Here is a 138472-nt window from a genome sequence, read left to right on the forward strand (position 1 = left end):
GTTGGATCTCCTTGCAGTCCAAGGGACTCTCAAGAGTCTTCTCCAATACCACAGTTCAAAAGTATCAATTCTTCAGCGCGCAACTTTCTTTATAGTCCAACTCTCACATCCATACATGACCACTGGGAAAACCATAGTCTTCACTAGACGGACCTTTGTTGGCAAAGTAATGTCTCTGCTTTTTAATATGCTGTCTAGGTTGGTCATAGCTTTCCTTCCAAGAAGTAAGCGTCTTTTAATTTCATGGCTGCAGTCACCATCTGCAGTGATTTTGGAACCCAAAAAAATAAAGTCAGCCGCTGTTTCCCTATCTATTTGCCATGAAGTGGTGAGACCAGATGCCGTGATCTTAGTTTTCTAAATGTTGAGCTTTAAGCCAACTCTTTGACTCTCCTCTTTCACTTTCGTCAAGAAGCTCTTTAGTTCTTCACTTTCTGTCATGAGGGTGGTGCCATCTGCCTATCTGAGGTTGTTGATATTTCTCCCAGCAATCTTGATTCCAGCTTGTGCTTCATCCAGCCCAGCATTTCTCATGATGTACTCTGCATATAAGTTAAATAAATAGGGTGACAATATACAGCCTTGACGTACTCCTTTCTTAATTTGGAACCAGTCTGTTGTTCCATGTCCAGTTCTAACTGTTGCTTCCTGACCTGCATACAGATTTCTCAGGAGGCAGGTCAGGTTGTCTGATATTCCCATCTCTTGAAGAATTTTCCACAGATTGTTGTGATCCACACAAAGGCTTTGGCATAGTCAGTAAAACAGAAGTAGATGCTTTTCACGAACTCTCTTGCTTTTTCAATGATCCAGCAGATGTCGGCAATTTGATCTCTGGTTCCTCTGCCTTTTCTTTTTTTTTTTTCCCTCTGCCTTTTCTAAATGCAGGTTGAACACCTGGAAGTTCACGGTTCACACACTGTTGAAGCCTGGCTTGGAGAATTTTGAGCATTAATTTACTAGCGTGTGAAATGAGTGCAATTGTGCGGTAGTTTGAGCATTCTTTGGCATTGCCTTTCATTGGGATTAGAACGAAAACTGACCTTTTCCAGTCCTGTGTCCACTGATGAGTTTTCCAAACTTGCTGGCATATTGAGTGCAGCACTTTCACAGCATCACCTCTTAGGATTTGAAATAGCTCAGCTGGAATTCCATCACCTCCACTAGCTTTGTCTGTTGTGATGCTTCCTAAGGCCCAGTTGACTTCACATTCCACGATGTCTGGCTCTAGGTGAGTGATCACACCATCATGGTTATCTGGGTCATGAAGATCTTTTTTGTACAGTTCTTCTGTGTATTCTTGCCACCTCTTCTTAATATCTTCTGCTGGTTGCACGGCACTGGAGCAGCCGAGAGGAGCTACCCCACGTCCAAGGTCAGAGAAGCCCCAGTAAGACAGTAGGCACTGAGAGAGGGCATCAGAGGGCAGAGAGACTGAAACCACAATCACAGAAAACTAACCAATCTAATCACATAGACCACAGCCTTGTCTAACTCAGTGAAACTAAGCCATGCCGTGTAGGGCCTCCTAAGATGGTCGGGTCATGGTGGAGAGGTCTGACAGAATGTGGTCCACTGGATAAGGGAATGGCAAACCACTTCAGTATTCTTGCCTTGAGAACCCCATGAACAGTATGAAAAGGCAAAATGATAGGATACTGAAAGAGGAACTCCACAGGTCAGTAGGTGCCCAATATGCTACTGGAGATCCGTGGAGAAATAACTCCAGAAAGAATGAAGGGTTGGAGTCAAAGCAAAAACAATACCCACTTGTGGATGTGACTGGTGATAGAAGCAAGGTCTGATGCTGTAAAGAGCAATATTGCATAGGAACCTGGAATGTTAGATCCATGAATCAAGGCAAATTGGAAGTGGTCAAACAGGAGATGGCAAGAGTGAACATTATAGGAATCAGTGAACTAAAATGGACTGGAATGGGTGAATTTAACTCAGATGACCATTAGATCTACTATTGTGGGCAGGAATCCCTTAGGAGAAATGGAGTAGCCATCATGGTCAACAAGAGTCTGAAATGCAGTACTTGGATACAATCTCAAAAATGACAGGATGATCTCTATTCGTTTCCAAGGCAAACCATTCAGTATCACGGTAATCCAAGTCTATGCTCCAACCAGTAACGCTGAAGAAGCTGAAGTTGAATGGTTCTATGAAGACCTACAAGACCTTTTAGAACTAACACCCAAAAATGATGCCCTTTTCCTTATAGGGGACTGAAATGCAAAAGTAGGAAGTCAAGAAACACCTGGAGTAACAGGCAAATTTGGCCTTGGATACAGAATAAAGTGGGGCAAAGGCTAATAGAGTTTTGCCAAGAGAACGCACTGGTCATAGCAAACACCCTCTTCCAACAACACAAGAGAAGACTCTACACATGGACATCACCAGATGGTCAACATCGAAATCAGATTGATTATATTCTTTGCAGCCAAAGATGGAGAAGCTCTATACAGTCAGCAAAATAAAAGACTGGGAGCTGACTGTGGCTCAGATCATGATTTCCTTATTGCCAAATTCAGACTTAAGTTGAAGAAAGTAGGGAAAACCACTAGACGTTCCAGGTATGACCTAAATCAAATCCCTTATGATTATACAGTGGAAGTGACAATTAGATTTAAGGGACTAGATCTGAGAGACAGAGTGACTGAAGAACTATGGATGGAGGTTCGTGACATTGTACAGGAGACAGGGATCAAGACCATCCCCAAGAAAAAGAAATGCAAAAAAGCAAAATGGCTGTCTGAGGAGGCCTTACAAATAACTATGAAAAGCAGAGAAGAGAAAAGCAAAGGAGAAAAGCTAAGATATACCCATTTGAATGCAGAGTTCCAAAGAATAGCAAGGAGAGATAAGAAAGTCTTCCTCCGTGATCAATTCAAAGAAACAGAGGAAAACAGTCGAATGGGAAAGACTAGAGATCTCTGCAAGAAAATCAGAGATACAAAGGGAACATTTCCAACTATGGCTGTTTTATCCGACTCGATGGACATGAGTTTGAGTAAACTGCGGGAGTTGGTAAAGGACAGGGAGGCCTGGTGGGCTGCAGCCCATGGGGTTGCAAAGAATCGGACAGGCTGAGCTGAACTGGTTAACAGCAGCAGGAGAACCTAGGGCTCCTGCCCTCCCGACACCCCCTCCCAGCCCAGGTCCTGAGCACAGGGCCGCCCACCACCCCAGACACGACCACGGCCCTCAGACTCTCTGCCCTGGGGGCCTCTTCTGGTCGGGCAGGTGGAGGGACGTGCGGGGTCCTGGAGGGTCTAGGCACCAGGGTGGGAGCTGGTACCACGAGAGACGCTTCTCATTTGCAACTGAAGAAGTACGTTAATGAGATAAGGCAACAGAACGCCCTCAGATGGATTTCCCAAGGAGCCTCTGCCCTCCACGGTGTCTCCCCAAATCTGCAGCAAAGAGCCCGGGCCCCCCACTCCTAGCCACCTTGACAAATCACCCCCTTGTGTCTTGGTGAGCCCGATGGAGTCTTGGAACACTGATGAATTTTTAATTTTCAATATCTTTGTGTATATCGCTTTTAAGACCAAATAAAATAAGCCCTCCGGGATAGCTAAGCATTTATTTTTAAAGACAAGTCTCCTGTGTGAAGTGGGGTGATAGCCATGGAACTGCGCCCACACCTCCGCTCAGCGGTCAGCGTGTGCTGTGACCACACACCGGGACTGTGCTTTCATCGACTGATGCTTTTTCTTTTTTTACGGATTTTGTTTTGCGTGTGTGTGTGTGTGTGTGTGTGTTTTAACTGGAGGATGTGTGTAAAACAGCCAGCCAGTGGAAGCTGCTGGAGGGGCGCTCTGTGACAAACTAGAGGCTGGAACGTGGGGTTGGGGTAGGTTGGGAGGGAGGAGACGTGTGTTCTTGCAGCTCATTCACGTTCTTTATGGCAGAAGTCAGCGCAACAGTGACAAGAGGCAGCTTAAAGTGAGAGTCTGCGTTATACACAGCGGGGGCCCCCATGGGGGAAGAAGCTCACAGAGCCCCGAAGGGCCCCCCAGCCAGCCCAGGTCCCCCGACCCGAGGCCGTTCCCGCAGCCCCTGCTGCCCGGCCGTGGAGCGGAGACCGACCTTTTACTCGGGAACCAGGAGCGGCTGGACGCTCACTGGCCCTTGTCGGACCCCAGGCTGCACTCCCGCCCACCCGGCCTCGCCTGGAGGGAGCCCGCGGGCTGCCGGCTCCGGCCGCTGCGGGATCGGGCCTCTGTGCGTAGGCCCCGCAGCTGCACGCGGGCTCGCAGGGCACACAGCGTCCCCTCCCGCGTCAGGGCGCGAGGACCCCCGCGCACCGCGCCTCCGTCGGCCCGGCCCTCCCCTGCCGGCGGACGCCGAGGGCGCTGCCAGCGGCGGCTCGTCCCAGATTCTGCCGCCTGACAGATCGCTTCTCGCGGTGGGCGCGGCTCGGCTCGGCGATCAGGCAGCGTCGGGGCCGGAAGGGCCCCGGCCAGATGAGCGGCGTGGGGTCCGACCGGCTCGGCCTCGCGTCCTCCAGCCGCCAGGGGCGCTTCTCTGCCCTCCCGACGGTTTAAAAGCGCCTCTATGGCGCCACTGTAATTTGCATTTCTACTACTATGCGTGAAATTCAGCATTTTTTCAACATATGTAGAGCCAATTGTATTTACTTAACTGTGAAACTAGTGTTCGCCCATTTTTTTCTGTCCTATTGGTGAACTATTGGGCTTCCCAGGTGGCGCTCGTGGTCAAGAATCCACCTGCAATGCAGGGAGAATACAGGGAACTCAGGTTCCATCCTTGGGTCGGGAAGATCCCCTGGAGAAGGAAATGTCAACCCACTCCAGCATTCTTGCCTGGAGAATCCCATGGACAGAGGGGCCTGGTGGGCTACAGTTGATGGGGTGTCAAAGAATCAGACACCACTGAAGTGACTTACCACACACACATCACATAAAGTCTTCAGGGTTCATGGTGTTGATGAAAAATTAATCAGTCAAGCTACAAAAGAAATGGAACATTTTATTTGAGCCAAATTTGAGGATTAGAACCCGGGAAGGATATGCCAGTAAGCTCTGAGAACTCTTCTGCCCAATATATGTCAAGGCACAGTGATACAAGGTTTTTGAGATCTTGAATCTCAACCTTGAGGGTTGGACATCAAATGACTTATTGACAATTTACACAACCCAGATCTAAGTGTCATCATGGCCCCTCAGGAGATTAAGGCATTTATCTTGAAGGAGTTGTCTTGCTGATGCCAGGGGAGTATTGGTTTCCATGGTTGAGCAGGTATTTCTGCCAGTGGGGAAAGTTTGGTCGATGACTATAGCAGACACACCATACACAATCACAGGAGGGGAAGAAAGGGTCCAAAGGGTAGAGAACATTTTTTGTACAAACTTTTGTCTTGCCATAAATATGAATTGCATTTCACAACAGGAAAACTCTATGCTTGCTCCATCAATCTGTGGCTCTGCCACTCTCCACATGACCCAGAATGGCTGCTCTGGCTCCAACCACCACATCCACATTCCAGCCAGCAAGAGGAGACTCCTCCCACCTGGAGGACATTTCCTGGAAGGGGTGCTTCCAGTTACTTACTGTCTGCCTGGTCCCCAGGCCTCACTGAGCTGCAAGGGAGCCTGGAGGTGAGGCCTTCATCTCAAGAGGTTTCATTACAAATCAAGAGCAGAATGCAGGGGGAAGGCCGGCTGGTATCTCAGCAGCAGGTGTGGTAGCAGAGGCCACTCCCCACCCCACAGAACTGGGTTCTGGAAGCCTGGGGCTCAAGGATGAAGCTGGGTGCCTCAACTTCCCAGCGATGGTGTTCCCTGGGGGGTCCCAGGAGGGGCCGGGGTCTGAGTGAGGGTGGCAAGACCTGACCCCACAAGTTCTTGGGGTGTGGGGGGTGTGACCCCAGCCTGGGGTCAGTCCATGGTTTGCGGGGAAGGGTTTGGGGGAGACTGCTGCGTCCTCCTCCAAGATGCCAGATGTACCTGGTCCAGGAGTGGGGCGTCCACCCTACCCACAGAGCAGGCCTGGAAGGGGGCCAGGAAGACACATCTGGGGTGGAGGGCCCCACAGAGGGCGTGCAGGGGGTCGCAAGGATCCCTGCCCGCTTCAGTGCTGCCCACGGGACTGGGGGGGAGCCGCACAATTGGGGACCCTGTGAGGGGACAGGTCAGGAGCCCCGTAACGAGCACTGTCTACACTGCCTTGAACACAGAATGCCCCAGACAGACTGGGAGCTGGATGCCCGGGCCACACTTGGGGGGCTCAGGCTCCACCGCCTGGACCAGGAGACCCGTGTCCAGTCTCTGGCCCTGTGGCCTCAAGTCGGTGGGGCCAGGGCCCCAAGCAGGAACACACAGGGTTAACTGCAGGGCCCGAGACCAGTCCAAGGGCCCCCAGCCGCCCCTGCGGATCCCCGCACGCTGGTCCCCCGAGACCCGGCCCTCCCCACACAGCCCCTGGGAAAACCTGCTCCCCTCCACCAGCCCCCACACTGCCCACCCGAGGCCCTGTCTCCACCGGGCCCAGGACACCTCCACATGACCCAGGGTCGCGACCCCGAACACAGGTGGCCCCACTTTAAACCGCCCTGCGAGGGACAGAATTCAGTCTCTACAAGATGCTCCACCCTGCTAAGAGACGAAGAGCAGGACCCAGTGAGCAGCGTGCCCAAGCTGGCCAACACCCCCAGCAGGCACACACCACCCTGCACCTGCTCCAAGCTCTCATCCACCCCGCTCTGCACTCGTCTGACACAGAGATGGGGAAGGAAGACGAGCTGGAAGCAGTGAGAGCAGCACAGGCTGGAGTCCGGCCCGAGACTGGACTTTGGACAAATCCTCCCAACTGTAAAACATCTGCAGCCTGGAGCCCCAGGGCCCTCGGGGCGTGACCCAAGCTAAGGACACAGGTGCCCTCAGGCCTGGGCAGGGGTCCGCCAGCAGCCCCACCCACCACAGCCCTGCCCAGGGTGGGGGGCCAGGCCGAGCTTCCGAGACGGGGGCTCCCTGGGGCTGCCCTCCGTCAGAGGAGCCAGTGCCGGGCTGGGCACTCCTGGCAGGGCGAGGAGCGGCGATGCCAACATCCGTGCCAACACCGAAAACCTGGGCAGATGGGCAGGCTGCATGCAGGCAGGGCCGAGCGGGCGGCCCCGGGAGCTGAGGGCCAGCCCCAGACGGGGGCAGAGCAGGGGTGCAGGAGCCCCCCACCCCCCGCAAGCACAGGCCCCGGGCGGGAGGGCTCTGTCCCTCTCATCTGCCTCGGATCATGACCAAGGCCGCCCCGCGGCGAGGCAGTCCCAGCGGGCCATCCACAAGGGCCCCGGATGCCAGCAGAGAGAAGGCGGCCGTCAGACACAGGACAGAGCTATCCAAGGAAGATGTTTTATTTTCAAGTTTCTATGGAAATGTTACAAACAATGGAAACTGAAAAGAAAAAAAAACATTTAAAATTTCAAACTAACATTTTAAAATAAAAAATATGATTAGGTGAAATAATAAATAACGACACCCCAGAACACTGTGAGATGAAGGCGGGGCACGGGCCAAGGGCAGGCCTAGGCCGGGGGCACCCTCCCCAGCCCGGCTGCTGGCCCCTCGCCCGCTCGGCGTTCTAGGGAGGCAGGAATGAAAGGGCCACACCATCCAAATCTTGACTTTATTTTTTTTAATATAAAAAATGCAATTTTGGAAACCCACCCTAACCTTTTCCCCTAACATAATGCTTTTACCTCTTAAAAATAAAAATAAAGTACTAATTCTATATACATCACATGTACCATACAAAAATGTATCCAAAGTTTCTATTGCTACCAAAGTGTTCTAAATTAAAACAAGTTACAGAAAGCCCCTCATTGTAAACAAAAGATTACAAGTTACAAAATCAAAGCACACACAGCCAGAGTCATTTATACAATAACCAACATCCTGCTCCCAAAGCAAGTTGAATTTTTATGTGCCTGTATAAAAATGCATATCAATATACTTCTGCAAATTTATTTTTCATTATAAAGCAAATGAATACACTTTCTACAATAAATAATCCGCTGGGAGGCACACCGTGGGAGGCTGGCAGGTGGACAAGGCGGCGGGGGAGGCCCAGAAGGCCCGGCCCGGCCCTCACGGAGGCGGCGGAGTGTTTTTGGTGATTTGCGAGTGATGCACGCGGCATAAATTTATTCTCCACTTCTTTCCACAAAGTACCATTCAAAATAATGTCATTTTCTTTCTTAAAATACACATTTGTCATTGTAAATGTACATCCCGTCTATTAAATAAGTGGTACTCTGTGTAAAGAGTATGATTTACAAAATTATTAAACATTCAAAAGTCTTTAAAAAAAAAAAAAAAGAGCTAGAGATGGAAGAAAGGACGGCAGCAGCGCCCCCCGGCGCCCTGTGAGGGGCACGGAGCGGCGCCCGGGACGCGCCCACGCCGTCAGAGCGCCTGGATGGGGATGCGTCATAGAAAACCGGGAAAGAAAACCTCGCCCTCCCTGGAGCAAGGACTCCACCACACCGAAGACGCAGAATAAGTTACGTGGGGCTGCAGAGCACGCGCACTGCGAACAGCGGCCACGCTCAGTCTATGTCGCTGAGGTCGCTGGCCGGCTCCCCGTGCACGCGGCTCAGGTGGCTCATGGCGCGGTCGAAGGCGACCCGCACGGCCTTGCGGATGCTCGAGTTCCTGCCCTCCATCATCTTCAGCTTGTCTATCGTCTCGTCGATACCCAGAGGGACCATCTTGGACTTCGGAAGCCACTGCCTTTAAGGAAGAAAATGGACTGTGAGGCCCGAGCACGCCAACCTGCCCCCACCAACCCCGCACACACCCGGCCCCCGCCGCCGACGCCTGACCGCCCGGCACACGGCGCACAACACCGCTCCCCAGCAGGCAGAGGCGCAGGGCTGCCCAGCGGAACCCAGCAGGGGCGGCGGATGGGGGCCGCAGGGTCAGCAGCACGCCCCCACCACCTGGGGACCGCTGCCCCCGGCACAGGGCGGTCTGGCCTCCGACGGGCCTCGGGGTGGGGGCTGCGGAGGGGCCTGGAGCCGGAAGGCCGTGCGGCGGGAGCAGCCCTTGCAGAGACAGGGTCTGGGGGCCCCGCCCGCCACGGTGGTGGCCCAGCGCCCCCTCACGCTCAGCGGGGCCACGCTCACCAGCTCCGCTTGTTGTCGAAGAAGAGCACGAGGAAGAGCTTCTCGTCGGCCTTCGTCTGCATGTGCTCCCCGATCTTCAGCACGTCCAGCGGCGGGGCCGGGATGGTGACCCCGTTGTGGTGGCCCGGCACGCGCGGCATCTTAGGGTCGATGATCTGCAGAGGGAGGGCGCGAGGTCACGGCGCAGGCCGTGGACGGAGGAGCGCTGGGCAGGAAGGGACGCCAGCCACACCCCGATCCCGAGCCCCCGACACCCCGATCCCAACTCTTAGACCCACACCCTGACTCCCTGAGGCCCCGACTCCGAGACCCTGACACCCCGACACTCTGAGACCCCGACTCCGACACCCCGACACCGCACGGGGTCTCCCGGGACACCTGTCCCAGCGGTGCTGGGGTGGCCCCAGGCCCGGCAACAGGGAGACACAGCCCCAAGGCTCAGCGCCTGCGCACCCCGACCCGCCCACCCGCGCTCACCAGGGCCGGGTAGGAGGGGTAGCCACTGCACTTGGCCCACACGACCTTCAGGGGCTCGAGGACGGAGGCGGCCGCGTCGGTGGAAATCCACATGCTATTCTGACCGACCTCTGGGTAGAAAGGTGGGGAAGAGGAGAGTCACGGCAGGGCCCTCAGAACCCGCTGGGCCGCGCCTAAGATCCCCTGGGCACCAGGACCGGCCCAGCCTGAGGGCTCAGGAGCCCGGGGGACATGGATGGCCCGGGGCGGTGTCTGGGGCGGGGGGGGGGGGCCTCTGCAGCTGCATCCCTTCCCCGCTCTGCAGCCCCACCCAGGCCTCTGGGTTCCGGCACCTCCCCCTCCGCGCACGGCTGGCAGGTGCGGACTCACCAGCGGCGATGCGCGCAGCCTTGGCATAGTTCCCGTTCTCAATGCAGGAGATCAGCTCGCTGCGGCCCTCCAGCGTGTGCCTGCGCACCAGGGCCGGCTTGCCGCGGCCGCACTTCGGAGCACTGAAGCTTCGGGGGAAGCGGACAGACTGTCAGCACCCAGAGCATGGGGGTGCAGGGCGTGGGGGTGTTTAGGGGAGGCAGTGTGGGCTATAGCCACTTTTTTTTTGGCTCCACCACGTGGGATCTCAGTTTCCGAACCAAGAACCAGCCCGGGCCAGGCAGTGAGAGCGCCAGGTCCTAACCACGGGACCAGCAGGGACTCCCAGCCATCACCGTGACCAACCAGGACTGGGGGAAGAGGCCCCGCACAGACGTGGCCGATATGTTGGCAAGCTGCGCTCAACTCTCACGCTGCGTCTTCCCCACGTGTGAGCTCCACAGCGCAGGTGGCGGGGAGCAGACACACCCCGGGGGCCCACCTGGCGTCGCAGAGCGGGCTGCTGCTGGAGGAGATGCTGGACTCAGAGGCGCAGCGGCGGCGGGGCGCGGCGGTCCTCCCTGGGGCGCCGCCCAGCTCCGGCTCCTGCTCGCCCAGCGTGGCCCCAAAGCCATTGGTGAGACCTGGAAAACAGGCGTGCACGCGGCCCTGAGCTCACCAGCTCTCTAAATTGGGACAACGCAGACAAACACGCCCTGCAACCCACACCCAGCGCACCCGGTATGTGGAGACAAACAGACGCACAGAAGAGGGGAAACCGAGTGGAAACACAGATCCCACAAAGGCAAAGAGAGACACCGGCTATTCCTTCCTGGTCGCTCCAGCCCCACCAACCAAGGCCCTGAGCCTGCGAGGGGAAGGTGGAGGCTCCAGGGGATCTGCACATCCCCAGCGAAGGAAAACCTTCCAAAACAAAGCACAAGCAGGGTCCCAGCCCTTCAGAGCCTCTGAGACTCAAGACAAGCGTCTGGTCCACGTGGGACCCTTGTGTCCGGAAGCCACTGAAACCAACCCTTCCACAGTACACAGGAGGCCAGGAGGCCCAAGAGCAAGTGGTCCACAAGCATCACGCAGTAGGTCGAGGAGGACCTCGGAGCCAACCTCAGGTCCCGCCCCAGAAGTCCACGCCAGCAGGAGGCAGGAGGGCACCGAGCCCCACCTGCCGGGTCACGACGAGCCGGGAGCCTGAGGGTGCCTGGCGCCGCCTGGCCCGGCCCAGACCCTCTGGGCGACAGGTGCAAAGGGGGACATGACTCTTTCCCCCAGAAGAATCCCACTCCTCACGCTTCGAAAACTTAAAAATCCATTTCTTTAAAAATGTTTTAAAGGAGCTGGCTGATTACCAGTTTTTTCATCTGCTGTACATACTTCTCTGTAAATAAAGGGAGATGAGGAGACCCTTTACCAGACAGCAGCAAAGATGCAGAAGCAGAGCACGCTTTCCGCTCCCAACAGAACGAAGGCCCGCCTGCAGTGAGCCAGTCAGACGGCCTGCCCCTCTGCCAGACTTACACCAAGCCTAGCGTGTTCTCTTTCCAACCCAAGTCTTATTTGTAAGTAGTAACCGCATGGAGACAAGGGTGTTACACTCACTTTTGGAACCTGGACCAAACCACCCTGAGAAAGTGAGCACTCGTCTCAGCTCAGGGGCCAGGTCCCTGGACGCAAGCTGTGCAGCGGGGGCTCCGAGACCCCACCCGCACCCCGGGAGGCCCCCGGACGGCCCCTGACGCAGGGCCAGGCCAGGGTCCAGGGTGCTCAGTCGTGGAGCTGCTGAAGCGGAGCCAGGGGGCCGCCTCCCCCCGCTGTTGAGCTGCCTTTCCTGGCGGATACGAGGAGGACCCCAAGTGGGTGACGGGCAGCCTCACCACCTGACAGGCACCCAGCCCCTGGGAAGGGCTTGGCGAGGGGTGAGTGGGGCCTGCCGTCCACAGCCCCAGCGCACAGCGGCCAGGAAGGCCAGGTCTCCCGAGGGCAGGAAAGCGGGGAGGCGGACCCAGCCCCAGGACATCGAGCACATCCCGGGGAGACAGCGCTGACCGTCCTGCCCGCATGCACGCGGTGACGAGCGACACCAGAGGGGGCGGCCCCGCTGGGAGGCACGGGCACATGCACGCCTCCCCCGCCCAGGCAGCGAGCAAGCCACGCCGTCTTCCACACGCTGCCCGCTGAGCGGCAGACAAGCCCAAGGGCACAAGGCCACGTGGCTGGAGCAGGGCCAGGCTCCGCAAGCGGCCCCGCGCGGCCCAGAGACCTCACGGGGGCTGACGTGACACGGCAGGCGCCCGCACAGGGTCCCTCTGAGGCACCAGCAGTCAGGTCAGGGCCCAGTCAGAGGCGGCTTCGGGGACAGGCCAAAGCCCCCAGGTCCCTGGGAATCAGAGCAATGCCCCAGACGACAGGCACCCAGGGCCTCAAACCCCCCTCTGCGCCCCAGAAACGGACAGGCCGAGTGGGGAGCCCTGGCCCAACTGGAGACGCCGGTCAGCGGGGGCACAGCGACCGTCCTGAACCCTCGCTCCGCGGGAACAGGAGGCCTCCAGGTGCTGCGGCAGGTGTGCTGGGCGCCGAGCCCCACCTGCCACGCCCGGTGCCCACACGCAGGGCGCCCCGGGCACGGGGCCGCAGCCGGCCTCTCGGAGCAGCGGTGCCAAGTGCTGGGTATTTTGGTTACAAGTTTTTATTTTTAGTGTTGGCAATGGAATTGCATTTTGGGGGTTTCTCCACCTTTCAATGAAAACACAGATGCACAGCAAGTCGGATCCCGATGCCCTGCTCGTGCCCAGACCGGCTCCAAGACGACGCAGCAGCAGGAAGGCCGGTGGGCCCCGGCAGGGGATGTCCCCAGGCCCGGGGACAGGCCGTCCGCTCCCGGCAGCAGGCACTCGGCGTGGTGACAGAGACAGAGTTGTACCACCTGGAGACCGGGGGGTGAGCGAGGAGCCGGAGGAGAAGCAAGGGGGCAGCAGAAGCCAGGAGGCCAGCGCTGACAGCAGACAGCCAGGGCGGACGGTGCTGCGCACGTGGGCCAGGGCGGGGCGGCCGCGCGGTCCTTCCTGAGCCCAGCCCCAGCTCCACCCCAGTCCTCTCAGCCGGTCCGATGCCGGCCGAGGGCAGGCCAGGTGTCTGTCCACGTCAGTCGTCTGTGGAGGCAGTGGCTCCGCGGGCACCTCAGCCCGAGCGTCTGCACAGGCAGCCCGTGCGCAGGGAGGCCACGCGACGTCCCAGCCAGCTTGAGCGCCCGCGGGCGGGCAGGGCGGGCGGCCCGGCTCCTCCAGGGCTGTGTGTGGGTTTTGTGTGGCGCTTCCAAAGCCATCCACAAGGACTGGGCGACATGCAAGGATGCGGGGTCCTTCCGCCTTCTCCAGTCCAAGGTGAGCAAGAGAGAACAACTAGGGTCCAAAGAGTGAACTACCCCGCATGTTAGTAGTTAAAATGAGAACCTGGAAAACAGCGAAAAAGCCGTTTAGTCTGACTGAAGGCCCCGCGGACCAGACTCCGCCCTGAGCAGCGCGCACGCCGGCAGGCACGCAGCAGGTGTCGCGAGAGGCCGGGCGGCAGCACGGACCCCGGCCCGGGCCAAGACTCGGCGGGCAGACAGCGCGGGCCCCGGAGACGCAGCTCCGGGAGCAACAGCCAGCACGATGACCCCCAGGGGCACCTCCAACGAGAGGCCCGCGTTCCCGGAAGAAGGGAGGCCTTGCCGCACGCGATGGACACCGAGGACTTCCTACGCGGAAGGCTGGGGATGCCCACGTCCCGAGACCATGAAGTCTGTGGCTTGGAGTCACAGAGCCCGCCAGACGCCCGGGCGAGGCCACGCCGGGGCCGGGGGCCAGGCCGGTCGGTGCCCAACAGACCCTCAGGACAAACCGCGCGTGGAAGACAGAAAACGCCGCTGTCTGGAGAGGAAGAGAGGCTCTCTGCCTGAGCCGAGCCGCGCGGCGGGCACCTCTGACGTGCCCAGCCCACTCGCAAGGCCTCCGGAACCGCCTTCCAGAGTTGCCACCACCCCTGAGAACCTGCAGCATCCTTGGCTCAGGGCTGGCAGCAAAGGAGCGACATGGTTTCTACAGAGGCCTCTGCGGAGGGAGCCCAGAGGCCCCAAAAGTCCAGCAGCCAGAGACCCACAAGACCGCAGGTCCGAAGCTCGGACGCTTAGAGAGGGCACTCAGGACCTGGCAGTCCCGCCACACCAGCTTCGCCAGGGCTCTGACCACAGGGCGCTTGTCTGACTCGCCTCCCGGCAGCGGGGGAAGCTGCAAGGAGAATCCCAGCAACAAAAAGCCAAGCTGCGAGTCTCCCACTAAGCCGAGCTGAGAAAGGCCCCTGCCATGAAGGGACCCGTCTGAATCTGTATCCTGGACACTCACGCAGCCCACAGAACTCTCACAAGGTACCAAACATTGCCAGCTTGATATCAACCCACCAAAATAAAAGCACTGTACTCACTGGCAAGTGCATCATCTAATAAAACTAGTTAGCGTGCACAAGTTCACTCTGGCGACAAGAAGACTGGTCTGTCCGTCAAGGTGCAGGAGACACCGCCGTGAAAGCCGGGCGCTCACCCACCCCGCGGACCCGCGACTCAGATCCAAGCAGCAGGGGGGAGGACGCACTTCTCCACGTGGCTGTGACCGACGCCACGGCTCCGATCCACGGCCAGCACGCCTCCAGACACCCCCACAGCACAGCCACCGTGGAGGGGACGCGAGGGTGACCGACGGCTAGCTCACCAACACGGAAGCCCCGCGCCCCCGCCGGGAGGGCCGCAAACAGGCTGAGTGCAGGAGAGCCCAGGCGCCCGGTGTAAACACAGCCTGGGGGACCCCTGAGGAGCGCAGGCACGTGGACATGAGTCCATCAGACAGACCTCGGCCCTGAGACCTTCGTGGTAGCCAGCAGCACGTTCAGGCTGTCTCAGCAGCAGACAGCTCAGCACACGGGAACCAACCACGCCACACAGCACAGTGACAGCAGGCGGACGGCTCACTGCGTCCACCAGGGCCCAGAGGCTTCAGAAGCGGGGCCCGCCGCCCGCACCAACGCACCCACTAGTCGGGGGCCTCCCGGGCAGGGACCAGCAGGGCCCCCAGGCCAAGCCAACCCCGGCCCTCGGCCACCCTGATGTGGTGCCCCTCAGGCCTGCAACTGGGTGCTTTTCAAAGAGAAACAGCGTCCGTCTCCTCACGTGGACCACAAAGGCCGCACGCGGCCCTGGAGGCGCCCACCCCCGCCCGACTCGGCCCGAGCCCGGGAGCACACGAGCGGCGCGAGTTACCTGTGTCCAGGCGCTTTCCCGGGGACCCCTCCTCCACCTCAGAGTCGCCGCAGGTGCTTCGCGACCTTTTTCTTGGCTGCAGGAGAGTCTCCAACCTCGGAAGGACTACAGACAGAAAGGTTTTGGTCCCTAGCTGAGGAGAAGTTGGCTGGGTTTCAGTGTTCTTGGCAGACTTTGGGGGGCTTACACTTTTCGATTTGCAGACGAGAACAGAGGTGCGTCTGTTTACATCGCTCGATGGCTCCGCCCCCGGCGCAGCGCCACTATGGGCGAGGGTGGGCTCTGGAGGGTGTCCGCTTAGCAGCGCGCTCTGAGTGCAAGGGCTATGTGACTCATTACCAAATGTGACTCTTTTGGGCACTTTACTCTGCTCGGGGTGGAGTTCTACTGGGTTCAGGGTTGGTGGTTCTGAGTTAGGCTCCGAGTTTGAAGGAAGAGGTAATGCATCTGATGGTTCAAGTTTAGGGGGAGATTTATCTCCTGAAAAAATTATAAATAAAGTGATTTTTGAAAGCTGATAATTATCAAAGCTATCATAAAACTTACTATAATTGTGAAGTCCACCAAAATACTAATTCAATCAAGGAAACACAGCATCACACATAACTGGCTACAAGCAGCCGCGCTTACACTGTGCGCGCGTCCCTGACGCCCGGCCGGCGCCTGCACCCAGAGTCCAGAGGCTCCCTGAGACCACTGCACATGCGCCAGCCCATGACATCATTCGAGTTCATGACAGTCGCTGCAATCGACATTCACTTACCTTGAGGAAGAAAAATATGCCAGGTAACTAAGGGGGTCTAAGCGGGCATCCCCACAGTCCTGACCTGGTCCACAAGGTTAGCAGACAGAAGGAAACAAGCGTGTGAATCTGGTTTCTGACCAGGGCATTCTACGTCAACGTCAAGAACAGGGAGCAGTGAGTGGCTGAGAACGCTCCAGAAAACCCCCCATCGGTTCTCAGACCGTGCCCCCTTCAGAAACGTTATAATCCAAGTTCGTCATTTTAAATCTTACTTGAAAGATAAAAACACAATCTTTGGACAAAGACTATCTTAGCCTCGTTAGAAGCACTTTTACAAATTACAAAAAAACAAGAAGCCTGAGAGCCAGTGCATTAGCCCCAGGCCCTGGGGAGCTGGAGAGACCCGTCCTTGGAGGACGGGGTGGGCACGTCCTCTGGGATGAGCCACTGAGGTTTCCCTCCATCAAGGCCGAGGCTGGCGGCAAGACATGTGACACCTAACGAGTGACTAAGAGCATGTCCGCTCACACGGCCGTCTCTGCGGGACGGGCCTGCAAACCTCCCCAGAGCTGCCTGCAAGGTTAACGTTTCAAACGCAAAGTCATTTGGAAAGTGAAAAACTACACAACTTCTAAGGTTCACTTGTGTCTCCGAGCACGTTTTGTGACTTCTCCCCACTGATGGTGAGATAGCCTGGCCAGGCTTGGCCCCGGGAGGGCGGCCACAGTCAGGCTCCGCCCAGAGCTTTCAGACGCCACTCAAGTCTGTGAAGGCTCGTGACACGGCTCAGAAAACGAGGAGACCGCCTTTCCTCGACCAAAGCAAACGCCAGAGCAGACACACGTGCACACGGGGAAACACGTGTGCAGCCGGCAGGGCTCACGCCCTGCTGACAGCGGGCGGCTGGTGACAGAGCGCCCACCCGCGGCCACGCGGGACACTGACCCGTGGGGGAGCTGGGGGCAGGCAGAGTGACCGCGGGACGCTCCCCGGAAGCGGGCCCCCCTCCTTCCCTGGAGAGGCCTTCTCACCCCCCCGACCCGGGGCCCCACAGGGGCTCTTGTGCTGACCTGACACCCGAGCTGCCACCAGCATCCCAGCATCTGCCTCGGCAGGGCACCCGCGCTGCCCCGGAGCTGCCCTTCGTGGAGGATGCCCCTCCCGGGCCCCACTCAGCAGCGGGCCAAGACGGCGGCCCCAACCCGGGGCAGGGCAGCTGCTCCCGGCACACAGGCAGTGAACCCCGTGGCCCGCGGCCCTCACTGTGCCCACCCTCTGCCCGCACCAGCCACGCAGTGGGCTCATCAGAGGGGCACCTCACTACTCCTCCCAAAGATGACACTATGGCTCAGGGCTCTGCATCTGCCAGGGCGGCTCACAGATGTGTCCCGGCTTCCACAGCCTCACGGATGGCACGGGTCACAGCAGAAGGTGCTCAGGTGACCCAGTGCAAACCACCCCCCGCCACCAGCTGCAGGCCCCTCATGGGCAGCGGACTCCAAGCCTCAGTGTTCTCATCCGTCAAACAGGAACAGACAGGACGGTGTCCGCCATCCAGTGGCCCACGGAGCAGGTGCCAGCCAGGGCTCTAGGGTCTGCCCTCGGGGACCACACACTAGACTGACCATCCCCGCGGTCCCTGGCTCTGGGGTCTGCCCTCGGGGACCACACACTAGACCCACATCCCCGCGGTCCCTGGCTCTGGGGACTGCCCTCGGGGTGCACACACTAGACTCACATGCCCAGAGTCACTGGCTCTGGGGTCTGCCCTCAGGATCCACACATTAGACTCACATCCCCATGGTTACTGGCTCTGGGGTCTGCCCTCGGGGTGCACACACTAGACTGACCATCCCCGCGGTCACTGGCTCTGGGGTCTGCCCTCGGGGTCCACACACTAGACCCACATCCCCGCGGTCCTGGCTCTGGGGTCTGCCCTCGGGGTCCACACACTAGACTGACCATCCCCGCGGTCACTGGCTCTGGGGTCTGCCCTCGGGGTCCACACACTAGACTCACATCCCCACGGTCACTGGCTCTGGGGTCTGCCCTCCAGGTCCACACATTAGACTCACATCCCCACGGTCACTGGCTCTGGGGTCTGCCCTCGGGGTCCACACACTAGACTCACATCCAGGGTCACTGGCTCTGGGGTCTGCCCTCGGGGTCCACACACTAGACCCACATCCCCACGGTCACTGGCTCTGGGGTCTGCCCTCGGGGTCCACACACTAGACTCACATCCCCACGGTCACTGGCTCTGGGGTCTGCCCTCGGGGTGCACACACTAGACTGACCATCCCCATGGTTACTGGCTCTGGGGTCTGCCCTCGGGGTCCACACACTAGACTCACATCCCCACGGTCACTGGCTCTGGGGTCTGCCCTCGGGGTCCACACACTAGACTGACCATCCCCATGGTTACTGGCTCTGGGGTCTGCCCTCGGGGTGCACACACCAGACCCACATCCCCAGGGTCACTGGCTCTGGGGTCTGCCCTCGGGGTCCACACACTAGACTCACATCCCCACGGTCACTGGCTCTGGGGTCTGCCCTTGGGGTCCACACACTAGACTCACATCCCCAGGGTCACTGGCTCTGGGTCTGCCCTCGGGGTGCACTCACTAGACTGACCATCCCCATGGTTACTGGCTCTGGGGTCTGCCCTCGGGGTCCACACACTAGACTGACCATCCCCGGGGTCACTGGCTCTGGGGTCTGCCCTCGGGGTGCACACACTAGACTCACATCCCCACGGTCACTGGCTCTGGGGTCTGCCCTCGGGGTGCACACACTAGACTGACCATCCCCGCGGTCACTGGCTCTGGGGTCTGCCCTTGGGGTGCAGACACTAGACTGACCATCCCCGCGGTCCCTGGCTCTGGGGTCTGCCCTTGGGGTCCACACACTAGACTGACCATCCCCACGGTCACTGGCCCTGGGGTCTGCCCTCGGGGTGCACACACTAGACTGACCATCCCCACGGCCACTGGCTCTGGGGTCTGCCCTCGGGGTCCACACACTAGACTGACAATCCCCGCGGTCACTGGCTCTGGGGTCTGCCCTCGGGGTGCACACACTAGACTGACCATCCCCGCGGTCACTGGCTCTGGGGTCTGCTCTTGGGGTGCACACACTAGACTGACCATCCCCGCGGTCACTGGCTCTGGGGTCTGCCCTCGGGGTGCACACACTAGACTCACATCCCCGCGGTCACTGGCTCTGGGGTCTGCCCTCGGGATCCACACATTAGACTGACCATCCCCGCGGTCCCTGGCTCTGGGGTCTGCCCTCGGGGTCCACACACTAGACTGACCATCCCCATGGTTACTGGCTCTGGGGTCGGCCCTCGGGGTCCACACTAGACTCACATCCCCACGGTCACTGGCTCTGGGGTCTGCCCTCGGGGTGCACACACTAGACTGACCATCCCCGCGGTCACTGGCTCTGGGGTCTGCCCTCGGGGTGCACACACTAGACCCACATCCCCGCGGTCCCCATCTCTGGGGTCTGCCCTCGGGGTCCACACACTAGACTGACCATCCCCATGGTTACTGGCTCTGGGGTCTGCCCTCGGGGTCCACACACTAGACTGACAATCCCCGCGGTCACTGGCTCTGGGGTCTGCCCTCGGGGTCCACACACTAGACTGACCATCCCCGCGGTCACTGGCTCTGGGGTCTGCCCTCGGGGTGCACACACTAGACTGACCATCCCCGCGGTCACTGGCTCTGGGGTCTGCCCTCGGGGTGCACACACTAGACTGACCATCCCCGCGGTCACTGGTTCTGGGGTCTGCCCTCGGGGTCCACACACTAGACTCACATCCCCACGGTCACTGGCTCTGGGGTCTGCCCTCCGGGTCCACACATTAGACTCACATCCCCACGGTCACTGGCTCTGGGGTCTGCCCTCGGGGTCCACACACTAGACTCACATCCCCACGGTCACTGGCTCTGGGGTCTGCCCTCGGGGTCCACACACTAGACCCACATCCCCAGGGTCACTGGCTCTGGGGTCTGCCCTCGGGGTCCACACACTAGACCCACATCCCCACGGTCACTGGCTCTAGGGACTGTCCTCGGGGTCCACACACTAGACTCACATCCCGACGGTCACTGGCTCTGGGGTCTGCCCTCGGGGTCCACACACTTGACTGACCATCCCCATGGTTACTGGCTCTGGGGTCTGCCCTCGGGGTCCACACACTAGACTGACCATCCCCATGGTTACTGGCTCTGGGGTCTGCCCTCGGGATCCACACACTAGACTGACAATCCCCGCGGTCACTGGCTCTGGGGTCTGCCCTCGGGGTCCACACACTAGACTGACCATCCCCGGGGTCACTGGCTCTGGGGTCTGCCCTTGGGGTCCACACACTAGACTCACATCTCCAGGGTCACTGGCTCTGGGGTCTGCCCTCGGGGTGCACACACTAGACTCACATCCCCATGGTTACTGGCTCTGGGGTCTGCCCTCGGGGTCCACACACTAGACTCACATCCCCACGGTCACTGGTTCTGGGGTCTGCCCTCGGGGTCCACACACTAGACCCACATCCCCACGGTCACTGGCTCTGGGGTCTGCTCTCGGGGTCCACACACTAGACCCACATCCCCACGGTCACTGGCTCTGGGGTCTGCCCTCGGGGTCCACACACTAGACTCACATCCCCACGGTCACTGGCTCTGGGGTCTGCCCTCGGGGTGCACACACTAGACTCACATCCCCACGGTCACTGGCTCTGGGGTCTGCCCTCGGGGTGCACACACTAGACTGACCATCCCCGCGGTCCCTGGCTCTGGGGTCTGCCCTTGGGGTGCAGACACTAGACTGACCATCCCCGCGGTCCCTGGCTCTGGGGTCTGCCCTTGGGGTCCACACACTAGACTGACCATCCCCACGGTCACTGGCTCTGGGGTCTGCCCTTGGGGTGCACACACTAGACTCACATCCCCACGGTCACTGGCTCTGGGGTCTGCCCTCGAGGTGCACACACTAGACTGACCATCCCCACGGTCACTGGCTCTGGGGTCTGCCCTCGGGGTCCACACACTAGACTGACAATCCCCGCGGTCACTGGCTCTGGGGTCTGCCCTCGGGGTGCACACACTAGACTGACCATCCCCGCGGTCACTGGCTCTGGGGTCTGCCCTCGGGGTCCACACACTAGACTGACCATCCCCGCGGTCACTGGCTCTGGGGTCTGCCCTCGGGGTCCACACACTAGACTCACATCCCCACGGTCACTGGCTCTGGGGTCTGCCCTCGGGGTGCACACACTAGACTCACATCCCCACGGTCACTGGCTCTGGAGTCTGCCCTCCGGGTCCACACATTAGACTCACATCCCCACGGTCACTGGCTCTGGGGTCTGCCCTCGGGGTCCACACACTAGACTCATATCCCCACGGTCACTGGCTCTGGGGTCTGCCCTCGGGGTCCACACACTAGACCCACATCCCCAGGGTCACTGGCTCTGGGGTCTGCCCTCGGGGTCCACACACTAGACCCACATCCCCACGGTCACTGGCTCTGGGGTCTGCCCTCGGGGTCCACACACTAGACTCACATCCCCGCGGTCAATGGCTCTGGGGTCTGACCTCGGGGTCCACACACTAGACTGACCATCCCCATGGTTACTGGCTCTGGGGTCTGCCCTCGGGATCCACACACTAGACTGACCATCCCCGCGGTCACTGGCTCTGGGGTCTGCCCTCGGGGTCCACACACTAGACTGACCATCCCCGGGGTCACTGGCTCTGGGGCCTGCCCTTGGGGTCCACACACTAGACTCACATCCCCAGGGTCACTGGCTCTGGGGTCTGCCCTCGGGGTGCACACACTAGACTGACCATCCCCATGGTTACTGGTTCTGGGGTCTGCCCTCGGGGTCCACACACTAGACTCACATCCGCAGGGTCACTGGCTCTGGGGTCTGCCCTCGGGGTCCACACACTAGACTGACCATCCCCATGGTTACTGGCTCTGGGGTCTGTCCTCGGGGTCCACACACTAGACTCACATCCCCAGGGTCACTGGCTCTGGGGTCTGCCCTCTGGGTCCACACACTAGACTCACATCCCCACGGTCACTGGCTCTGGGGTCTGCCCTCCGGGTGCACACATTAGACTGACCATCCCTGCAGTCACTCGTTGCTAACACACCACCCAGTTCCTCAGGAGAAATGCTCCAGGAACGTCTGGAGTGAATGATGTGTTCGCAGCATAGACGAACGCAGAGCCTCAGGACTCGTCAGCGTGAACCCTGGCATCTGGAGTCCCACTCAAGGGAACTCACAACGCGCAGATCAGCATGGGCCCCGCCCAGACCACCCCGCACCACCACCCACGCCCCGGGCCCTAACCTCCCATGAGACCCTTCCAAGCCAAAGCTACACATGGACCGGGAACCCGGCCTGGTGACTCACTGGACACGGTGCCACAGTCTCTCCCGAGTCAGGGCACCCCGTGCTCCCAACTCAGGCGTGACCTCATCATCCAGCCTCAGCTGTGCTGCTCCCGGCATCCCCTCCCCTCTGGGGAAGGAGAGGCCCCAGTCCTGAGCAGTGAAGACAGAGCCTCAACCTGAGACTGGACGGAAGTGTGGCCGCGGGAGGCAGACACCCCTCTGGGCTCTCAGGCCCACGGCCACACCCTCCTGACTCTTCGGGCCCCCACTGCTCAAGGAAACCAACCTTGAAACTGAAGCCCTGCCTGCAAGGCTCACCGCTGACCACGGCTACCTGCCCCTCCAGCCTGCCCCGAGTCTCCTCCTTGTCAGGGTTTCCAGTGGAAACGCCGTGAGCGTCAAATCACAACTAAGATGCTGAGAAACACTGCTCCTCAGGAGTGCTGACGACAATGCTCTCTGCCCCAAGACCACGTCCCATGCACGTCCCTGCCCTCCTCCACACACGGCCGTCTCCGCGGGCTGCACCAACCACTGTTCCCACAGATGCCCCCCAGCGCCGCCGTCTGTGGCCTCACAGGGGGCACCCCACCCACGCTGCCGGCCAGCCACCTCCACCACATCGCTCCTCCCAAAACATCCCTTCCAGCCCACCCCGCTCAGACCACTACGCCAGCTTCCTCTAACGTGGGCCCAGCCCCAGAAGCAGCATGAGGGGCCCGCGGGAAGTCCCGCACAGCCCCGCACAGCGGGAGAGCTCAGAGAAGCTGCTCCGCCGATGGAAAACCAAGCTGGCGCCCCGTTCTCCCCTCACTCACTCTTGGAGAAGGAGGGAGACCCACGCCCTCACCCCGAGGGGCAGCGAGGGCAGCAGGAGTGGCTGGGAGGAGAGCGTCCCCATGGAGCCCCCGCTCCAGATCCTAATGACCGGGGCCACCCTGCGCCCTGAGAACCCCGAGGGCACAGAAGAGCAGAGCCGGGGAGCCCAGCGGGAGCCAGCTGCCGAAGGCCCCCGAGAGCAAGAGCTGCTCAGAGCCAAACCCACAGGCCCGGCCAGTGCGGTGACGGCAGAGGCCCCGGACTCTACAGGCCAAGCGTGAGCCCCCTCCCCGAGGAGAGACGCTTACGCCTGCAGCGGAGCGCACGGCCACCCAGGCGAGGGCATCACGAGGGGACCCACCCCACCGCACAGTCACCTACGAGCAGAGAAAGCTAGAGGATCCAGGTCCTACCTGCCGCTCCTCAGGCAGCTGGACCGCAGGACACCCCGGGCCCAGGGCGGCCCACCCACTCACGGGCACCACCAAGAGAGACGTGGCATCGCTGCCAGGGCACGGCAGGCCCGCAAGGCCGGCACTCACCCGCAGAGACCACGGTTCTGCTCAAAGGGTGAGCTGGACAGCAGCTTTCTGTGTCCTCTGATTAACTGCTTTGTCGTTCTTATTGAGGGAAAGTGGTAAAAAACCAGAGAGACCACACACAGCTGCCAAGAGCCGTGCAGGGAGGGCGCCTGACCCCACAGTCTGTACTGCTGCCGGAAACGTCCAACTCTCAAGTGAGGCGAGAAGGGCAGGGACCCTCCATCCGCCCGAAGGGCACCTCCAGGAGCCCAGGCTGAGCCCGTGGCTGTCCCCGGGGAGGGGCCCTCACAGCGCGCGTCCCACCCACAGGAGCACGGGGCCGCCGGAGGGCCCTGCCGCCGTGTACACCCTGGGAGAGGAGCTGAGACAGTCCTCCCCTGCGCAGCCTCGCCAGGTCACCGGGAACCTGCTGGGAGACTCCGCTCCACATTTCCGCCCCGGCACACCAGCCCCTCACTCTCCTACCGCCCTGCAAGGCTGTGGATAACCTGAACCGTGCTTGAGAAACACATCTCATTTCACCCCCAACGTTTCTAAGTGGCCAAATGCGGCGCAGACAGGACGACACCCCGGCCTCAGCCCGGAGCGCCTCCAAGCGCTTACCTTCCTCCGCAGCCTCCTGCCCCCGCGGAGCACCGTCCTCTTCCAGGCCTGCAGTACCTGACTCCGCGGCTGGGGGCTGGCTGTGCTGCTGGCTCAGCTTGCTCCGCAGGATGGCGATCTCCTTCTTCAGCAGCTTGGCCCGCTTGCTCCGCGACCCACTGGACTTCATGGCACACGTGAGGTCCAGCATGTCCAGCAGCTCCCTCAGCTGCTCCTCTAGGACCATGTGGGCCCTGTTGGCCGGGTTCAGCAACCTGTCCACTGGAGACAGAGACATGGCCATCAGCCGTCACACGGGCGCCGCCAACCTGAGACCACCTCACCAGGGACCCCAGGGCCCCCCTCGCGTGGCGCCTGCTGGCCGGCCGCCGCTGGCAGACACGGGAGCCAGGGCCACGCCGGGGTCACTGAGCCCCCCCGCCGAGACCAGGTGCCCAGGCAAAGACAGGGCCGCCAGCTCAGGGCCACGTGCGTCTGAGCCCGAGTCCCAGTCCCAGGTTGTTATGTGGCTCTTTTAAAACTGGAGTACAAAGTTCACAGGTAATTCACAGTTTTGGAGTATATTTACAAAAAAATCCTTAACAAAATTTCAATTTCAGCCAAACACCAAAATGTATGAAATAGACTGCCTTCAATCAGTGAGGCAGCCAAGAAACTAAACAAGTCCACAGAAGGCCCACAGGCTGAGCTGGGACACAAACTTGGCACCAGGCCAGACAAGGAGACGCCCCTCGCTCCGCAGGCAAACTTCCTCCTAAAGCACCCGCCTCATCACGAGAACAAGGTGCCAGTACCGGGAATCAAGTGAGAATGCGTCCTAACAGAAGGCCACAGATAGGAAGGTTCACAGCAAGAAACCTCATCTCGGAAAGCCTCGCACTATCTGGCCTGCCCTCAGGCAGAGAACACCGCGGGGAGGAGCTGGGGGCCCCCAAACGCAGAGGGGACACAAGTGCACTTCTCACCCCGAGTCCAGGCTTCATGAAAACCTGGGTGTGGAAATGGAGGCAGAGACTCATGGTGACTCGCCGGGCCATTTCCTGCAAGGCCGGCGCCCATTCCCGACCCAGAGGGTAGGGGGTAAGTCTGCTTCCAAGGACCCGGGAGAGCCAGCCGACACAGGGCATCCCCCTCCCAAGGCCGCCTCGTGAGGTGGGCAAACCCCAGCAAGGAGGGCCTGCCTGCTCCCTGCTCCCTTGCCAGGGGCTTCCTCTGCCACAGGACGTCCTCACAGGCGCCCCCCAAGGCCCACCGGCACACACGGCCCAAACAACACTGCTCCCTGGTCTGCATCAGGGCAACCTGGCTGTCCCACTCAGGGCCACGGCTCACGCGTCTCTCAGGGGGCAGCTGAAACGTGGCTGCTCTGAGCAGAAATGTGCTGAGTGTAAGACACATGCTATGTGGCAAACAGAGGAGAAGCCAGTGAAGGCGATCCTGTCTGCACTCCTGTGTCACTTACACATTAAGACCACAACACTCAGGCGTACCGGGTCACAGACACGACGCAAACACGAGTCCTCACGAGGCTACCAGGGAACCTCAGCCAGCAGGCGGCTCTCATCCTGCCTCCTGAGCCTGCACTCCAGCGTCAGAAGTGCCCCCCAGCTGCTCCCGCACGGCCGTGCTCACCCTCGTCCCAGGAGAAAGGCCGCCGGGGGGCCGGGGGCGGCCGCTCGGGCAGGTGCATCCCCGAGGCCTCGTCGAAGCCGACGCTGTCTGCCTGGCGCCGGGCCTGCCTGAGCACCACGCCGCCCTGGTCGCGCAGCCGCACGGCGGCCCGGTAAAACACCGTGTCCTTGGCGTTGTACTTCATGCAATTGTCCACGATGAGGTCAAAGTCCTCTTCCAGCTCCCTGAGTGTCCGGTACCCCTGTGCTTCCAGCCGCTTCCGCATTGTGGCAAAGTCCATGGGGCGTTTGATGTGATCCAGATAATCCGGGACCTGATTTCAGGGAACAAAGCAACCGTTTACAGACACAACCAGAGTCTTGCACTCCACGTAACCAGGACACCCGTCATGTACATACAGACACACACAGGCGCACTCCATGCTCACGCAGGACCGCGGAGCAGCCCAGGTCCTCTGTCAGACACGCACGCACTGGGAGGGGTCCTTCCACATCCCTGGGTCACCACAGGCCCGAAGGAGGCTGGCACAGGAGGCGAGGACACCTACCTCCTTCAGGCTCACCGGCTGGGCGAATATGCGGGCCGGGTCCTTCTCCTGCAGCTGGTCCAGCACGGAGCGCAGCAGCACGGTCAGCGGCGTCAGCCGCAGCTCCAAGGCCATCTGCTCCACCTTCACCTGGGGGCCAGCGCACCAGGGCTCAGCGCCCGAGGGCACGCTCCCTCTGAGGAGCCACCTCCCACCTCGAGGGTGCAGCACCGTCCAGGGGCAGATGGAGGTCCACATTAAAGGCAAACGCGGTAGGCCCCTCCTGCTCATCTCCTGGGACCCAATGGACACCACAAAGACCCCACCCCAGCCAGTCTCCTTCACAGCAGCCACCAGCACCCCTCACCGGAGAAGACCGCTCAGAGGAAGCAGGGGCAAGGCCTGCAGGGCCCAGCGCAAGCTGCGCCCTCCCCGGACGCCCCGCCCCCCCGGACGCCCCACCCCTCCCTGGACGCCCCGCCCCCCGGACGCCCCGCCCCTTCTCAAGGACGCCCCGCCCCCGCAGCCTCACCTGCTCCCGCTTGAGCTTCTCGCGCTTGCGCAGAAGCTCTATGAGAAGGCGCGCGCGCTCCAGGTCGTGCCGCAGCCGCTGCCAGTACTTGAGCTTCTCTTTGGCGGCCTGAATCTCCTCATCGTTCTCTCTCTGACAAGAAAAACGGGATCGGCCTTGTCCCCCACACAGACACGCTCGGGAGAGCTCCACGGCGCAGCCCGTCGCCTCCTCCCCAGGGAGCCTCCTCCTGGGACAAGCGCCCCCGCGCTGCCGGTCACCTCCAGGCCGGCGCTGCGGCGGGGTGGGGCCGGGCGGGGGAGCGCAGGGCCAGGACGCCCTGATCGCAGCGGCCTGCCGCCGGGCGCAGCCTCGCCAGGGCGCCCCCCTCACCAGCCGGCCACCCAGCGCTTCCGCCTACTCCCCGCCGCCAGTGCCCGCATCCTGGCCTCGCTCCCCCAGCTCTGCCCAGGGCCTGGGGTCCTCAGAGCGCGCCTCCTGGAGGGGCTCAGGACTGCCCGCCCCCAGCTCCAGGGGCCCACCCTCCCACCGCCACGCGTGCCACCTCACAGCGCACCTGAAGGCTGACCCACCACAGCTCCTCCCACACTTCCCACCAGGGCTCCAGGCAGGAGTCAGCCGCCTGGTCAAGGCGCCCGGAAGCTGAGTCCGACCTCACCCACGAGGCTCCCCCTTCCCTGCCGCCGCCGCCGCCGCCGCCGCCGCCGCAGTAGGCCTGCTCTGGCTGCAGGCACCGGCACCACTTTCAAGAACGCTGGCACAAGCCTCAGGCCCTCTTCTCTCCTCAGCCTCCTCTGCCTGCCGCTTGGGGCGCACTCCCATCCAGAGCGAGCTGTAACAGCGCAGCCTTCTGGCGGAGTCCGCGGCCCCCAACCCCTATCCCAGTGCAAATCCTGCACCCTGGCAGCAGGGAGCACTCCGCTCTGAGAGGATCGACCCTGACTAAGGCTGACGCTGCGATCCAGGACCTCAGGGTCTGAAGGCAAAGAACCCGTGGCCAGAGGAACAAGGCCCTTCTCGCTCTACTGGGAAAGGTAGCAGAGGGGCCCACCCAGGAGGCCGGGCGCAGGGTCAGAGCCGGGCCTGAGCCTCCCCTCAGCCAGCATCCTCCAGCTCTACCGGATTCCAATCACCAGCTTGTTTTTATGTTATTGGAAATTCTCAGGCATCAAAAACCTGATCAGAAAAATCAGAAAACCAAATTCCCCAAGAGCATCTGAAATCATCTTGTTCGTCAGTTTGAAACAGACATGGAAAATATCGGCTCCAAGGACATATAGCCTGGTGGCCCACATGAGACAGAGAAAAGCAGTAAGTTCCCAGAAACCCCTGATGCCCACCTGCTGTGCCCGCCACTGGCTGCAGGACCACAGGCCCTGCCCCCGACACAGCGCCCCCGCCAAGCAGGAACCTGCAGGGAGGACCTGACCCAGCCCCACGCCTCTTGTGTACAGACGGGCCTGGCTTTCATACTCTGCATGAGCAGTCTTAATTCCTACATGAAACCAATCCTGGAAGGTTCCACACACTGGGGGAGTGCTGCAGTCGTTTCTGGTTTCAAACAGCTATCAAGAGAGCTCTGAGAAAACTGTCTGCAGCCCAGCCATCGTCCACCCACAGACGGAGGGGAGCACACGCAGTGCCTAGAAGTGAGACGGACAGAACCCCCCATCCCACAAGGTCAACACCAACGGGATCAGACCAGCACTCCGGCTGGGGATAGGGCAGGCCAGCTCTGCAGCGTGAGGACCCCGTACATCAGGCTGACTCCCAGGACACAAGCAAGGGTGGGAGACCCTGAGGGACAGCCGTCTTTCCCACCACGACGCCAGCAGCAGCGGTGTGGACAGCAAGAGGCCCTGTCCCAGCTCAGCAGGACAACCAGCTATGCAAAAACCCCCACAAAGCGAATGGGGACGCCCTCCCACCACAGGGCACGTCAGGGGGAGCTGGCGGACATGAGCAATCGAGGGCAGGTGGGACAGGAGCCGCCGCCCACCCCCCAGCACACACCCGCAAGCCCCCATCCCAATCTGCAGGACGGAACCACCACGGGGACCTACACTGAGGCCAGGGCTCCATGGGCCCAGGACAGACCATCAAGGAGGCAGGGGCCAGGAGCGCCAAACAACTGAAGCGCCTCATCCTGTCCAGCCCAGCTCATCCCATCTATCTGTCCGTCCCTGCCTGGAAGATCTGCCATGGGAGAGAAGGGGTGCACCTACCCTCTCCCAGGGCCCAGCTCAGGGCAGACGCCCAGACATTCAGACTAGTGAGTCAGGTTAAACTCTAAATACCAAACATTTTTAAAGTTTCAAAAATCATCAAAATCACACCAAGCCTTCGACATCAACAGGTCACCCCCAAAAGCCAACCTCAGCTAAGATGAGGTGGGAAGCAAGAGGCAGTGCCACCTCGCACCCGCCCCATGATGGGGAGCTCCCGGTCATTCCAGGGTGGTGGGGGGGGGGGTGCGGGAGGCAGGCAGACCCCCACCCACGGCCCTGCCCACACAGGCTGCACCACTGAGCTCACTACAACCAAGTCAGGACGGACCCCGGTCAAGCCCGGGTGCCCCTCAGTCTAAACCTCTGGTTCCTGCCAATTCCTTCGGCCAAGAGAACTGACCCTGCTGCTTCCCGAGCGTGAGTTCCCCTGTCATAACCAATTTCTCTCAAGTGTGGCAGGACGTGAGGAGAACACGACTGCTCTCAAACCCACGTGCTGACCCAGGGAACACGTGCTCCCCTCAGGTGCAGGCAGGCCCCTCACGCACCCCAACCTCAGCCCAGGTCCCGCTCTCCACGTGACTCCAGCCCAGCCCAGAGACCAGACTCCCAGCTCTGCACTCTCTGCACCTCCCACTGCTCTGCTGTCACCGGGCTGAGGACAAAGGCCCCCATCCGGCCTCCCTGCTCCCATCTCGAGATGCCCTCTGCCTAACTCGCCACCCCTAAGGCCCAGCACCCAAAGGCCTTGCAGGCTCTGCCCTGCCCCCTTCCTGGAGCTCCCGAGGCAGCACCAAGCCAGCCAGCCACCCTCAGTCCCCACGATTCCAGTCCTGCAGCCCCCTAGACGTTCCCCCACCCCGCGGCCAACCCTCACAGCCCACAGGCCTAGGTCCTGACACAGGCCTCACGGAGACAGAGCCCCCGTGTCCAGCGGGGGGGAGGGTGGAGCACAGGGCATCGCCAAGAAGGGCCCAGGAGGGGCGGAAGGTTTAGGATGAGCGTCCCCACCCCAGGGCGAGCAGGACTGGACACAGCCATCAGCAGTCCTCACGCTGGACGGAGCAGGTAGGAGGCTGGGAGCCGGGCTGACCCCGCCAGCCCCTCTGCACATGTCCAGGGCGGCTTCGGCCCGGTGCGCGGGGTCAGCCTCCCCAGACGGGGGCAGCAGTGAGCCTGCACAGCTGTGCCCACCTCGGGGGAGGGGACTCAGACGGCACCACAGGCAGGAGGACCGCCAGGCGGGGGGACCTGACCCGCCCGTCACAGCCCATGAGCGGCACGTCCAAGGAGAAGCCCCGACGAGGCGTGTGGTGCCTCCTTCCCCGGAGCCAGAGGAGGGTCAGGGGCACAGCCCACCCCATAGCCGCCCAGAAACGTCACACTGCTCTGCATCTCAAAAAGCGTCACCGAGATACCAGCATTTGCGTGTGTGCGCGATGCTAGATGACCTGCTGTCAGCGCCACAGGCCTGAGGAGGCAAAGAGGCAGAGCTCCATTCAGGCCGGGGTGGCACGCGGCCCGGGACTCGCACGGGAACCTCGGGGAAGAAGGGACACAGAGCAGGAAAGCAGCGGCTTTCAGGAGAACACGAGGGAACCAGCGCTGCGTCACTCCACGTGGGACCAGCAATGGGAGCCTCCGGCAGCCAGGGAGGCCTGCTCCGACCAGAACTCAGCGGGGGGCTCCCCACGCCAGGGAACCCCTGCCAGATGCAGGGCCTGGGCCCCGTCCAGGGGCACCACGTCCCCCTGGACTCACTTGGGCATCGTGGCTCACGGAGCCTTCCGGACGACAGGAACCGGCAGAAGCGGCCCACACACAGCAACGGGAACCGGCAGAGGCGGCCCTGCTGAGCACAGGCAGCAGCAGCTGACCCCCGTTTGTCTGTGACAGCTCACGAAGCCAGCTTCTCCCTTCCTAAACCCGCCTTTCAGAAAAGCGCTCTGAACGTCAACTGGCTTGTGAACCCGCGTCAGCTACTGAGAGGAAGGCACCCATCTCGCCCCGGCCGCCCCTCCTATGCAGGGGTCCCCGCCCCGAGGCCCCCACACGCCCGCCCCGCAGTCAGCTAGCAGAGGCTTCCCCACGCGCCCCCAGCGGGCAGGGCCAGGAAAGGCCAGAACACACGGGGTTGAGGGGCACCTCGGACGGAGGCTCCGCCTGCCACCCCAGCGGGCCACGTACCTGCTGCGAGCTTCTGTGGGACTGCAGGCTGGACTGGAGTCTGCGCAGCAGCGGGGCTCCGTTCCTGGACAGCCGCTTGAGAAGCCAGTAGCTGTGGGCGCGCTCGACAAACTGCTTTTTCCGCTGAATGGCCACCTGATTCGCAATCCTATTTAATCTAGAACACGGAAAAACTCACAGTTTAGCTATGAAGCAGAACATGGACACATTTTTACGGAGACTAGAAACGACAGCGTTACTGTTCACAAACCGTGTGCGCCCCCCGCTGCCACCTGCCTCCCGGCTCCGCCTGCCTGCAGGCTGCGTGTCCACCACTGCCACTCAGGTCACGCGTCCAAGGACGCCGGGTGTCCCCTCTCTGAGTCCTCAGGTCACGCGTCCAAGGACCCTGGGTGTCTCCCCCACTCTGAGCCCTCAGGTCACGCGTCCAAGGACCCCGGGTGTCCCCCCTCTGAGCCCTCAGGTCACGCGTCCAAGGACCCCGGGTGCCCCCCCTCTCTGAGCCCTCAGGTCACGCGTCCAAGGACCCCGGGTGTCTCCCCTGCTCTGAGCCCTCAGGTCACGCGTCCAAGGACCCCGGGTGTCTCCCCTGCTCTGAGCCCTCAGGTCACGCGTCCAAGGACCCCGGGTGTCCCCCCTCTCTGAGCCCTCAGGTCACGCGTCCAAGGACCCCGGGTGTCCCCCCTGAGCCCTCAGGTCACGTGTCCAAGGACCCCGGGTGTCCCCCGCTCTGAGCCCTCAGGTCACGCGTCCAAGGACCCCGGGTGTCCCCCGCTCTGAGCCCTCAGGTCACGCGTCCAAGGACCCCGGGTGTCCCCCCCTGAGCCCTCAGGTCATGCGTCCAAGGACCCCGGGTGTCCCCCCGCTCTGAGCCCTCAGGTCACGCGTCCAAGGACCCCGGGTGTCCCCCCCTGAGCCCTCAGATCACGCGTCCAAGGACCCCGGGTGTCTCCCCTGCTCTGAGCCCTCAGGTCACGCGTCCAAGGACCCCGGGTGTCCCCCCTGAGCCGCGCACGCTCACACACCGACCTCTCCAGGGGTGAGCTGCCCTGCAGGATGGCTCCCCTCAGGGGCCCCGGTCCCCACAAGACAAAAAGCAATGGCACGGCTGGAGGCAGCAGCTGCTGGAGGTAGGGTCAGCTCCTTGTCACAAAAACGAGCAAGAGGCCTCCTGGCAAGACCATCGTTTCAGAGACTGTAAAACTCGAAGGATTTGTAAGAACACACGAGGGGACACCAAGGGCTCACAGCCTCCAGGCTGGCTTCTGGCCCCTGCCATCGCCGCCCTTGGGAACCATGCCTCCGAAGACAACAAATGCAGGCTGAGGGCCAGGTGGCTTCCTCCCGGTACGCCGGACACCAGTGTTTCCGGGAGGAAATTAAGGAATTTTAAAAGGACGTCTCTTGAGGAGTGCGAGTCCTAAATCACTCATAAATGTGCTGACACCCTCGGTTCCGCCATGTCCAGACCCGCAACGCTCCTTCTCACTAAGGCAGTGGCTGCATGCCACTCAGGGTGGCCCCACCCGGGGCCTCTTCCGGCGGCCGAGGAGCCGCTCCACCCAGGCCCGTGGCCCAGGCCGACACGGAGCCCCAGCCCAGCGTGTGCACAGGCCCGCCCGGTCACACGGTGCTGGCTCCAGCGGCAGCCAGAGCATCCCCACGGCCCCTCGACGGCTCCAGCAGAAGGCGCTGGGGACCCCGGGCCCCTCATCTGCAGAGGGCTGTGTTCGTCCTGGGCACCTAGCAGGTGCCCGTCTGCTGGGGTCTGTCTTCACCCCGTGACCACCGCCTGACTCGGGCGGCAAAGAGCAGGCCTCTTAACACGTGGTGTGCACGCAGACGTGCTCACACATGCTCAGTTCCTGCAATGGTGAAGGGCAGCGCCGATAAAAGGCGGACTCAGCGCACTCACAGCGACTGCAGACATCAGCAAGGGACGCGAGAAGAAGGGCCCGAGCCTGGGCAGGGCGGGCAGCAGCGTGGAGAGCCTCCCCATAGCCTTTCCTGCCCCCCGTCCAAGGCAACACGTACGATGGCGTGTCACGCGCCAACTAGATCTCCATAAAGCTGGCGGAGAGGAGGAACAAGGAGCAAAACACAATGAAATAGGAAACAAGAACATGCAGGAAAACCTCAACAAAACCAGAAGTGTGTTAGCGGAAGACTAGCCAAGAAACACATGGGAGCAGAAACCAGCTGAAAGTGACTCTCTTGCCTTTGAAGCAGCATTATTCCCACAGCCGAGACGCAGAGATGCCTGAACGCCCATCGCAGAGGAGTGGACAGAGAAGACGGGCGCCCATCGCAGAGGGACGGACAGAGAAGACGGACACCCATGGCAGAGGGACGGACAGAGAAGACGGGGGGAGGGGGGTGACAGAGGGAGATGGAATATTGCTGCTGCTGAGTGGCATCAGTCGTGTCCGACTCTGTGCGACCCCACAGATGGCAGCCCACCAGGCTCCCCCGTCCCTGGGATTCTCCAGGCAAGGACACTGGAGTGGATTGCCATTTCCTTCTCCAGCGCATGAAAGTGAAGTCGCTCAGTCGTGTCCGACTCTGTGCGACCCCATGGACTGCAGCCCACCAGGCTCCTCCATCCGTGGGGTTTTCCAGGCAAGAGTACTGGCGTGGGGTGCCAGCCTTCTCCGAGATGGAATATTACTCAGCCATAAAAAAGAAGGAAATACGACACAGTAGCAACACTGATGGCCTGGAGACTGTCCTGCTGAGTCAACTAAACCAAAGATAACACCGTATCACTCATATGTGGAATCTAAACGACACAGGTCAGCTAATTTACAAAACAGAAAGAGGCTCACAGGCTGAGAGACCAGGCGTACAGTGACCAAAGGGGACAGCGCTGGGGAGAGATGAACTTGGAGTCTGGGGCTAATACACACACAGGGCCGTATGCAGAACAGGTAAGTGACAAGTGGCTACTCTGCACAGGGAATTATAGTCAACATCCCATAACAAATCATAACGGAAAAGAACATGAAAAACACCGCGTGCCTTAGTCACCCTGCAACACACCAGAAATCTGCCACTGTTCACTCGCTAAGGCACGTCCAATTCTGTGCAGCCCCGTGAACTTGCTGCAGCAAGCCAGCATTCCCTGTCCTTCACAGCTTCCCGGCGTTTGCTCACACTCACGTCCACTGAGTCGGTGATGCCATCCAACCATCTCGTCCTGTCACCCCCTTCTCCTCCCGCCTTCAATCTTTCACAGCATCAGAGTCTTTTCCAATGAGTCAGCTCTTCGCATCAGGTGGCCAAGGTATTGGAGCGTCAGCAGGAGTCCTTCCAATGAAGCAGAAACTAACACTTTCTAAATCAATCAACCATACTTCAATTTAAAAAAAAAAGAAAAGAGTTATCATGAAAACTGAGATGCAAAACAAACCTGTAGAAAAATGTAACTGGCCAAATCTGAATTATAGAAAAAAAAAAAAAAAAGAAAACTGAAATATATTCCTTTAACAATTACTCTAGAAACTGAATGAACCGTTTAAAAGTTTTCTTACCACCCTCCAAAAAAATGAAAGGAACCAGTTTTTCAGAGGAGGTTCACTGTCAGAAAAGAACGTCAGGTCAGCCCAGCTCTGCGCTGACTGCGGGGAGGCGAGAACACGTGTCCAGTCCTCGATGAGTGTCCCGACGAGGCGGGGGGAGGGTGAGGTCAGGCCAGGTGCCAAGTACACAGAGACGCCCCAGGGCCTGGGGTCCACGACCATGTGCAGGGGCTCAGTGGTCTAGAGAGCAAAGTCCCATAAATACCACTCACACAGCCGGGAACAGACTGCAGACTGCGATCCCCACAAAAGACCAGAAAAGGGGCCCTCACGCCCTGCGACTCGCTCCTGGCTCGCTGGGAGCTGCCCCTCGAGAGCAGCCCCCTCCCAGGACCCCTGCCAGGGCTGCGCTCACACACAAGCGGGCCCACCAACCACAAGAGGAGACGGTCACCAGACACTCTTGAGGGACGGGAGGGCCAGAAGTGGGGACACCCCATGATAATGTCAGTGAGGAGGACAAAAAGGACACGCAGGTCACCTCCAAGCTGACCCAAAATTCCAAGAGCCTGACGGGCGACTGCGGGAGCACAGGAGGTTGGCCGCACAGACGCCCCCAGGGCCAGGTGGGTGTGCGTCTCTGGGGGGGTGCTCCGTGGACGAAGCGGGCAAATGGCTCCACGGCCGCCAGCGCGTGCGCGTGCGGGACGGCCCGGGAGGCCGGCAGTCCAGGCGCCAGAGGTCCCGCCAGTGCCAAGGCTGCGGGGCAGGGGGCAGGGGTGGAGGGATCGCTGCAAAGCTTTCAGAAGAAAACCTCGAGGCCCTCAGGGAATGAACGGTTAAGTAAGGCATGACAAGTACAAGCCATAAAACAGAGCAAAAACACACATTAAGAGCAGGAGGCGATCCCTGTGACACGTGAGCCGAGGCGGGGCTGCCTGCCCTCGCCTGTCAAACCCACTCGGGCTAGCGGAAAAAAGACAGGAAACCCCGAAGGATGGAAAAGCCCGCCCAAACCGTGACTTCACGGATGACGTCCAGAGAAAACCTAAGGGAACCTGCAATGCGTGACATCAACGTACAAAACCCTGGCTCTGTACAAACACCCAAACATGCCGATTTGAGAAAACACTGTTTCTAATACAAACTGTGAACTTTCAACAAACACTGGAGAGGTCGTAGTGAACACGAAGTGGGCCATGCCCAGGTCAGGCTGAAGGCTGGCAAGGAGCCGGGCTTCCAGGAGAAGACGCACATCTCGGGGGTGGGGGGGGGCCCACAGAGCAGTCTCCAGGTCAGGGGTGCAGGAACAGGTCAGTGACGGCCCTGCCCACCAGTAGGGAAGACAGGTGTGTGAGCTGTAGGACCACAGGGTCAGACGCCGCGTCCTCAGACCAGACAGACACACGCTGTTCAGACACACCCACTCCAGGGCCACAGGGCACAGCCCGGGCATGGCCAAGCTCTGAAGCGTGCTGTCTGTTATCTGCGCTGCCCAGGCCCCGGGGGAAGTCACGGGGCTGGGGTGTGCTTCCAAGTGACCCAAAGGAAGGAGCGGGTGAGGCGGATAGCCCAGTGCTGCCGAAGCTGGGGTACGGGGGTGGCGCTTCCGACCTCACAAACATCCAGACTTTTTACAAGGTCTTTTAAAGACAGTTAAGAGCAGGGACGCCGAGGGGCAGACACTCAATGAGCACAGCCAACTCCCTGCCACCACAAGCCAAGCCGGGGAGAGACCCAGTCCCTGGACATGGAGCCCAGTCCCGGCGACAAGGGGCCAGACCCGCGCCGTGGCCTGCGGTCAAGGCCTGCCCACACCAGCAGCAGGCGAGCAGCCGCCACGGCAGGAAGAACGGAAAAGCAGGCCTGAGAGGGACCCAGCCGTGTCCGCTACGAGGGGCTGATGGGCCTGGAGGGGTCTCAGGAACAAGTGTCAGTCAACGTCTTTTGCTACATTTGATAAATCCCTGTGTCTCTTTTCTTTTTTTTTTAAACTTTTTATATTAAAGTCATGACAAACAGGGATAAAACAGCATTAAAACCATCCCCTGGGACTTCCCGGCAGTCCAGTGGCTGAGACTCCACACGCAGAGGCAGAGGTCAGGGACCCCTCAGGCCACAACCACGAGCCTGAATGCCACACTGCAGAGCCTGCACGGCCAGATAAAACACACACAGACGCGGGAGCAGGGCCGGGCCGCCCCAGGGAGCGGGGCCACCTTCCCCTCCCAGCCGGCTGTAACTCTGAAACAGGCCCCGCGCTTTCAGAACAGCTGAGATGGAGGTCAGGGGACACGAGAAGCCACCCGCCAGACCCAAAAAGCCCAGAGTCAGCCTCTGAAGGGGCGCAGTTCTGGGCCTTGCTGGTTCCTAGGGCGCCCCCCTGCCCGAATGCGCAGACCACGGCCGGGAGCCCAGGGGGCCTGTGCGCACCTCCCGGCTGGACTGCCCCCCGAGCCAGGCAGCTGCCTGCACCGGGCGCCGCCCCTTGGAGCCCAAGCAGGCGAGTGACAGCCAGCCGGTCCGAGTCCCCTTTCCTGAGAAACCCCACCAGCGCTGACCCCCCAGATGCCCGCCTCAGCACCCAGGCCTGCAGGGCCACCCTCTGAAAACCGCACCTCCCTCCACAGCACTGAGGAGAAGAGAACCCCAGGGGGTGGGCACGCCCTTCAGCCTCATGGGGAGGCACAGGCGGTCTAAGGGTGACCCCAATCCAAGGAGGCCAGGCGGGACTCCCGGCCGCAGGCAGGAAGGCGCCCGGGGAGCTGGCCCCCCTCGGAAGGTGCACAGGGGCACGTGGACCGCCCCTGGGAGGGCACACGGGTGAGCCGTGAGCGAGGGGACCTCAGGGTGAGGAGGTGACGGGGAGATTTCCCTCCCCCTACTTCTGCGACGTTTTATAAATCTGAAGTTATTTCAGAACAAAAAACTGAAACTGATAAAAAGACAAGGCATGACAGGATGCCAAGGCTGGTCTCCACAGGCACCAGGCCCATCCCACGACCCACTGCAGGCAGCGACCTGAAGCGCAAGACAAAGCAAAACGTCCGCCTGTCTGCCCCTCTCTGCAGAAGCAGACGCGGGAACCATGAGCCAGCACGGCCAGACCCCAGGCCTCAACAGACGCCCCCGGGGCCGGGCCCACTCTGCGCCCCCAGGATGCCCCGGCCCGCCAGGCGTCCGCACACCCGAGGGACACGGGACGCCGCCCGCGGCTCCCCGCTCGGTGCTGGCTTCAGCCAGACACACGGGAGTCCCTGGGGCAGGCGCTCAGAAGTGCCCGCGACGTGGTACAGCCAAGGTGAGGCGCCAGGCTCCCCCACTGGGCTGCACTGACTCAGTGCCCACGGGCCGGCCCGTGCCCAGGCCCCACCCCACCCCCGGAGGCCCTCGGGGCAGAGTCTGGAGCTGGCCGCCAGCCCTGTGCCCCGCCCCCACCCCAAACTCACGTACAGGGAGCCCAGAGAGGTCAGGGGAGGGTCAGCGTGGACGCGTGGTGGCCACGTGGCACGGGCCCCGGCACACGCTCCCCTGGCAGGGCAGGGGCGGACTCGCAGCCGGCTCCCTGCACCACGGCCACGGTCCAGCCCACGCCCCCGACTCAGGCTCTGTCAACAGCCCCATGGGGCACCCAGAGCCAGGCTCCCACCTGTGGGGGCCAAGAGGTTTCCCCGTGTCCCCAGGCCGCAGCCCATCAGAACTTTAGAAATCATGGTAAAACTAGCTGCCAGAAACATGAAAAGCAGACAAACGAGACTCAGGCCCCGACTCCTCGCTGCTACATTCAACGAGCATTAACCGCGTGAGCCCAGTGACCCGAGCCCCCGCCGTCCGGCCAGCCTCCCCTGGGGTTTCGGCTGCATCCTCAAAGGGACAGAGCTGAGACGCCGTGCCCCTATCCTCGTGAGGGCCCCGTCAGAGCTTGTGAGGCAGCGTCCACAGTAAGCAGCAGCACGTGAGCCGTCTAGGCGACAGGACAGCCCCTCCCCGCAGCCCCCCTCCCCACGTCCAGAGCGGCGCCCACAGCGCAGCCTGCGGCTTCGCAGGAGCTTCACGCAGCTAATGACCCAAGAGACCCAGAGGCTCCAACTCCACACACCCCTTCTCCGGGCCTGTGCCGTCCCGCGCCTGCCTCCACCACGCTCTGCCCTCACCCACGAGGCAGACAAAGCGACTGAGGAAATAGGCTCCCAGGAGAATGGCAGCCACCGAGGAAAAGGGACGCTTCAGCAGGAGGAGGGCCGCGCCAGCTCAGGCTGGAGCGGAGGGTGTGACCGCACTCTCTCCTTCCGCCCTGACTTTGCTGACCCAACTTTAAATGTGCTGCTTCTACGTCAGGGAAAGTCACTCTAACTGAAGAACAGCAGAGGGAGGGGAGCGGCAGACAGACGTGCACGGCTCCCGGCCACCAGGCCACCTCTCGGGAGCAGCCCAAGCTCGCTGAAGGCTGTGCCCTCACGGCAACAGGGCCGGGAGGCCACGAGTGCCCCATCCAACCCACCCTCCCACCCAGCACAGAGCATGGCATTCCCCAAAGGGCCAATGGCACGCCTGGCCACACACCGAGCAGCCCGCAGGGCCGAGACCACAGAGCCGGCTGGCCTGGGGCCCTCAGGTAGGAGAGGGCAGAGGCTCAGAGCATCCACACCTCTGTTCTGGGGTCTATTAGCAGATACAAAAAAAAGCAACCTTTGTAGCGTAAACACGCTGCAAGATACGCAAAACTAAACCAACTATCTGCCTCTTGCTGAGAGCAGATGACGATCTCAAGATCAGTCGGTCTGAACTACTGTCTTCAGCTGGAGACAACATTTCAAACCACGCAAACTACAGAAGCGCTCCCAGTCCCTGCCTTCTCACAGCCGTCCCTCGGCCGAGGGAGGGGGCCCCTCCTCCTCTGAGATTTCAGAGCCCCTCGTGCAGCCGGTGCCCGAGCCAGCTCCAAACACCGTACTGGCGGCAGCCCTGTCCTGCACCAGCAGCTGTAGAGAGTGCGGGGTTATAGCCCCACTGACCCGCACTGGGGCCTGGATCCTAAGGCCACCCTGTGGACCACAGCCTCAGAAGAGAGCAGTGGTCGTGAGCTTGGGCCTCCCAGCCGCCCCAGCACCCCACACGCTGGTCTGACGTCAGGGTCTCCGGAGACGCTGGGCAGCAGCAACGGCAAGGCCCAGGTCCGCGCGCTCTGGCCCAGCTGCACCGCTGACCTCCGCCCTGAGCAGGGAGGGCACGAGGGCCTGGCGCGCCTCCGTTCGGCCGCTGGGGCAGCTTCCCCGTCAGGCAGCACCTCCGACCCCAGGAGCCCGCGCTTCCCAGCCGCGCCTGCCCCTCGGGCAGAGGGGCGGACGGACAGGCGGGCGGGCAACGGGCACGTGCGACTGGACAGAGGGCAGCACCTTGGACTCCTCGATTCTCAATTTATAAAGTCACAACTTTTATTTACTTCAATTTTAGTAAACCTGAAAACCCTGGGGTCTTAAACAAAACCTCTTGATACAAATCCTGTACTTTCCAACCCTCAGGCAGAAATGCAAGTGAAGTCAAAGTGAAGTCGCTCAGTCATCTCCTACTCTCTGCGACTCCATGGACTCTAGCACACCAGGCTCCTCCATCCATGGGATTTTCCAGGCAAGGGTACTGGAGTGGGTTGAAATTTCCTTCTCCAAACGCAAGTGAAACTGTCTTTTAAAAGTCAGACCGACTTATTTGCAAAGAAACACTGTTGGTTTTACCAGAAGTCTTCTCCAGATAAGAGGAATGATGAGTGCTTCCTAGTCACTGTCTGAACTTACTGATTCTATGTACTTTTCTCCTCTTGACACTTCTAACTTGTAACAAACACCCAGGAATTGCCTGCTCCTCTAGCACAAGGCAGGATCTTCAGAGGCCATGCCCACACCTGACGCCCTGACGCAGCCCCCTGAAGCGCTCTCCCTGCCTTTCCCGGGGCCCCGGGCCGGCAGCAGGCACGCCCTCAACACTCAAGCCTGTGTTTTAAAGTCTTTCCCAAACCACATGGCACTCACAGGTCTGGTAAGAAATTCACCAAGCCACTTACTTACTTGGTATTCCCAACAAGAGCATTTTTAAATCCAATGAAATAAAGACAGGAAGTCAGTAGCGAGAGAGACAAGCAGAAGGGAAAACAGTCCAGAGACAGGGGTAGCCGGTGGGATCCTTACCCACCACCGTGGACCACTCTAGAAAGAGAACCGCACGCCGACCAGGCAGCACTCATCTGAGAGAAACTGCTGGGAAACCAGACAGCCCGAGCCCCGAAAGGAAGGAAGCCAGTTTCCCGCCAGGGTCCCCGTCAGCCCCACTCTCGTCTCCACCATGTCGGCCTCACCCGGCCACAGTGCCTAAGTCCAGCAAATTAAACATCCCACGAGGGGACTCCCTGCTGATCCGGCGGCGGGTAGTCCACCTCCCAGTGCAGGGAACATGGGTCCAGTCGCTGGTCGGGGACCTGGACCCCCACATGCTGCAGGGCAACAGAGCCCACGTGCTCGGAGCCACACGCCACAGAGGATCCCGTGCACCGCAGTTAAGATCTGACGCAGCCAAATAAATGAATGCATTTTTAAACTTCCCACAACACCCCGAAACGTTGGTGTGAGCACAGCGAGGAACGGCAAAGAGGGCAACAACTCCTGGGGCACCTGAGTTGGAACTGCGGCCAGGGCAGGCTCGGCCCCGGGCCCTGAGGAAACCAGACACACACACGCGCCCGTCTCAGACTCGAGTCTCTGACAACATCCATGCTCCTGTGAAGTGGAGCAGGAACAATGCCCCCATCAGAGGGGCCGTCAAGGCCGGGCAGACAGCACGCAGCGGGCCCGCACAGACCCTGCGCCCCCTTGCCGCGCTCACCTCTGCGGGGGGATGTAGGGCGCGCACACAGGCGGCAGGGCCGTGCAGGGCTCCCGGGGCGTCTTCTTAGCCTTCTTGGCTTTCTTCCTGACCTTAGACGTGGACCTGACCGCTTTGACCGAACTCTCCTTCCGACAGACGCCGTTCTTCATCTCCACGTCCCCGTAAATGTTCAGAGGCCTGCGGGTGCAGCCGGGGGGCGTGTGGATGTCACAGTAAGCGGTCTTCCTGACGGAGAAGGTGGCGGCACCGCCGGCCAGCTCCTTCACGGGCTCCATCTTCATATAGAGGCCAGCCCGCTGGGCGCACGTCACGTGGAAGGCGGTGTAGCAGTTGGCCTTGTGGCACTGGATGCAGGCGCCCACGCCCTTCTGCTTGCAGAGGTAGCACGTCAGCTTCCAGCGCGCGGGGGGGATGTTCCGCACGCCGTCGATGGGCTCGATGAAGACGGTGTTGGCGAAGCCCACCTCGGGGATCCACAGGGCGCACACCACGTGGCCCCAGCGGCCATCGTCCGTCTTCTTGAAGGCACCACCCTTGTTGGGGCAGAGCACGCAGTCGGCTGGCCGGGCGCGGGACTGCAGGCAGTGGCGGCACAGCCACTGGCCCTCGGGGATGTAGGGCACGCCGTAACACTCCTGGTGCACGGCCAGGTTGCACAGGTCGCAGAAGAGGATGGCGTTGCTGTTCTGGCACTCGCCGTCCATGCACACGCAGCACACGGCGTCCTCGTCGATCAGGCACTGCTGCTCCCCCTGCTTCTGCTTCTCGCAGTGCGAGGCCTTCTCGAAGCGGTCCATGAGGAACTCAAACACGCTCTGCGACACGGCCGAGACACAGTCGCCCCTGCGCTTCTCGTTGACGATCTCCAGCCAGGCGTAGTCCTCCTCATCCATGTCGTACTCCACCTCCTTGTCCAGCTCCTCGGCCGACTTCTCCACGAACTTGTAGTACACGGGGGGCCGCCGCGGCGCCGACGGGGGGCTGTACTCCACCACCCGCACCTTGGGCTCGGGGAGGGCGCTGGCGGAGGCGGGCGCGCCGTGGGCGCTGGGCGGGGCGTCGCCCTTCTTCCTGACCCGGTTGTTCTTGTGCCGCTTAGTTCTCAGGCACACGGGCGGCCGCTCGCTGTTCTCCTTGTTGCTGTTGCACTCGCTCATCTCCTGGGCGGTGAGGTCATCCTCCAGGATGATCTCCAGGGGGTCGAAGATGCTGATCCTGTGCAGGCGCCCCTCGATCTCGATCTCCACCATCCTCTGGGCTTGCGCGTAGGTCAGGGTCTCTCGCGTGGGGGAGGGCTTGGTGCTGCCGGGGGAGGAAGGGTGCCTCGCTGCAGCGCGATGACCGCGGCCTTTCCTCCTCATTTGGCACTGACTCCCTGAAACAGACAGAGAACACGTGAGCACCACACAGAAGGCGTGAGGGGCGAAAACCACCAACACACGGGGGCAGAACCAACCAACTTGCACTGAATCAAAACAGAACTCCCAGCCAGCCTGCCTCCAAGGTTTCCAAAATCACTCATCCTGGACTCACGAAGACATCTCAACAACCATCAGCGACCATTGTCACCAGGCCACTGCCCCCCAGGGGCTCCCAGGACCAGAGGAGAAGGCGGGTGGTCAGGGGGGCCCCCCCAGAGGCACATGCAGAATGCTGACGCCTGCTGCTCATGGATCGTCTTGGACCCACACCCCTCGCAAGTCGGGGTCGCAGTCCCAAGCCCAGGATAGTGCCTGCACAGACCTGCACTCCTGTAGGCTCTGGCCACTGTCTGACCCCCACTGCCACCCAGCAGAGAGCCCTCAGCCCGTCACTGTCTCCACGAACACACCCTCCACCACCGTGCGGAGGCACAGGCCACCCAGCCGCACCCGGACCCAAGAGGGCAGCCCCATGCTGGCCTGGGCAGGCTTCACCCCAGGAGACCCCACCCAGCCTCTCCAGGGCCTCAGAAGTGGCCACCGCACGTCCGCCACCTGCCCTGCCCCTCAGGGGCCTTCTCAGCTGCTGGCTTGACCACAGTGCTGGGCCGTAATCCTGTCACAGCAAGGGCAACCCAGAGACCCCCTCGCCGCCCAGAGTGCTCCTCCTCTGTACCAGGCGCAGCACAGGCTCAGGCGCCTTAAGCCTCGGCCAAGGAGACTTTCGGGCATTTGCTCTTGTCAGACGTCTGCCATCGACCACCAGCAAGTTCTATTTCCAGTCTCCCTCTCCTGACAGTCCCTGACTCTGGTCCACCACCCGCCAATCAGGGTGACACCTTAAGAACTGATAACAATGCCCTCTCCTCCCTCCAAACAACCACACACCACTGCCAGGAAGCAGAGTGAGGTTGACAAGACTGGCTGACACACAAGCCAGGTGGAGCCCAAGGCCCACCGCTGGACAAGGCCCTGGGGAGTTGACCCAGGAAAAGCCATCATAGGGTGGCCTACGCTGTCACACCTGAAAGGAAATCGCAGCAGACCCGAAATGCACTCCTTAAAACAAGTCCTTCTGACTGTGGTTTTCCTTCTCTTTTGTCAAATAGAAATGTTTATCTGAAATCTGACGAGAATGCCCTACAAAGGGGAGCACGAGAGCCACCATGGGCAAACCAACCCTAACCCACCTGCATGTCCGCGTCCCAGGGGCCCACACAGCCCTGGATTCCTGGAGTGCAGTCAGCCAGGCTGCCCCCCGGCTGGCCCTGGCCCCGCCATCCCTTTTGGGGGAGAGGAGGACAGTCCCCCTGCTGTCAGCACCACAGCCTGCAGGAAGGCCCCCAGTGCAGCCCCAGGGGTCCTTCAGGGTGGGGCAGAAGCCACATTGGTTACTCAGCAGATGAAAGGCAAACGTGTAATTTTCTCCTCCAGAGCACAGTACCAACAGCACTAACCATAACCAGCTCTTCAAAACCCACATGCTCCTGAAGGGACTGAGGCTTTGTATCTGGCCACTTGGTACAAGGACAACACTTACTGGTCACGGCAGCTCTGCAATCTGAAAGCTCCATGGTGACAGGGACAGAAGGCGCTGGTCACTCTGCAGACCACCTCACCAGCCCACCATTCCCCTACACCCCAGGCTCCAAACCTTCAACCTCCCTCCACCTGGAGCTTCCCTGCAGGACAAAGGTTCCCACGTGGAGACCATCGGCAGCCCCTCCAGACCCTTTTGATAAATGCCCCTTGAAAAGCCGTGCGACCACTAGAGAGGAAAGCGGCACCCAGGGCCGGTTCACCTTCCCAATCACCGCCTTTCCCGCCTGGCCCTAGGACAGCCACGAACACCCTCGCGCATGGGCGGCACACGGCGCCTACCCCCGCGACCCTTCCCGGGCGGTGGGCGGCTCCTCCAGCGGGGCCCGGCCTCAGCGCGTGCCCCGTAAATTACAACCAGGTCACTTCTTCCTGAGGGCCCGGAGGCCGCCCGCCGCGGGCGCGGGAGGGGGCGGCGGCCCGAGTCCGCGCGGCCCTCGAACAGGAAGTTTCCCGTCCAGGCTCAACAAGCCCAGCGCGTCCGTTACATAACGCGACCCTCGGGCAAACGCTCGGCCGGGGAAGCCGAGACCCCGGGCCGCCCCCATCTCGCAGGGCGGCCGGGCGGGAGGCGCGGAGGGCAGGGCGGCCCCGCCGCCTCCACAGCCCGGCCTCCCTCCTCGTCCAACCTCCTGCCCGCCGGTCTCGCCTCCCTCCCTGTCGAGCTCCCAAGCCGCCCGGGCTCCCTCCCCGCCCGGGCCTCCCACCCAGGCCTCACCGCCTCGCAAGGCCGGCCTCCCGACCGGACCTCCGGGCCTCCCCGTCGGCCGGGCTCCCTCCCTGCCGGCCGCTCAGCCTCTCCAACCGGCCCGCCCTCCCTCCCCGGCTTTACAGCATCCCGACCGGACCCCCAGGCCTCCTGCCCGCCTCGCCAGGCCGTCCTCCCCGCCGGCCGGCCTCCCTCCCCGCCGGCCCCCCGGCCTCTCAACCCGGCCGGCGTTCCTCCCCGTCCAGCCTCCCGCCCGCCGGCCTCGCCTCCCTCCCTGTCGAAGTCCCAAGCCGCCCGGCCTCCCTCTCCCTCCCCGGACCCCCGGCCTCCCGACCGGGCCTCCGGGCCGCCCTCCCCGGCCTGCCGCCCGCCGGCCCCGGCCTCCCCGCCGCCGCCCCCACACCGCGGCCTCCCCCGGCCCCGCCGCCCGCGGACAATGCGTCGCCGCGGCGGCCCCAAACATGGCGACGGCCCCAGCACCGAGAGGCCGGCGGCGGCGGCCCGCGGGCGAGGCGGGCGAGGCGCCGGCCCCGGCCCCGGCCCCGGCCCGCCCGGCGCACTCACCTTCGGTGCCGCGGCCGCGGGAGCCGGGCGGCGGGCGCGGGGGCCGGCGCGGCCGAGGCGGCGCTAATGGCGCCCGCGGCTCCTCCGCCAACGGCCGCGCAGGCCCGGCCCGCCGCCGCTCTGGGCGCGGGCTCCTGGCGGCGGCGGCGGCCCGGCCCGGCTCGGCGCGGCGGCCGCGGGCTCGCGGGCGGCGGCTCGCGCGGGCGGCGGGGCCGAGCAAAGGCCCGGCGCGGGAGCCCGGCCGGCGGGCGGCGGGCAGCGGCGGCGGCGCGACGGGGCGCTGGCGCGGGGCTGCTCGGACGCCAGGGCCGGCTCGCTCGCCCGCTCGCTCCCCAGCGAAGCAAACAATGCGGCGAGCGCTCCGCCCGGCGCGCTGCGTGCGAGACGCGCCCCGCCCGCCGCCGCCGTGACGCGCGGCCGCCGCCGGGGGAGGGGACGGAGGGCAGGGCCGCGCGCCGACGCTCGGGCCGGGGGCTTCTGAGGAGCGCGGGCTTCAGGGGAGGGGCCGTCGGGCGGGCCACGGGGACCGGACACGGGCCGGGGGCTTCTGAGGGGCGCCGGCTTCAGGGGAGGGGCCGTCGGGAGGGCGACGGGGACCGCACACGGGCCGGGGGCTTCTGAGGGGCGCCGGCTTCAGGGGAGGGGCCGTCGGGCGGGCCACGGGGACCGGACACGGGTCGGAGGCATTTGAGGGGCGCGCGCTTCAGGGGAGGGGCCGTCGGGAGGGCCATGGGGCCGCACACGAGCCGGGAGCATCTGAGGGGCTCGGGCTTCAGGGGAGGGGCCGTCGGGCTCCTGAGGGGCACCCGACATTCCCTCTGGAGGCCATCTGAGGGGCGCGGGCTTCAGGAGAGGGGCCGTCGGGCGGGCGACGGGGACCGCACACGGGCCGGGGGCATCTGAGGGGCGCGGGCTTCAGGGGAGGGGCCGTCGGGAGGGCCATGGGGCCGCACACGAGCCGGGAGCATCTGAGGGGCTCGGGCTTCAGGGGAGGGGCCGTCGGGCGGGCCACGGGGACCGCACACGGGCCGGGGGCATCTGAGGGGCGCGGGCTTCAGGAGAGAGGACGTCGGGCGGGCCACGGGGACCGGACACGGGTCGGAGGCATTTGAGGGGCGCGCGCTTCAGGGGAGGGGCCGTCGGGCGGGCCATGGGGCCGCACACGGGCCGGGAGCATCTGAGGGGCTCGGGCTTCAGGGGAGGGGCCGTCGGGCTCCTGAGGGGCACCCGACATTCCCTCTGGAGGCCATCTGAGGGGCGCGGGGTTCAAGGGAGGGGGGCGCGCGCGCGGACACCCGGCCTGGGGGCATCTGAGGGGGTGCTGGGCGGGGGAGCCTGGGAGGGGAGTAGGAAGGGGATGAAGGGGGCCGGGCCAGGAGTCGGGGGCACTGGATGAGGCGGCCCCGCTGAGTGTTGGGGGAACCTTGGGGGGGTCCCTGACGGGGGGGCCACAGGACAGAGGGAACCCAGAGTGAGTGCCCGATGGACACGGGCCGAGAGCCGCGGGCAGCCGGGAGGGCCCTGCGCTGGACGGCCAGGCCTCGGTGGATACCAGGGGCCACGGGTACTGGCAGGGGCAAGCAGCGGGGGAGCCTGGAGGAACTGGGGTGCAGGTGTGGGGTGCCTGGGATGGGAACACCCTCCGTGGGATCCGGGTAGGACAGAAGGGGCCTGAGGGTTAGCCAGTTAGTCCCCACTGGCAGCTTCCACTGTGGCCTTGGCTTGAACTCCAAAATTCAGTGGTTTCACGATAGTTTTCATCTCCAGAATGAGTCCCCAAGTGTTTGGGGAGGGGGAAGAGGCCTGGCTGTTTCCCTGAGGATTTGGCCATGAAGGAGCCCAGCCCTGCCTGGGGGTCAAGCAGCCAGTAGCCCCCGTCTGTGGCAGCCAGGGAGGCCCCTGTGTAAGAGAAGAAACATGCTCCCAGGGCAGAGCCTGGGTTCTTCAAAGCCCCAGAAGACCTTCTTCCACGTGGGCAGGCAGGGCAGGGACCACTGCTTAGGTTCTTCTGGCAAACACTGGGAGTGGGCTGGCCCTGTCCACCCATGTGTGCTGGTGGGGGCCTTTTGCTGACCAGAATTTATGCATTCAGTGTACAGATTGAAAAGTGATAGCTTGGTGGGTGGCTAAGGACTGCAGGCAAGGTCACCCAGTGATTAAGTTCCTAAGCAAACTCCAACCTCCAGACACATCCTTGGGCCAAGGTGAGGCAGACCCAGCGGTGGGCCCCCCCCCCCCCCCGATCACATTTGCACCAGATGCAGGAGCCGCACCCACGTCCTCCTCTCTTACAAATCTCTGCTGTCTGGGTCCAGATGTGTGGGAGCAGCAGAGGAGAATAAGCACCCTTGCCCACCCTGGTCAAGCCAGGTGCCAACAGGAAGCTGGAGACAATCTTGTGAAAGAACAGACAGGAAACAGAGAGCCCGGAAGGACGGCTTCTCCACCAGAGTGACACCAGGAGTGAAGGCATGTCGTAGTGGCCTTCTGGAGTTCCAAGGATGAACAGACCAGCTCAAAAGCCTTCAGTGGGGAAGGGTCTTCTTTAATCAGGTGAAACCTGATTGTCAGTTGGCAAAGGGGTGAACCTGTCAACATTCTCAGAGAACTGAACCTAAAATTCCGTACACAGTGAAACTAGCATTCAAGAGAGACAGCAAAATAAAGGTGTCTTCACACCTATAAGCATCCACACACCGAGTTTCTCAAAAAGGACTGAAAGATATGCCCTAGAAAATAAAAACTGAAACCAAGGGTAAGACCTTGATGCCACAAAGAAACCAGCTTAGACTGTTCAGGGAGACTCATACAACGACTTGAGAGAAAGTCCCACGTGAGGCCAGGACTATGGGAAGAGGAGGGAGGAGCAGGAAGGAGACTCACCCGACCGCTCTTGTGTCACAGCCCTGAGTGCCCACTGGAAGAACTGATGCTGAAGCTGAAGCTCTGATACTTCGGCCACCTGATTCGAAGAGGGACTCATTGGAAAAGACCCTGATGCTGGGAAAGAATGAGGGCAAAAGGATAGGGGGTGACAGATGGTTGAAGGGCATCACTGACTCAATGGACATGAGTTTAAGCAAACTCCAGGAGACAGTGAAGGACAGGGAAGCCTGGCATGCTGCAGTCCATGGGACCAAAAATAATCAGACATGACTTAGCAACTGAACAACAACAAGAAAGTTTTAGAATCAAAAGGAAAAAAGTCTAAAATTCCAAAGTTTCCGTGAGAAAAATGGAAATAGGACTTGCAGATTTTAAAACAGCCAGGAGAATACTGAAGTGAAGAAAAATTGTGCCAACAAAAAGCCGAAAAGAGAAAAAAGATGATAAATGAGGAACACAAAATTAGATGACAGGAGTAAATTCAAACATCTGAGTAATCAGAGATATGATGGAATTAAAATCATCTATTAAAACACAGAGACTCTCTAATTAGAATGTTGACACAGTTAAATTCTAATTATGAGAAACACACCCCAAAAAACGTCACCAAGATTGAAAATAAAAGGGTGGAAAACATGTATCATGCAACTTTTGTTCCTCAGAAGGTCATAAGGAGAATGAAGAACTGAAAACTAGAAGATATTTGTGACACAAACACCTTGCAAATGATTCATATCCACAATAAAGAACCCTCCAAATCCATTAGAAAAGACAAGCCAAAAGAACGACGCACACGTCTATCATCAGTCTCAGAGAAGATCATGGAAAAACCTCCCTGGCGATTTTGGAAATACAAACTAAAACCACACCAAATGAACACAAACCCTGCTGGCCAGAACTCCAGGTGACACAATTATCTTGTAAATGATGTGGCATTCTTCAAAGAAACTGGGTGTGCTTCAGCTAGCCATTGCCGCATAACAAACCACCCCCAAACTAGGCAGCTTCAAACAACAACAATCACTCCTTTCACTCAGGAATCTGCTACTTGTGAGAGATTTCAGCAGCGCTGCTCCTTGCTGCACCCCCCCCCCCCCCCCCCCCCGCCGTGCCTCCTGAATGTCCAGCACCTGTGTGCCGGACAAGCTGGCTCCTGCTGTGGGCTGACGGCCTGGGGGAACGCCCTCAGGGGAGGGTGGCCAGGTTCCAAGAGCAAGAGTCCCGAGAGAACCAGGTGGCCCCCGTATCACTTTTCAGACGTCATGTAGCATCCCTTCTCCACAAAGCTGACCTGGTTCGGTAGATAGGGAGACAACGACCCCTACTTCCTGTGAAAATCAGTATCAGGGTCACATTTTAAGCAGAGCACGTGGCAGAGAGAAGTGACTGTGGCGTTTGGGGAAATGCAAGCTGCCAGGGTATGCACACCTGTTCCCAGCGCTAGGGTTCAGTCAACAGGTACCTAGGGACGTCCCATGCCAGGCCGCGTGCCAGAGAAACCTGCACCAACCCATCAGGAGACAGGGCAGCATTTTCAAAGCAGAGCTACTTGTAAGAGCAAAAATACTGCAAAGTGAAAGTGAAGTCGCTCAGTCGCTCAGTCGCGTCCAGCTCCTTGCAACTCCATGGACTGTAGCCCATCAGGCTCCTCTGTCCATGAAATTCTCCAGGCAAGAGTACTGGAGTGGGTTGCCATTCTCTTCTCCAGGGGGTCTTCCCAACCTAGGGATCAAACCCAGGTCTCCTGTGTCTCCTGCATTGCAGGCACATTCCTTTCTGCTGAGCCACCACGAAAGGCCAAGCCATCAGGGAAGCTCCCCATTAGACGCATCAAGCTCGGCTCAGCTCTGGGCACATCCCTGACCCTCCGCTCCACAGCCCTCCCTCCCCACCCCAACCCATTCTATCTTTGCTGAAAGCTTAGGCCTGACAAAGGCAAGGAGACGGTATCCGTGTTACTCTCTAATGTTCTATCAACATTTTTTGGCAGGAGTAAGATTCAAATCCTTCTTCTTGATCTACCTCTAACCTTTCATTTAGTAGACTGTGCTTTTGCAAACAATATTCTTTAAATGATATTTTCTTACTTTGGAATTCAGGGAAAATCGTTTTTACCCACAATTAAATTCCAAGAGAAATCTAGTTATTTGCATAGGTTCCATAGAAATCAGTTCTCTTTTTTACCAGGATGTAATTAGACAAATGGAGAAGGAAATGGCAACCACTCCAGTGTTCTTGCCTGGAGAATCCCATGGATGGAGGAGCCTGGCGGGCTGCAGGCCATGGGGTCTCGAAGAGTCGGACTCGACTGAGCGACCGACGCTAATTAGACAAAAGGACTGTGCCGCCATGGCCTGACACGGGTGTCACATTTGAGAACACGTCTCCTGTGATTCGGGATGACCCGTCCATCTCTGGAATCAGGGTTGTAGCCTCTGCGACGCACCAGCGCCCACAGGCCCACAGCGGGGCCTGAACGATGGTGGGCCTGGGTTCCGCTTCGGACGCAGTCAGGAACTGTGCCCAACCCCTAGGTCCTTGGAAGAAAGAAACCCACCCACATGCACAGGTGTTGCAGGCAAGAGAAATTTGAACCTCAGGCGTGCTAGAGACTCAACCCCACATTCCTGGTGAGGACATCTCCAGACAGAAGTGGATTTTCCAGCCTTGGTTGTTAGGTAAGCCCGTGTGGCTTAGCTGTGCCAGCCAGCAAGGAGGTGCAGATGTGTTAATTACCACTCCTTTCAGCACCTGTGTAGATGAGTCAGGTCCAAACACAAAAAGACTGGCTTTCTGTGAAGAACCACCTTTGGAGAAGATGTATCCTCATGGCGGGGGGACTACTTAAAAATTTCCAAAACATGAATGAGCGAGAGGACGGCCGCGGGTCCTTTTGGTGGGAGGCTGAATGTGTTCCAGCAGACCCGCCAAGGTACTTTTTGATTCTCTAGAGTGTGTATCTGTTTTACTTGCTGTTTACTATTGATTATGATTTTTAATAACTCAGAAAAGGTAGATTTTAACTGGCAGAAAATGGATGGGTGGGTATTGAGATTCTTGTCTGATAGCAATGCAAATGAATTTTCCCAGCGGTGATAGAATTTATTTCTGCAGAAAAGGTTAGTTGGAAGAGGTTGCAGTTTTACAGCCCCGTAGAACATTAACCAGGTTTTAATCTAAATCAGCGTGCTTACTCAAGCAAGCTTTTTTTCAGCCACTCACTACACATCCTTCTCTCTCCCCAGGGTTTTGAACCAGCCTTGGCATTATGCTGGTTTCCTCATTAACGAGGTAACTAAATCTTGGACACATCCTCACTTCAGAGCTGGGGAGTTGTATTCTTAACTTTTGAAAATCACAGTTGGGCAGCTGTGTATCTCTTTGCGTCCTCTGCGTGTCCACTAAGACATGTAACAGACGCCCCTAACCAAACATGCCTGACGCCCAGCTCCTGGCCTCCGTCCCCAAACTGCTCCCCTGGTGTCCCCCCATCTGTTACGGGTTGAATTGTGTCCCCCCCACAGAGATAGACTGGCACCCTCACGCTCAGTACCTGTGGACGTGACCTTGCTTGGAAATAGGGTCCCTGCAGGCGATCGAGGCCACTGGGGGGCCCTGAGCCCATAAGCGGTGTCCCCAGAAGCAGAGGGAACTGTGGACGCAGACTCCAGGGGCAAAGGCCGCGAGACCACAGAGGCAGAGGCTGGAGGGACGCGGCTGCCTGCCCAGGAAGGCCAGGAGTGACCCCCCCAGACAGGAAGAGGCGGGAAGGGCTTCAGGGGGAGGCAGCCCTGACACCTGCCCTCAGACATCCCGCCTGCAGGGCTGGAAGACCACGCGTCTCTGGGGTCGAAGCCTCAGAGCCGCCGGGTCGGTGGCGCCTTGTCAGGGCGCCTGGCACACTAATGCGCCTTCTCAGGTGGTAGTGACTGCACGCCTCCTGAGAGGCGCTCCTGCTGCCCACGTCTGTTGTTGTTCAGTCACCAAGCTGCATCTGACTCTGTGACCCCATGGACTGCAGCATGCCAGGCCTCCCTGAGCCATCCCCGAATCCTGCGAGCTGCCCTCGGAGGCATCCGGAACCAGCCCAATGTCCCCGCCCCTGCTGCGACCCAGCGCCAGGCTTTCCTGTCTCCCCTGCCATCCAGGCGTCCTGACCGGGCTCTCCGCCGCCCCGGCATCGCTGTAGCTCTTCTCTGCACAGAGCCCACGTGATGCTATCACCCCTGCACTCAGAACCTCCCAGTGGCTCCACAGTCTCTCTCAGAATAAAAGCCAAAGTCCTCAACTCGACAACCAAAAAATAACCAGATGAAAGAATGGACAAACGAACTGAATAAACACTTGCCCGGAGAAGCCCTGCAAATGGCCAATGAGCAGACGAGAAGATGCCCAGCGTCCCTGGCTGCCATGGAAATGCAGACCAGATCCACAGGGAGGAGCCCTCCGCTTGTGCAGGGGTGGGGCAAGCTTCCAGTGAGGGGGCACGGGCTCCATCGCTGGTCCCGGAAGATTCCACATGCCCCGCACCGCTCCCGTGCCCACACACCTCGATCCTGTGCTCACAAGAGAAGCCACGGGAGTGAGAAGCCCGTGGCCACAGTGAGGAGCAGCCCCAACTCGCTGCAGCTAGAGAAAGCCCGCATGCAGCAATCCAGACCCAGCACTGCCAAAGGAACAAAGTGATTAATCTGAAAAAAACGCAATGAGATACCACCTCACACCCTCTAGGGTGCCCAGAATTAAAAAATTAGGGGACTCCCCTCACAGCCCAGTGGTTAGGACCCCAACCTTCCAGTGCTGGGGCCGGGGTTCAGTCTCTGATTGGGGAACTAGGATCCTGCAAGCCGTGTGGCCAAAAAAAAAAAAAAAAAAAAAAAATCAGATAATAACAAATATTGGAGAGGATGTAGAGAAGTTGGAACCCTCTTGCATTGCTGGTGGGAGTGGAAAATGCTGCAGCTACTTTGGAAAACAGCTGGGCAGTACCTCAGTAATTCCACTCCTAGGTATGTGCCCAAGAGGAAGGAAAACCAAACACAGGTACACACAGAACATGTACATGGACATTCACAGCAGTGTTGCTCAAAATAGCCAAGAGGTGAAACAAACCAAGTGTCCCTCAGTGGATCAGTGTATAAATGTGTCTCCACGCATGTTGCTGCTGTTGTTCATTCAGTCGTGTCCGACTCCTTGTGACCTCGTGGACTGCAGCACGCCAGGCTTCCCTGTCCTTCACCATCTCCTGGAGCTTGCTCAAACTCCACTGAGTAGGTGATGTCATCCAACCATCTTATTCTCTGTCATCCCCTTCTCCTGCCTTCAATCTTTCCCAGCATCAGGGTCTTTTCCAATGAGTCAGTTCTTTGCATCAGGTGGCCAAACTATTGGAGCTTCAGCTTCAGCATCAGTCCTTCCAATGAATATTCAGGACTGATTTCCTTTAGGATGGACTGGTTGTATCTCCTTGCTGTCCAAGGGACTCTCAAGAGCCTTCTCCAACACCACAGTTCAAAAGCATCAATTCTTCGGCACTCAGTTTTCTCTATGGTCCAACTCACATCCATACATGACTACTAGAAAAATCATAGCTTTGACTAGACGGACCTTTGTTGGCAAAGTAATGTCTCTGCTTTTTAATATGCTATCTAGGTTTGTTGTAGCTTTTCTTCTAAGGAATAAGTGTCTTTTAATTTCATGGCTGCAGTCACCATCCACAGTGATTTTGGAGCCCAAAAAAATAAAGTCTGTCACTGTTTCCATTATTTCCCCATCTATTTGCAATGATGGGACTGGATGCCATCTTATTTTTTTGAATGTGGAGTTTTAAGTTTTAAGTCAGTTTTTTCACTCTTCTCTTTCACCTTCATCAAGAGGCTCTTCAGTTCCTCTTCACTCTCTGCCATAAGGAGGGTGTCACGTGCATGTCTGGGGTTATTGGTATTTCTCCCAGCAGTGCTGATTCCAGCCTGTGCTTCATCCCGCCTGGCGTACATGGAGTGTTAGCTTATAGTGCTCAGTTACTGAGTTGTCTCCAACTCTTTGCAAGCCCATGGACTGTACCACGCAAGGGTCCTCTGTCCATGGTAGTTTTTCAAGCAGGAAATACTTGAGTGGGTTGCCATTTCCTCCTGGAGGAACCAGGGATCAAATCCACATGTCCTGCATTGGCAGGCAGGTTCTGTACCACTGAGCCCCTAGGGAAGCCCGAATGGCTTCCTCTTCAGCAATAAAAAGGAATGAGGTACTGAAATGGGCCCCAGCAGGGATGGACCTTGAATAACGTTCTGCAAAGTGGAAGAGACAAAACGTCACAGATCACATGACTCCATTCACATGAAATGTCCAGAATAGTCAGACCCATGGAGACAGAGGGCAGATTAGCTCTTGCCAGGGCCTGGGTCAGGCCGCGGGTATGGGGTTTCTCGGGGGAAAGAAGTTTCTTCTAAAACTGACTGTGGTAAGGGTTGCACAACTTTGTGCATAAACTAAAAACTCTTGCGTTTCACTTTTTTTTTACCACGACGTGAGGCTTGTGGGTCGTAATTCCCCAGCCAGGGATGGAGCCTGGGCACAGCAGGGAAGGCACCGAGCCCTAGGCACTGGACCGCCAGGGAACGCCCTTGAATTGTACATTTCAAACGAGTGAACTGTGGGACCTGTGAATTATATCTCAGTAAAGCTGTCTTCCCTGGTGGCTCAGATGGTTAAGCATCCGTTTACAATGCGGGAACTTGGGTTCGATCCCTGGGTCAGGAAGATCTCCTGGAGAAGGAAATGGCAACCCACTCCAGTACTCTTGCCTGGAAAATCCCATGGATGGAGGAGCCTGGTAGGCTACAGTTCATGGGGTTGCAAAGAGTCGAACACAACTGAGCGACTTCACTTTCACTTTTTTCACTTTCTTTCAAAGCTGTCTTAAAATACACTGAATAATCACATAAATTAAAAATCCCAACACTAGAGAGTAGATGATGAAGACTTGTCTCTTCCTGCTCCTGCAACTAAATATAACTTTAAAAATTGGGAAAAGGGCTTCCCAGGGAATTCACTGGTAAAGAATCTACCTGCCAGTGCAGGAAGCAGGTTCAATCCCCAATCCGGGAAGATCCCGCATGCCACAGTGGACTAAGTCCACACGCCACGACTCCCCAGCCTGCGCTCCAGAGCCTGGGAACCAAAACTACTGAGGCCCCGCGCCCTAGAGCCTATGCCCTGCAAGCGAAGCCACCGCCGTGAGACGCCTGCGCACCACAGCGAGAGTGGCCCCTGCTCGCCGCAACCAGAGAAAAGCCCAGCACAGCCAAAATAAATAAATAAAAAGATTACACGTTAAAAAAGAAAGAACTTACAGGAGAGGAAAACGATCAACAGATACCAACAGTGAAATGAAAGTGAAAGAAAGAACTTACAGGAGAGGAAAACGATCAACAGATACCAACAGGGAAATGTTGTGATCATCTGACAGAGATTGTAAAGCAGCTGCCACAAAAATGCCTCTATAACCGATTACAAATTATCTTAAAACAAGTCGAAAAATAGAAAATCTTCTTGCATAGAAACAAGCTATTAAAAAGTCAAATGAAATCACAGAACTGAAAAGTACACTAAAATTTAAAACTCACTGAATGGGCTCAATAACACAATGAATATGACAGTTGAGTCTATGAACTAGAGAACAGAAGAATAGAAATTACCCAATCTGAACAACCAAAAGAAAACAGGTCGAAGGAAAGCAAACAAACAAAAATAATAATAAAAAAACAACCAAAAGCCTCTTGAAAGCAAACAGAAATGATACACTGCCTATAAGGGAAGAACAACTGGAATAACATTGGCTTTTTTAATCAGAAACCACAGAGGCCAGAAGGAAGTGTCACATTTTTCAAATGCTGAAAGGAAAGGACTGACAACCACGAATTGCATATCTAGCGAAAAATGCGTCGAGAACTAAGGGGGGCTTCCCTGGTGGCTCAGCGGTGAAGCGTCTGCCTGCGAATGCTGGAGACGCCGGTTCAGTCGCCCCTGCCGGAGACCCGCCGGCCGAAGAGCGGCTGAGCCCGCGGGCCACAGTCATTGAGCCTGCGCTCTGGAGTCATCCACAGCTGCGGAGCCCTCAGGCCCTCGAGCCCGCGCGCGGAGCCGCTGCCCTGAGAAGGCCGAACCCGCAGCTGCAGCACAGCCCCTGCCCACAGCGACTGGGAAAGAGCCCCCGCGGCCCGAAGACCCTGCACAGCCAGGCGTGGAATACACAGAGCACCAAAGCCTCAGCTGGCGAAGAGGAGGAAGATTTAAACAAACGCACAGAAGAAGGAAGCAGAGCGACTTAACTGGCTGCCCAGTGGTGAGGCTCTGCACTTCACTGCCAAGGGCCCAGGTTTGATCCCTGGTCGGGGAACTGGGGCCTCCTTGCCACACAGCACAGCCAAAAAGAGATGGAAGGGGAAACAAAGACATCCACAGACAAAGAAAACGAAAAGAACTTGTCACCAGCAGAACTACCCCGAAAGAATCGCTAAAGGAGGTTCTTCAAACAGAGATGATGCCACAAGGCTTAGACCCTCAGGAAGGCAAGGAAAACCACAGAATGGGTGAAACAGAGGGACATGTAGTAACTGTCCTCATCACGACCCTCTTATGCCACGCTGGGCGGCTGAAGCAACACTTGTAACACTGTCGGATGTGGTGCTAGATGTGCATATAAGAAAGACTTGGGCACGTCTAGCTTTTAAATGGGAATAGTAATGGGAGTTAATGTAAGTAAGGTTTCTACACATCACTCAAAGGGCTGAGATTATATTCGCAGACTCTGATAACATGTGTTTGTGTCCTGTAATACCCAGAGAGTTGAGGAAAACTGTACAAAATGTTATACTCAAAAACACTCTTAAAAAACCAAAATGGAATTCTAAACAGTGTTCAGTATCCCATGAGAAGGCAAGAAAAGAGAAAGAGAGGAATGATTAGAGAGGAAGCAAATAGGAAACGAATGATAAAATGGCAGAGTTCAGCCTTAATATATCAACATTTTATACAAAAATGCTTTAAATACACCGAGTAAAACACACAGACTGTTGGAGTGAATTAAAAAAACCCACAACCTGCCTATATGCTGCCTACAGGACAGCAAGCATAACTACATGGTAGGATAAAAATAAAAGAATGTAAAGAGTGTTAATTCAAATATTAGCCAAAAATGTAGGAGTGACCACAGTATATTATTTATTACATATTAATGCATCATTTATCATGTTATCATTTATTATATATTAAAATCACATAAAGTAGACTGCATAGCAAAGAAAATTTCTAGAAACAAAGAGGAATACCACATAATGATAAAAGGATCAATCCAGTTGGAAGACATAATGATTGTAAGTATTTACACACCAAACAACAGAGTTAAAAACATATAAAGTGGGACTTCCCTGGTGGTCCCATGGTTAAGACTTTTCCGTTCTAACGCAGGGGGTGTGGGTTCGATTCCTGGATGGACAACCAAGATACCATTTGCCACATGGTGTGGTCAAAAAAAATACATACATACGTGTGTGTGTGTGTGTGTGTGTGTGTGTGTGAGTGTGTGTAGCAAAATATAATAGAGCTAAAAGAAGAAATAGCCAAATCTAAAATTATAGCTTTTACGTAGGGACCTCCACTCCAGTGTCAGCAAATGATGGAACGTCTACACAAAGTCAGCGAAGATTTAGAAGAAGGCAGAACTGTCACCAAGCAACAGGGCCTAAAGGGCGTTTACAGAGCTGTCCATCAAACAGCAGCAGACTAAACACCCTTTTCAGGCATCCAGGGAGCACTGACCAAGACAGACCACATCCTGGGTCACAGAACAAACTTCAACACATTTAAAAGGATTGAAATCATGCACAATATGTTGTCGGATCACGAGTGCGTGTGCTATCCCTCAGCCAAGTCTGACTGTTTGCGACCCCATGGACTGTAGCCCGCAGGCTCCTCTGTCCATGAGATTTCCAAGGCAAGAATACTGGAGTGGGTTGCCACTCCCTTCTCCAGGGGATCTTCCCGCCCCAGGGATTCAACCAGAGTCACCTGTATCTTTTGCATTGGCAGGCGGATTTGTTACCACTGAGCCACCTGGAAAGCCCCTGTCCAGTAGAAGACCAAACAGAACAAAGGCTGACCTCCTCCATGCACGAGTAACTTTTCCAGAAGACTGTCTTCTGATTTCATCTGCAGCATCAGGTGCTCCTGATTCCATGGCAGACTCTCTTTGGACTTGAACTTTGACTCTTCCCTGAGTCTCCAGCCTCTCTGACCAGATCTTGGACCCACCAAGCCTCTGCAATCTCATGAGCCAATTGCTTAAAATAAACACACACACACACATTATTTGTTGTTTCTCTGGAGAACCCTCATACAAAACAGAAGGAAAAAAAGAAAGATAAATTAATAATATTAGGAAGAAAATAGGGGTGTTGCTACAAGCCCCACACGCAGTAAAAGGATAACAAGCAAATATTACGAGCAACTCTGGGTCTTCCCTGGTGGCTCAGTGCTACAGGGTCTGCCTGCTGACACAGGAGACTCGGGTTCAGTCCCTGGTCGGGAAGATCCCCTGGAGGAGGAAATGGCAACCCACTCCAGTGTTCTTGCCTGGAGAACCCCATGAACAGAGGAGCCTGGCGGGCTACAGTCCAGGGGTCGCAAAGAGTCAGAAATGACTTAGTAGCTAAACAACATGAGTAACTCTACAGACAATATTTGACAACTGAGATGAAATGAACTAATCCCTTAAAAAACACAAGCTACCACTATTCACTCAAAATAAAAGATGACTTAAAGAGTCATGTAACTATTAATGAAGTTGAATTCATAATTTAAAACTCAAACAAGGACAGAAATCTCCAAACTTTCTGTGAAATCCCCATGGTTTCAGTGAAGACTTTTCCCAAATATTTAAACAAGAATTAAAACCAATTCTGCACAATCTCTTCCAGAAAATAGAAAAGAGGCACATCTCCAAATTCATTTTATGAAGCTAGAATCATCTAATACAAAAACCAAATAAAGACAGTATCAAAAAGAGCACTACAGACCGAAGTCCTTCATGAACATAGACACAAAAATCCTCAACAAAGTAATAGAATTCAAAAGTGTGTAAAAAGAAAAATTATACACCATGACCAAGTGGGATTTATTCCAAGGCTGCAAGGATGGTTCAATATTCAAAAGTAATGTGATCCACCATATTAACAGTCTGGAGTAGAAAAATTACATAATTATCAATCAATTCAGAAAAGGCAGTATTCAACATCCATACATGATAAAAAAAAAAAAAAAAACTCTCAGAAAATCAGCAGTAGAGGGGAATGATCTCAACTATAACTAACATATTTCATGGTGGAAGACTGAATGCGTTCTCCCGAGATCGGGAACAAGGGAAGCACGCTGCGCTCAGCACCTTCACTCAGTCACGTTCAGGCTGGACGCGCAGCCAGTGCAGTAACCCAAGAAGGGCCGTCTCCGTCGCTCCTGTGGCTGGAGTCCGCCTGCCAAAGCAGGGGACGCGGGTCCCGCCCCTGATCCCAGAAGACCCACACGCCTTGGGGCAACCATTTTTTTAAATAAGATAAGAAAAGGGAAAAAATGCATTTATCTCTGAAATGAAGAAATAAAACCACCTGCATTTTATTTGCAGATGACATGATTATCTACTAGAGGATCCCAAGGAATCTATCAATAAAATTCCTAGAAATAATAAGTGAGTTCAGGCAGGTCTCAGAATACAATATAAGCATTTTTTTTTAAAAATCAGTTGTATTCCTACACACTAGCAATGAACACAAGGACACTGGGATTAAAAACATGACACTATTCACAAAGTTTCAGAATAAACTGTGAAAATAATACACTGCGGACTGAAAAACTCACAGATCTAAATAAACAGCGAGCCATACCACTTTCATGGTTAGAAGACTAAAGAGTGAAAATGCCAGTTCTCTCCAAATGGATACACAAGATAAAACAAATCCTATCAAAATTCCAGCAAGGTTTTTTTGTAGATACAGACAAGATTATCCTCAGATGTGTACGGAATGGCAAAGCACTGTAATAGCCAAAACAATGTTGAAAAGGAGCAGAAAGTGGGGGACTCAGTCAGCCCAACTCTGACACCTGTGTGCACTATGCCTGTGGACAACAGCCCAGCAGGCTCCTCTGTCCACGGGATTCTCCAGGCGAGAATACTGGAGTGGGTTGTCATGCCCTCTTCTAAGGGATCTTCCCAACCCAGGGCTCAAACCCAGGTCTCCCACATTGCAGGCGGATTCTTTACCATCTGAGCCACCAGGGAAGCCCACGAATACTGGAGTGGGTAGCCTACCCCTTCTCCAGGGATCTTCCCAACCCGGGAATCGAACCCCGGTCTCCTTCAATTGCAGGCAGACTCTTTCCCAGCTGAGCTGCCAGGGAATCTATGGTAATCAAGACTGTGGTGTTGGTGGAGGGAATAGACGCCCAGATCAACAGAACAAAACAGAAAACCCAGAAACAGACCCACACAAATGTGTCCAAGTGATTTTTGACAAACGTGTAAAAACATCTTGATGAAGGAAAGACAGACAGCCTTTTCAACCAATTGTGCTGCAGCAATTAGATGTGCCTGGGCTTCCCAGGTGGCGAAGTGGTAAAGAATCGCCTGGCAATGCAGGAGCTGCAGGATGTGGGTTCAGTCCCTGGCTCAGGAAGGTGCCCTGGAGGAGGGCATGGCAACCCACTCCAGTACTCTTGCAGGAAAAATCCCATGGACAGAGGAGCCCGGAGAGCTATAATCCATGGGGTCACAAAAGAGTGGGAACAACAACAATTAGACATGCGTGGGTGGGGTGGGGGAAGGGAGGGGAGGCGAGGTGGGGGAGGGAGGAAGAAGGGAAGGAAACCCAAGGGTTTCACAATTTACACAAATCTCAAAATGGATCATGAGCTTTAACATAAAGCTAGAAAACATTTTGGAAAAGTGCAGTAGAACATCTTTGGGATCTAGGGCAAGGCACAAAATTCTTAACTTGACACCAAAGGCAAAACACAAAAAAGAAAGCATTGATAAAGTAGATCTCATCGAAATTTGAAACTTGCCCTGTAGGAGGAAAAGACAAACTGCAGACTGAGAAAAAATGTTTGCAAGCCGTCCATCTGACAGAGGACTTGCATACAGAACGTATAAAACCCTAAAAACTCAGCAGTAAAAAAATAAGTCATCCAACTTTAAAAATCAGCAAGAGACATGAAGAGACACTTTAAGGAAAACATAGATGTCAATTAAGCATCTGTAGGGGCTTCCCTGGCAGTCTCCCCGTGGTTAGGACTCCGAGCTTTCACTGCAGAGGGCAAGGGTTCAATCCCTGGTTGGGGGACCAAGATCTCGCATCAGCCTCTAAAGCACATGAGATATCACCCCTATCACAGTGACAGAGGAAAAAGTTAGGACCACAACTGATGCCGGCCAGGCCGTGGAGAGAGATCCCTGATGCCTGCTAGCGGGACGTGAAAGGGTAGAACTTGGCGGTTTCCTCAGAATCCAAACACGCAGGCCCACGTGGCCCAGAAGGGACCCTCCGGGCATTTACCCCAGAGGACCGAAGACTTCTGTCCACACCCAAACACGTACACACACATTCCTAGGATCTTTATTTAAAACAGACCCAAACCAGAATTAACACAGGTGTCCTTCAGCTGGAGATGGCTGAGCCAACCGTGGATGCCAGAACAAAGAGTGGTCCGTCCACCCCAGGGGACCCTGCAGAGCAACACGGGGATGGGCAGGGACACTCAGACCGGGCGGGGAGTCTCCAGGGAATCATCATGCTGAAGTCACTTCAGCGGCGTCAGACTCTTTGCGACCCTGTGGACTGTGTCCCACCAGGCTCCTCTGTCCGTGGGATTCCCAGACAAGAATACAGGAGTGGGTTGCCATGCCCTCCTCCAGGGGATCTTCCAGACCCGGGGATCGAACCTGTGTCTCTTACATCTCCTGCTCTGGCAGGCGGGTTCTTTACCACTAGAACCACCTCAGAAACCCCATGCTGAGCAAAACAGTCAATCCCAAAAGGTTCCTCACCCTGGATTCCAACTTCGTTGTTGTTGCTCAGTCACTAAGTTGTGTCCGACTCTTTGCAACCCCATGGACTGCAGCACGCCAGGCCTCCCTGTCTATCACTATCTCCCAGAGTTTTCTCAGACTCATGCCCATTGAGTTGGTGATGCCATCCAACCATCTCATCCTCTGTCATCCCCTTTTACTTCTGCCTTCGATCTTTTGCAGCATCAGGGTCTTTTCCAATGAGTCAGTTCTTCACATCAGATGGCCAAAGTATTGGAGTTTCAGTCTCAGCATCAGTCCTTCCAATGAATATTCAGGACTGATTTCCTTTAGGATGGACTGGTTGGATCTTCTTGCAGTCCAAGGGACTCTCAAGAGTCTTCTCCAACACCACACTTGAAAAGCATCAATTCTTTGGCACTCAGCTTTCTCTATGGTCCAACTCACATCCATACACTACTACTGGAAAAATCATAGCTTTGACTAGACAGACCTTTGTTGGCAAAGTAATGTCTCTGCTTTTTAATATGCTGTTAGGGTAGTCATAGCTTTTCTTCCAAGGAGTAAGAATCTTTTAATTTCATGGCTGCAGTCACCATCTGCAGTGATTTTGGAGTCCAAGAAAATAAAGTCTGTCACTGTTTCCATTGTTTCCCCATCTATTTGCCATGAAGTGGTGGGACTGGCTGCCATGATCTTAGTTTTCTGAATGTTGAGCTTTAAGCCAGCTTTTTCACTCTCCTGTTTCACCTTCATCAAGAGACTCTTTAATTCTTTGCTTTCTGCCAGAAGGGCGGTGTCATCTGCATATCTGAGGTTGTTGATATTTCTCCCGGTCAACTTGATTCCAGCTTGTGCTTCATCCAACCTGCATTTCTCATGATGTACTCTGCATATAAGTTAAATAAGCAGGGTGACAATATACAGCCTTGATGTATTCTTTTCCCAAACTGGAATCAGACCATTGCTCTATGTCTGGTTTAACTGTTGCTGCTTTACCTGCATACAGGTTTCTCAGGAGGCAGGTGAGGGGATCTGGTATTCCTATCTCTTTAAGAATTTTCCACAGTTTGTTGTGATCCACAGTCAAAGGCTTTAGCGTAGTCAATGAAGCAGAAGTAGATGTTCTTCTGGAATTCTCTTTCTTTTTCGATGATCCAACAGATGTTGGCAGTTTGATCTAAGGAACACTAAAATGACAAGCTTTTGGAAGGGAGTTCAGATCAGCAGTTGCCTTTCCTGGGTTTGGGGACAAGGTGGGGTAGTGTGGTTATGAAAGGACAAAATAACAATCATTGGTGGGACTCTTCAGTGTCTTGACGGAGATTTCTCAAACCAACCTGGCTGATAAAACTGTACAGAATTTACCACACACACACACACACACACACACACGTACAAGTAAAACAAAACTAGGGAAACCGGAACACGATCAGTGGCTGTACCAGCACCACCATCCTGGATGGGATCTTCACTTGCAGTTTATAAATGCTGCTTTCTACTGGGGAGTCCTGGCTACGGCGGCCCAGGGCACCCCTGTATCATTTGTCAGAACTGCAAGTGAACCTCTAGTTATCTCAGTAACATTTTCATAAAAAATAAAACAAAACCCATTGCTAGTACTGTTTTCTGAAGAAATGACCAAAAGGCAAACAGCATGAGCACCCCGTGCTCCTCAGAGAGCTCTTGCCGCCCGGGGTCAGGACGGCTGGCCTCCTCCCACACCACACTCAGCATTAAGGTGACCTGCGCAGCCATCATCCGTGTGTCCATGTGGAAGAAGCTGTTCTGTTAAGTTAAAACAGTAGATTTGAGAGAAGTACATATAGTAATAAAATTTTAATCAACAGCCTTCTATGTAAAACCTGGGCTAGATATCTAATTGTTTTCAAAGTCATCCTTTGGAGGGGGTGTGATCATACACAGTTCTCCATTTTCCCTTCAGTGTTGGCTGGGCTGTTAACAGGGATGGCCCTCCTGTTAAGACTGGGCTTCTAGATGAAATACAGTTCACCCAGTTATATTTTAAATCAGATAAACACACCTTTTTAGATCTGCTAAATCTAGAAATCCTAGTTACCCACATAAACCCCGAGTTATTTCTACCTTGGAAAATAAAACAGGGCCAGTCATCACGGACAGGTGCCTGACGTCTGGGGCCGGCGGCTGAGCCCACCCGAACCCTCCGCCCAGTCAGGGCCTGCTCCCACCTGGGCATGCCTCCCCAGGCCCCCGTCCCACACACTCCCAGCTCCAAAACCGCAGCCTCTGCACGGGGCCTCTTCCTTCCTGGCCGTGCCCACAGCCCCAGGGCCTTGACACCTGAACACCCCGCGGGCCCGCCCCAGCCCACTGTCGCTCTTTCTCCCGACTGCGGCACTTACTGCCGCTGTTTCCCTGCCCCTCCCCACAAAAAAGGTAAGTCCAGTTCTGTTCCTCCCCCCCCCCCCCCCTCGCTCCAGGCTCAGCGGGGTCACCACCACCTGCGAGGTGCCCCGCCTGCAGCTGCTCTCCAAGCCCTTCCTGAGTCCTGCCTCTCTCTCTCCTAAAGCCCTCGGGGCGCCTCCTGTAGAGGCCAGGGTCCCCTCACTGACTGCCCCGCACCCCGAGTGGTCTTGCTAGCACAGCCACCCCAGCCCTTCAAGCCCCCTCTTCTGCAGCCCAGGAACCAGACCCCAGCGGAGACCCCAGGAGCCCCTGCGCCTCAGCGGCGCCCCCTCGCCCTCACCTTCTCAGGGGCTGGGTGGTCCCACCCTTGGGCCCCCACCTGAGTGGGCCCCACGGCCTTCTAAGCAAGAGTGCAGGGCTGGGGGGGGCACGTGGCAGACACGGCTCCCCACCCACCCCTCCACCTCTGGGTCCCTCTCCGCCCCGTCCAGGGAAGCTGGCGCTGCCGTCACTCCACCGACTCGGGAAGGGCAGCCAGGCCCCTGGCGATGCCGGCTCAGGTTGGGACGGGCCTCGGGCTGTCCCGCTGTCAGTGAGGCCTCGGGGTCAGTGTTCCCAGCGCAACTACCCTGCGCTCAGGCCCCTGGGCCTCTCACTTCTGGCCGTCACTCCCCAGGCTGGCGGACCCACGACAGCAGCACGGCCTCCTGTGCAGAGCCAAGGACCACCCGGGGTCCCTGTGAGGTCCCGGGGGTACGACGCAGGCCCCGGAAGCTCCTCAGCCCCAAAGGATGACGGCCTCGCCCTGCCCTGGGCCCCCTCCGCCCAGAGGAAAACCACGGGAAGCCACCGACAGCAGGGCGCGAAGTGACGTTGAAAAACGCCGAGGCGTGGAGAAGTGGAAGCCGCAGAGGCACTTCCTTTCAGCCCCACTCCCGGCCTCGCCCACCCCAGGAGGCCACGGGGGTTCTGGGGGGTACCTGGATGCCGGTTACCTGCGTGGGGGTGCTACCGGGACTTGCCCCCTCCCCCGGCTTCCTGGGGCACGGAGCCTGGAGCAGGGCAGGCGCGAGGCTGTGGGAAGGCAGGCAGGCGGGCTCCGGGCGGTGGGCATTAGACTCAGGTCTGCGGCCTTGACGGGCTTCCCTCCCACCCATCTCGGTCCCTCGGCAGCCCAGACCCAAGCCTGGGGGCTCACACTACCCCCCACCCCTCTTCCACCCCCCCAGGCCCCACTGCCCCCCTTGCATCCCCCCCAAAACCCTGAGGACATCACCCCCACTGGAACGGGCGACCACAGAAACCTCCCCACCCCAGGCTGCCCATTGCCCCCTGGCCCTCCAGTGCCCCCGTGCCCCTCCTCCCAAACTGCAAACGCGCCAACTCCTGGGGGGCTGGGGCGGGCGCAGGGTGGGGAGGGCCAAGCCCCCGCAGGTGAGGAGGTGAGGTGAGTGTGCAGAGTGACTCCGGGTTCCAGTTCAGAAGAGCCGTGTGGGGCCCCCAGGTGACCCGCTGATGCCTGCCTGGAGAGGGTGGTCCTTGGAGGGATGCCCAAGCCCCCACCCACCCGGGCCCAGAGCAAAGCCTGAGACCTAGACGAACTCCCCAGCGCCCTCCTGTCCGGGCCGCTGTGTCCAGCAGCCCCGATCCACCTCTGACATGGGGGGCCACTGCTCGGCTCCCAGACCTCGTGTGACCCTGCTGTGCCCTGCCGGCTCCGCCCCCTCGGGGACGCCCCGCCTCCAGCTCCAGTCCTCCTCCCCAGAGGAGCAAGGATGTCACCGTCTGCCTGGGGTGGGGGTGGTGCTCCCAGGGACAACGCGGACAACGCGGACAACGCGGTGAGGGTCTGGTGGGTGCTCAGCACCCAGAGTCGCCTCCTACAGCCGGACGACTGCCCTTCCCCCTGGGCCCACCTGGGGTCTCCTCCACACACACACACACACACACACACACACACACACACACACACACACAGCATTCCTGCTGAGGACAACGGAGGGGGCCCATTTTCAAGGTCCCAGAGCCACGAGGGAACCGTGGACTCTGGGACTCAGCCAGAGACAGGCGGGTGTCTGCCCCAAACCCCTATGCAGATGGGGCTCCATGGCACAGCCGCCCTCACTTCAGGCCCAGCCATCAGGACCCCTGATGTCGTCACCAGGGTCGGGCGCCCAGCAGCTTCCACACGTGACACCATCAGCCTCACGTCCCCTGAGCTGGGCTTGGAATCAGCGTGGGGCGAACCCCTTCCAGGGACCGCAGTGCAGCCTGTGTGGGCAGAGAACCAGCAGGGCGCCGCAGGCCAGCCCGTCCTCGGCCTCGCTGGCCTCAGAGCAGGTGGCTGGGCGCTCTTTATTCCACACGTTGCCTAAGTGTGGACTGCACACCGCGGCCAGCACCGGGCGGGAAACATAGCCCTCCCTCTTTCCTGGGGCTTCGAGTCTGTGCTCAGAACTCAGATAAAACACAGGCGCTCACGCTTCTCTTGTTTAAGTTAAGTTAAAGTCCAGCATCTTGGGCTCACAGAAAGTGCTCATCCAGGGTTTGGTACATGAACGGCCTGCAGCTGTTGACAGGGTCACGAGGTGGCCCGAGTCACTGGAACGGTCCGGTTTATGCTGGTGCCAGTCTCATGAGTGCCGTGACCCATCTCAGGCCCACGGTGCCCCATCTGGGCATTTAAGTTATGCTGTTGTTATTCAGCCCCTCAGTCGTGTCTCTCTGTGACCCCACGGACTGTAGCACGCCAGGCTTTTCCGACCTCCACTGTCTTACAGACTTTTCTCAGATTCATGTCCATGGGGTCAGTGAGACATGAGAGAAAAACCCTTCCTGGAAGAGGTCAGAGCAGGCACACCCGGCCAGGCTGCAGGTGGGAGAAGCACACGCAGACAAAGGAGGAATGGGGGAACTGGTGAGGCCCTTGGGGAAGGGTTGTCGTCACCGGCCAAGGGAACCTTTTACATCCATTTCAGATCAGTGCCAGGCCACAGTGGGGTCGCAATCAGCCCACCCACCAAGATGCAGGGAACTGGGCACTGCCATCATCACACAGGAAGAGCAGGCCCTGGCCCCTGGAGCGCTCCTTCCACCCCGAGAGGCTGACCACAAACAGGTCAATGTCAGAGGAGAATGAGGCTGGGAGATAGGGGTGGGGGGTACTGCTCTGTAGGGAAAGACCAAAAAGAGCCACGCCCCCCCCCCCCCATGACATCTGGGCAAAGCTCTGCAGAAGTAAAGGGTGAGACAGGCATACTTGTGGGGAAGAGCATTCTAGTTCAGGAAGAGTCCGTGCAGAGGCCCTGAGGTGGGGCCCAGGAGACCACCTGGGCTGGAGCGGAGTGAGCGAGCGCGGGCAGGCGGCAGGAGCTGGGCAGTGGGCACCACCACCAAAGTTTTAAGATCCAGCTTTGACCATGAAACAGGAACCCCCGTGAGACAGTCAGTGGAGGAATGACAAGCCGTGGGACCAGGTAAGAGGCTGCCCGTTCATCTAGGGCATGAGCTGATGACTTCTTCCGCAAAGGGCCGGAGAGCAAATACTCCTAGCCTTGCCTGACACGGGGTCTGTGCCCCAGCTCCTCAACGTGGCCTGCGTGGTGAACACAACTGGAGGTGGCCCGTGAAGCAGAGGTTTCCCCTCTGTTCTGAGAAAACTCCAGTCAGGACACTGACATTTGAATTTCACAGAATTTTCATGTCATGAAATATTCTTTTTTCTTCCCAGCCACTGAAAACTGAAAAAACACGCTTAGCTTGGGGTCAGATAAAAAACGCTGGCAGCAGGATTTAGATCGCAGCCGTCCTTTACTGTCCACCCTCCAGCCCCCAGCTTTACAAGACCTCCACCACCGTCCTGGGCCAGACAGAACCCAGCAGCAGCTGGGGTAGGAGAACAAAAGGAACAAAGCCTGCTGCGACTAACTTAAGATTTGATAATAAGCAAATTAAAAGAGGGCGGGAGAAGGTCCTAAGTTCTCGCCTGCCTGTCTCCGTCGCAGAGGTCAGGCCTCTGGGGCTGGAGTGCGATCCGAGGCCAGACCGGCAGGCAGAGTTGGGGGGCGGGGGTCGTGGAGGCCGTTGTGGGGGAGACACGGCCGACTGACCCCGCTGAAGCGGACCGGTCATTGTCGAACGTAAGACGTCCTAACCGTTACAGTGAGACTTAGGGAACGAACCTGTGTCTCGTTCTCGTACAAAGTTGTAGTCTAGAACAGGGTGACAAAATCAGTTGGAGAATTTATTTGGTCGGTGAATCACTGTGCGTTAGGAAACCGAGTGTCCGGGACACAAGGAGAGCGAGCCCGGCCCGCGGCTCTCCCGAGACGAAGGGCCCCCCGGTCCCCACACGTTAAGCTTTAATCGCTGCGCCCGGCGCACTCGCGCACGGCTGCACCTTATCGCCCTTGACTCCGGGGCCTAAACGCGTGCGGCGCGCACGCAGAGTCCCCGGAGCCCGTCGGCGGGACGGACGCCGTCCGGGTAAGGCCCGCGCGCCTTTCCTGGCTCCGCGGCCGGGGGGCGCCGCGCACCTGCGCGCACCTGCAGGCGGAACCGGGCGCCCGTCGCGCCGCAGCTCCCGATGCCGCGGCCCGCGTGCGCCCGCCCTGCCGCCGAGTTACCAGGAAGGCCCCGGCGGCCCGCCCCGCCAGCGCCCCCCGCCCCGCCAACGCCCCCCGTCCCGTCAGCGCCCAGTACCTCGCGGCCTCCCCACTGGCCGCCCGGGGGCGGGGCCGGCACGCGGGGACTGCGCCTGCGCGGCCGGCCCTCTCGGTGATGGCTACGCTTGCGCAATCGGCCCACGCCGGCCCGGGGTCGGAGTGCGCCTGCGCGGTCCTCACGCCGGCCCTGGGGGCGGGGCTACGCCTGCGCAGTCGGCCCAGACCCCCCCATCAGCGGCGCCTCGGCACCTAGAGCCGCCCGTCCGGCCGGGCCCCGGGGAGAGGAGGGCGTGCGGGCACTGCGCCTGCGCGCGCCGGCCCCGCCCCCGGCCCCGCCCCGGCCGCGCGGGGCCCTGGGAGGGGTGCAGCGTCCGGCGGCGGCGGCGGCGGCGCGGGAGGGGCCGGGGGCGGACAAAGCCGAGGCCGATGAATGGGGCGCGTCCGCCTCCGCGGCCGTGGGGTCCCCGCGGTGAGTGCGCTGCTCGCTTCCGGGGCCGGCCGTCCGGGCGCGCCGTCGGGGTCGGGGTCGGGGCCGGGGGCCGGGGCCGGAGGGCGAGGCCGGGGTCGGGCCGGGCGGGCGCGGGGTCGCCTGCGCGGGGCGGGGCGGGGGCGTCCTGCCGTCGCGGGGACCCCGCCCGGGCGGCGGACTCGGCCTCGGCGCCCGGACGCCGCTCCAGCTGCGCGCCCCGCGGCCGCCGGCCCGGCTGACAGCGGGGCACTCGGGGCGCCTCTTCCGGCCGCGCGGCCGGCGGAGCGAACGCGAGGCGGTGGAAGCGGGCGCGGACCCCGGGCCGGCCGCGGGCGAGCACGGGGACAGCGTGTCGGCCGGCGTGGGCTCTCCGGCTGACCACGCGGCGGACCCCGCGCCGCAGTCGCCCGGGGGCGGGGGTCGCCGGCCGACAGACAGGTGCCTGGTGAGTACCTGTCCCGATGGCCTCTGCCCTCCGCCACCGCCACGGATCGCCTTACACGCCGTGCTTTTCGGGTGTCCCCCCACCCCGGTACAGCGTTTCATTTTCTGTGCGCTTCCAGGAAGGAGCTACCGGGGCCTCGTTTACACGTCTCAGGGAGCACACGAGACGCTTCTCATCTCTGCACGGTTCTGATGCTTCTCGGTTACCGTGCGTGTTTCTGGGTATGACATTCAAGTGTAAGTAGTGAAAGCCCGAATCAAACTGCCGAGCAGAATTTCGAGCGTTTTTCAAGTTGCGGTTTTTTGTTGTTTTTTCTTAAGACCCAAGTAACGATGGAGTCATTTGTGTATCTTCTTTTATCTTTTTTTCTGTGACCCACACCATCCTGCTTGCTTAAGAGAATTGCCAGCCCCCTAGACTCTCCTTGCATTTTGGGTGACTGTCCATAGACACACATACATGCACCTCTCTGCAAGCAAACCCCTGCCCAGCTGGGCCATCAGGAGAAGCTTCTGTGGGCATTCTCAAGTTTGTGAAAAAGGGAAGTTATTTGTTTTGAAGTTAACTCTGATGAGATCAAGTCCATAGTTTTGAAAAACGCATCTCAGACTTGCATGAGACCAGTTTGCTAAGGCATTTTTGTGACTTTTTATATTAATTTTTGATGTCTTCTCTACATCACGGTGTTAAAATTAGGAGAGGAGGAAGGATTTAGTTAGAGTTTTTAAAAAGTGCTCTGAACAAGCCAAATTGCAGTTATGACTTAATTTCCATGCAGAGTTATCTTGTGAGAGGAGACTGCTCTCACCAGTTCATACTCGGGGCCTGCCACAGACTGTCCGTGCAGGGGTGCGCGCTTCCTGTGATCCTTAAACAGATGGTATCTGCTTGTGGTGGTTTACATTTTCTCAGGAAAAGTTGTAGCACAAGTTAAGAGATTCTATGAGTCTTCAGGAAGTTAATCTCCTGTACTGGAAGAAAGCACAGACTTTGAGTCCACATCACCCCACACATACTGTTAATTCCCGATGTTTTCGGGCGTGATACATCTGCCCTGTTTTTTCGTGTCACCACACACAGAAGGAGGTTTGTGAGTGGCTCGCTCTGTGCCAGGAGTGTTCCTGAAGCGCTGGGAAAGGCTTGAGGGGAACCGTCAGGGCCGTGGATCGAACCCTGCGTCTGTGCAGAGGAGCCAAGGCTGCTGTGCTCAGTGCATGGTGAAGGGCGTGTGTGTTGTCTTTCAGATCCTGGGCTGCGGGAGCACGGGGCGCCGTGACCGTGCTCAGTCTTCCTCCCTGCCACACTCGTCTGCGTGTCCCTGCCCGGCCTCAGCTCCTCCTTCCCAGCTCTACTCTCATTCATTCCCTCCTTCAGTGGGAGGACTGCTGGGCGACGGCAGGGGGCAGTGAGCGCAGGCACACAGGGGCGCCTCCGACTGTCCCTCAGCAGCGCCGTTTCCTCCTAAGCTTCTCTGCACGAGGCATGCGGCTGAGGTGTGACGGTCATGCTCCTGGTTACCACTCGATGTTTAAGGCACTGTTTAAATCCCAAGACGACGTAAGCTGTAGGAGGCATCGTTTCTGCTTACGGTTGGTGTCTCACTGAATTCAGCTGCACGGAATCCCGCCCCGACCACCCCGCATCCTCCCGGCTGGCCTCCCTGCAGTGTCCAGTGACGGCAGACTTCCTGTCAGAGCCTCGGCCCCTTCCACTTCCCTGTCTTTCCCTCCCTTCTCCCTTAGGCTTTGTCACCGCCTGATTTTCATCACTCGGGGGTATTTAGACCACTTCTAGCTAACTATCTGATGTGTGCTTTTGGCAGCTGGTATCCTGGAAGGCATCGTGAGGAATGAAAGAAAGTCATTTCTTCTCCTTCCTCCTGTTTCCGAGGTAGAGGGCCCAGGAGAGCTGGAGATGCCTGCCTCTGCGGAGGTTTCTCACCTCTCACCTCTCTCCTCTCACCTGGCGCTGTTCTACCTGCTGGGGCCACGCTGCAGGGTCGTGGTGGGGATGGACAGAGAAGAAGGCAGAGTGCGCTCTCCAAGGAAGAGCACAGGCAGGCATGGGCGGGGGTGGTGGGCAGTGTGAGAAGTGCGCTCTCGGAAGACCGCCTGGAGAGGAAAGGACCTTTGCGTCCTGTGCCGAGGGGTCCGGGGGTGGCGGAGCGGAGACCCTGCGTGAGAAGCCGCAGTGAGGTGTGGAGCCCGGCCCCGGCGTTCAGGCCATGTCCTGTCGTAAGGCCCGTCGCCCGCCATGCTCAGGTGTTTACCCTGCTCGTGTTCCGCTCTCCTTCGGGTGTAGGCCTTGCGGCAGCCACCTACCCCCCCCCAGCGAAGTCCGTGCACCCAGAAACCGGAGATGCTGGGCCTGGGCGGGGCGTCCCCTGCTGACCTCGGGCTCTGCCCGCCATGGCTCCTCCGTTCGAGTGGCCCTGCCCTGCCCGCCCCAAGCCCGCAGGCCTGAACGGAGGGCCCATCCTCACCCAGGGCCCAGTGACTGAGCCTGCCCCGCGGTCGGCCTGCCGGGAGGGAGCAGCCCGGGGCGTGTGCTGTTTGGAGTGGGAGTCCGGGTGCCACGTGGACGCACGTGGACACTTGAACCACGTCCAGCGGCAGCCCGTCAGACTTGTGGCTGGTGGGACCGCCCAGAGTAGGCGCTGGCACTGCGTGGAGGGCCCTCAAAGCCAGAGTGGAGCCAGCCAGGCGGCCCTGGTCTGTGGGTGGCCAGCGTCCGCGGTCCTGCATGGAGCCCATGTGCTGCTCGGGCCGCATCAGGGTGCCCCGCCGTGTCTCCAGGGGGTAGCTGCGGGCCTGGGTCTCTGAGTTCGGCCCCCGCAGTGCGCTCTGGCCTCCATTCGGCTCTCGGGCTCCGCCCGGCCAGTCGTGGGTGGTGGCCTCTCTGCACATGAGGCAGATCTTCCCCGGGAAGGTGTCAGCCGTGGCTCTGCACCCTCCGCAGGTGCGGCTCGCTCTCAGTGTGGACCGGCTCTGCACCGGTAGCCTTGGTGGGAAGGCTGCCACGTCTGAGGGCGAGGCCGCCCGGGTGCGGGGTGGCGCCGGTGCCCGAGCTGCGCCTGGCAGCTCCCGGGAGCCCGGGGCTCCGGCTGCAGGCCGGTGTGGGTGTGTCCTGAAGGCTGCGTGGTGGGTTGGGAGCAGGTCCAGGTGCCGCTGCTCCGGCCCTGAGCTGGAGCGCTGGCGCGTGTCCCCCACCGTGCTTTCAGACTCTCCTAGGAGACAGCAGGGGTCACAGCACGTCGCCACTGAGCGTCCTTTTCTTCTCAGAAGAGGCAGTCCAGTGGTTTGGACTCACGCTTCAGCACGTTGCCTGCGAAGGCCCAGGTTCAGTCCCCGGTCAGAGACCCAAGGTCCTGTGGGCTGCATGCCACCCACCGCCCCCCCACGGAAGAAGAGAGACACAGAGGCACGTTCTCGCCCCAGCACTACGGCCGTGGAGGGAGTGAGCGGTCATCCTCGTGGCATTTAGCGGCCAAGCCGCAGTCCGATTTCCCCACTCGGGACATTGACTTTTTGAAGAGACTAGGCCAGTTGTCTTGCAGAAATGTCCCTGTGTTCTGGTTCTGTTTGCCATTTTCTGCTTTGCTGTTGACAGTTGGCCCTTGTTGTTACACAGCGGGCAGTTGGGGGCCGCCCTCCGCAGGCTCGGCCGTCTGAGGATAAGTCGCAGCTGGCCCCCGAGGCCCAGCTGCTCCCACCCGCGGGCGCCACCCGCCAGGGACCCTGCGTCTTCAGGTGGCGGTGCTGGGCGTCCTGTGCGCTGCCCTCGGACTGTCCTGTCGGGACGGCCCCCCCTGTCGGGCTGTTCCTCCCCCTGCCTTTCACATGCGTTTCCCTCGCCTGTGACACGCGAGGAAGGCGGGACGCTGCGTCTTCTCCCCTTGTCACCCCTTTCCGGGGGCAGGGGCTGCAGCATCCCCCCTCCGCGGCAGATGTTTTCATTTTTCCTTTGATTCTTTGAGTATCAGTGCAGACTAGCAGATTTATCAGTTACATCGTAGTCCACTGAAATCTCCTCTCTTTGTCGTAGCGCTCAGATTGTCATGGCCGGCTTGTGGGAGCCCCGCAGAGCTGGCTCCTGGCACGTCCTGGCGGCATGTCCGTTCTGCAGCCGTGCTGTCCATTTGCAGAGCTGCAGGCGGCTCCTTCTGTGAGCGCTGTGGTCCCCTCCTGGCAGGAGGGTGTTTAGAAACCAGAGTCCAGGGACCAGGTGCGTTGAGCGTGCTTGTGTGTGACTGCGGCTTTAAGCACTGGTCTCGTGCACAGAGCTAGGAGATAAATTTTTAAAACATCAAGAGTTCATACTGATATTTTCAAAACAAATTTAAAATTATACAGTTTTACTTAATTTGTCTTTTTTTTAATTATATCTTTTTCCTGAAAATTTTGATTCTTAATGGCATTGACATAGTTACATTTTGTTTTGTGCTAAAGTACATATAACACAGGCAAAATGAAAATATTATGTAGCCACTGCTAGTGAAATCACTCAGCAGAGTTTAAGGTGTTTTTTCGTTTTTAGTTCGTATTCTGCTTCAGGTGAATAAAGTCCCTTGGTGAACGTCCTTTGTTTGCGGCATGGTCGCTCATTTGATATGCCTTTAGGTTTCACACTTGAAATTTTCTACATTTTAATGTAAAAGTAACCACACCGCTCAAAAGTCAATATTATATAAAAGATACAATCGGAAAGCTTACTTGCCTTCATATCTCCTCCACTCTTTATAGGCAACCATCTTTATTTCTGCTTTATCCTGCAAAATAAGCGTGTAAGTCGCTTCAGTTGTGTCCGACTCTTTGTGACCCCATGGACTGTAGCCCACCAGGCTCCTCTGTCCATGGGATTCTCCAGGCAAGAGTACTGGAGTGGGTAGCATGCTCTCCTCCAGGGGATTTTCCCGACCCAGGGATCAAACCTGCGTCTCTATGTCTCCTGCATTGGCTGACAGGTTCTTTACCACCAGCACCAACGGAGAAGCGCCCAAACAAGCACTTCACACGTACATTGATACTTGTAACTCACCTTGTTTTCCCTCCTGTCTGTTAAACCATAAAAATGTAACAAGCACTGTTTACCGTGTCTGTCTTGCTTTTTTTCAGTGGTCTGTGTATGTATTGCGCGTCCCCGGTGGCTCAGCTGGTAAAGAATCCTCCCGCGACGCAGGAGACCTGAGTTTGATCCCTGGTTTGGGACAATCCCCTGGAGAAGGGAAGGGCAGCCCACTCCAGTATCCTTGGCTAGAGAATCCCATGGACAGCGGAGCCTGGCGGGCTACAGTGCATGGGGTCGCAACAGTTGGACGAGACTGAAGCACGTGGGATGCACGTATGTATCAGGCCTTACTGGGGGGTGTGAGTGGTTTTGCAGCCTGACTGTGGAACTGCAGCGCCTGACCTGGGACAAGTGTTGCTATCTGTCTGATGAGGTGGTCTTCAGAGTCTGTCCCTGGACATGGGGTTACTGGGCCCTCGGGTGAATGTGACTTGGTAGGGGTCTCCAGGGTCCTCACTGGGGGTGCTGCCAAACTTTGGGGCCTTTCCTCTGATTGGGTGAGATGACTTGAAGTGTTTTCCTTTAATCTGCTGCATCTGCAGCGTGAGGAGTGGAGAAGCATGCGTTATCTGGTCGGGGCCTGCACGAAAGCTGGTCGCTGTGTTAGGAAGCCGCTGAGTCCGCGTGGCCGCTGCAGGGCGGGAGCTGGGGTGCGTGCACGTGGGATCCTGCTCTGACAGGCACTCATGTGTTACAGCAGCCTGGAAGGTGCTTTCTTTAATTCTTAAGATGAAAAATAACTGTATGTTCCCCAAGTCAGAACACACGCCGGGAATTGAGATGGTATTTTTTCCAGCCCATGTAAAGAGCCTCTGATGGGCTGCCTCTGCCTTCAGGGGTTTTGCTGTGGAAGCTGAAACACGTGCAGTCCGTCTTGGCAGACCTGGGCTCTGGATCCATCCTCTCTGCTCCTCTCCTCCCTCCTGTCTCTGGTCAGTTTAGGGGGCTGTGCTCCCTGCTGGGCGGAGCCCCACACTCCTCATCACCAGCTTCAGAGTGACCCTCTGGCTGTCGGGGGTGGGAGGCGGGGGCTGCACGGCCCCGCGCAGGGAGGCCCACCGCGTCTGTCGTAGGAGGAGGCTGTTTCCCCCGCGCCCGTGACCACCGTTTGACAGTCGTGTTGATGATTTCCCTCTGGGCTAGTTCTTACTTGCTGGACATGGAAGCCGTACCGCAGGACAGCTGGTTCTCGCTGCCACCCAGACCCCGTGACCAGGCTGCCCTCACCTTGAAGGCCAGAGGAGCATCTGCAGAGCTCTCGGATGGTGGCCTCCCACCCGTGTAGAATTACCCACAGTGCCTCAGGCACAGAATCCTTCTGCCGTGTGAGAACTAAAGCCAGCATCCATTTGCCTTTCTAAGCACTTGGTACAGAAATAGGAAAAGCAGTAGCTGCTAGAGCCAATGACAGCATTTTTCCTAGAAGCGTCAGGGACTCCCCGCTGGTCCAGTGGTCGGGCTCTGGCTCCACCGCAAGGGGCGTGAGTTTCGTCCCTGCTCAGGGAACTGAGATCCCCGTGCAGCCAAAAGGAAAAAAAGTAGAAACATCACACTTGGGACTTTGAGATAGTGTGTAGAGAACTGGTCCAGCAGTAAAGGAAGACATAAACTGGAAGACAGCGGCCTCCCCGAGAGCCCCGTCCCAGGCGCGTACTGGCGTTACCCCAGGCGCCGGCCCTGGGTCTGGCCTGGGCGGTGGTGGCGTTACCCCAGGCGCCGGCCCTGGGTCTGGCTGGGGTGGTGTTGGCGTTACCAGGCCCTCGGGTCTGGCCGGAGCAGTGCTGGCGTTACCCCGGGCGCCGGCCCTCGGGTATGGCTGGCGTGGTGTTAGCATTACCAGGCCCTGGGTCTGCCCGGGGCGGTGGTGGCGGGCCCCCTCCGGCTGGGGCAGTCCCCGCTGGTGGCACCGTGGCCCTGTGCGTCTTCCCTGCCCTTGGCTTCCTCAGGGTGGGCGGTGGGCTCGGGCTTGCTCTCTGGGGAGACTGCTTCCGGCAGTTGTGTTCCCCCTCGGGAGGCGCCTCGTGTGTGGGCCCCCCGCAGCGCTGCCCCCGGGGTGCGCCCCGTGTGGGCGTTGACGAGCACCCGGTGCGAGGTGGAGCCGTTCGCCTGAGATCCTGCGTCTCTGTTCAGGAGCTGGACGTGGAGTGGGAGCCCGGCCCTGGCTCTCTGGTGCTGTAGCTCATGTAGGGAGCTGAGGGTGGATTTCTCTGTCACTTCTCGAAGTAGTGAATCATTTGCCTTCCATCATCCTCCAGATGTGACCGATGGAGGATTTTATTGGGGAATTAGGCATTAATAGACTTAAACATTTGATGAGTTTTAATGTATAATGCTGACCCTTCTTTACGTTCAGATTATCTCATTTTTGGACGGGGGAGCCCTTCAGGTTGACGCCTGGATCCTTCCCGCACCACCCTTGTCTGCTCTCAGAGGCCCTGGCTCCCTGGTTCCCCAGAGCATCCTCGGCTCATTTCCTGTTCTTCCCGTCCCTGGACCTCGTGGTTCTCAGAAACCCTCGGCTCCTTTAGTGGGCGACGTGTTTGAGAGCTGTGTCTGGAGGTCGCGGGGGTCGCTGCTCTCGGGACTCTGCACCGAGCAGAGCTGGGTGGGTCCCACTCCAGGACTGCGGGAAGCGCACCTCGCCCTCCCGGTCCGCCTCTGCGAGGGCAGGGGGACCGGAGCCCACCTCCCCCGCTCTGCGTGCGGCCCTTTCCTTGCTGAAGGCAGCCCAGTGTCTGCCCAGCGACCTGCACGTCGTCCAGCCCCCTCCCTCGGGCTCAGGGCCAGCGCTGGAGCGCTCTCCCCGGGACCCTCCCTCAGGGCATCCTACCGGAAGATCCCGTGAGCACTCCTGCAGGCTTCTGGGTTGAGGTTTGTTCTCTGGTCGACTTCTCAGGAAGGACTCAAGGAAAGGCGCCTCCTGAATCCTTGCTCGTTGATAATTGTTTCTCCACGTCCTTTGTCTTGAATGTCAGATTGACTGGATGTAAAACGCTTGTCTTGCGTTTTTCCTTGAATATCTTAAACATGTTATTCTGTTGTCTCACAGCATAAAACCTTGCTGTCAGACTCGTGACGGTTTCCTTTCCCTCGCGAGTGACCGTGGTTTTTGCCTGAACGGCCTTCTCAAGTCTGGAGGTTTTCCTAGGCTGTACCCGCGTGCTCACTGTCACGGCGCGTGGTCTCCGCTCCGCGCGGGGCTCTTCCTGTGTGTTCGGTGACTGTGTGTGCTGAACGCCACTCCTGGGTGTGCGGGTCTCTGCTGCTGCACGGGCCTTGCTCCAGTCGCTCTGAGCAGGCGCTGCTCTCATTCTGACATGCAGGCTTCTCGTGCAGAGCGCGTGCTCTGGAGCTCATGGACTCGGGAGTTGCGGTTCCCGGGGTCGGGAGACAGGCTTGGTGGTTCCGGCGCACGGGCTTGGCTGCCCTGTGGCATGTGGAATCTTCCTGGATCGGGGATCAAGCCGGTGTCCCCTGCACAGGCAGGATTCTTCACCACGGAGCCACCGGGGAAGCCCAGCATGCTCCTTCAATTCACCCTTTTATTGCAGAGTTCTCAGTAATCTGTTCTCTTGCCCTGTCCCCCTTTTTGTGGGGAAACACCTTGATTGTACGTGTGTCGGATTTTCTTTACCTAAGCTTTAAGTTGATCAGCTTCTCCTCACTCTTTTTGTGATCTGCTCCCTTCTTTCTCATTAAGCTTTCTCTCCTGAGCTCTTCTCCTGGCCTCAGGCGACCCTCTGCGGGTTTATTTGTTCCTTTGTTGCTTGTGACGTAGTCTTTATTCTAAAATGATGTTTTACTTTTATTTGTATTGTTTCCTGGAATCTGTAATCTCATCTCAGTGTTTTTCTGTCTTAATTTATTTGGTTTTTCTGTAGCTTCTTTTGAAAGAGGTTACTCAATTTCACTTAATCTGTGTTTGTATTTTTCTAGTGCGCTTTCATTATCTATAGAGATGTTTTTTCACTTTCAACACTTTTTCTCTTATTCTTATGTAGGATTTAATCTTAACCCTTTTCTGTTGTTCACTGTATTAGTTTTCTAGCGGTGCTTTAACAAATCATCAGACTTGGTGGTTGAAGACAGCATGCGTTTGGAGGCCAGCGGTCTGAGCTCGGCGCCCTGGGCTTCAGTCACGGTGCTGGCAGGCTTCCGTCCTGGCGGCCCGGCAAAGGCTGGCTCCTCGCCCTTCACTTCAGAGGCCCCTGCGTCCCTGCGTCCCTCCCCCCCATCTTCAAAGCCAGTGATGCTGCATCTCTCACCTTCCACAGTCATATTTTCATGTCTCTCCTCTGCCTCTTCCTTTCACTTTTGAAGACCCATGTGACAGCACTGGGTCTACCCAGATAATCCAGGGTAGTCTTCTCATCATCCTGGATCAGTAACCTTTATTCCATCTGCATCCTCGCTGACAGTTCTCCTTTGCTGTGTAACTTAACGTAGCCGTAGGTCTGAGAATTCAGGCGTGGTCTTGTCTGAGGGCCCTTTATTCTGTCTGCCACACTCATGTTATCAGATACTAGTTGTCTTTACATCTGAGGGGGAGAGGTGACTTAGGAAAACTTCCCCTGACTTCCTGGTGCTTCCTCTTCTGTAGACTTTTGTTGTTGTTTAGTCATTAAGTCGTGTCCGATTCTCTGTGACCCCATGGACTGCAGCATGCCAGGCTTCTCTTTCCTCCATCATCTCCTGCTCAAATTCATGTCCACTGAGTTGGTGATGCCATCCAACCATCTCATTCTCAGCTGCCCCCTTCTCCTCCAGCCCCCAATCTTTCCCAGCACCAGGGTCTTTTCCAGTGAGTCAGCTCTTCACATCACGTGGTCAAAGGATTGGAGCTTCAGCTTCAGCATCAATCCTTCCAAAGAATACTCAGGGTTGATTTCCTTTAGGACTGACTGGTTTGATTGCCTTGCTGTCCAAGGGATTCTCTATAGTCTTCTCCAGCACCACAGGTTGAAAGCATCAGTTCTTCGGTGCTCAGCCTTTTTTATGGTCCAGCTCTCACATCTGTACATGACTACTGGGAAAATCATAGCTTTGACTATACGGACCTTTGTTGGCAAAGTAATGTCTCTGCTTTTTAATACAGAGAGATCACTAACACACAAGGCTTCCCTTATGGCTCAGCTGGTAAAGAGTCCACCTGCAAAAAAAAAAAGAGTCCACCTGCAATGCAGGAGACCCTGGTTTGATCCCTGGGTCAGGAAGATCCGCTGGAGAAGGGATAGGCTACCCACTTCAGTATTCTTGGGTTTCCCTCGCAGCTCAGCTGGTAAAGACTCCGCCTGCAATGCGGGAGACCTGGGTTCAATCCCTGGGTAGGGAAGATCCCCTGGGGAAGGGAAAAGCTACCCACTCCACAGTTCTGGCCTGGACAATTCCATGGACTTTACAGCCCATGGAGTCGCAAAGAGTCGGACATGACTGAGTGACCTTCATTTTCATCACTAAACTGTGGTGGCCTCCACGACTGCATTTCATGTTGTGTGTCTGGGAGGGCTGTAGTTTCCTTTTCTCGTTGCCTTTGACTTTGGTACCCAGCTGACCCTGGCCTCTTACAATGAACTGGAACGTATGCTGCCCTCTTTTCAAAGATTTTGTGGAGTAATGATGGCATTTCTTCTGTAAGTATTTGATAAAATTCACCAGTGGAACCGTCTGGGCCTGCGTTTTTGTTTGTAGAAATTTTTAAGATACTAATTCAATGTCTTTATTTGTCATAGGTCTGTTCTTACTTTCTATTACTTCCTTGAATCACTTTTATTAACTACTTTCTAGAAATTTTTCCATTTCACCTAAGTTGTTGAATTTGTTGGTAGAAAATTGTTCATAGTGCTCTCTTATATTTTGTTCAGCTTCTGAGGACGCAGTGGACATGTTCCCATGTTTTTGCAACCTATGTCTTCTTTTTTGTTGGCTACTCTAGGGATTCGGCAGTTTTGTTGATGTTTTCAAAGAGCCAACTTTCGGCTTCATTGATGTTCTGTATCACTTTTCTGTTTTCTATTTCATTAATATGAAGTCTAATTTTTATTATCTCGTTTTTTCTGTGTTGGTTTTTTTTTTCATTTATTTTTATTATTTGGAGGCTAATTACAATATTGTAGTGGTTCTGTGTTGGTTTTGTTTGCTCTTTTTCTAGATTAGTTTTGTTCTCTTTTCAATGTGGAGGTGAATGCAAACATTGATTTGAGGTATCTCTATTCTGAGTACAGATATTGGAAGCCATAAATGTCTCTCTGAGCACCACTTTAGTTGCATCTCACGTATTTTGGTTTGTTGTGTCTTTATTTTCATTCAGATGAAAATATTTTCTAACTTCTTCTTTCTCTTGTACTTTTTCTTTAACCGAGGATTATTTAGAAGTGTGTTATTATTTCCAAGTATTCATTGATCCCTCAGGTTTCCTTCTGCTGTCTAGTCCCCAAGCTGTATCTGACTCTTCGTGACCCCCCGGGCGGTAGCCCACTGGCTTATAATTCAGCGTCACTGTGGCTGAAGGATGTACTCACGCAGTTTCCGCCTTTTCACTGACTGATGCTCGTTTCCGCGCTCAGCCTGTGGTCTGGCGTGGGGCGTGCTGTGTGCAGTTGGACGGGGCCCCGTGAGGAGCCGCGGGCTCGGGCTGGCCGATGAGCAGCGTTGTCGCGGCATCTGCCCCTCGCTGAGCCCGGCTCCTGCTGTTCCCGCTGACGTCTCTTCAGGCCCCCGATCCTCTGCCAGCTGCGGAGCCTCTGCGAAGGCGGCGTTGCAGTTCAGATCCATCATGCTCACGTCACAGCTGGTTCTCTTTCATCGTTTTTCTCTGTGTGCTGACACTTGGCGAGGCGCTGTCTGCCCTCCTGAAGCTTCTTTATATGCGGTTTCTCTTAGTTCTTTCAGCATGTTATAGTCGCTGACTTAAAGTCTTTGTCTAGTGAGTCTAACCTCTGAACACCCTCAAGGACAGTTTCTTGGTTTGTTTTTCCCGCACAATCCTGGTTTTTTGCACATCTTGTAAGCTTCTTGCTTCAGTTGAAAGCTGGACGTTGTTTGCTGTCCTTGTTGGGGCTTTGTTTCACTTTTGCCGGCTTGCCCCTGGAGTTCCGTCCGGGGCTGGTTTGCGGAGTCTGCACCCCTGTCCGGGTGGACCCTGCAGCCTGCGTGCCCGCCGGTGCCGGTGCAGCGGGCGACTGCTGAGGGTGTCCTTGTGCCGCCGGCAGCGCGCCCGCCGTCTCTGCTGTCCCTGTCCAGGTGTGTGTGTGCCGGGGCCCGCCTTCGCCTTCTGCTTCTCAGGCCGTCAGGTCACCTGCGGCGAGAGATTGGGTCCTGCAAGTCTTTGCTGGGCTTCTCCTGCTGCAGCCGCAGAACTGTCAGAGCCTCTCCCAGCTCCCTCCTCTGCCTGCTGGAGCTGGAGTGGCTCGGGTGTTGCGGAATTCCTGGGAGGGGGCTTTTCAACTGCGGCTCTGAATCAGATGAACTAAACGCCATGCGCTGTGATGGGGGCTTTTCCAGGGACCTGGGATGTGCGCCGGGGTGACCGTGCTGTGGAGAGCGGGCTTTCTGCGGGACGCAGGCCGAGGCTGCCCCTCTGCGGTTCCCGGGGGAGGCAGGCTGGGAGTGAAGTGCAGGGCAGAGCCCCCAGGGTCTCTCCTAAGGCGTGCTCCTCGGCGGCTGCGAGCCGTGGCTTGGCGCGGAGCTGCGAGCGGGGTGGGGTTGACAGCCGCAGGGCAGGTGTGGGGGTCTTCTCCCACCTCTCTGAGCAGGCCGAGGCCTGAGCTTTCCCCTCCCTCCTCTGCCTGCCTCCTGTGTTTGGTCCCTGAGGCACGGTTTAGAGTCTGTTCCCGGCAGTTCCTCCGACGAGGTCTCTGCCCTGCGGGTCGCCCGGGCGGGGGCGGGGGCGCTCCGGCCTCTGGGCCTGCCCTGGCCCGCCGGGCATCGCCGCGGTCGGCGGAGGGATCTGCCGACGCACGCGCCCCGGCTGCCCGTGAGCGGGGTGGCCCTCGCGGCGTCTGTCCCGCTCGCGGGCTGCCTGCTGGGTCCCCCGCGCAGAGCGGACAGCGAGAGGCCGCGTGGGCCGCCTCGGTCAGTCCTGCTGGCGGATGTCTTGGAGCTGAGGAAACCCCTTCCCAGTTTTCTCTCATTGTTGATGTGGTTCATGAGCCTGTGGGTTTGCTCTTCTAGTTCTGTGCTGTGTTACCAACCGGAACATGAACTTAACTGTAGTTCAAATGAATAAAATAGCTACGCTTGAGAGAAAAGTGACCTGGGAAACCCTTGGATGTGGTGCTTCCTTATATGCACTCAAGCCCACACACAGAAATGGATCAGCTCACATCTCTAGTTCTGAAGCTTTTTTCCCTTGGTGGTGTGGGTTTGCATTCTGAAGCTATTTCCTGAATATCATAAATTGAGCAAATGAGCAAATCTTTTGAGCCTAGTGGGAGCCAAATTTCCCGCTGTTAGACAAAAAGTTGCGAATATGGAATGAGGTCAGAGTGCTCCTGTGATGTTGGATTGAAATCGGAGCTATCAGTGTGAATGTGTGGTTTTCATCCACCTGTGCATGTATGTGTCTGTGTGTATGAGTCTTCATTCAGTTCAGTGGCTCAGTCGTGTCCAACTCTTTGCAACCCCATGGACTGCAGCACGCCAGGCCTCCCTGTCGGTCACCAACTCCCAGAGTTTACACAAATTCATGACTGTTGAGTCGGTGATGCCATCCAGCCATCTCATCCTCTGTCATCCCCTTCTCCTGCCTTTAATCTCTCCCAGCATCTCTCTTCCGATGAGTCAGCTCTTCACATCAGGTGGCCAAAGTATTGGAGTTTCAGCTTCAGCATCAGTCCTTCCAATGAACACCCAGGACTGATCTCCTTTAGGAAGGACTGGTTGGATCTCCTTGCAGTCCAAGGGACTCTCAAGTCTTCTCCAACACCACAGTTCAGAAGCATTAATTCTTCGGTGCTCAGCTTTCTTCACAGTCCAACTCTCACATCCATACGTGACTACTGGAAAAACCATAACTTTGACCAGACAGACCTTTGTTGGCAAAGTAATGTCTCTGTTTTTTAATATGCTGTCTAGGTTGGTCATAACTTTTCTTCCAAGGAGCAAGTGTCTTTTAATTTCATGGCTGCAATCACCATCTGCAGTGATTTTGGAGCCCAAAAAATAAAGTCTGTCACTGTTTCCACTCTTTCCCCATTTATTTGCCATGAAGTGATGGAACCAGATGCCATGATCTTAGTTTTCTGAATGTTGAGTTTAAAGCCAACTTGTTCACTCTCCTCTTTCAGTTTCATCAAGAGGCTCTTTAGTTCTTCACTTTCTGCCATAAGGGTGGTGTCATCTGCATACCTGAGGTTATTGATATTTCTCCCAGCAATCTTCATTCCAGCTTGTGCTTCACCCAGCCCAGTGTTTCTCATGATGTACTCTGCATATAAGTTAAATAAGCAGGATGACAATATACAGCCTTCACGTACTCCTTTCCTGATCTGGAACCAGTCTGTTGTTCCATGTCCAGTTCTAACTTGCTTCTTGACCTGCATACAGGTTTCTCAAGAGGCAGATCAGGTGGTCTGGTATTCCCATCTCTTCAAGAATTTTCCACAGTTTATTGTGATCCACACAGTCAAAGGCTTTGGCGTAGTCAATAAAGCAGAAATAGATGTTTTTCTGGAACTCTCCTGCTTTTTCAATGATCCAGAAGATGTTGGCAGTTTGATCTCTGGTTCCTCTGCCTCTTCTAAAACCAGCTTGAACATCTGGAAGCTCATGGTTCACATATTGCTGAAGCCTGGCTTGGAGAATTTCGAGCATTCCTTTACTAGCAGGTGAGATGAGTGCAACTGTGCGGTAGTTTGAGCATTCTTTGGCATTTGCCTTTCTTTGGGACTGGAATGAAAACTGACCTTTTCCAGTCCACTGATGAGTTTTCCAAATTTGCTGGCATATTGAGTGCAGCACTTTCATAGCATCATCCTTTAGGATCTAAAATAGCTTAGCTGGAATTCCATCACCTCCACTAGCTTTGTTCATAGTGATGCTTCCTAAGGCCACTTGACTGCATTCTAGGATGTCTGGCTCTAGGTGAGTGATCACACCATCATGGTTATTGGGGTCATGAAGATCTTTTTTGTACAGTTCTTCTGTGTATTCTTGCCACCTCTTCTTAATATCTTCTGCTTCTGTTAGGTCCATACCATTTCTGTCCTTTATTGAGCCCATCTTTGCATGAAATATTCCCTTGGTATCTCTAATTTTCTTCAAGAGATCTCTAGTCTTTCCCATTCTATTGTTTTCCTCTATTTCTTTGCATTGATTGCTGAGGAAGGCTTTCTTATCTCTCCTTGCTATTCTTTGGAACTCTGCATTCAAATGGGTACATCTTTCCTTTTTCCTTTACCTTTAGCTTCTCTTCTTTTCTCAGCTATTTGTAAGGCCTCCTCAGACAGCCATTTTGCTTTTTTGCATTTCTTTTTCTTGGGGATGGTCTTGATCCTTGTCTCCTGTACAGTGTCACAAACCTCCATCCATAGTTCTCAGGCTCTCTGTCTATCAGATCTAGTCCCTTAAATCTATTTCTCACTTCCACTGTATAGTCAGTAGGGATTTGATTTAGGTCATACCTGAATGGTCTAGTGGTTTTCCCCGCTTTCTTCAATTTAAGTCTGAATTAATAAGGAGTTCATGATCTGAGCCATAGTCAGTTCCTGGTCTTGTTTTTGCTGACTGTATAGAGCTTCTCCATCTTTGGCTGCAAAGAATGTAATCAATCTGATTTTGGTGTTGATCATCTGGTGATGTCCACGTGTAGAGTCTTCTCTTGTGTTGTTGGAAGAAATAAAGCCTTTGCCCCGCTTTATTCTGTATCCAAGGCCAAATTTGCCTGTTACTCCAGGTGTTTCTTGACTTCCTACTTTGGCATTCCAGTCCCCTGTAATGAAAAGAACGTCTCTTTGGGGTGTTAGTTCTAGAAGGGCTTGAAGGTCTTCATAGAACTGTTCCACTTCAGCTCTTCAGCGTTACTGGTCTGGGCATAGGCTTGGATTACCGTGATGTTGAATCGTTTGCCTTGGAAACGAGCAGAGACCGTCTGCCCTTGGGAGCGCGTGGACCGCAGCCTTGTGCGGCTCTGTGCGCCGTCCTCAGCCAGCAGAGGCCCAGCGGGCGCCTGGCCTCCCCGCCGCGCCGCGTGTGTCGCTGTGTGTCTGGGTGCCGCTGAGTCCCCGTGTGGAATCTCTCGGCCACGACGATGTCCTCCTGCCCTTCCTCCAGTGGAAGTCGCCTGGTGACCCACTCTGTGTATAGTTTGGCCGGCAGTGTTTTTATCTCATATTAATTCTTGTAGGAGTATTTTTGCTGAGTATTGAATTCTGGTTTGGCTTTTTTTCCCCCCACAACTCTGAAGACATACTTCTTTTGTCTCCTGGTTTGCATTGCTTCTCTTTAAAAGTCAGTACTATATCTAGTTATTTTTTCTTGAAACAGTTCCTGGGGCTGTTGTTGCAGTGTGTGTTAGAAGGTGAGTATAAGACGCGCATGCCCTCATCACCCAGCTGTAACAGACAGATGCACGGCCATGCCTGTTCTGTGCCCCCACTCGGTTATTTCAAAGCAGATACCAGAAGTCGTATTTCATCTGGACGTTTTCCAGTTAGTGTCTTGGAAAGACGGGATCCTTTAAAAAGGATTCTTTAAAAAGTCTTATCCACAGTATCTTTATACTTTAATAAACTAAGAATTACTTTGTATCAGATGTTAAATCAGTACCTAGGTCTCCCTCCTTGTCTAAGGAATGCTCTTATGTAGTTTGCTAGTTCACACTGGGATTCAAGTAGTTTGTTAAGGAAGCTGCGTTGTTTGTCTGACTGTAGAAGCCCCGCAATCTGGGTTCTGCTGATTTCATCCTCCTGGTGGTATTGAGCCAGGTTCCTCCATTGCCCCTCATTTTTATCTCTCTGCTTTTTCTTATTTTTAGCCCTGTTTTTCCTCGTTAAATCTTGCTTGGGGTTTGTGGGCATTCTTGGATCTGCGGTGTGAAGTCTGATCAGAACTGCGCTTTCTTTTCTCAAGTTTCCTTTCCTTCTTCCCTTCCGTGATGGTCATCAGAGCGTGTCTGACGGAGGCGCTGGCTGTCGACGCCTCCTGCGGACCCTGGTCTGTGTCTGCTCCCCGCAGACTCCGCTCCTGCCCCCCGCTGCAGCCACGCGTCTCAGCTCTTTGTGAGTCTCGGTGAGTTGGCCTGTGTCGTATCTTAGGTTCCACGTGTGAGAGTGTCCTGGCATCTGTCCCGCTCTCTGGCTTCACTCAATGTGACCCTTCCAGGTCCATGCGTGTCCCCGTGCTCACAGCCACATCCCTTCCCGCACGCGTGTCTTCTGTGCACCGCCCCCGCCCCTCGGACCCCCAGCGCTCCAGGAGCAGCGGCCGGTTTGCCCCTTGTGCCTCAGACACATTGCTCACCCTCTCCTGCCCTTTTACTTTTGGAGTAAAAGGAGACTCGTCGCACTAAGCCTTCCCTGAAAGATTGTCACGTGGCTCAAGTGAGCCCCCGCGGGCTGAGCAGGCACCAGCGGGCCGCAGGAAGCAGTCCACGCCATCGCCCCAGGCTCTAGCCCCAAGAGTCTTCAGAGAGCCTCAGGGTCAACCGAGAATGGGGCGTTCGCCTTGAAGGGAGAAGAGCTGGTTCCTCCCAGGCCAGAGGGGAGCAGGACAAGGTTGTCCAGGACAGAGGTGGTGTCCGGGCCAGCCGGATGGCAGGGAGCTCGAGGCCGCCGACCGTGCCCTGTGACCTTTCCGTGGAGGCCTGAAGACCTCTGTCACACAGACGCCCGTGGCTTGCCCTTCAGCCTCACGGAGCTTCTCGTCAGGAGTCAGAGCAGAGAAGATGCTAAATGCATTTCCTCATCCAGTGACCCACGGTCTTCCTCCCGTGTTCTGTGAACCTGGTGCATTCTGTTGGTTGAGTTTTTAACGTTAAACCGAACGTTCTTCTGATACAGCCCACTTACTCGTGGACTGTTAGCTTCGGTGTGGTGCTGAATGTGATTGGTTAACTTTCTAAGAACTCGCTGCATTTTCTTACGACTCTTCTGTGATCACAGGGCTGTGACTCTGGTTCTTCTCCCATGACATCTCTGTGGCCGCGTGGCTCCACCTCGTTAAAAGAGTTGGGGAGTGTTTCATCTTTTATTTTCTGGAAGAGTGTGTTTCACCAGTAATTTTTTTTCTCTAACGTTTGGTGAAATTCACCAGTGGAACCATCTTGACCTGGAGTTTTAAGAGAAGGGTTTTAACTTCATGTTTAGCTTTTGGACTAGGTAGAGACCGTTCAGGCTGTCCCTTCAGTGTGAGGCCAACGTCACGACCGCCGCACAGCAGACACCTGTCTCTGGAGCGAGTCTCTGTTGTGCGTCTTTTCAGATTTTACCCATTTCATCTGAGCTGCTGAGTTTCTCGTCATAAAGTCACTCGGCGTTCTCCTTACTGTCATTTGTGTCTGTGAGATCTGTGGTGGTAATACCCACTTTCATTCTTGCTATCGGTAGTTTCTGTCTTTTCCTTTTTTTTTTCTCTTATTAATCAGTGTAGAAATTCACCTGTTTTTTTGATTGGTCCAAAAAACCAGTGTGTGTTTTTTTTTTTCTTTTTTTTCAGATAACACTAGGAGGTTGAGTATTTTTATTTCCCTCTCCTTCAAGATTCTTTTTTTTTTTTTTTTCATTTATTTTTATTAGTTGGAGGCTAATTACTTTACAATATAGTAGTGGGTCAAAAGACCAGTGTTAGGTTTCATTGATTTCCGGCCCACCCCCCCCCACAAGCTCTTCCCCGCTCCCCCCCAATTTAATTGATTTCACATCTTTTCTTTTATTGTTTTCTTCAGGATTAAATTTGCTGTACTTTTCCTTGGGACTTTTTCCTTACCCCTTGGCTTCATACGTGTAGAAGTTTTACTTACTTAAAGATAGTTCAGATTTTTTCAGGTATCGTTCTAATGTTGATTTCTCGTTCAGTTTCCTTTTCAGAGACCGTTCTTTGATTTCATTTCTTGTAAATTTATTGAGATTTGCTTTATTGCCCAGAGAACAGTCTATCTTGATGAACACTCTGTGCCCACCTTTAAGCGATATGTATTCCATTTATTTGGACTGTTCCATAAATGTCATTTAGGCCAAGTTTGATGGTAATGTTTTCATATCTTCCGTTACCTTTACTGATTGTCTGTCCGCTTGTTCAGTTAGCTGTGAGTAGGGATATGAGATCCCACCTCCCTCCAGGCCTGCGGGGTCTGCTCCGCGCACGTGGACGGTCGGAAGGCCCCCGCTGGTCCCCTGTGTCCACGCCCCCTCGCCGCCACGCCGCGGCCCCCCCGGGCCCGGGTTGGACGTGCACGCTGCACCCACCCTGTCTTTTTGCTTTGAACCTCTCTCTGTCGTAACACGTGGCGTGTTTCTGTAGGCGGTGTAGAGGTAGCCTTCCTTTTGCCCCAGTCCGCCAGGCCCTGCCCTTCCTCAGCTGCAGCCGCATGGCCCGTGAGCAGAGGCGCTCTCTGCGTCCCCCCGCCGGCTCTGCACAGAGCGCCTCGCGTCTGGTTGCCGTGTGTGCCCGGCGCCCCACGCTGGCTGCTGTCCGCCACCAGCCGGCCGTCCTTCCGTCCGCCCCTGACATCGCCGCCTGGAGTCGTGCTCAGAGCCACGGGGTCTGGGCGGCCCAGGAGACTGCTCCCACTCACTGCAGGCCCACTGTACCTGTGTTTCTGACTGAGAAGCTTAAAAGCCAAGGTTCCCGCAGTGAAGTGCTGGGGCGGCTCCTGCAGCAAGGGCGCACCTACTCACATCTACAGGTTTATTATATGGGAAGGGGCTCCCCTCATAGCTCGGATGGTAAAGAGTCTGCCTGCAGTGCAGGAGATGTGGGTTCGATCCCCAGGTTGGGAAGATCCCCTGGAAAAGGAAACAGCAACCCACTCCAGTATCCTTGCCTGGAGAACCCCGTGGACAGAGGAGTCTGGCAGGGTACAATCCATGGGGTCACAGAGACGGACACGATTGAGCGACTTTCACTACATGGAAAAGGACACAGATGAACGGCCAGATGAGGACGCACAGGCTCCTGAGTGCAGGGGCGTCGTCCTCATGGAGGTGGGGTGCGTCACCCTCTGGACCCGTGAGTGTGTTGCTAGCCTGGCAGGTCCCCAAACCCCGCGCTCTTGGAATTCTGCTGGGGTTTCCTGATGTGGCCCGAGGAGTGTTAGCTCAGTCTGCCGGCCGTCCCGGGGTCGGGGGCTGAGAGTTGGTTTTTGACCTGGCGTGGTCTTTCTGGCGAGGAGCCTCCGTCATCACCTCACTAGAACGAAAGGTGTTCCTGTCGCTCGGGAGCTTCCGAGAGTCTCAGGAGCCCCGCGTCAGGACCTGGGGCACAGAGCGGGACGCGCTGACGTGCGGTGAGCCGCACTCACTCAAAGGGCGGGTGCGCTGAACACACGCACGCACGCCCCTCATGTTTGTACATGTAAGCAGCGGCCGCGCAGAGGCATCTTCACACACTGAGTCTTAACAGTTACAGAGGCGTTCTTTTGTTGAGAAGGATGATCTTTTCAACAAACAGTATTTGAACAATTAAGATATTCATACACTAAACAATGAATTTGAGTCTTTCAAAGATCTAAATATGAAACAAACAAGAGAAAATCTTTCTCAGATACAGCTCCCAAAGCATAACCCATAAACAGATCCACTGCCGGGGACTTCCCTGATGGCCTAGGGGCTGAGAAGCTGCCGCGCAGCAGGGAGCTCGCGTTCGGCCCCTGGGCTGGACCCTGGGGTCCCACGTGCCGAGAAGCACCTCGGGCTGAGAGCCGCAGCTCCGGGCCCGCACACCACAGCCAAGTGTGCACCGGCCCGCGTGCTGCTCACGGGCCAATAGATGGGTCTTTTTCTTTTTAAAGAACATTTGATTCTAAAAAAAAAGCAAACTGGTAAATTGGACTTGATTAAAATTAAGAGCATTTCCTTTCAGAAAACACCTAAAAGCATGAAAAGACGAGCTACAGACTGGAATTACATACCTCATAAGGGGCTTCTCTGCAAACATGAAGGACTCGGAGAAGTCTGATCAGGAAACACAGTCCATACGTGCACGATACCTCAGCAGTGGGGAGTGCAAACAGCAAATGAACACGTCAAATGTTCGGGGTTACCAGTCGTTAGGAGATTACCTCGTCGGTTACTTGCTAAGTCCTGTCTGACTCTTTGTGACCCCATGGACTGTAGCCCTCCAGGCTGCTCTGTCCATGGGATTCTCCCGGCACGAATACTGGGGTGGGTTGCCATGCCCTCCTCCAGGGGATCTTCCCGACCCAGGGACTGAACCAGAGGGCCCTACATTTTCAAGCTGATTCTTCACCACTGCGCCAGCAGGGAAGCCCGCCTGTTAATTATAAGAGCTATAGCTGCAGTGATGGGCTTTACCCAGTCTTGGTATTTTCTCTCTTTAAAAATGACTTCATTTTCGGCTGTGCCGGGCCTGGCGCTGCGCATGGACCTTCTCCAGGCTTGGCGAGTGGGGGCTTCTGCTGGTTGCAGTGAGTGGGCTTCTCAGCGCGGTGGCCTCTTCTGTTGCAGACCACAGGCTCTAGACCTGTGGGCTTCAGTGGTTGCCGTGTGCAGGCTCAGGAGTTGTGGTCCAAGGACTTAGGTGCTTAGAGCCACGTGGGGTCTTCTTGACCAGGGACCGAACGCACCCCTGTGCTGGCAGGCAGATTCTGTGCCACTGAGCCGCCACGGACACCCCTCGCTGTCCTCTCTGTGATCTTTGCTGACGTTTTCGGGTGCGTGGCAGCGTGTGTGTGCCGCCCCTGGGCGCCTGGTCCCTCCCTCTCCCCGACTCTCACCTCGGACCACACGTTTGTTTTGTATGTCTGTCAGTCTGTTTCTGTTTTGTAAGTAAGCTTATTATGGTTTTGGTTCCGCCTGTGACTGATGCCACGGTTCCTTGGTCTGGCTTCGTGTAGCATGTTAGTGTCTAGGTTCGTTGGTATTGCTGCAGAAGCATTATCTCATTCTTTCTAATGGCCGAGCAGTCCTCCGTTACACCGTATCACACCTTCTTTGTCCATTCGTCTGCTGACAGGGGTCCGGGTTGCTTCCACGTGTTGGCCGCTGCGGATGGCGCTGCTGGGGGCACTGGGGTGCTTGTGTCTTTTCAGGTCGGTGTTTTCTCCAGACGTGTGCCCAGGAGTGGGATTGTCGGGGTGCTGGTAGCTCTGCTGGTGGTTTCTGAGGAGCCTCCACACTGTTGCCCGCAGTGCCTGAACCAGTTTACATCCCGCAGCAGTGCAGCCGGGCTCCCTTTTCCCCACACCTCCCACCTTGCATCATTTGTGGACTTCTGGGTGATAGCCCTGTGACCAGCGTGAGGTCGTACCTCAGTGTCATTTTGTATTTCTCTGATTATTAGCAATGTTGAGCATCTTTTCATGTGCCTTTTGGCCCACCTGTATGTCTTCTTTGGGGAAATGTCTATTTAGAGGATATTTTCTTTTTCTTTTTTTTTTTTTTTTTTACCACCACCAGGATTTTATTCTTAAATAAATGCTCAGCCTCAGGCCTGGTTAGGCAGACATCAGAAGAAGGCAGATCGCAGGCCCCTCGTCCATGGGAGCAGTGGGATGGCCCAGGGAGGTAGAGACCCCAAGCAGGTGCTCAGGGCGGCAGGGGCCGCCAGAGAGGGTGCTTCATCCTGTGACTAGGTTGTAAAGGCAAGGAACAAGCTTTCCTGTGTCACCTGACCAGTGTGGATTTTTCTCACACATACTGAAGCTGACATATCCATGACTCTGGATCTGAAATGTGAGCAAGGCCTGTGTCTTACTTGGTTCCATCTGTTGTAGATGACGCAGAAGGAGCACCGTGCCACCGAGTCCTCAGCGTTCCCGCGTCTGAGACCAGCAGGGCCACCCCGCGTGAGCGCACGTCTGCCCCGCAATGCATTTAGCGGGAGCACTCCGGGAGCACTGCGGTCTGCGCCGTGAGGGGACACGCTCATGAGTTCGTCCGTCCAGTGCTCAGTGAGATTCATGCTTATCCATATTCGTAAACATCCCAAGAGATAAGAGTTCTTTGGCCAGAACTGAATAGTTATGGTCAGTCATGGAGAACCGCTGGGAGCCTCGTCCCCAAGGGGCAGGTGATTCGGAGAATACAAACTTGAAAATAGAGGACGATGACCCTCAAACCCCTAATCACAGTGTGGAGAGAATGGACTTCGGAAGTGAGCCGGAGGACGGGAGGCGGGCGGGCCGCAGCGGGGAGCCGGCGGCGGGCGGCGCGGGCCAGCCCCCGGGGCCGGGCGCCTCCCCCGAGCCTGAGGACGACTGCGGCGCGCTGCTGGCGCAGTACGGCAGCACCCTCTACAGCGTGGCCATGGAGGCCGTGACGCAGAGCCTGCTGTCCGGCCGCGGCCTGGGCTCCAGGAAGAAGTCCCCGGCCTGGAAGCACTTCTTCATCTCGCCGCGGGACAGCACCAAGGCCGTGTGCACCTACTGCATGAAGGAGTTCAGCCGCGGCAAGAACGAGAAGGACCTGAGCACCAGCTGCCTGATGCGGCACGTGCGGAGGGCGCACCCCACCGCGCTGGCGGGGGACCCCGCGCCACGCCCCGCCCCCACGCCCGCCGGCCCCGAGGGCCCGTGCCCCGGCTTCTCAACCGGCCCGCTGGTCCCCCGGGCGGCCTCCAAGGGCTCGGCTCCCCTCCAGCTGAAGGAGGAGGCCAGCTCTGCGGTTTCTTCCGAGGAGGTCGCCTCCGATGCGCTGGCCTCGGAGAGGTACAGCCAGGACGAGCGCCCTCCGGGGCAGTCCCCGCACGCGCCCCCGCTGCACTGCCGCGAGCCTGCCGAGAACGGAGCGGAGAAGAACCCGCCGCTGCCGCGGAGCGCGTGCGGGTCCCGCCGCAGGTCGGCCGTCTGGAAGCACTTCTACCTGTCACCGCTGGACAGCTCCAAGGCCGTGTGCATCCACTGCATGAATGAGTTCAGCCGCGGCAAGAACGGGAAGGACCTGGGCACCAGCTGCCTCATCAGGCACATGTGGCGGGCGCACCGCGCCATCGTGCTGCGGGAGAGCGGCGGGGGCCCCGGCGCACAGCCTCCCGGCCCCGCGCCACCGCCCCTGGGGCCCGCCCCGCCGCCTCCCGACTCGGAGGCCGGCCCCCTGCCGGCGTCTCCCGGGAGGGCGCTCCAGGACCCTGCCTCTGCAGCCTCCTCCCCCGACCGGCCGGCGGAGGAGCCGCCCGCGATCTGGGGCCCCGGCGGCGCGCCGTCCCCCTCCTCTGACGCGGGCGAGGCCTCCTGGGGGTCTTCTCCCGAGACGCAGCCAAGCGGCGCGCCAAGCCCGCGGCCACGGGAGCCGGGCGCCGTGTTCCAGCAGAACAAGAAGGTGATGAAGAGGCTGAAGTCGGAGGTGTGGCATCACTTCTCGCTGGCGCCCACGGACAGCCTCAAGGCCGTGTGCAGGCACTGCGGCTGCGCCATCAGCCGCGGGAAGCGGGGCGACGTGGGCACCAGCTGCCTCATGCGGCACCTCTACAGGCGCCACCCCGAGGTGTCCGGGGGCCAGAAGGGCTTCCTGGGGGCCGGCCTGGCCGGCTCACCCTATGCCACCCTGGCTTCCGCCGAAACGTCCTCCCGGTTGACGGACCTGCCGACCGTGGTCGCCAAAAACCATCAAGCTGTGTTTCCCGTCAACAGCAAGAAGACCTCCAAGCTGTGGAACCATTTTTCTATCTGCTCGGCAGACCCCACGAAGGTGGTGTGCCTGCACTGCGGCCGGACCATCAGCCGGGGCAAGAAGCCGACGAACCTGGGCACCAGCTGTCTCCTGCGGCACCTGCAGCGCTTCCACGGCGGCGCGCTGAAGCCCGAGGGCGCCTGGGCCGCGCCGCCCTCCCCGCCCGGCGCCCCGGCGCCCCCGGGCCCGCCGTCCGCAGGCGCCGCCGCCTCTGACGACGGCGGCGAGAAGTTTTACGATTCTCACCCGGTTGCTAAGAAAATCACGAGTCTCATTGCTGAGATGATCGCCCTCGACCTCCAGCCGTACTCGCTGGTGGACAACGTGGGCTTCAACAGGCTGCTGGCACACCTGAAACCTCAGTACTCCCTGCCCCCGCCGGCCTACTTCTCCAGGACGGCCATCCCCGGCATGTACGAGGACGTGAAGCACGTCATCATGGCCCACCTGCAGGAAGCCGAGAGCGGCGTGGTCCACTTCACGTCGGGCATCTGGATGAGCAGCCAGACGCGGGAGTACCTGACCCTCACGGCCCACTGGGTCACCTTCGAGCCCTCGGCCCGGCCGCACTGCGAGGACCACCACTGCTCAGCGCTGCTGGACGTGTCGCAGGTGGACTGTGACTGCAGCGGCAGCAGCATCCGGGAGCAGCTGGAGTGTTGGTGGGAGGCCTGGGTGACGTCCAGCGGCCTGCAGGTGGGCATCACCGTCACCGACAACCCCAGCATCGGGAAGACGCTGAACGAGGGGGCGCGCTCCAGCGTGCCATGCTTCAGCCACACGGTCAACCTCATCGTCAGCGAGGCCATCAAGAGCCAGAGGATGGTCCAGAACCTGCTGAGCACCGCCCGGAAGATCTGCGAGCGGGTGCAGCGCTCGCCCCGCGCCAGGGCCAAGCTGGCGGAGCTGCAGCGGGAGTACGGGCTGCCGCCCCACCACCTGCTGCAGGACGTGCCGTCCAAGTGGAGCACGTCCTTCCACATGCTGGAGCGGCTGCTCGAGCAGAAGCGGGCGGTGAACGCGCTGTCCATCGAGTGCGACTTCCGGGAGCTGCTGAGCTGCGACCAGTGGGAGGTGATGCAGTCCGTGTGCCACGCCCTGACACCCTTCGCCGCCGCCAGCCGGGAGATGAGCGCGCACGTGTCCACGCTGAGCCAGGTCATCCCCATGATCCACATCCTCAGCCGCAGGGTGGAGATGCTGTTCCAGGAGACCACGGGCATCGATGCCATGCTCCGCGCCCTCAGGGAGGCCATGGTGAGCCGCCTGTCCGCTTCGCTGCACGACCCCAGGTACGTGCTGGCCACCCTGCTAGACCCGCGCTACAAGGCCTCGCTGTTCTCCGAGGAGGAGGCAGAGCAGTACAAGCAGGACTTGATCAGGGAGCTGGAAACGCTGGATCCTACCTCAGAGCCCGCGCCCGTCCCCAACGGCTGCGAGCCGGGCTCCCCGCCCCGAGACTGCGCTGGCGAGGAGAGCCTCTGGGCGCTCATGGCCAAGCTGAAGAAGAGCGAGCGCGGAGGGCGGCCCAAGGTCCCCGAGGACGTGGTGCTCGCCTACCTGGAGGAGGAGGTGCTGGAGCACAGCTGCGACCCGCTCGCCTACTGGAGCCTCAAGAGGGCCGCCTGGCCCGGCCTCTCCGCCTTGGCCGTGCGCTTCCTGGGCTGCCCCCCAAGCATCGTCCCCTCCGAGCGGCTGTTCAGCACGCCCCCCGAGAATGGCAGCTTCGGCCAGTCCAGGCTCCTGATGGAGCATTTTGAGAAACTCATCTTTCTGAAAGTGAATCTTCCCTTAATATGCTTCCAGTACTGAAGAGCCCGCCGGAGCCACCCGGTGAGAACCGGCATCTGCCCAGGCTGGTGCTCGCCGCAGTTGGCCCTGCGGGACGGCAGGCCAGGCGCTCAGGTTCACGGCCGCAGGAGGGGCTGCCCGGCCCTCGCCGTCGCGGCCACACGTGCCTTAACCAGTCCTTCAGGCCAGGTACCACGGTGTGTGTTTTCAGAAGTCCACTAGAAGCAGCTTGTCTCGTCAATGATGAAATAACGATGATTAGGTTTTCATTCGTAACCGTAAAGTTTTTTACAAGTTGGGTATCAGTAGTTTGTTTCAGTAGAATGGCAGAAGAGAGGTGAGCAGTTTTTTTCTGTAGGCTTTTTATTCGATTATGTAAAAATCAGATCAGGTACTGTACTTTAGTTAAAAATTGCTTTAATTGCAACAGAACAGCCTTTGTAGCTGTCAGATAAAATCTGTAAATAGGAGGTGGAGTTGAAGCCATCTTGACCGAGCAGTTCCTACTGCGGCTCTAAAGGGCGTTGAGGGGGAGAGTGTTCTGGGAGGAAACTGTTGACCATGACGGAGACGTGGCATCGGCGACAAGCCCGAGCTGATACATGACGGAGGGTCGGTCGCGTAGGGTTTCCGCAGAGAGAGCGCTCCCATTTCAGGGGTCTGCCCTGGCGCCACGTGGGCGGTTAGCTTGGACACACACCCACGTCCACGGTGCGCGCAGTGGGGCCGCTGTCGGGCCGGTGCACGGCGTGACACGTTTACAGCATCCTGTTGATGAATCTCCAAGCCTCTGCCTCAGTGGCTCTACACCATGAAGCTGTCTTGAAATTTGTGCACTGACCCCCAAATTGATCCAATTATGTACACAGTTCTTTTTAGAAGAGGTGGCTCATTAACAGGGAAGAAGATTGCTATGTTACGGTTGTAAGAATAGCCTTAGGCATTTAGATTTTCTTTTATAAAATAGGGAAGATTCAGCCATCAGTGGGGTGTTTTAGGATCCCAAGGACATCAGAATGGATTATCAGTCATCAGGTTTTTTTTTAACAGTAATATGTCTTCAAAGTTTTTGTCTCAGTGTCTAGAAAAGAATTCATTTTCTTATTTCAAACCAGTTAAATATTCTGGGTGAAACGAGTCACTGATTTGCCTATGACCTTTTAGAAAAGTTGTTTTGTTAAAATACTGTACTTATTATTAATCTGAATTTGCATTGACTGTTTTTAGTGTATTTATAAATGGTGAACTCAGTTTCTGAAATTAAACTTTTTATTTGCAATTTTCTACTGCTGGAGGACACTGGCTTTTTATTCTGAGGACGATGAACCGTCCGCCCCCTGGGGCAGCGCGCAGAGACCACCCTCATATCAGCCGCAGGCCCTCACATCAGCTGCAGGCGGGACCGGGGGAGTGGAGGAGTCATTCTTGAGCAGCATTTCTCATAGCGGCAGTGACGTCCGAGAACCTTCCGGGGCGTGTGTTCCAGGCGGGCACCGCGACCCCCGTGCTGCTGGAGGGAAGGGCAGCCGGTGTGGCCTCAGAGTTAGACCGCGGCCGCCGTGCAGTCCAGCAGCCTCCCTCCCGGGTGTTTTCCTGAAGAAAGCAAAAACGCTCATTTGAGAAGATACGTGCACTCCTGTGTTCACAGTAGCATTATTCACAGTAGCTAAGATGTGGAACCAAAGTGTCCACCCACGGGTGAGTGGGTAAAGAAAATGCCTTCTGTATTCATACAGTGGAATGTTAGCCGTGAAAAAAGAAATCTTGTCATTTGCACCAACATGGATGGATCTGGAGGGTATTATGCTCAGTGAAATAAGTCACAGAAAGACAAATACTGCATCATTTCATGTTTATGTGGAACCTAAAAACTGAACCAGGAGCACACTCACAGATACAGAGAATAAACGTCGTTTCCAGAGGGAGACGGTGAGGGCCGAGTGGAGGAGGTGGAGAGGAGCAGAGGGCAGACCTCCACGCGCTGAGTCTGGGCTGCGACGTGGGGGGCGCCTTGGCCTCGGGTCACCCCTAGGTCAGTGTGAAGCGACCGCGTCACTGTGGCATGTGTGTGTGCGTACACCACGGTACATACGTGACCCTGTATGTACGTCAGCTGTACTCCTTTAGGGAAAGTCAGGATGAGAGGCGATCCGGGAAGACGGTGCAGCAGGAAGCCCCAGGAGTGCGTGTCCCTCCCAGCAGCAGGCGCCAGCAGGCTCTGGCTCGGGGGCTCTGGAGAACGCGGGAGGTGAGGCTTCAGGGCGCGACTGGGCTCGGGGTGGGCGAGGAGGGGCGCGGAGCAGCCACTGTGCGTGCATGCGTCCCGGAGCAGCTCGCAGAGCTGGCGGCGGCCGGCGCGGGGAAGGGCCCTGCCCTCCACCTGCTGAGGCCCTGTGTGTGCGCTGACGGCCGGCCTCGCGGGGCAGACGGCGCGGGGGGTGGCCGCCACTGCTGCTCTAGTCCCCCGCCATTGCTGCAACTTGCCACCCCCTTCTGAAGTGACTGCTTGTGCCCAGGGAATCCATTAAGTTTACACCTCAGACTGATCCTGTCACAAAGACTGCCTACAATAATCAACAGCAAAACAAAAGCACAAAGCTGGGGGAAGAGGAGAATCTGATTTCTGGAGTTGCCAGATTGTTAGATTAAAATATCCAGTGAGCAACAAAAAAAATCACAGGGCATACAAAAAAAAAGTGTGGTTCTCTCAAAGGGAAAAAGTAATGCAACAGAGTCTGTCCCTGAAAAAAGACCTGATGGTGAATATCCTAGACAAAGACTTTAAAACAGCAGTCTTAAAAATACTCAAAAAACTAAAAAAGACATGGAGAAAGTCAATAATGTATGAACAAAAATGGAAATATTGGTACTTCACCTGATGGTCCAGTAGCTAAGACTCCATGGTCTCAATGCTGGGGGCCTGGGTTCAATCCCTTGTCAGGGAACTAGATCCCACATGCCACAACTAAAGTTTGCACACAAATGTGGTAACCTCAATAAAATGGGCCAATTTCTTGAAAGACACAATCTGCTAAAAGTCACACAAGAAACAGACCGTTTGAACAGGCCTGTAGCAATTAAATTGAATCAAGAATTAATAATCTTCCCAAACAGAAAGTTCCAGGCCCAGATGAGTTCACTGGTGAATCATATCAAACATTTAAGGAGAAAGTACACGAATTCTCTACAGCCTCTTTCAGAGGATAGAAGCAAAGGGTTACTGCCTAACCCTTCCTATGAGGCCAGTATTACCCTAACACCAAAACCAGACAGAAACATTGCAGGAAAAGAAAACTGCAGGCCCATATGCCTTAAAGAAGCTCTCCTTGAAGATGACAGGAGGGACTTCCCTGGTAGTCCAGTGGTTAAGAATCTGCCTTCTGGATGCAGGGGGCGTGGGTTTGATCCCTGGTCAGGGAACTAAGATCCCACATGCCTCACAGTGCAGCAATAAATAAAAATAATAAATAAATCTTAAAAAAAAAAAAAAGATAACAGGAGAAAACCCCTAGATGACCCTGGGTGTGGTGATGACTTTTTAGATACAACTTGAAAGGCTTGATCCATGGATGAAATAATCACTAGTTAGACTTTGTCAGAATTGAAAACTTCTGTTGACACTGTCAAGAGAGAAAACAAGCCACAGACCAGGAGAAAACATTTGCAAAAGACATCTGAAAAAAAGACTGACTCAAAATATACAAAGAACTCTTAAAACCAACAGTAAGAAAACAAGCAACCTGACTGAAGACTTAAAGACCTCAACAGATTCCTCGCAAAGAAGATACATAGATGCCAACCTGATATGAAGAGCCAACTCACTGGAAAAGACCCTGATGCTGGGAAAGATTGAAGGCAGGAGGAGAAGGGGATGACAGAGGATGAGGTGGTTGGATGGCATCAGCGACTCGGTGGGTGTGCGTTCAGGTAAGCTCAGGAGTTGGTGACGGACAGAGAGGCCTGGGTGCTGCAGCCCATGGGGCCGCAAAGAGTCGGACACGACTGAGCATCTGAACTGAACCCCATGAAGACGTTCAGCTGCACTTACAGGACAGGGAGCCTTCCAGTGGATCTTCCCGACCCAAGGGTTGAACCCAGGTCTCCTGCATTTCAGGCAGATTCTTTACCGTCTGAGCCCCCAGAAAGCCCCAGAAAGAACAGAAAAGTGGAAGCAAACACTCTGCCTCAAGTCGACGAGGAACAGGTACACTGCACAGCGCTGTCCTCTGCACTCGGCAAAAACCCTGAAGATATCGGAATTCACACAATTACAAATTAGAAGGTAAAGTCACATGATTTAACTTCCCAACTTTTAAAATAAAAATTGCTTTTTGAAAAAAAGTCTGCATTTAACATCAGGAGAGAGTCTTCACTTTTTAAAAAATGCTAACTGTAAGGAAACTACTGTGCGCCCTAAAACTTATCTCATTGTAAAAACAGAAAAGGAACTCTGTGAAGCTGCAGCTACACCAGCAGGCGTGAAAATCAGGCACTTCTTGTGAAATACTCTTGTTTTTACTTGAAAAAGCAGCTTTTATGCGGGTGCAGGCTTGCCAGCAAACTAAAATGGACTGGAATGGGTGAATTTAACTCAGGTGCCCATTATGTCTACTACTGTGGGCCGGAATCCCTTAGGAGAAATGGAGTAGTCATCATGGTCAACAAAAGAGTCCAAAATGCAGTACTTGGATGCAATCTCAAAAACGACAGAATGATCTCTGTTCATTTCCAAGGCAAACCATTCAATATCACAGTAATCCAAGTCTATGACCCGACCTGGAATGCTAAAGAAGCTGAACGGTTCTATGAAGATCTACAAGACCTTCTAGAACTAACACCCAAAAAAGATGTCCTTTTCATCATAGGGGACTGGAATGTAAAAGTAGGAAGTCAAGAGATAACCTGGAATAACAGGCAAGTTTGGCCTTGGAGTACAAAATGAATCAGGGCAAAGGCTAATAGAGTTTTGTCAAGAGAATGCACTGGTCATAGCAAACACCCCCTTCCAACAACACAAGAGAACACTCTACACATGGACATCACCAGATGGCCAACAGCAAAATCAGATTGATTATATTCTTTGCAGCCAAAGATGGAGAAGCTCTATACAGTCAGCAAAAACAAGACCAGGAGCTGACTGTGGCTCAGATCATGAATTCCTTATTGCCAAATTCAGACTTAAATTGAAGAAAGTAGGGAAAACCACTAGACGTTCCAGGTATGACCTAAATCAAATCCCTCACAATTATACCGTGAAAGTGACAAATAGATTCAAGGGATTAGATCTGATAGACAGCCTGAAGAACTATGGATGGAGGTTCGGGACATTGTACAGGAGGCAGTGATCAAGACCATCCCCAAGAAAAAAAAATGCAAAAAAACAAAATGGCTGTCTGAGGAGGCCTTGCAAATAGCTGAGAAAAGAAGAGAAGCTAAAGGTAAAGGAGAAAAGGAAAGATACACCTATTTGAATGCAGAGTTCCAAAGAACAGCAAGGAGAGAGAAGAAAGCCTGCCTCAGTGATCAATGCAAAGAAATAGAATGGGAAAGACTAGCGATTGCTTCAAGAAAATTAGAGATACCAAGGGAACATTTCATGCAAAGATGGGCTCAATAAAGGACAGAAATGGTATGGACCTAAGAGAAGCAGAAGATATTAAGAAGAGGTGGCAAGAATACACAGAACTGTACAAAAGAGGTATTCATGACCCAGATAATGAGAATGGTGTGATCACTCACCTAGAACCAGACATCCTGGAATTCGAAGTCAAGTGGGCCTTAGGAAGCATCACTACGAACAAAGCTAGTGGAGGTGATGTAATTCCAGTTGAGCTATTTCAAATCCTAAAGGATGATGCTATGAAAGTGCTGCACTCAATATGCCAGCAAATGTGGAAAACTCATCAGTGGCCACAGGACTGGAAAAGGTCACTTTTCATTCCAATCCCACAGAAAGGCAATGCCAAAGAATGCTCAAACTACCGCACAATTGCACTCATCTCGCACGCTAGTAAAGTAATGCTCAAAATTCTCCAGGCCAGGCTTCAGCAATACATGAACCGTGAACTTGCAGATGTTCAAGCTGGTTTTAGAAGAGGCAGAGGAACCAGAGATCAAACTGCCAACATCTTTTGGATCATTGAAAAAGCAAGAGAGTTCCAGAAAAACATCTACTTCTGCTTTGTTGACTATGCCAAAGCCTTTGACTGTGTGGATCACAACAAACTGTGGAAAATTCTTGAAGAGGTGGGAATACCAGACCATCTGACCTGCCTCCTGAGAAATCTGTATGCAGGTCAAGAAGCAACAGTTAGAACTGGCCATAGAACAACAGACTGTTTCCAAATGAGGAAGAAGTATGTCAAGGCTGTATATTGTCCCCCTGCTTATTTAACTTATATGCAGAGTACATCATGAGAAACAGTGGGCTGGATGAAGCACAAGCTGGAATCAAGATGACCGGGAGAAATATCAACAACCTCAGATATGCAGATGACACCACCCTTATGGCAGAAAGTGAAGAAGAACTAAAGAGCCTCTTGATGAAAATGAAAGAGGAGAGTGAAGAAGTTGGCTTAAATCTCAACATTCAGAAAACTAAGATCATGGCATGCAGTCCCATGACTTCATGGCAAATAGATGGGGAAACAATGGAAACAGTGACAGACTTTATTTTCTTGGGCTCCAAAATCACTGCAGACGGTGACTGCAGCCATGAAATTAAAAAAGATACTTGCTCCTTGGAAGAAAAGCTATGACCAACCTAGACAGCATATTAAAAAGCAGAGACATTAGCTTGCCAACAAAGGTCCATCTAGTCAAAGTAATGGATTTTCCAGTAGTCATGTATGGATGTGAGAGTTGGACTATAAAGAAAGCTGAGGGCTGAAGAATTGATGCTTTTGAAGTGTGGTGTTGGAGAAGACTTGAGAGTCCCTTGGACTGCAAGGAGATCCAATCAGTCCATCCTAAAGGAAACCAGTCCTGAATATTCATTGGAAGGACTGATATTGAAGCTGAAGCTTCAATACTTTGGCCACCTGATGAGAAGAACTGACTCATTTGAAAAGACCCTGCTGCTGGGAAAGTTTGAAGGTGGGAGGAGGAGGGGACAACAGAATATGAAATGGTTGGATGGCATCACCAACTCGATGGACAGGAGTTTGAGCAAACTCCATGTGATGAAGGATGTGGAAACCTGGTGTGCTGTAGTCCATGGGGTCGCAGAGAGTCGGACACAACTGAGTGACTGAACTGAGGCTTGCCATAAGAAAGGGGTGCTTATAGATGCTGACATGATTCAAGAAAAGGCAAAGTCACTACATGGCAACTTGAACGGAAGGTGAAGGATGTAAAGATGGAGAACTGAATGCCAGCAAAGGTGGTTTGATGATTTCAGATGGAGGTTTGGCTTTAAAACCGTCAGGGTAGCAGGAGAGGAAATTTCTGCTGACCAAGAGCCAGCAGACGAGGTCCAGAGGCCATTAAGAAAATCACTGCACAGAAGGGCCATCTGCCTGAGCAGTGTTTAATGCAGACAAAGTACTGTCCTGTATTTTGGGAAAATGCCACAATGGACATTCAGGAGCACGGAGACTCTAGCAGCAGGGCTTAAGGCAGGAATGAATGGGCTGCTTCTTTGCGCAGATGCGGTCAGGTTTATGACAAGACGGCCCTCGAGCCTTAAGGGAGAAGAGGCCCAGCAAGTGGGCATCAGGAGGTCGCCATGGCCAGGCCACGTCTTCTGGATTGGTTCCATCGATGCCTGGTCCCTGAGTTCAGGAAGCTCCTTGTCAGTAAGGGATGGTGTTTGGTTTTGCTGCCGCTGAGTAGAGCCCCCAGCCACACACAGCCCCAGGAGTTCAACACTGAATGCACAGACGTGGTCTGCTTCCCCAGACACGGCGGCTCCGCTCAGCCTCTAGGTCAGGGGTCATGAGGACCTCTGAGGCTCCACACACAACACTACAGGAACGATCATCAACTTCATGGAAGAGACACCGATAGAACATCCTGAGAGTCTGGGAGGCTCACGCCACTGACAATGCTGTTGCTCTAAAAAAAACCCTGCTGGGGAAAGCTGTCTCGCTGCTGTGCGTGACTCCCCGGGGTTTACGACAGAGCCAGCCAAGGAAATCACAAGAGCCTGTGGGTCTGGCAGCATGCCCTGGAGGGTGAACTGTTCTGATGCAGGTCTTTGGGAGATTCCAGGGCTGGGACTCCCCTGCTGGCCCAGCGGTTAGGGCCCCACGCTTCCACTGCAGGGGCGCAGCTCAGACCCCTGGCCGGAGAACTAAGATCCCACATGCCACGAGGCGTGGCCCCAAATTAAAAAGTTCCAGGGCTAACAGACACCACAGTAGAGGCATTGACCGAAGAGATGAGATGACAACTCCTGAACCACGGCCAGACGGTGGAGGAGAAGACGCAGAAGATGCAGCCCCAAGGAGCAAGCTGACGTCAAAGCAGCGGGCAGAAGGGCTCCGACTCTTCAGGACAGCTTCCCACTTCTCTACGCACGACACGGGCAAACGGGGAAGGGCTGGTGCGGTGTGGAAGCACGTTTAGAGACAGAAGTCAGGCGGCCATTACGAGGTATTTCTATGAAGCCCCCGCCCCCCACCCCCTCCTCGGCCACCTGAGACAGCAAGAGTGTCCCCCCGGCCCCCGCCAGCCTGCTCAGCCTGGGGACAAGGAGGGCTTCACAACAACCCCCCTCCAGCCATGAGCAGGGAACGGACAGACCTCTCGTGTCTTAATGTGAAAAGCTAACAGCTGTACACTGTACTGGGCTCGCATGGAGGTGGACAGGCTGTCCTCACAGAGACGGGAGGTGAGCGACACTAACAGTAAAGCTAACGACGCGTCGCTTCTGTTTCTAACTTTGCTCTCAAAGACTTGTGAGCAGCTCTCCCTAAGTGAGGAAAGCGTCACCATCTGTCATCGTAGCTTTTCCTTTTTAATGCAAGTGTCCCCAGTTCTGCATCATGAATATGACTGCAATATGTATGCCAGAGAAGAGTAGGACAAGCCGCCCGTCCGTGTATGGGCTGGGCCGCCCTGAAGGGACGGCGCCGATGGTGCCAAGTGGCTGAAGCGGGCAGACTGCTGCTTCTCGGCTGTCGACCCTCAGATAATTGTACCTGCACACAACTGTGAACCTCTTTTTCACATTACCTTCATTTTCTTAAGCTTTTTAAAGTAATCACTTTGGCTGTGCTGAGTCCTCGTTGCACACAGGCCTTCTCTAGCTGCGGTGTGTGGGCTTCTAACCACAGCGGCTCCTCTTGTTGCAGAGCACGGCCCCACAGCTCGGGCTCAGTTGCTCCCAGGTGTGTGGGATCTCCTGCATCAGGGACTGAAGGTGCGTCCCGTGTTGGCAGTCCCTCTTTTCCGTCTAGCACGTGTAGTATGTGTAACATCCACAGCGCTCTGTACGGTGTGGGTCCTGACAGATGATCCATCCTGGGGACAGGTGACGAAAACTCGTGATCCTGGTACAGTGCCGTACACTTTTTCTTCATGATTTTTTTGGGGGGGGCTGCACCTCAAGGCTTGTGGGATCTCAGTTCTCCAGCCAAGGAGTGAGTCCTCACCGCCTGCAGTGCAAGTGTGGAGTCTTACTCTCCAGACTACCAGGGAAATCCATCTAGTTTTCTCTTCTATAGCCTTACATAATTGGAAGACTATATAACCTGCAAAAATGTCCTCAACTGTTCACGTTATCCGTAGGAACTTCAGTCAACAGTAGCTGTTAGAAGCTAAGCTTTGGGGGAGTCGAAAGTGAACCTGTGATTTCTGACTGGGGGCAGGGGTTGGTGACCCTGCCCCTGCGTTGCTTGAGGGACAAGTATACATTGATGTTGCCAAGTTCAGGGTTCTCAACGGCAGAAGACAGGACACGCAGATGTGGAATGAGGGGGGCAGACACCCAGAGATGCGGTGCAGCTGGCGCTGTCAGCGTGGCACGTGACTCCTAACACCTGAGCACACGTCCGCGTGTACACGCATATCAGCGTGTGCACACGTCCGCGTGTACACGCATATCAGCGTGTGCACATGTCCGCGTGTACACGCATATCAGCGTGTGCACATGTCCACGCATATCAGCGTGTGCACACATATCAGCGTGTGCACGTGTCCACGTGTACACGCATATCAGCGTGTGCACACATATCAGCGTGTGCATGTGTCCACGTGTACACACGTGTTCACGTGTGCCCACACACGTGTGCCTGACACCCTGCCTCAGCAGAAAGGCCTAGAAACACAGGCACGCTGAAAGCAGCGAGCACGTTTTGCAGCTGGATCTTGGTCTCTAAAACCAGCCCCGCCGCAAGGAGGCTGGGCCCTGAAGACGGCTGCCTCCAGGGCAGGGACAGAGGCCCGAGCAGCCTGGGTGGACACCTGGTGCTAGGAAGCAGCCACACAGGAGGGTCCTGATGGGGCTCGTGTCTCGGAGGGCACAGCCGACTGGACCCTGGGCCAGGCTGCAGCCGGACACCAAGGCAGCCCACAGGGCTGTTCACAACCCAGCCAGGCCCGGCGGCATCCACGCCCAGGCTGACCGTCGGGGGCCACGTGCAAAGCCAGACCTGCGCCGGGTAACTGAGTACCACACGCGGGGAAGTGGGCGCCTGGAGGCGCCACAGACCGGCTGCAGCAGGATCCCAGGGGGCGGGGTCTCCCTGGGAGCAGGTGCTGCCGACTGTCAGCTTCAGTGCAGAGGCAGTCCCTGAAGGTGGGGAAGCCCCCCGGCCCTTCCTGGGACGCAGGCCCTCGGGGTGGAGGCCAGGCTGTCGGTGACTCTCTGGACTGCCCGAAGATTCCGTGTCTCTGTGCGCAGGCATGTGGTGTGTGCGTGGATGTGCAGTGTGTACACACGTGAAAAGCACGCGCAGTTCTCCGCATCCTCACCAGGGCCTGGTGGGGCCAGATACACGTCGGGAGCTCGGTGGACAGTGCAGGAAGCGGGAAGAGCCAAACTCACTTAAAGCCAGTGACGAGTGCCTCCCAGGTGTCACAGAGAACCAGTGATAAGACAGTGTACAATGTTACTCTCACTCTTTCTGAACAGGTTTATCGCCTAAGATCTCTTCTGGAACAGAGACAGTGCGCCCATGACCACAGAGGAGGCCCCGCCCTGCAGGGCCAGGTGCAGTGGGGTACGCCCAGCACACGCTGGCTTTCGGGTTTCCACGGCCCAGGGGCCCTGCCAGGCGCCCAGAGGCCACCGCCTGCTGCCCCAGAGCAGCTCCTCAGGGCGAGACCCGTGGCCTGGAGAGTGGGCAGTATCAGTGCCCACCGTCACCCTCATTACCACAGGCTGCAAGCGACGCGGCCACGGGGACCCAGGCGCGGCCAGGGATGGGCAGCCGCTGTCCTTGGTCGGTTCCCGGCTCGACTGGAGGGAGCTGGCGGGCACCCACGTCCCTGGGGGCCCCAGCCCCGCTCAGGGAGGCCCGCGGAGCCGCTCCAGTAGCACAAGCTTGGTCTGCAGGTTCACGTTAAAGGGAGGCAGCCTGCTCAGATTCACACTCAGTCCGGTGGTGCCTGGGACGCGGGCCAGGACGCGGTGCGTGTCCCGGTAGAGCGCCAGGGGCCCGGGAGCGGCCTCCATGAGCAGGTGCGTGTAGGCCAGCATGCGCGCCGAGCCCGGCTGCAGATCCTCCGTCTTCTCGTACCTGCGGAAGAGAGCATGCCGTGCCCCGCAGGCCCACACTGGCCCCTGGCACCCAGCGCCCCCGGGAGCCCGCGCCAAAGGGTGGACATACCTCCAGGCGCTGTTGACCTCCAGGAAGCGGGACACGCCTGTCTGAGCAGCGGCCACGTCAATGTGCAGGACGACATCTGTGGAGAGCGGGCAGGCCCCGTCAGCGCCGCAGGCCCGCGCCTCTGCCGAGACCACCCGGGCCCGGAGCTGGGCACCCACCTGCGCGGGCGGGCACCAGCTGGTGCAGCCTCTGCATCGCCACGCCACCGGGGTAGTTGAAGTGGGACACATACAGGCCCGTGGCCGAGTATGTGGCGTTCACCACGAGGTGCCCCATCACCAGGAGGGACCCGACTCTGTGCAGCCAGGATGTCCTGTGACCGCTCAGCCTGGAAGGGAGCAGAGAGTCGGGAAGCGCCTTGAGGAGCACGCCCACCTGCTGCCGCGTCTCCACGCGAGTGGTCGCCACGCAGCAGACATGACAGACTCGGAAACCCCGCCAGGCACCAAGGTCAAACCTGCGTCAGCCCTTTGAGCATCCCGAGTTACCGCATGGGTCAGAGCCCAGCCTCGAGCACGTCCCAGGTGCTGGGCAGAGCAAGGACAGGCGCCTGCTGCCTCTGCGAGATGGTCAGGCCAACCACGGGCCCTGCAGACTCGGGCTGGACCCCACACCAGACCCCGGCCGGGCGCCCGGTTGAGCCCGTAGGTCACCCTAGACACCCGCCCCTTCACGACCCAGTTCACGGCCCAGGCGAGCCTGCGCGGCGGCCGGCGGCACTCACACGCGAGCGCAGCCCCTGGCGGCCACGATGTTGAGCAGTGGGAAGGCGTAGATGATGAAGCGCAGCTCCTTGTGCGGCAGCAGCGAGTACAGGGCCACGAAGCCCAGCGTGGGCAGCAGCAGTGCCAGGGCCCGCCTGTCCACCGCCCCCAGCGGCACGAACAGCAGGCTGCAGCCCAGCCCGCGCGGCAGCGCTGAATAGAAGTACCAGAGCAGCGGCGAGGTCTGCGCACGCGTCAAGGAGGCTGCGGGCTCCCCCGGACCAGCCCCGCCAGCCTGACGGCGCCCCGCCCACGGCACCCGGGAGCCCACAGCTGGGGCCACGGCATGACCCCCCACGGGGACGGTGACCCCCCACGGGGATGCTGAGCCCCCCCACATGGGGACGGTGACCCCTCCCATGGGGACGCTGACCTCTCACGGGGATGCTGAATCCCCCCACGGGGATGCTAACCCCTCACGGGGACGCTGACCCTCCACATGGGGACGCTGACCCCACACAGGGATGCTGAACCCCCGCTCGGGGATGCTGACCCACCACACGGGGACGCTGACCCCACACGGGCTGCCACAGCAGCGGATGGCGAGTGGGACTGCCCAGAACCGTCCCTCCATCTTTTACTGTGAAAACAGCCTGTCCCAGGGTGGGGGGCACACTGGGGACCCACAGCATTCTCTTTGGGGATGTCTTTTAAAGAGCCCAGAGTAAAACGTTAAATCAGAAGATCGCAAGGACAGAGAAGCAGCTGGGGCTGAGACGCTGAGTGGTGTTTTCTCCGGGCACAGATTCAGGACCAGGGAGACCCGCCCTGCAGAGAAGGAAGTGCTGGCGCTGGCGCCATGGCAGCCGCCGTGCTCCCTGAGGCACAGGTGCAGCGGACAGCAGCTCCTTGCTCTGTGCCAACGGAAGGATACACCCCAGTTGGAACTCTTGTTCAGAACGGTGTTGTACCAGAGCACCTTCCCTTCTGGCCATACGAGGTAGCGCCAGAAATAGGAGTCCACGGTCACTGTCAGTCCTGAGGAAGGAAGGGCGGCTCAGGAGAGCATGGGCCGCCCGGAAGCTGTCACAGGCGGAGGTCCCCGGGACGCAGCCCTGCCAGCACGGCACCCAGGAGCCACAGCAGCGTGTCCCAGAGGAGCTGAGGCGTCGGAACCGCCCCCAAACCAGCCTCCACACACAGGCGCCCCGCGTCTGCCCGGCCTGGCCGAGGCACAGGGAAGGGGCCCTGACAAGGGTCCTGTGCAGGGGGTCTCATGGGGGACGCTTGGGCAGCAGAGCCAGAAGACCTGCATGGGGAGCTTGTAACCCAACCCCACAGGAGATGCAGGTGATTTCACTTAATGAGAAAAAGAAACGAGAGAGCCCCCAACGAAGAGGGCGCAGCCCCCATCAGCCCAGCCCCCGCGACCCACTCACCCAGGCAGAGGATCCCGGCCGGCACGGCACAGCGCAGGGCCCGGGTCAGCGAGAGCTTCCGCCAGCAGAGCGGCAACAGCAGCGCCAGGCCCAGGAGCAGGCTCAGCTCAGCCCTGAAGACCAGGATGACGAAGGCCGAGAGCCAGATGAAGCGTGCCCACCTCTGCTGCAGCCAGGCCACCAGGGCCAGCAGCACTGCGGGGGACGGGCGTGGGGTCACCCTCTGCTTGGGGGGCGCACGAGCCCCGAGACCACCCACCCGGCCCCTCTGGGGTCCCTGCCCCCCTCCCGGCCCCGCGGACCAGCTCCTCCTCCAGGTGCTGCTCCGGGGAAGCCCTCGCCCCGCCACCCGCCGAGGCCGAGCTGGAGCGTGGCACGGGGACAGAGCTGGCTTGCTTCCTGGCCTCCCTGGCCTGCGTTTCTGGGACACCTGGTGAGCAGCTTTTGACAGACACTCAGACGGACCCTCCCTGCCAGCCAGGGGGACCCGGGCAGGATAGGCCGGCAGCGACATACCCACGGGCAGGGCCAACACGTTGGGCAGCGTCCGCGTGCAGTAAAACATCAGGTGGAACTGTGAGGCCGTCACCCAGCAGAACAGGGCGGCCACCATGGCCCCAAACTGCCGCCTCACTTCTTTTTGTAACGTCCAGAGTCCAAGAATCACGCCAAGTCCCAGGACGGCCCTGACTGAGCAGAGAGGGTGCGTGTGCCCAGCGGATCCCGTAGTGAAAGCGGGCCGGAGCACACAGCACAACGGGAGTCAGACGCAGAGAAGAAACCCTGCTGCGTGCAGCAGCGGATGCACCTAGAGGCCGTCGCACTAGAGGTCAAGTGCAGAAGAGCCAGGGAAGGCCGAGTGCCATGTGGCGTCACGTGTGTGTGGAATCTAACGTGACACGGACGCACTACACACAGAACAGACACACACAAGGCCTGTGGCTACCAAAGAGGCGGCGGGGAGGGACAGCTTAGGAGTCTGCGATCAGCAGACACACGCGGCGGTGTGACAGACACCAGCGAAGACGCGCTGCCCAGCACAGGGAACTGCGTTCAACAGCGTTTAACAGCCTGTGATGGGAAGGGTCTGGAAGAGATAGATGTATATGCAAAACTGAACCACGTCACAGTACATCTGATGTGAACAGAGTACCGCAAATTAATTCTACTTCAGTAAAAAAACTGAGATGCAAAATAAATGAAACTAAATACGTTCCATTTAAAGCAACGGTTTGTTGTTTTTACTGAAACTAGTGTTGGGTGAATTTGTTCACTCTCTGTTTCACTTGCTAGTAACTGAGTTCTCTTGAGCGTGGTGGGCCACCTTTCAATCCTGTGACATTTCTTATTTAGCAGTAAACACTTCTGAAACTCAGACAAACGGGCTGGGCGTGGGAAGCAGGTGGGCTGGACTCTGGCACCCCCAGCCTGCAGCTGCTGTGCCTGGCGGCCCGGGGAGGGCCGGCACACTCGGAGGCTGAGCAGGGCAGACACGCGCAGGCGACGGCCGGCACCCCAGAGGCCCTGTCACCCGGCCGACACCTCCAGGGCTACACTTACCGAGGGCCTGACGCTCAGACGTGGCCGCAGCCCCCCGGCCGAGGCTGCCTGGACCCCCGTGTGAGCGGACGGCCTACCTCTGCTTCCTCGTCCACATTTCCCGAGGCCCGGCCGCCTGGTCCCGGGAACTCTCTGACTGCACACGCCGGCCAGCGTGAGCCGTGCTGCGGCTGCTCAGGGACGGGGCCCGGCCCCGCCGTCACGCGGGCGCTGCCCCCACTGAACTGCCTGCCGTGAGGCCAAGACGGCCGGGATTCCAGGAGGTGGCCACTCCCGCCGAGGGCCCCTTGACTGGTGACCGAGGCTGTCTGACGCTGCCGCCGCCCTTCACCCTGTACCCCTGGAGAAGCCCTTACCTACGAGCTGAGAGTAGAACTTGGACGTCTCCAACAACGAGAGCGCGTAGACCACGGGGCTGGAGAGCGCAGCGATCAGCAGCGGCCCGAGGAACGTCCTGGGGACCACGCCGGGGAACTCGAGGTGGTCAAACTGCAGAGAGAGGGCGGGTCAGCCAGGCCCGGGCGGGGTCCCCGCGCCGCTCGGGCGAGCTCACCTTCTCCACGTCCAGCCGGTGGTAGAGCAGGTCGTGCACGGCCTGCAGGTTGAAGCTCTCCTCCACCTTGGTGTAGGGGCAGGCGGCCAGGTGGACGGCGGCCACCGCCAGCAGCAGCCCCAGGAGCTGGCGCTGACCGCCCAGGCCTGCTGGCCTCCTCCCAGCCATTCTGCGCGCCCGCCTCCCAGACCGTCATCAACCGTCAGCACCGCAGCGCTTGAGTGTTTCCAAAGGATGGAGACACAGGTTCCCAAGCTTCAAAACTCCACTGGCATCAACACCTGGGAGACGTGTGTGAGGGGTAACAAGACCCCTCTGAAGTGCCGTAGCTTCTGTGACCTGGAAACACATCAACACAAGACACTGAAAGAACAATCATGCTTAAGAAACTCTCACGTTTTGACCAGTCATCTTCCTCTTTAAGCTGTCTGCAAATACTCTTCCAGGAAGAAGGACCCAAATTGCAGAGCCCGAGCTGAGTGCATTGGCAGCGGGGCCCCGCATCGGCCCGGCCCTGGACACAGCAGGGCCGAGAAGCTGGGGTCTGGCTGGAGAGTCAGGAACATGCCGGGCTCGGCCCCAGGGCAGTAACCCGGGCAGACAGGCTGGGGCTGTGAAACAGGAGGGTGGGGGGCGCACCCAGAGCGCCAGCCATGAGAGCAGGGGGTGCCAGCGAAGACTTGAGCCCCCGGGACTGTGTGACGGGGCGTGGACTCTGCATCCTGAACTTCGCCCAGGAGCCTCTGAGCCCCGGGAAGCACCACGCTGGTCGTGAGCACAAACCGGTGGATGGCAGAAAGCAAGCGTGTTTCTGGGGGTCGGGGGGGAGGCGCAGACAGATGCCTGCACTGCGGGCACTCACACGCTGGCAGGACTCTGGGGGTACCCCGTGGAACAAAGATTCTGAGGAGACCGCGGAGCATCCGGGCAGCTCCTACTCACAGAAAACCTACATCTTTCAACTTGGTGAGGGAGGGAAGACAGCAAATTCTTCCTGTTTGTGGCTTGTCTTAAAACAGGTTTGCTTTCCTTTGAACAAAACCAGAAGGGCAAGAAGCAAAAGAAGAGAAACACAGTGCCGTTTGTTAAAACTACTTTTTGGTCAGAGGGAGATGTATGCAGTCTCTGCTCTCCTAAGTCAGCAAGTCGGGAATCCACAACTGAATAAAATCTGGAGGAGGAAGAGGAAGCCTGTTCGATACGGTGGTGGTGGTGAGGTGGGGGAAGTAATGGAGTCGAGAGGATTTTAATAATTCAGAATTACCAAATAACGCAGTTCCGAGAGAAGTTAACAGAACTCAGTTCCCTTACCAAACTGTAAGGGTGAGATTTTCCTGTTTTCCCACCACTGTAACCTCAGCAAGGAGGGGCTCTGTTCATCACGGCTCGCGGCTGCATCGGCACCTGGTGCTCAGCAGGTGCTCAACAAAGTACTTGAAAAACAAATTCATAAAAGCTCCTAAGTGTGGATGTCATCAGCTTACATTTTCATTCAGTTCAGTTCAGTTCCTCGGTCGTGTCCGACTCTTTGCCACCTCATGAACTGCAGCACACCAGGCCTACCTGTCCATCACCAACTCCCAGAGCTTACTCAAACTCACATTCACCAAGTCAGTGAGACCATTCAACCATCTCATCCTCTGTCGTCCCCTTCTCCTCCCGCCTTCAATCTTTCCCAGCATCAGGGTCTTTTCCAGTGAGTCAGTTCTTCACATCAGGTGGCCAAAGTATTGGAGTTTCAGCTTCAGCATCAGTTCTTCCAGTGAATATTCAGCACTGATTGATTTCCTTTAGGATGAACTGGTTGGATCTCCTTGCAGTCCAAGGGACTCTCAAGAGTCTTCTCCAACACCACATTTCAAAAGCATCAATTGTTTGGCACTCAGCTTTCTTTACAGTTCAACTCTCACATCCAAACATGAGTACTGGAAAAACCATAGCTTTGACTAGATGGACCATTGTTGACAAAGTAATGTCTCTGCTTTTTAATATGCTGTCTAGGTTTGTCATAGCTTTTCTTCCAAGGAGCAAGTGTCTTTTAATTTCATGGCTGCAGTCACCATCTGCAGTGATTTTGGAGCCCAAGAAAATAAAGTCTGTCACTGTTTCCATTGTTTCCCCATCTAATTGCCATGAAGTGATGGGACTCGATGCCATGATCTTACTTTTTTTAATGTTGAGTTCTAAACCAGTTTTTTCACTCTCCTCTTTCAGCTTCAAGAGGCTCTTTACTGTTTGCTTTCTGCCATAAGGGTGGTGTCATCTGCATATCTGAGGATTCTGATATTCCTCCCAGCAATCTTGATTCCAGTTTGTGCTTCATCCAGCCCGGCATTTCACATGATGTACTCTGCATATAAGTTAAATAAGCAGGGTGACAATATACAGCCTTGACGTATTCCTTTCCCAATTTGGAACCAGTCTGTTGTTCCATATCCCGTTCTAACTGTTGCCTCATGACCTGTATTACAGATTTCTCAGGAGGCAGGTCAGGTGGTCTGGTATTCCCATCTCTGGAATTCTTAAATTTTCCAGTTTGTTGTGATCCACACAGTCAAAGGTTTTGGCATAGTCAATAAAGCAGAAGTGGATATTTTTCTGGAACTCCTGCTCTTTCTATGATCCAACAACCAGCTGTGGATGTCACTGGTGATGGAAGTGAAGTCCGAGCTGTAAAGAACAATACTGCATAGGAACCTGGAATGTCAGGTCCGTGAATCGAGGTAAACTGAAAGTGGTCAAACAGGAGATGGCAAGACTGAACATCATTTTAGAAATCAGTGAACTGATTCCTGGAAATGGAAATGGGTGGATTTAACTCAGATGACCATTATATCTACTACTGTGGGCAAGAATCTCTTAAATGGAATAGCCCTCATAGTCAACAAAAGAGTTTGAAATGCAGTACTTGGGTGCAATCTCAAAAAACGACAGAATGATCTCTGTTTGTTTCCAAGGCAAACATTTTCATTAAAGGCACATTAATGTTTTAACTTCCAATGACGCCGAGCAGACCACAGAATATTCACATGCTGCTCTCTGTTCCTCTGTGAGGTTAAAAAACTGTCAAGAGTTAGGAAGCATGTATAAAGCCGAGCGTTGGGAGCAGCCGCACATGTGCCGCTTGGCAGGATGGCTCTCAGACGTCCCAGGCTCATCCCTGCAGACCCCGCTCCAGCCCCTGCCCGCAGCACGCGCCCCTGCGGGAAAACCTAGCCTCTGACATCTCAGGGGCCTTCCCTGGTGGTTCAGACGGTAGAGAATCCTCCTGCAGTGCAGGAGACTCGGGTTCGACTCCTGCGTTGGGAAGATCCCTAGAGAAGGAAATGGCAACTCACTCCAGTTTTCTTACCTAGAGAATCCCATGGACAGAAGAGCCTGGTGGGCTACAATCCATGGGTTCACAGGAGCTGTGGGGTGAAAGCTACTTGACAAACCCTGCTCCGGGCCCTACCGGCTTCTCCCCCAGATGAGGGTGCTCTCTGCTGATGGCCGAGAGCAAAGCAGTTTATTCTGGAAGGCACTAGCAGCACGCTGCATGCCCAACCGCGACCAGGAGACACACAGGGCATAAGCAGGTACACAAACCACAGTAACGCCCACCGGGCGGAGACCGCGAGCAGATGCACCTGCGCTGGTCCACACCTGCCTGCAGCTGTTCGGACTGTTAATCCGAGCGGTTAAACAGGCCACGACTGAGGAAATTGTCGTTTCCAGGACGGAGGCCCCTCAAATTAGGAAGCGACCTGCAGAGGCCCTTCTGTCCCCGTCTATTCCCAGGTCTCACTGAAAGCGGCCAAGTCACATGTTCACGTTACTAATTCACGGCTGGAAACGCAAAGAAACTGGCGGAGACCAGGCCGGAGAAAACTGTCTTTTGTACTTCTTCCTTCTGGCAGTTCTGTCCTAGAGACCAGGTAATGCCCACGTTCCTTCTCCTAACTTAAACCACGGGTTTCGGCGCCAACGGCCTCGGGCACGGGGGGTGGGGAATGCGGACTCCTGGGTCCCCAGACACATTCCTCAGGCCCCAGGTGGCGCGGCTGGCCCCAGGTGAGGAGCCTGGCGGGCGTCCCGCGGGCACGCGCACGGTGAGGCCCAAGGACCCCGCGACGGCGCCCGCCCGAGGTCCCCTCAGCCCGCCCCGAGAGCCCCAGCCGCGCGCGCTGACCTCGCCAGGCCACCGCGCGGTCCCTCGAAGCGCTCGCGCCTGGGCTGCCCACGGCCGGAAGTCGGGTGGCGGAAACCAGGAGCTTCGGCGATGCCCTTGCCCGAACCTAACATGGCCGCTGAGGCTCGGTTTCCGTCGCGGACGCCCTCGCTGCCCGGAGCAAAGATGGCCGCGCGTGGCAGCGGCGGACGCAAGGGGCGGCCCCGGGCCTCCACGCCCCCCACGGCCGGCCTCCCGGCGGGACGCTGACCCGGGGCCTTCCTATTGGTAGCCGCTCGTGGCGAGCCCGGATTGGGCAGCATGTGGGCGGAGCGGGCCTAGAAGGCCAATCGCCGCGCGAGGGCTGGCGTGGGGCGGGGCTCCGGCCGGCTCCGCCGTGTATCCCCGGGAACGGCCGGCGCTTCGGAGCCGGTGGACGGCCGGAGGCCGGAGTGCTCGGCCGGTTCCTGCTGGACTTCGGCCCGTGTCCGCGCGGCCGCGACCCCGCGGCGCCGTCCGCCTTGGCCCGCCATGCGCCCGCCGGCCCCGGCCGTGCTGGGGCTGCTGCTGCTGCTGCTGCCGCCTGGCGCGGCCACCAAGAAGCCGACGCCCTGCAAGCGTTGCCGCGAGCTGGTGGACAAGTTCAAGCAGGTGGGTCGGTCACCCTGTGGGGCCGGGGTCGGGGGGCCGGGGTCGCCCCGCCGTGGCCCAGAATCACCCCCCGTGGGCCTGCGATCACCCCACCGTGGACTGGATCATCCCCCATGGCCTGTGGTCACCCCACCATGGACTGTGGTCACCTCACCGTGGACTGTGGTCACCTCACCGTGGGCTAGGTCACCTCATCATGGACTGTGGTCACCCCATCGTGGACTGGGTCACCCCACGTGGACTGGCTCACCCCTCCATGGACAGGTGTGAGGCCGCAGGGCTGACCCTTGTGGCCCTCTCCCCACAGGGAATGGTGGACACGGCAAAGAAGAACTTTGGTGGTGGGAACACGGCTTGGGAGGAGAAGACGCTGTCCAAGTATGAATTCAGGTGGGCACCCTGCTCTGACTGGCCCAGCGCCCGCCTTTGGGGCCTGACATGTCCCTGGGAGCGTCTGCAGACACAGAGGGTCCTGTGGGCACAGTCATCTGTCCTTGCCTGGGGCCGGCGTGGGGGCCTCTGACTGGCCCCTGGCTGTCGCCTCACCCTCCAAGGGGCAGACACAGGGGTCTTTTCAAAACACAAGTGGGGCTGGCTCCCCGCCCCAACCCAGAGCTTCAGCCCATTGCCAGGCTTCCTTGGGTGGACCCCACACTTGATGTCCCACCTAAGGATGAACAGGCCTCCCTGACCACCACACCCTCTGTGTTTAGCTCTCTGCCTGGCAGTGATGCCCCCCAGGCCCAAGCTGGGTATTTGTCAGGGGTCTGTTCTCACTGAACATCAGCATGACTGTGGCGCGGCAGCAGGGGGCTTGCAATCATCCTGGAGCGTGGACGCTGACCCCCGAGGTGCCGCACGCCCCCGCCTCACGGTGCTGCCGGCCCTGTGTTTCAGCGAGGTCCGCCTGCTGGAGATCGTGGAGGGCCTGTGTGAGGCCAGCGACTTCGAGTGCAACCAGCTGCTGGAGGAGCAGGAGGAGCTCCTGGAGGCCTGGTGGCTGCGGCTGTGAGTGCTCAGAGCCCGGCGCCCGCCATGCCCGGGGTTCGAAACGCGCTGGAGACAGTAGGGCTTCCATACCCCTGACTTCTCCCTCACCCACATTCCCGTCCTGTTCCACCGAAGTGCAGCGATCCTGACGAGGGAGTTAGCTGGGAGAGTCTGCTGGCCTCAGGCCCTCATTTCCCGGGTCCACGACGCTCAGAAGTGCCTTGCGTTCAACTGTGGTTTTGTTTTGAGGAAATCCACCACGTGAGACTCAGTGGACGCTGTTTACATTCTCAGGAAGAAGAAGCATCCTGACTTATTTGAATGGTTTTGTGTGCAGACACTGAAAGCTTGTTGTTCTCCGGGGACTTACGGGCCAGACTGCCTGGGTATGTCTCTCTGTGGGGACCCTCGAGTGTCTGCGTGGTTCCTGTCGTGGCTCCCACAGGCCTGGGTGCTGCCCCCTCCCGGCTGCAGGGACCTTCTTCCCCGGTCTGGTACCAGCTGTGCTCCCAGCTCACCCCTGGGTTCATCGTAACTCACTGCCTGGTGTGGCCCGCTGAGTGCGAGGAGGTCCACGGCCAGCAGAGCCCTGTGCGAGAGGCCGGGGCGTCCAGCCTTCAGGGTTCCGCCCAGGCATCACGGACACGTTCAGGTGGATCACCTGGGCGGAGGGCATGACCTTGGCACTTAGACCCCACCCCAGCCCCCCACTGTCCTGCTGGTGTGTGGCCGCAGCGGGATGTCCTCACTGTCCCCTCCTCCGTCCCGTGTCCCCGGTGAGGCCAGGGCCTGTGTGTCCTGGAGAAGGGGCAGAGCGGGCCTGGGGCTGCAGCAGGACTCAGAGCGGGGGCTCCCCGGGGCCCCCTCTGCTCCCAGGCGCCCTCTGAGCAGCTCGTGTCCCCAGCGTGCCAGGGAGGGTCCGAGCGGCCCTGCAGCGGGAACGGCCACTGCAGCGGAGACGGCACCCGAGAGGGCGACGGGTCATGCCAGTGCCACCTGGGCTACCGGGGGCCGCTGTGCGCCGACTGCGCGGATGGCTACTTCCGCTCACCGGGGAGCGAGGCACGCAGCATCTGCTCAGGTACTGGCATCGGGGGCGGGGGCGGGGCCGCGAGCTGGGCGATGGGGGGGGGGGGGGGGGCGGGAAGGGACCGGTCCTGCTTCAGGTCCCTGAACAAGGCGCCAGAGGGAAGTGCAAGGTGATGCCCCGGGATGGCCTCCTGGGCCGGCAGCGCGGCACCGCCAGCTCCACGACAGCCACGCTGGGCCTGGGCGCTGTGGCCTCCGGGAGGCTCGGCGCCGGCGGGAGCGGGCTAGTTGTGCCTGCGGTGCTCGGGCCAGGTCCGCGGAGCCCCTTCCAGGGGGCCGGTGGTGTGGCTGAGAATGGGACGGCAGAGGCCATGCAGTGTGGCCCCCGAGTCCCCGTGAGAAAGGCACGCCACCTCGGTTACCCTGGTGTCGGGAGGGCAGGCCCCCACGGGGGTCTTTGAAGGCGCCCCAGCCATTGTCCCAGGCTCCCCCGTGTGTTCCGAGATGTGCCCGTGGGGTCCCACAGATGGGGTCTTCTCAGCTGGGACGGACATGCCGACCCTTCCCCTGGGGGAGGCCCACACCCCGCTCATGAGGCTGTGTCAGCCCAGGGCGGCATCCAACGACGTGTAAATCCAGGGAGGAGGCCACGGGGAACGTGTGTTTCCTCGTTGGTTGTCACTGCCTCGGGGGAAGACTGTGGCGCCCGCAGTGAGGCCAGCCGCCCCGGTTCCCACCTGAGACCTCCCCGGGCCTGGCAGGATTGCGCGTGTTGGTGGCTGGCGTGCACACCCAACCGGGTCTGGGCTGCAGGCTTACAAGCAGCCCCTCTGAGTCCTCGCTGGTTAAGAATTTTATCACCACTGGGCGTGGGAATCCCCGCGTGTTGTCTTTTCTCATTAAGTCCAGTGTTTCGAGTACATGAGTATTTCTCTGTTATTGAATCAGTCTTGCCTCTTTGGGATTTTTGCTTAGTTTCACCCTAACAAATGTCAGTTGCTAAGCCCCAAAACGACCTTTGCATTGAGTTTTTTCCTGAGACGTGCCTGCCTCTGCCTTGCAGCCTGTGACGAGGCGTGTAAAACATGCGTGGGCCCCACCAACAGGGACTGCGACCAGTGCGAAGTAGGCTGGGTGCGCCAGGACGACGCCTGCGTGGGTGAGGCTGGCAGGTGGCCCTTCCCTCTGCGCCCCCCACCCTGGACCCCCCCGCCCCCTGTGGGCTCTGCCGGCCCAGCACCCCTAGGACTCACCATGCTCTGCCTGCTGCAGACATGCGGGGGGAGACTGACGTCCCCAGTTGCGCTTTAAGGGGTCACAGGTGGAGGCTAGGTTTGCGGGTGGGTGCTCTTGCCCTCGGGCGGGATGCTCCGCGAGGACCCTCTGTGGCCTGGACTCCGGGCTGGGAGGATGGCCCGCAGCCTTGCTGTCTGTGGCCTTGGGGGTCCTGTTGGCTCAGGAGGGGAGCCTGACTCAGGCCCAGTCACATCCCCTTGGGCCCTGCGGGGCTGGCAAGGCAACGCTGCAGGGAGGGGGCGGCCTCTGACTGTGGTGACGGCGCAGCCCCGTGCTCTGGAGGCCCCGGACCAGGTTTCCTGGCCTCCCGTCACCCGCTGCCCGCCCTCAGGCCTCGCTTGGACTACAGCCCCGCCCGCAGCATCTCAGGGCCTGGGGCGGGTCCCTGCGCTGCCCGTCTGCTCCTGGGGGTCCCTGCGCTGCCTGGCTGTTCCGGGGGTCCGGCCCGGGTTTGGTTTCAGCCTCCCAGCTGGCGGGCCTCCTGCCTCGGGCCCCAGACTGAGTGGGGCGTGGTGCGCTCCGCGGCCCTGGGGAGGGCTCGTGCTCAGCTGCTGTGCTGTGCCTACGCACGCAGCGGCCCTGGAGGACGGCCTGCCACGCGTCCCCGGGCGAGGGGCCCTCGGCCGCCACTCAGCAGCGCTGTTGTTTCCAGACGTGGACGAGTGTGCGGCGGAGCCGCCGCCCTGTGAGGACACGCAGTACTGCGAGAACATCAACGGCTCCTTCGTGTGCGAGGGTGAGCGCCGCCCGCTGCCCCGGCCTCCCGTCCCCACCTCGTCCCCGGTCCGTCCCCCCGTCCTGCCAGCTCCCCAGACCTTTGTAGTCTGTCTGCGTGACCCCTGCACGCGCTGCCCACTTGAAAAGCTTAAGGTGGCAACATGAATACTGGCCGTTTCCCGACCGTCAGGAAGCGCAGATGAAAGACGGCAGCGGCGCCCATTGGCAGGAGGGCCCTGGGGTCAGCGCAGTGCTGACCAGACGCCGTGCCGTCCCCTGTTCGATGTTCCCTCAACAACACCGTGACCGCGCTTGTCCGTCGCGTTTCTCTGCATCGTGTCATTAGGAGCGAGCTGATGTCTGTTCCTCCCCAGCCCACGTGGTTGACTGTTTCAGCCCCGCATGTTCTCCGGTTACAGGCTTGGAGGGCCCTGTAGGTCGAGCTCTTCACGCTGCTCCTCGCTTCCCCTGCCTCGGTCTCCGAGTGGGGCGGCGCGGCCCAGAGCTGGTGCCCCTTCCTCGCCCAGCAGCGGCCCGTGTGGCTCAAGCCCCCGCGGCATCCTGTCTCCAAGGACGCACAATGTGCCCCAGAAGCGTCACAGGAATGCAGGCGTGTGCCGGGGGCGGCACGGGGGCCACCCCTTGAAGGACGAGGACACCGGCTCTTGCAGCCACAGGGCCTCCGCTGCCCCGCACGCAGCTGCCGCGGGACGAGGCTCTCATGTCGTCACCCCCCGCCCCTCGTTGCAGAATGTGACCCCACCTGCGTGGGCTGCTCGGGGAAGGGCCCGGCCCAGTGTAGGGAGTGTATCGCCGGCTACAGCAAGGAGAGCGGCCAGTGTGAAGGTCAGCGGGTGCGTCTCTGCTCCACCGGGGGGCCTTCCGGGGGCCACGTGCCAGCAGCTCCTGCCCTCACGCCTCTGCCTGTCCCCCCCCCGCCAGACGGCCGCCCGGGGCTCCTGCTGAGCCCTCCCTCCTTCCTCTAATGCTCGTCCCGTCTCCGCCTCTGTGCGCGAGTGAACCCCTCGAGCCCTGCCGGGCCTGTGTGCCCAGTGAGGTCACCTGTGCAGCGGAGTGTTCTCATTTAGACATCGATGAGTGTTCGCTGACGGAGAAGCCCTGCCTGAGGGACAACGAGAACTGCTACAACACGCCCGGGAGCTTTGTCTGCGTGTGCCCCGACGGCTTCGAGGAGGCGGAGGATGCCTGTGTGCAGACCGGGCCGGCGGGGGCTGGTGAGTGACACCTCAGCCACCTCTGCACGCACGTGGCCGGGGGCTGGCGGGGGTTCCCGCAGCGTGGGGGGGCCCCTCAGAGACGAGCACGCGGGGAGCGGCGGGGGAGTGCCCTGGGCGCCCTGAGCGCGCCACAGCCCCAGCGGCTTTGACCCCAGAGACCTGCAGGCAGGATGTCTTGAGGTCAGGTGTCCAGGGCTGCCTCCCCCCGAAGCCCATCGGGAACATCCTTCCCGCCTCTTCCGGCTCTGGGGGTCACTCCTGGCGTTCCTGGGCGGGCAGCTGCATCCCTCCAGCCTCTGCCTCTGTGGTCTTGTGGCCTTCGCCCCTGGAGTCTGTGTCCACAGTTCCCTCTGCTTGTGGGGACACCGCTCATGGGCTCAGGGCCCCCCAGTGACCTCGATCGCCTGCAGGGACCCTATTTCCAAGCAAGGTCACGCCCATGGGTGTCCCGTGGGGGGGTACAGTTCTTCCAAGATGGTCCCAGACGCGTCCTGGGGGCCGTGGGACGTCTGCGGGACGGTGGCTGGGCCTCCAGGAAGAGCTGAGGCCCCGGCGGGACCATGGGGGGCCCAGCGGGCAGCAGAGAGCAGGGCCCAGAGGGGCTGCAGCCGCCCTGCTCAGACCTGTGCTCCCAGGCTCACCATGCGGGCTCTCGTCTCGTCTGGGCTGACCGCGGCTGCCTCGCCAGCTCCCCGTCTCCTGTCTCGGGGCCCCCGCCCCACTCTGGGGAGACACCCCAGCTGGGCGGGCCCCCCACGGCTGCGGGCAGGCTGTCCACTCACCGCCACGGCGCCAGCAGGGCCCCTCGTGCCAGGACTTTACCCAACGGTCTCTGTTTTCTGACAGAAGCCACGGAGGCAAGTCCGACACAGCCCCCCTCACGGGAGGATTTATGACGAGTGCAGTGTTGGCCACGCCGCCCCTAACTTATTCAGACTCGTCCCGACGGGCCCGGTGCCCGCTGCTGGCTCCAGGGGGCTCCTTCCCAGAATGGCCGGTGCTCACTGGACCCTTCAAAAGCTGCGTTTCTTGGCTGTTCTTAAACAAATTTGTATATTTTGATACCGTTCTTTATAATAAAATTGGCCACTGAAGGTAATTAGGCAGAGAACAGGCGTGGGTTTGTCTCATTAAAAACATCTGGACGCTTTCGAATAGAGTTTGCCCAGTCCTGGAGCCCGGGCCTGCGGGGGCCCCCAGGGGTTCCCGTTGCTCACCCCCAAAGGCTTGCAAGCACCAGCGGAACGTTGATCAGGGGACTCAGGGCCCCCCGTGGGCCCTACAGAGTGTCGTTAGGGGCCCTGGGGGAAGAAGTCAGAGGGGAACCCCCAGGGCCAGGTCCCCATGTAGGGAGGAGGCGCCCTGCACCCCCAGGCCCGGCCTGTGCTATGCAGTCTGCCCGGCGGTGAGACCACGGCTGCCCTCGGGGTCTCCCACCCTCAGGCCCTCGGCGCCCCTGCCCCCAGCCTCACTTCCGCCCGTGTCACCCTCTCCCGCGGTCCTGGCCCCGAGGACAGTCCCCATGCCCCTGGCTGCCCCTGGGCGCTCAGCCCCAGCCGGGCACTCGCCTGGGTGCTGGGGTGGGGCGCCTCGCTGGAGGGGGGCACAGCACCAAGGCCTCAGGCCCGCCAGGCCCTGCAGCTGGCTCCACCGGCTCCCCCAGCTCCTGTGGGAGGGAGCCTCCAGTCGCAGGCCCGGGGCAGGTTCCCCGAGTCCCTGGGCTGAACAGGAGGGAGTCCAGGGGCTGGGCAAGGCCAGTGCAAGACCCACAGCAGGGGCCACACGCTCCTCTCGGAGACAGACGTGTGATGCAGGCTGAGGAGCTGAATAAGAAAGTGGGGTGATGGCCGTGCGTGCGGGCAGCACAGGGCAGGGCGGAGATGGGGGGATGGAGCCTGCATTGTGGGGTTCCAGGAGGGCCCCACGGGGGGACAGGCCAAACCTGAGAGCTGGGCCAGGGCCTGGGTGCTGGGAGAGGTGCTGGTGGGTTGGTGGGCGGAGGCCCTGGCCTGGGGCGCTGCAGGGAGGCGGTGACCCGAAGGCTCCCTGAGGGGAGCCCACAGGGTGGACAGTCCCTGCCCAGTGTGGGGCCCAGGCCCGTGTGCCACAGCCTCCCCCCGGGGCTGCATGACCCGAGCAGGGAGCCGCCCCGTGTCCAGCTGGAGTCCTCACTGTGGGGGATGCGCGCAGAGCCCCGGGCAGACCGACTGCCCACCCATGGCGGGGTCAGCTGGTTGGCTGCCTCGCCCCACAGCTTTGGACTCAAAAGCTGCACCCTGGCCTGAGCCCCGCAGCTGGCTCCCCTGTGACCACTGCGCTGGCCGGTGGGGCCTGGGGGTCCTCTCCCCGTCCCCTCCCCGCCTTCCTGCGGTGCCACACCCCCCCCAAAGACCACCTCCCAGACACTAACGGGTTTGTGCAGCCTGGGGAGGGACGAGGCCCTCCGGGCGCCTCCCCGCTGGCAGTGCCTGCGGCCACAGCCCGGGGGACCTGGGTCCTCAGCTCTCTGCTCTGGGACCCCCTGTCAGCCCCGTCACTGCGCCTGCCCCACTAGGGCAGAGCACGCCGGGCGGACCTGGCTCCTCCATCGTGCCCGGCGTGGTCCCACGCCAGGGCCTCCGCGTTGCCGTCTCTCCTGCTGGGAACGTGCGGAGTCTGCTCCCCCATCTGCTGGGGTCTCTGCTCACGTGGGGGGTCCAGGGGCGCTGTGGCTCCCTGCCCTCTCAGCCCCTCCTGGGATGGCACCAGGAGGCACGGCCCCTCACTGGAGCTGGGTCACCCCGGGGCCCAGGCCCCCTAAGGACGGCCTTAGCCCCTTCCCAAAGCCCCACATGCCCGGAGGGGGTGTCTCTGCACCCAGTAGGGCTTCTTGCCCCAACCCGACCCCCCAGGCCGAGGTTTGGAGTCAACGGTTAACACCCCAGTCTCAGTTTTTCCACCTGTAGATGGGAGCAGGGCCTCGCCAGACCAGGCCAGGAGCTCAGGGGGCCCGCGCTGCCCGCAAGCAAGGCCTAAGGACGTCAGCACTGGGGGGCCGAACGGTCCTGGCCTCCCAGAGGGCCTGGCTCCACCGGTCACTGGGGCGGCCCGGCGATGACCCCTGTGCACACCCCGCGGCCGCCCCTCCTGGGAAGCAGGTGGACGGTCTGGCCGGGTGGATGGATCAGCCCCCGCGCCCGGGGCCGAGGGGTGGGAGTGGCCAGCAGGTGGCGCTGCGGGACCACCTCCAGGCCCGTCTGCCTCGGCCTCCGGGTAGGGGGCCGCCCTGGGCGGAGTCTGGGGACAGGCTGTCATCACGCTGAGGCCTCGGGGGTCCTGAGAGTCCCAGGCCGGGCCCTCGGGGCGACCCACCCAGTGAGGGACCATGCCTCCTCCCGCCTGTTACCGCCCCAGGACGGGCTGACAGGGCTGGAAGCCACAGCGCCCCCAGACCCCCTCAGGGACCCCTCCTCCTCCTCAGGGTCACAGGGTGCAGAGCCCCCTCCCTGCCTCCGAGCCGGGCAACCTGCCCAACGTCCAGTCAGGCTCAGGACCAGGGGGCACGTTCGCTCACCCGCTGGGCCCTGCAGGAGGCCACGGAGCCATGATCAGGCTCCGTGGGCCGGAGCTCAGACCCCTGGGGCTGCATCCACCACCCTCTGGACCCTGGGGCCCCCGCACCACTCACAGTCCTGGGGCTGCCTCCCTCCCAGCCGGCCTTCAGCAGGCCGTCACGCGCCCCATGGGCAGGCGCTTCTGGAAGCATGCAGCCACGGTCCCGGCTGCCCACCCTGGCTTTGCTGCAAACTGGGTCCTTCCACCTGATGGGTCTGCACAGGGGGACATGGGCAGTGTCTGGGGACACTTCTCATGGGGTGAGGGGGCTCCAAGCTCGAGTGGATAGAGACCAGCAACGCAGCTCGACACACCCAGGAGTCCAGGACGCCTCACACGTCGGCCCCCGGGGGAGCCGTGGCCGGGTGCCCCTCTCCTCAGCCCCTCCTGGGACGGCACCAGGAGGCACGGCCCCTCACTGGAGCTGGGTCACCCCGGGACCCAGGCCCCCTAAGGACGGCCTTAGCCCCTTCCCAAAGCCCCACATGCCCCCTCCTGCCCTCAGGGTTGCCTGGAGGACCTCACCTTCCCCCACCCCCCCACAGGGCCCCCCAAATGCAGGGCAGGGACACGACGCCCTCCTGCTCTGCGCCCTGTCCAGCTGAGGGCCGACTGGCCCTGGCCTGAGCAAGGGAGTGAAAGTCGCTCAGTCGTGTCCGACTCTTGATGGCCCCATGGACTGTAGCCCGCCAGGCTCCTCTGTGTATGGAATTCTCCAGGCTAGAATACAGGAGTGGGCAGCCTTTCCCTTCTCCAGGGGATCTTCCCAATCTAGGGATCGAACACAGGTCTCCCACATTGCAGGTGGATTCTTTCCCAGCGGAGCTACAGAAGTCCCTGGGTCCTGAAGCAGAGTCTAAGCCGGACGTGTGGCTCAGCGCCTGAAGGCCCAGGCCCGTGTGTCCTTCCTTTGCGGTGGCGCACTCCTTGCTTTGGGGGGCTTGACCCTGCACCCGCACAGGGCCCGTCTCTGCCAAGAGGGCACGCGTCCTGCAAAGGCCCGGTGTGCTCCGCACTCTCTGGCCACCTGGCCTGATCAGCACACGGCTGCTGATGTGGAGAGGGGGGTGGTCCGGGTGACTGTGGGCCGGAGAGGCCCAGTACCCTGAGGACCCGCGTGTTCGCTCGCGGTGACCTACACTGTTTCTGACCTCCCTTCCGACAAGGCTGCGGGAGAGCATGCCCCACCCCCGGCCACTGCGCACCTGTAGCTGTGGACGCTGACTTGAGCGGACTGAGCAAAGACACCATGGCTGGCCAAGGCGGGCCTCTTGCAGCTGTCCACACTCTGGGGTCCATCCCTGCCTTTTCTGTTGTCAGACTTGCAGCATAAGTAGAGACCTGGAGGGACCACCACCCTGCATTCTCTGGGCTTCAAATGCTCCACTAATCACGCCCGGGTGTTGGGTTTGACTCGCAGTCTTGGGTGGGGGCACTTGCAGAGGCTTCCCCTGGACTTATCTTGACAGTGGCCAAGGCAGTGATGTCCTTGGCCACTAAGTCTGTCTGCTCCCTGTCTGTTCTGGGCCTGGGATGTGCCCACGGGGTCCACGTGCAGACCCTGGCTGAGAGCCCGCTTGTCTCTGGGCTCCCGTGAGCCCCCCACTCAACAGAGGAGCCAGGAGGGCGCTCTGGGCCTCGGGGTCCTGCTGCGACCGTGGCCAGCGGTCCTCAGATGTTTGCTGTCTCTCCTCCCCACCACACTCAGCTGAGGGGCCCGGGGAGGTCCCTGGGGACCCGCCTGCTATTCAGGTGGGTCCTGGGTCTGAAGCCTCAGGTCTGGGAACCAGGCGAGGGGTAGTAGCCTTTCACGAGGCCCTGGTCACGCATCCTTGGTTTCTCCTGCTGGGCCGCCAGACCAGTCCCGGGAACACTGAGTTCTGTTAACTACAACCTAAGGCGCCTCAGGCCCTTGGCCCGGCTCCAGGCCTGCCACTCCCGAGAGCTGCACCCACCTGCCCACAGTCAGGCGCCCTCACCTCCTCGCCCCTGGTCCTGGGACGGCCTCTCCACCAGCAGCAGGACGGTGGGGGCCCTGGCAGGCGCCTGCCGCAGCTCTGTGCCCACGTTGGCTCCGCCTTCCAGCCCCGGCCACACATCAGCTCTGCCAGCCTCTTCCTGGCCGTCAGCGCTGTGACCGCGTCGCCTACTGGGGGCGCGCTCTGGGCTTGGGGAAAGGCCCTGCTCTCAGGGGGCTCCCCTCCGCCTGGCACCTGCTGCTGGGCCCTGAGGCTCTGCTGGGGGCCAGCATGTCCCCTCCAAGTGATGTCACCACTTGGGCCCAAGAAGGGAGATGGGCAGGTCCCGACCGCACGGCTCACATCTTCAAGGGGTGCCCGATGGAGGCGTGGCCAGGGATGGGGTCCTTGCGGGTCACCGAGGGCCCACTCCCTCGGGCAGTGCTTGGCTGGGGGCTCTGCCCTCCTGGAAGTTGACCCCTCCCCCGCCACCGTCTTTTCCCAGAGCGCCAGCCCACGACACCCCCGCTCCACACTCTAGATGGTCGGACTCTGCGCAGCTACGCAGCCCGTCCAGGGCACTAGCGACCGCGGAGACCAGACTGCGGCCAGCGGCGGCGGCGGGCGGGCCGTTCTAGCTCCGTCCCTTGTAGCCACGCCCCCGCGCCCGGCCCCGCCCGCCCCTCCGCCCCGCCCCCGGCCCCGCCCCTCCGCCCCGGCCCCGCCCCTCCGCCCCGGCCCCGGCCCCGGCCCGGGCCCTGCCCCCGCCCCTCTGAGCCGGTTCCCAGAGGAGCCGCCGCGGGTCCTCAGCTGACCCCCAGGGAGGGTGAAGCGGGATGGCCAATGAGAGGTGTTCAAACTGCGGCGAGGGCGCTGGGCCAAGACCCCCCTGGACTCTGCCTGGGGAAGGGGCATGGCGGGGGCCAAGTGACCTCTGGCTGAGGTCAGGGCTCCAGGGGCCCAGGGCCAGGTCCAAGCAGCCTGGTGCAGGCAGTTCCTTCCCACCCGGGACCTCCAGGCCCCGAACCCTGGCACCAGCCCGGACCTTGCTCCTCTTCGCACGCCCGGTCTCCCCTGTGGGGGCTCACGGTGGAAGGGGGCGCACTTCCCTGACCCCTCAGGCCCTCCGGGGTACCCTGGCACAGGGCTGCCCTCTGCGGGTGAGCCTCCCTCACTGTCCCCCGCGGGGGCCACTGACTCGGGGACTCCTAAGCCACCACTGGGCTCACAAACAGGCCTTCCCAGGCCGGGCCCCTGGGTCCTGCCGGGCTCTCCTGGCCTCTGCATTTCAGCCCCACTCGTGGGTGCCCGGAGATGCAGACAGGCAGGGGCTCGGGGCCACCACGCGGGACAGGACAGCCGCGCAGCGGGATGACCCAGGTCAGGACGTGGTGGTGCCGTCACCCTCGGCATGTCCAGCGCCGGCCTGACGGGCCCGGGGGAGGGGGCATCGGGACCAGCGCAGGGGTGGCACAGGCGGCCTCGGCCTGGGGGCTGCCCTGGGGCAGTGGCGGGGTTCTGAGGGTGGACGGGACCAGCCTTGGACCTCTGTGGGTCAGGCTGGCGTTCGGGCCACAAGCCCCCTCCCAGCTCAGGGTCCTCAAAGCCCTTCCCTGTGGCTGGGATCATCCCGGACGCCAGGCCGTCTGGCTCCGCACCGCCGGAGGGTCAGCCCGGCCTGACTGGACCCCCCCTCTTCAGAGACCGCTCCTCCCAGCTGTGTGCAGAAAAGCCCTTCCAGAGAGACATTTCCAAATGACATCATCGGGGCTGGCCCGGTCACTCGCACCAGCCACGCTCCGTCCAGCCCGACCGTCCTGTCAGCTGAGCCACCGAACGGGCGTCAGTAGCGGGGTCTTTCTGCACCCACATCCCTACGACCAGGGGGCGTCGGGGGTCTGCTCCAGGGCAGGGCTCCGCGGAGGGAGGCCCTGCGTCCAGGCCTGTCCCCAGAAAAGAACGGGGGACGGCGGGAAAAGTTATCTGACCCCTTGCCCCATTCTCCCCTGAAGGCCCAGGGGGCTCCCAGCCGGGTCCACGGCAGCGCCCCCCAGGCCGCCGGTTTCCTGGACGCAGTCCGCCGGCCCCGCCCTCCGAGGGCCGGCCAGTGGGCCGCAGTGTCCGAGCCCGGGACGGGGGCGCGTGGGAGCCCCTGGGCAGCTCGGCCCCTCGGGAGACCCCGCGGCTAAGAAGGTGCCAGCTCCCCTCCGCGCCCCCCACCCTCGCCCAGCCCCGCCGCCGGGGAGGGTTGGCCGCGGCCCCCAGAGCTCCCCCTCGCGGAGCAAGAGGGCCGCCGGGAAGGGGGCGGCTGTGCTGGGAAGGGGGCGGCGCCGGAAGCGTCCGCCAGGCCCCCGCGGGAGGGGCACTAGGCCAGGGGTGCGGTGAGCCCGGCGCGGGGGCGCGGGGCGGAAAGGAGAGCGTCCGGCCCGCCCCCTCCCCTCCCCTCGGCGCTCCCCTCCCCTCCCCTCCCCTCGGCGCTCCCCTCCCCTCCCCTCCCCTCGGCGCTCCCCTCCCCTCCCCTCCCCTCGGCGCTCCCCTCCCCTCCCCCCTCCCCTCCCCTCGGCGCTACCCTTCCCCCTCCACTCTCCCCTCCCCTCCCCTCCTCTCCCCTCCCCTCGCCTCTCCCCTCCCCTCGGCGCTCCCCTCCCCTCCCCTCCCCTCCCCTCCCCTCCGCTCTCCCCTCCCCTCCTTTCCCGCAGCGCCGGGCGGCGGCGGTGACGCCGGGTTTCGGGGCGGCGCGTGCGCGCTCGGCCGCGACCTTCTCGGAAGGCGCTCGGCGCCAGGTGGCCGCGGGCGGGGCGCTCGCGCTGCTTCTGACGTCACGGGGGTTCCCGCAGGAAACCGTCCGCGTGGGGCGGGCGGGGGCGGCAGACGCCAGGTCGGTGGGCCGCAGAGCCCGCGTCCGTCGGGCGCCGAGGCCTGCGCCCTGGGTCCTGCGTGCCCTCCGCGCCGGGGCCCGCACAGCTCTCCTTCCGTGGGGAGCAGAGGCGGCCCCGACGGGCCCTCGTGGGACCTGTGAGCAGACTCAGGGAGCCCCCACCCTGGGGGGCCGGAGAGCAGGGGCCCCCACTTCACCCTGCGCCCTCCGTGGGCTCAGGTCCGACTCGTTCTCGGAGCTGAGGCTCCCTCTGTGGTCTCAGACAGCTGCCCCGGAGCGTGACCCAGGTCCCAGGGAGCCGGGGTGACCGCCCTCACTTCCGTGTGCTGGCCCTCCTGCAGGCGGGGTCGCCCTGCAGGGTCGCTTGGGGCGCTGTAACACCCCGCCCCGGCCTCGGACTAGAAGCGAGGTGATGACCGAGCGCACAGGCCCCCCTCCGCCGCCCTCCCGACCCCACCTCTACCCTCACCTTGCTGCCCGCTGACCCCGGGTGCGAGGGCCGATCTGAGCACCCCTACTCCGTATGGGGTCCCTCCCGTCTCACAGCCCCCCCCCCCCCATCAGCACGGCTCTCTAGGATGAAGGGTGGGAGAGGGGCGGGGGCACCAGCCTGGGACCCCCACCGCTGCCGCAGGTGAGCCGCCGGGGGCTCAGCTGTGGCCGGGAGAACAGTGGCCCTTGTCCGGCCTCCGGGGTGGGGGCTGGGGTACCAGCCCCGGGTGTCTCGGGCGGAGAGTGGCACCCGCCCCCACCCCACCAAGGCATATTGTCCATTCACCCGCCACCCTCACTATTAATAGCTCCTCTCCGCAGCGGAGCTACTATAAATAACCCCCAGCCCCTCACACAAGGCCGTTCAGGCGCCTGCCTCCCGCGCACAATCGCCCACACACGCCTGCACACTGACTCCTCAGCCGCCTGCCGGGCGCTGAGCCCACTCCTGGCCAGCTCCGGGTTGGGCGCGGGCGCTCCTGCAGCCCAGCTGAGGCCGGAGCGCTGTTTGCATGCCCACCTCCCCTAAGGCCTCCAAGCCAAGGAGCCTGGAGCTGTGCTAGGCCCTCCCCGGCGGGTCTGGCCTGGCCTCCCTTCTGTGGGGAAGCCACACCCAGCCTGACCCTGTGGCTGCACTCAGGCACTGGGGCATCTCAGAGGCCCTCTCTGACCCGCATCACCCGGCTGAATGCCCCAGGAGGCACCCTGAGTCAGCCTGAGGCAGACCCTGCTTCCTCTGAGGAGACCAGCCTGTGGGGGCTTCGTCCTGCCCGGCTGCACCCAGGGCCCTGCCTACCCCAGCCCCTGCCCCCAACTCTGGCTCTCATGGACCCCAGGCTGGCCTGCCCTCCCCTCCCGCCTGTCCCAGGAGACGGGCAACACTGAATTCCTGGCCCCTGCTTGTCCCTGGGGACTCATCAAAAGTGGTCAAACCACGACCCCTGTCCACACAGCGGCAGGATGGCCCCTGGCTGGGACAGTCTCCCCGACAGGACCCTGTGGCTGGCCGTGCCCAAGGCCTGAGTTGGGGGGCTTGGAACCCACTGTTATTGTGCCAAGAGGAGAAAGAAAACAACCCTGTTTACGGAAAAGGCACGTCCGCTGATGCTGGCCAGCGGCCTCCCCAGGGACAGAGGCCCTTTGTTGGGAAAACAGGAAGCGAGGATTTCCAGGACCTGTCGGGCCACCCGCCGGCCACCCGCCCAGCTTCCGCCAATTCTCAGCAGCTTCTGCCTGTCGCCAGCTGCCCGTCAGTCCGTCTCCTGGTCTGTGTGTCCCTCTGAGCCGGAGGCCCAGGCTTCCAGTTTTAAGGCAAAGCTGCTGTCCTCCCAGCCCCACAGTCAGGGCGGTCTCCTGGGGGCTGCCCTCTCCGGCACCCACATGGAGACGGATGCCAGAAACCCTGGGTAATGCCTTCCAGCAGAGCCCAGCCAGGCCCCACCCGGAGACCCCCGACATCAGGAGACACACGTGGGGAAGGGGTCTGTTAGGTCACGACCAGTAGGGGCATCCGTGAGGGCAGCCTCGGACCTAAGACCCAGGGGCACAGAGAAGGCCGGTGCCAGCCACATGTGGGGAAGAAGGGTGGGGGCAGAGGGCAGAGGGGGCGGCCAAGGCGGCCTGAGGTCCCCTCCTGCCCGAGGGCCCTGTAGGGTCTCAGGGTCAACAGTCACCAAGCTGCTGCTCCCCAGGCCGTGGTTCCCACACCGTTCAGCCAGTGGGTCCGCCACGGCGTAGGCAGGTGTGCACACGTGTGACTCACCCTCACACCAGCCCCCACACGTTCTCACACACACGTGCGCCGGCGCAGGAAGGGCCCCGTCCCCAGCACCCCTGCGCCCGCGTGTGCCGGACTCGGGCCCGCCCGCCCCTCCCCACTTCCGACTCACATCTGCTGGGGGCGGGGGCGCAGCTGGCTCCCCGGGCGCCGGCCCGAGCCGGCCTGCCCCGTGCAGCTGGGAGGTGCCACTGGGTGCCTGGCGCTGGGCAGCAGTGGGACTGCTCCCCACCCCCAGCCCGCACGGAAGCGGCCCGCCCCGGCCCAGGGCCAGTCCGCCTGCTCCGGCCATGACCTCCGTCCTGTCGAGCGGGTGGCTGTCCAGGGACATCAGGGAGGAGGGACGCCGCGGGCATGGTGGCTCCGTGAGCCCTGGGGTCCGGCCTTCGGGCAGGTGCCTGATAGCCCTTGTACCATCCGCTGCCCACCTCTGCCTGGCCACCTGCATCCCTGGGGTGGGCAAGAGGTGATGCCCGCCAAAGGGGAATGCCCCGGCCTAGAGGGCTCCCCCAAGCTGGCGTCTTCCAGGCCCGGTGGTCAACCCTTGCCCACCCACGTCCTAGTACGGCCCCGTCTCCAGGCGGCTGGTAGGACGGTGTTTGAACCCCCACCCAAGCCATCTAGAGTTTCTCGTGTTCTTTCTTTGTTCAGCCATCGAAAGAGGAAGGTGCTGAGCTGGGTCATGCCAGGCCTGGACTGGCGGGGTGGGGCTGAGGCCTGGGCAGTGACCGTCCTGGGCTCGCGGGCAGCCGACGCCTGGGACGCTCCGGCCTGTGCTGTGGGACGGCTGTGTCCAGTCTGCTTTCTCCACGTAGACAGAAAAGAGCACGTTCAAACCGTGGCCACGCACGCTCCCGGAGCCCGCCGGCCTCCCCGCCTCCGGCCACACGCCCAGCGGTTCCGCTCAGGACACCGGCCCAGCCCGTGCCATCCAGTCGCAGCCGGAAGTCCGGGGGCAGCGGGCGCTGCAGGGCCGGCCCGGCGACTGACCGGGACCCCGCGGGGCTGAGGGGCCTGGCCTCGGCCCGCTTTCCTCCCCAGAGCGTGGCGGGCGCTGCTTGCCCTTGGCGGGCACGAAGCTCCCACAGAGGGTCCCCACCACAAGAGCGCACCCTTCCCTGGCTGAGAATCCAGCTCAGGGGTCGCCCCAGCGGGACAGGCGTCCATGCCAGTTACACACACGGGGACCGGAGGAACGGCCGGTGTGGTCCGCAGGCCTCCCGCCCTAACGAGGACCCCGAGGGCCCCCGCTCTAATGGCCATGACGCGCCTCAGGTCGCCATACCCCGGTGCCCATGCAGACCCTGTGTCCTCCCGCGGGTCCCTCGCTGGAACCCCGCGGAGCCGGGCTGTCCGCCTCCCCCCGACACAGACACTCGGCCGTGGGCTGGGAGCTGCCGGTGGCAAGAGGTTCCCGGGCAGGCTGCAGGCGGAGCGGTGGGGGCAGGACCCAGGTCACCGCGGGCCCCTTGGCTGCCCTGCTGGCCGGCGTGGGGTGGGGGCCAGGGAGGGTCATCCAAGCGAGATGGGACGGTGACAAGGACTCAGGGGATGATGAGCGCCAGGCAGGTTCTGGACCCCGGCCCACCTTGCATGGCACCCCCTCCCGTCCAGCAGGCAGCAGGACCCAGCGGCTACTCCTAAGGCCCTGGCGGCCTCCCGTGGAGGGACCCACATGTGCGAAGCTGTGGGAGGCCCCCCAGCCAGTACCCGGATTGGCCACACCGATGCCACCCTGGTTGAGACGTCCCGCGAGATCGCAGGCCTGCTCAGCACCTCGACGCAGGGGGAATGGCCACACCTGGATTCCAGGCCCACAGGAGCCGGGAGATAGCAAACCTGGCTTGTTTTAGGCCATGAGGGCTTGGGGTCACTTGCGATGACCGCAGGACGCTGAAGGAGGAGCCGGCTGTGGATGTGACAGGGCAGCGGCCAGGGCGTGCGGGTCTGGAGAAGCCGCTCCGATGAGGGGAGCCACGCACGTCTCTGTGGACCCTGTAGAGGCAACGGTGGCGGAAGGGGGGCTCCCGGGGTGGCGGGAGGGGCCAGAGGACGAGGCGGGGTCAGGGTTTGGGGGGCGGGCCATGGGCCGGCAGGGGCAGGCAGCAGGGAGGGTGTTTCTCCAGCCCCGTCCAGCTCCCTGACTCTGGGGGGGACAGGGGTGGGCGATGGGGGCTGGAGATCCCAGCTGGGTGAGGAGGACAGTGAGCATGGCTAGAGGGCGTCGGTCCTGAAGACTGGGGGCTCCCTGATCAGTGGTTGGACTCTGCGCTTCCACCGCCTGGGGCACGCGTTCAGTCTCTGGTCGGGGAACTGAGACTCTGCAGGCTGCACAATGCAGCCCAAACACACACACACACGCATGCACACGCACACACACACACGCGCGCACACACGCACGCACACACACGCACACATGCACACACACGCACACACACACACACGCCGCCCCGAGATCCCACCTCACGCCCACAAGGATGGCCATCACCAAAACAAAGGGAACCAGGAAGATACCAAGTATTGGCCGGAGGTGGTAACAGGGCGCCCCGTGCACCGCTCACGGGGACGTAAAACAGGGCGTGCAAGCTAAGTCCCTTCAGTCGTGTCCGACTCTTTGGGACCCCATGGACCGCAGCCCTCCAGGCTCCTCTGTCCATGGGATTCTCCAGGCAAGAATCCTGCAGTGGGTTGCCATTTCCTTCTCCAGGGGATCTTCCTGACGCAGGGACCGAACCCGGGTCTCTTGCGTCTCCTGCATTGGCAGGCGGGGTCTTTACCACAGCACCACCATAGAACGATGCGGTTCCCCGGGATGGGCCTGACGACACACACGACCCAGGGTTCCGCTCTTGGGTCCGTAACGCCCAGAAGAGCTGAGAGCAGCGTCTACCACAGACAGACGCCTGCACACACCCATGCTCACGGCAGACAGAGGTGGGATCCGCATGTCCATCAGCGGGTGCACGGAGAAAGGAGATGTGGTCTCTCCACACGGCGGGATATTAGCCCGCCTCCAAGAGGAAAGGGACCCTGACACATGGGTTCAGACGCTGCAGTGTGAATGGACCTTAAGGACGTTACGCTGAGTGAAGCTAGCGCGTCAGCAGGTCAGCTTTTGTGCGACCCCACTTACACCGGGTCCCTGGAGGAGCCCGGTTCAGAGACAGAAGGAACGGGGCTGAGCACCAAGGCTGGGGGCTCAGTGAGTGAGGGGGACAGTTTTCCTTCGGGAAGGTGAGAAAGTTCTGGAGGTGGTGGGGGGAGGTGGTTTCCCAACAAGGGGAGTGCTAGATGCCCCCAAGCGACACACTCAGCAAGTGTTCTGTTGAGGACACTTTATCGCAAGAAAGATAAAAACAAGTTTGGTTGGTGCAGCGTTTCACCACTCATGTAGGAGTGAAACACACAGGCCCCAGGACTTACGGATACACAGAGGTTACTGCCCTTCTCTTTGCCCTAAACTTGCTCTGCACAATATGAAGGGTAACTTTCATGGCAGTGATTCTTAGATAAATTTAGAGTTCTTTCTCTTTCTTTTTTAAAAAAAAGTTGGCTGCACTGGGTCTTCGCACGGCTCCGGTTTCTCTAGCTGCGGCCTGTGGACTTAGCTCGCCCACAGCATGTGAGGACTTAGTTCCCTGACCAGGGATTGATCCTTGGTCCCTACAGTGGAAGGCAAACTCTTGACCACTGGATCACCATGCAAGCCCCAAAATTTAATGGTTTTTTACTTAGAACATTAAATCAACAACAACAGCAAAAAAGACTGACAAGTCAGTGCTCTTTCTGCATGGATTTTGCATTTAACAAAGTATTTTTTTAAAGACACTTTCTGGGCTTATCTCCCCTCCACCTCCTGAGGCCCCCAGCCCCAGGCTTGGGAGCTCACAGGTGCCCTGAGGTCCCCAGGGTGG

General features: G+C 58.7%; 4 protein-coding genes across 19 annotated transcripts; 2 read left to right on the forward strand and 2 right to left on the reverse strand.

Annotated features, from left to right (window-relative positions):
- Window positions 1-7355: 7355 nt before the first annotated feature.
- Window positions 7356-46406, reverse strand: BRD1 (bromodomain containing 1). Of its 6 annotated transcripts, none has more exons than XM_065945568.1 (13): window positions 46191-46400; window positions 41895-43272; window positions 31504-31660; window positions 27089-27220; window positions 26578-26706; window positions 26031-26343; window positions 24399-24659; window positions 15279-15758; window positions 10479-10620; window positions 9998-10125; window positions 9629-9738; window positions 9152-9306; window positions 7356-8756 (listed from the first exon to the last, which is right to left on the reverse strand). In XM_065945568.1, exons 2-13 carry the CDS (start codon window positions 43256-43258, stop codon window positions 8573-8575), a joined length of 3555 nt encoding a protein of 1184 aa, XP_065801640.1. In that variant the 5' UTR covers window positions 43259-43272; window positions 46191-46400; the 3' UTR covers window positions 7356-8572. The 6 variants fall into 6 exon arrangements, 5 of the variants coding, with proteins under 5 accessions (XP_065801640.1, XP_065801646.1, XP_065801652.1 ...); XM_065945574.1 differs by having other exon boundaries at window positions 15279-15383; window positions 46191-46398; XM_065945580.1 differs by lacking the exon at window positions 15279-15758 and having other exon boundaries at window positions 46191-46398.
- A 24138-nt stretch (window positions 46407-70544) lies between these two features.
- Window positions 70545-99128, forward strand: ZBED4 (zinc finger BED-type containing 4). 9 transcript variants are annotated; one of them, XM_065945623.1, is made up of 5 exons: window positions 70563-70674; window positions 71238-71355; window positions 76234-76459; window positions 93757-93881; window positions 94074-99128. In XM_065945623.1, exon 5 carries the CDS (start codon window positions 94333-94335, stop codon window positions 97777-97779), a length of 3447 nt encoding a protein of 1148 aa, XP_065801695.1. In that variant the 5' UTR covers window positions 70563-70674; window positions 71238-71355; window positions 76234-76459; window positions 93757-93881; window positions 94074-94332; the 3' UTR covers window positions 97780-99128. The 9 variants fall into 9 exon arrangements, with proteins under 9 accessions (XP_065801731.1, XP_065801678.1, XP_065801718.1 ...); XM_065945631.1 differs by lacking the exon at window positions 71238-71355 and adding an exon at window positions 75164-75343 and having other exon boundaries at window positions 70627-70674; XM_065945616.1 differs by lacking the exon at window positions 70563-70674 and adding an exon at window positions 70910-71119.
- Window positions 99129-108822: 9694 nt separating this feature from the next.
- Window positions 108823-118061, reverse strand: ALG12 (ALG12 alpha-1,6-mannosyltransferase). 2 transcript variants are annotated; one of them, XM_065945672.1, is made up of 10 exons: window positions 117960-118061; window positions 113789-114127; window positions 113592-113724; window positions 112192-112365; window positions 111676-111870; window positions 111171-111274; window positions 110257-110480; window positions 109691-109860; window positions 109533-109608; window positions 108823-109442 (listed from the first exon to the last, which is right to left on the reverse strand). In XM_065945672.1, exons 2-10 carry the CDS (start codon window positions 113954-113956, stop codon window positions 109211-109213), a joined length of 1476 nt encoding a protein of 491 aa, XP_065801744.1. In that variant the 5' UTR covers window positions 113957-114127; window positions 117960-118061; the 3' UTR covers window positions 108823-109210. The 2 variants fall into 2 exon arrangements, with proteins under 2 accessions (XP_065801744.1, XP_065801749.1); XM_065945677.1 differs by lacking the exon at window positions 111171-111274 and having other exon boundaries at window positions 110257-110449.
- On the forward strand, window positions 117982-124961 carry CRELD2 (cysteine rich with EGF like domains 2). Of its 2 annotated transcripts, none has more exons than XM_065945691.1 (10): window positions 117982-118589; window positions 118897-118979; window positions 119487-119597; window positions 119874-119965; window positions 120484-120660; window positions 121672-121767; window positions 122557-122640; window positions 123372-123467; window positions 123710-123856; window positions 124709-124961. In XM_065945691.1, exons 1-10 carry the CDS (start codon window positions 118470-118472, stop codon window positions 124753-124755), a joined length of 1053 nt encoding a protein of 350 aa, XP_065801763.1. In that variant the 5' UTR covers window positions 117982-118469; the 3' UTR covers window positions 124756-124961. The 2 variants fall into 2 exon arrangements, with proteins under 2 accessions (XP_065801763.1, XP_065801757.1); XM_065945685.1 differs by having other exon boundaries at window positions 117987-118589; window positions 124706-124961.
- The last annotated feature ends 13511 nt before the right edge of the window (window positions 124962-138472 follow it).

Source organism: Muntiacus reevesi, chromosome 1 (assembly GCF_963930625.1).
Source record: "Muntiacus reevesi chromosome 1, mMunRee1.1, whole genome shotgun sequence".
Taxonomy (NCBI): domain Eukaryota; kingdom Metazoa; phylum Chordata; class Mammalia; order Artiodactyla; family Cervidae; genus Muntiacus; species Muntiacus reevesi.

Excerpts from the sequence above, each read along its gene's own strand:
- BRD1 (XM_065945568.1), bottom strand. The coding sequence starts at position 43,258 with ATGAGGAGGAAAGGCCGCGGTCATCGCGCTGCAGCGAGGCACCCTTCC. Across the intron at positions 31,661-41,894 it reads CCCTACATCCCCCCGCAGAG|ATTAAATAGGATTGCGAATC; the intron begins GTGAGCGCGGCA and ends TCCGTGTTCTAG. Across the intron at positions 10,621-15,278 it reads GGGAAAGCGCCTGGACACAG|GTCTCACCAATGGCTTTGGG; the intron begins GTAACTCGCGCC and ends CCTGTTTTCCAG.
- ZBED4 (XM_065945659.1), top strand. The coding sequence starts at position 94,333 with ATGGAGAACCGCTGGGAGCCTCGTCCCCAAGGGGCAGGTGATTCGGAG.
- ALG12 (XM_065945672.1), bottom strand. The coding sequence starts at position 113,956 with ATGGCTGGGAGGAGGCCAGCAGGCCTGGGCGGTCAGCGCCAGCTCCTG. Across the intron at positions 109,861-110,256 it reads GCCAGGGGCTGCGCTCGCGT|GCTGAGCGGTCACAGGACAT; the intron begins GTGAGTGCCGCC and ends GCTCCCTTCCAG. Across the intron at positions 109,443-109,532 it reads GAGGTCAACAGCGCCTGGAG|GTACGAGAAGACGGAGGATC; the intron begins GTATGTCCACCC and ends TCTCTTCCGCAG.
- CRELD2 (XM_065945685.1), top strand. The coding sequence starts at position 118,470 with ATGCGCCCGCCGGCCCCGGCCGTGCTGGGGCTGCTGCTGCTGCTGCTG. Across the intron at positions 119,966-120,483 it reads TTACGGGCCAGACTGCCTGG|CGTGCCAGGGAGGGTCCGAG; the intron begins GTATGTCTCTCT and ends TCGTGTCCCCAG. Across the intron at positions 123,468-123,709 it reads GGAGAGCGGCCAGTGTGAAG|ACATCGATGAGTGTTCGCTG; the intron begins GTCAGCGGGTGC and ends GTTCTCATTTAG.